The following is a 144,179-nucleotide window of genomic DNA, read 5'->3' as shown; positions in this document are numbered from 1 at the left end:
TTTGAGTATTGTACATAACTGGGGTAAAGGCACAGTGACCTTTAACCCCCACACTGCCTACCACATCATCCTCCAATTGACACATCATCCCATCCATGACATCATCATGTCAGCATCCTTATCCATTTGCCACATCACCATTCATGTCATCAGCAAACATCACTGTGCCACATCACCTACCATGTCAGTAGGCCACCTCAGCATCCCAATCATACCCCACATCATCTAGCACGTAGCACACAGCCTCCTGCCAAGCATACTAGCCTCTTCCTAGGCACTGCATGTAGACACAGTTGACACCTCATGAGCGCCCCATAGGCACAACCCTTGACATGCACTATTTCTACACGTGACCCCTCTTGCCATGTCATCATTTGCACCCTTTTTTGCCCCTCCACCTTGATCAAGCAATATCTCTTGATCCAGGAAGAATTTGAAGGGCCTCCAGAAAGAAAAAATGCTCAATTTTTTGTGTCTATGCACTCGTCACATCACACGCACATTTTGGCACATGTATGACATACTTTCTAGACTCGATGTCAAATTCCCTTCTTGCACGGACACAAGGATCTACATCGATGCATCTGACCCAATACCTAAAATGAATAAAGAAAAGGAATTATTTGTTGTTTTTCATCACTCGACAGTTGGTCTAGATCTAGATCAGAGTAGCATAGTTTCATCCATAGAGGAGAGATCTCCAAAGTAGCCAATCGAAGCCATGCCCAAAAATTCTCAAATAGTTCCTACTCAGAGTCAGTCCCTACTCTCACATGTGGTTTCACATCATATTTCCTAAAACACGACCGCCATTAGTTCAGTGAGAACAATTCATAGTTTTTTCAAAGGCATTGGCCAATTGATCAATGACAATAGATCTTTCTCTCTCAATGGATTTCTTTCACAATAGATCTTTCAAAGAAACAATGAATCAAATTGAAGAAGATTAACAAAAGCCTTTCAATTTCACATGGACGAAAATCTCTCTCAAATGGACAAAATTTTCTTTATCACTCAATGGAAACCTTTCATAACCCAAATGAAAGAAGAAGCACTCAATATCAATCCCTCAATCTCGATCTCACTAGCTCTCACAAGAAGGATGGCACCTTAGCGGGGAAGACATAACCATGCTCTGATACCATGAAAAAATAAGGAGAGAGGAGAGGAGAAGAGTGGAGATGAGGAAAGGGGGCACAGCTAGAGAGCACACCATAAATGACTAAATGTACACTAGATTTAGTTGAAAATGATGAATATATACAAACCCTTTCCTTTATAGCACTTTATGTGTTAGTGCTATGCACAATATTGAACACATGATGAGATTTGAAAAATCCTTTGTCTATGGAGGTGCCTTAACAAATCTAATATATCCATTTTAACATGCCAGTGAAAACCCAAAGAAAGTGGAATACGTGAAAAACTATGAAGTGTCTCCTCTTCCATATTTTGTGAATGATGCATGCCCATAATCGTAATTGAGAGTTGTTCAAGTTTCATTTATCATCTTGCTTCCACTTAAGGGCTACAAATATCTGGGCACACAAAAGATCACTGACGAATGTACCTCCAAAGGGAGCTGGTGAAAATGTAGCCCCAAAACAAGTGAAAGTGATTTTCTAAGAGCTAACTCACAGAATAGGTGTAGCAGAGAAATATGCTTCCACTCAATCAATCAATTCTTAATAGATGGCTTGCATGTGATCAATCTCCATAATAGGAAATTAAACGTGTTAGAGACCATAGAAATCCAAGCAATAACTACTTATTTTGTGTTCATTGTTGCGTAGCAGTGTCATCAATAATCCCGGTTTCAACATTGACTACCAGCCCACTATCACAGATGTGACTAATTGTAAATGTTGAGGCTGTCAAGGAGCTAGGCATTAATAATGAGAAATCCTACTATTCTAGTTTGTCATTGGAGAGATGTTACTTATGAGACCTCCACCTATGCTAAGGTTTCTTCAAGCAAGCATTATCTGAGACACTATGCTTCATAGTATTTTTATTTGCTATCTATGATGGCCTTCTAGATGATGGAGGGCTCTTAGGAGTTTACTAGGATCCTTAGCAAAGATGAGGGATTTTTTGGGAGCTTATTGAGGGATTTGAAAAACCTAGTCCTCCTAACGTGACCACAATCATAGTTTTTATTTATTTGACATTTGCTTTTTTGTTTATGTTGCTTGTGTTATGTGATTAGTAATTATATATGGGGCATCTTAGATTGTAGCATGCACCTACAATGTAGCAAGAGAGCTCTAATACCATGAACAAATATAAATATGGAGAGGAGAAGAGTTGAGATGAGTAGAGAGGGCATAGCTAGAGAGCACACCACAAATGACTACCTATACCTATATCACTTGAAATGAATGGACATATAAAGCCCCTTTAGGGTTAGGACTAGGGTTTTGGCCTTTTTAGCACCCTTTTGTATTAGTACTATGCACAAGGTAAACATGGTGTGGAGATGAGTCATCAATAGTAGCATACGTATATGCGTATAGACTTTTAGTGTGGAAATTTTCCACTTAGTTTACAATATGGGAGACTAGCTAAAGCCAAAGAATTATTTTATGTGATTCAACTAAGAGCAGTGCAATTTAATATACCTTAAAAGCACTCATGAAGTTTTGCAAACAACAGGTTATCCATAGAAGAATCTCTACCTAATATACCCAAAAAAAAAAGGGTGCGCGAGAGCCACACCATTGTAGAATGTGCAAAGAACATAATGCAAAACAAGTAGATGATAGATAAATTTTGGACAAGAACCCACTAATGCTTTCCAATATACCACACTAAAGGAAGCATGGACTTAGCATAAGCATTGTGTTCAACATCTCAAAGTGTTTCAATTAACACCCTACATTCATATGCCAAAAGCCAAAGACAGTAAATTCGATGCCAAATTTGAGAAATGGATTATGGTTGGATATAATCCAACAAACCCATAAGATGTTTGCTTCTAAAAATATGGTGTTTGATGAGAAGGGAAGGAAACCAATATGTCATTATGGAAATGAAGAGCTAAATGAGAGGGAAAGTTGACATTTGTTTCAAGGCAATGCTAGAGATGCAAAATTTGGTCATGCAGATCACAATGTCACTTCATCCAAACCAATTCCAAAATAGTCCAAGAGGTCAATGGATGCCATTCAAGAGGTCAATGGATGCCATTCAAGATGTTTTCAAGGACTTGAAACATAATCAGCCTATAGGTCTTATGTTGCATAGGGAAATAAAAACGTATCTCCTTGAACTGGCAGTAAATGCAAGGAGCAAGTGCATGGCATGGAATGAAAATATAATGGTATGATTCTTGCAAGTTGGTGTAGCCAAAAAAGAGGAAGAACATCACTAGCTATAAGCCACTTCACCCAAACCAATTCCAAAATGGGCCAAGGGGTCAGTGGATGACATTTAGGTTCACAGACTTGAAACATAAGCGTCCTAAAGGCATTCCATTGCATAGGAAAAAAACACTTCCCTCCCTCCAAGAGATGGTATAATGCAAGGAGAGGGTATGTGCCATGAATAATAATATAATGTTAGCCTCAAGAATGATTCTTGGGAGTTGGTGGAACCACCTAAGAAGAAAAATGCCATTGGGTATAGGTGGGTCTACAAATTCAAGCATAAGGCTAGCAAGAGTTTAGAGAAATACAAGGTATGATTCTTTGCCAAAGGATATGCTTAGCAAGAGGGCATCTACTTGAGGAAATTTTGCACTAATCACTAGGATAAAGTGATGCTTTCTTTTCTATGTGAAGCAACCACAAGGTTTATTGAGAAGGGTTCTAAATATTTAGCATGCCAATTGAACAAGGCAAAATACGGTCTCAAAACGACCTCATAGGTGTGGCACAAGAACATGGACACCTATTTTAGGCAACAAGTATTCACAAGGATTGGACTAAATCTTGATATGTATGTGATGTGGAATGCAGGTGCTCTCACTATCATTGCAATCCATATGGATGGACTCATCATAGCCAGTAGCAACAATAACTTGATCAAGGAGTTTAAGGTCAATCTATGCAAAATCTTTGTGATGCATAGTTACATATTGGGTGTTGTTATAGAGTAAACGAATGATGGAATTTCTTTTAGTCACTCAAGATAAATGAACTCCATGTTGGAGCAATTTTGAATGTTGAATTCCATACTTGTGTTCATAACATGCAAAATATGGAGAAAGCTCCCCATTCTTGGATCCCACACTTCACAAACAAGCAATCGTAAAGTTGATGTACTTGTTGACATTGTTATGATTGACATTTCCTATGTACTAGGCCTTCTAAGCTAATTTATGGCATGTCAACACATTCACAATCAATTTATACGATATTAAGTAAATTGAGGGACTATTAGCCAATCCATTCTTGAGGAAACTTCTACACTAGTCACTAGGAAAAAGTCATACTTTTGTTTCTAGGTGAAAGCAACCCCAAGGTTTGGTGAGAAGGGTTCTAAATATTTGGCATGCCAATCGAACAAGGAAAAATATGCTCTCAAAAAGGCTCATACGTGTGGCACAAGAACGTGGATACATATTTTAGGCAACAAGCACTCATAAAGAGTGAACTTAAACTTGAGGAGTATGTGACGTGGAATGCAGATGCTCTCACTATCATTGCAATCCATATGGATGGCCTCATCATAGCCAATAGCAACAATAAGTTGATCAAGTGGATTAAGGTCAATCTTTGCAAAGGATTTGAGAAGGCATAGTTACATATTGTGTGTTGTTATAGAGTGGATGCACGATGGCATTTCTTTTAGTCATACGAGATACATGCACTCCATGTTCAAGACATTTTGAATGTTGAATGCCATACTGGTGAACACCCATAGATTTCGCTCATTAAATGCAAAAAATGGAGAATGTTCAAACAAGCAATTGTAAATTTGATCGAGTTGTAGACATTGTTATGATTGGCATGTCCTATGTAGTAGATTGTCTAAGCTATTTTATGGCATGTCGGAACATATGGACATTCACAATCACTTTATACAACATAAGTAAATGAGAGGGCTATTAGCCAATCCATTGTTTCTTTGAGGATCAAGCATTAGACCTGTTCACCAAATCACTGTCTTTTGGGAAACTTAAAATTTTGAAATACTAACTTTCCTTGTAAGACGTGGAGACCATCCAATGTGGAAGAGTGTTGAGGTAAGGTAATTGAAATGTACATACATTATGTACATAGAATTACACATATGTTGTGTATGGGTCATAGGTTTAGAACTATAAGAAATCCATAAGAAATTTGTCAATGTGAATAGCTCTTATGGAGCTACGGAACCTAATTTTAGGGTTCAATACATATTGTATCATATTATTGTTGTGTTAGAGCAACATACATTTCGTATAGCCACTCAAGGTGTCTTCTCTCTTATGTGTATGATGCCTAGTATAAATTTATATCAAGGCATCTATATACACTTTATATATGCTCTCTTATTGATATTAAATGCATCATAGGTGTTCCTATAAGTATCATTCTTTTACAAATTCCACATCCAAACCAAAAAGGGTTATCAACAAGCAAGTACAAGTATTCATGAACACTGCACGCAAATGATTGTGAAGATGAATGGATTATTACTTTGCAGCACTTGTGATGAAAGCCTGTTTGTAGAACCATTGGAAAGTCTGAGTGCTATAATGCAACTTCTTGCAAATGCAAAGTGAAGTGCAAACTTTGTGTGCATGTGTGGGTGGGTGAGTGAAAAATAAAGAGAGCACATGATGTACTCGATAGCAGTGTCTTCATCATTTCATTTTTTAAAGCTTTTATGGAGCATTGGACTACATCGCTAGAGGGATGAGTTGAGTGGGGGGGGAGAGAGAGAGAGAGAGAGAGAGAGAGAGAGAGAGAGAGACTAGAATAGGAAAGTAGTTAACCTGTCCAAAATCTATTGGGAGGACACTTTTTTATTTTACTGAAATTACTTTTTCCTCTTCTCTAGGTGGGGGGGAGTGTTGTGAAGATTCGATCCATCCCTTGAAACTATCCCACATTGTAGGGCAATTTCTTATTAGTAAGGTCCCAATTGGCATCGTGATGTGGTAGCTTATCAAGCTTGCTAGTGCGGTGCCATCCAATTGGGGATGTTTTTCATGTTGCTCTATTACCCGATGGAAGTTATTAAGATCAATCACTATGTCAATGTTGGGTGCTGATGGTGCTCTAACCTCTACTACTGTAATCCTATCTATCTCAAATTTTTCGTACTCCTATTGTACCCATTGCTTCAAGGCTTGGTAACGTGCTTTTTCAGTTTCAACATTGGGGTATGCTTCCTTAGCTCCTTGGGTGGCACTTTTCATGGATGTGCTAGGCATGGATTGTGGGATTGGCATGGCTTGTTTTGCCAGAGGGCTCTTTGCATTTTGAGTGGAAAGGAGTTTTTGCCATGCAAGTTTTTGCCATGCCGCTTCTTTTAGCTGACTTGTTATGATCAAGACTAGCTATGATGCCACACTTTGTGTTGCCATACTTTGATTTTCCACACTTATCATCCCCACGGGTACATCAGGTTTTACTTCCGTGGTTGGTTGAGGCTTTGTTCTTATTGGGCAATCCATGCAAGTATGCCCAACTCCACATTCCCTGCACATAGGTTGGAATGTAATGGGGTTACCCTTGTGTGGGCATTCTACTATGTGGTGGTTGTCTCCACAACCAAAACACTTGATGGGTGTTTGATATGTGGTGGGCCTTACTTGATTAGCATACACCGGGATGATGAGTCCTTCAACACCATCCATGTAGTACATAGGGTATTCTGTGTCATACTCATAGTGAGGTTCTAGCTCTTCAGGTTGGAGTTGTTGCACCGGAGCTACCGGAGCAAGATTGGGAGCCCATGGATATTGTGGAGGATTGGGATTCCTCACTAGTTGAGGCACTTGTGTTCTCACTGGAAGTGGGTTGAGACGTGGCGCTTGTGCATTAGGTGCCAGTGCCAGTTGTTTGTACATTGGGATTGGGGACTGTTGGTATTATTGGGGCTGGCATTGTGCCACCCTCATATTGAAGAAACAAGTATTTACATCATGCCTTGCGACATTGCAAATGGGACACCATATAAACGTGAGGGCTGAGACACTTCTAGTGGGTTTAGTCTGTTCCTCAAGATTGGGCCTTCATTGGCTATATGGTTGGCCATACAGTGTGGGCACCAAACATTTTCTCTCCGTGGGTACTCTCGTGACTGAGAGACATGCAACTTTTGCTTGATGGCCTGCATCATTTCATCTTTTACTCTTAGGGCCATGGCTTCCACTCTGTCCTCAGTGGTGCGATCTTTGTTGGAAGTGCTTCCCTTCTTCGAAGATTCCTTGTTGCATTGACTTGATTTATAGCCATCACTGTCACTGTCAGAATTGGTCATGCCATCCTCAATGTCAATTGCAGCTTCATGAGCATCACTAAAATGTGCATAGCTGCTAACTTTTTTCATGTCCTTGTGAATGTATTTTTTCATGCTAGAGATGAACCATGCTATGACGTACTTGTCATCTGTACGGGGATCACACTTTGCTACTAATATTTTCATTCTTCCTAAGTATGTTCTGACGTTTTCTTTCTTGTGCATATCTATATTGCCTAGTTGTTGTAATGCAAGGTCATCTTGTAGCCTTTAGTTTGGAATCTTCTTCTGAACTGCTTAGATAGAAGTGCCCATGTGGCTCTTTCCTCTACAAGAAGGTCGAGGTACCATTTCAAAGCCTCATCAGTTAGGGCCATGAGGAGCCAGGCGGCTTTGGTTTCATTTGACTAATCACCTCTAGTATAACATGATGCATCGAAGAGTTGAAGGAACCTGGCAAGATCCCCTCGTCGATTATACTTTGGCATTCCAAGAAGAGTTGAAGGAACCTGGCGAGATCCCCTCGTCCATTGTGCTTTGGCATTCCAAGAAGAGTTGAAGGAACCTGGCGAGATCCCCTCGTCCATTGTACTTTGGCATTCCAATTTACCAAACTGTTGTCTGCTATTGTTGTTGTGGTTGCAGTTGCATTGTTCTCCAAGGTGATCCGTAGGATGCAGATCATCGTTACCTATTTCTTCTTCAATTATTAGGTCCTCCATGCTGCTTGTTGATGGTGAGAGGTTGAATTCTTGAAGAGCATTGAGGGATAAAGAAAGCACAAAAGTATACAGGTGCTACTCTTCGTCCAGATCTCAGGTGCATAAACAATGCCTAAGTGTATCCTTTAGGTGAGTGCATTTAACTTTGAAATTTGCAATTGATTTTGATGTTCATAGCTCAATAATGGCAAAAAATATGCAATCAACGAGTCGAAATTAGTGCCCACGCAATGGCAACTACCAAGACTGAAGAAGATGGTAAAACCATCATACTGGGTGCAGATTTGGTCTTCAAACGGCCAAGATATAGGCTCCCAAAGGAGTAAAAAATGTTAGGGGGTTTAGAGATGCATTAGTGTAGTAGGGACCGTCGTGTTTAAAATGTACCTAGGATTGTCCCACATGAGTGGGAAAATGTGCCGGTGCAAATGGATTGTCAATCGGAGGTCGTGGTGGAATCTTATGAGTGAAATAGTGCAAAAAATGTGCCCACACTCAGGTGCAAATTTGCAAGTGTTATGGATGCCTAAATGGTGTGGAATGGGCTAAAAAAATTCCCCATAATGTGGTGGTTCCATGTGTGATCCATGGTTCAATCTGAGTCCAATTCGGGTCCCAAATAAGGAAGTTATGGACTTTTAAAGCTAGGGGAGTTTAGGAGCCTTTAGTCTTTAGGTCCAAGTGTGAATAGACCTAGACCTTAGGCCTAACTAGGGTTGTGGGCTAACTGCTAGTTATTTGAGACATAGTTACTTTAACTTGTTGTCTTTAGCCTAGCCTAGTTAATCTAACTATCCAATTAGTGTGATTGTAGTTAGTCTAACTAATAATAGTTAGTTATTAACTGATCCACAGTTAAATTTAATCTAACCTAACCTTGATTTTAGGATTTTTTGGATCTTTTTTAAGTTTTAAACTCTGTTTTATGGGAGTGGCTGTACAATCTTACAATTTGCCATATGAAACTTCTTCAGGACACGATCAACATATTTTAGCCAGTTGCTGTCTGAGTCTCTCCTAAACTCAATTCCAAGACAATAATGCATAATTCATGTCAAACTCTGTGGGTATAAGTCTTGTTTCAACTTGTTAACCCTGTGGCAACAAGGGCCAGAAGTGTAGTCTAGGACAACAACTATGAGTGCATTGTGTGTGTAGAGTAGTGGCGGCAAAGCTCCGCTTGTAATATCTTGAGATTGAAAGATGGTATGATGAATCTTAAAGGATGAGGATAGCCAAAATCCTCTCTAGAAAAGATCCAATCATACTTGCAAAATCAGGATTTAGAGAGAAAGACTAAATCTAGAGAGAAAAATACTAAAAGCCTACACTTTCCAAGGTCCCTCCACTTTGTGTAGAGACCCAAAAGGTCCCCCCACTTTGTGTAGAAACCCAAAAGGTCCCCCCACTTTGTGTAGAGACCCAAAAGGTCCCTTCCAAAAGTGGAGGGACTCTTTTCCAAAAGGTCTCCTCAAAAGAGGTCCCACCATGGAGGTGCCTACGGACTGTGTAGAGACCAACATGTATATCTTTCAATGGAATGAAGCTCCCACTCTTTGGGGTTCAGTGTTCAAGCTCACTATTGTGTTCATGCAATTGATCTCCATTGCATCCATGCTCTCTTACACTATCGTGTTCTAGCATGCCCTTACCCTTGTACTCCCTCCTCCTCCTCCTTTCTCCTCCTTCCTCCGTCCTCCTCCTCCTCCTCCCTCCTTCTTCTCCTCCCTCCTCCTCCTCCTCCCTCCTCCTCCTTCTCCCTCCTCCTCCTCCTCCTCCTCCTCCTCCCTCCCTCCTCCAACACTCTCCTCTCTCTTCCTCCTCCTTCCTCGTCCCTCCTCCTCAACCCTTACCCCTCGAATCCGCATAGGAGAGTAGCTCTCCACTCCTCAACCTTGGACTCCTCCTCTACCTTGCAACCCCCTTTGAACACTGGAACTCCTAGTTAGCTCTCTCTAGGCCTCCAAGCCTCCCTCTCGAGCTACCTCTCTTGCAATTCCTCCCCCCTCCCCTCCTTTCGCGACTCTTCCATCCCCCTCCTGCATCTCCACCCCCCCCCCTCCACCTTAGCCGCACCGCCCACTGCCGCCCCGCACCCCCTTCTTTAAAAAAGGAAAAAGAAAAAGAGAGAACTAACCCTAGAAAAATCCAAAACAATCTCACTGAAATGCATCCAAAAGAGCCTTGAGATACATCAGAGATACAAGACTGTTTGGAATAGAATACAATGGAAGTCATCCAAGGTTGTATGGATACTTGTGACAGTGACTATGCAGGAGATCATGAGACTAGGAGATCCACTCAAGGATATGAAATTTTCCTTGGTAAAGGTGATATATCATGGTTGTCAAACAAACAGCCAACTATATCTTTGTTTTCAACTGTAGGACATAGAGCACTTACAACAGGTGCATGTGAAACTATATGGCTCAGAAGACTATTGTCAAAAATGGATTACTTTGATGAATCAAAGCCAATTTGCATTTTGAGCTTTTATAGAGCTCAAAGGACTATTATTGAAGTCATTTGACATCTCTCTTTCTTGGGCTATACAATTTCCTAGGGCCTTGCTAACAATAGAGGATCTCTTAGGCTATACTCTTTCCTTAGGTAGTGAAGAGAAGCTTTGAAGTTCTGTCAATTGTGGGAGATTTGGTTCAATATTCAGTTGTGAGTAGCTCTGGCCTTTGCAAATATTAGTGTTCCTTTGGATTCAATTTCACTTGAGAATCCATTTTGGAATGAAATCCATATCTAAGATAGAGTGTATGTGTTTGTCTATCAATATGGATGCTTTCTAAGATAAGACTTTGCTTTTGGATGCTTTTGCATTTTGAACTATCCATTGGATTGTGTTTTCTATAGGTCAAAGTGTGGATTTGATTGTCTATCAATAGCTATTCTCGATTGTGCAACTTTGCCTATTGGTATGGATGAGTCTCTAACTATAGCCTTTATTTCTACCATGAAACTATCATGCTTGCATGTTATTGTTTGTGGGAGCATGTCTCGTCTCTATACCTACTGATGTCTATCTCTTTGAAATATTAAAGCATGTCGACATCTACATTGTGATATCTTTAATGTAGACACATTCTGATCTTTTGTGTATGCCTTTAGATTAATAGCATTCCTATGTGGTATTTTTATGAGATATCTTAAGTGTAGACACATTTTGATCTTTTGTCTATGCCTGTAGATTTATAGCATTCCTATGTGGTATTTCGGCTGTTCTTTGTGCATCTGCAAAGAGTGACTTCTATCTGAAGGCACTGTAGTCGCAATTATGAGCAGACTTGCAATGTCCCTAGTAGTCTGTGAGTCAACTTGTAGTGTACATTGCATTTCAGTAATCTAAATGCTAACTCCTATGTAGAGCAGCATGTGGAGTATTTCTAGATGTCAACATCAATCTTAGATAGTTCATTTTTGACCTCTGCATCTACTTTGAAGAAAAATATAGAGCTTCACAAAGCAAAACTTTTGTTTATGGTATTGAATAAGACTTTGCAAATGTGGATACTTGTTATGATATGCTTTTCCTTTGAAATAAATAAGAAGAAATAGAGGTTCAGGCAAATAAATCTTTTGTTTCATAATTTTGTATGATTGTTTGCTCTTTCCCATGGCTTCCACAGGAAGAGCAAGGTATTCTCAATATGTAGGGTTTCGAGGCTTTTTGTCAACTACAGATATATCGGTGTTGTCGTTTGTAGTATAAGTGTAGCTTAGGACCTTAGGTCGTATTCCGATGAGAGATGTAGGCTTAAGTGTGGTAAGCAAACATAGTGCATGCATGTGTGAAAGGGACGTGCATCATCATGACTGGGGCAATGAAGGCTTTTGCCTTCATTGGGGGTTGAAGGGTTTAGGAGGAGTTTGTGGAGTTGCATGTTGCATGTAGGACTTGCATGTAGAACATGCACGTAGGAGTTGAATGTAGGACTTGCATGTAGAACATTCATGTAGGAATTACATGTAGGACTTGCATGTAGAACTTGCATGTAGAACATGCATGTTGGATTCCTGAGAGAGATTATTCCTAGGCTTATGCAAGTACAAGCGGAGCTTTGCCACTACTGTGTACACACACATTCTGTAATACCTAAGTCCATGTTGGCATAAAGACAACATACTCATGGATCCATTTTATTGCCCATCCTCTGGTTATGGCTTATTATGATCATGGAGTTGCGATGCCATGCGCATAACCCAGTGGCTATGGAGCTTGTGGTGGGCCAATCGATCCTATTATAAAGCCTTAGCACCATACAATTTTTTATCTATTTCCAAGAAGCCTGTATCCCCACCATTTGTTCGAATAGAGATATGTGCGTGCTTCTAAGAAGATGACTCTTTGATAGAGTAGACTTGTAGTGAGCATCGATCTGTTCATTAGGATTGAAACTGAGTGGAGGTAAATGGCAGTCGATGTGGCTGAGGACCTCCAAAATGATTCCAACTTTTTGTAGAAGATAGCACTTTGGTGAAGGATGCGGTCAATGTTTCCACACATTATTCTATTAACGTGCTTGAATCAGTGTGCCTTGGATGTTCCATTCTACACCAGAGTATGGCTCAATCATCATTGGCCAATTAATCGTGTGATCCTCACCCAAAGTGTGTATGTTGGCCTTCCATCTATGATGTTGTGGAACTTTATAGAACTTGGGATGGGTTTTGAGACATGGAGGTGCACACATGTACTCTTTTAATAAGATTATATCAAAGAGCTTGGGGCGGTGCCAATCAGGTTAGGGATCCAATTTGCTGACCCAAGCTTCACTAACTTGATGATGATGAAGGTTGGTAGGGGAAGTTGTCCAAGGTCCAAGATCCATCCACCTCGAGTTTTCATATCAGGATATTTGCTCCAAAAGTCCTTGATGGGGTTACTAGGAAGTGGTATCACATCAAAATCATACCCATCATTGGAATTTGGCATGGGAGTGTGAATTGGATTATCTAGATGTTGATATTCAAAATCAAATATTGGGTCATTTTCTGTTGATGGTAGCACAAGCAGTGTCGGAGGTGCTGGGAGAGAATCTGGGGACATGGGGGAGAAATATGGAAGAGTGTTAGTTGTGGTGGGAGGGGAATTAGAGGGGAGGGAGGGAAGAACTCGGCAAATGGTTTGAGTAGCTTGGTAATCCTCAAGGGTAGGATTAGCAAGGGAAGGGAAGAAGTTAGGTGTGAGGGGCTGGTAAGTTTGTGACTCGGGTTAGTTTGAAAGTGGTGAGAGGCATGAGCAAAGAGATAATGAAGGGAGTAGATGTTAGGCTGGAGCTCACGGAAGGTTAAGAGGGTGGTAGCAGCAAGGGTAAGGGAGGTTATGAGATTGGCATAAAGAGTGGTTAGATATGGAAAGTTAGGTAGGCCATGTCATCCTTCGACACTTCTTTTCTTTGGTGTGATGGGATCATCAGCTCTGCAAGGGTGGGATGTTGGTTATGTCATGTCCTGTATATAGTAGGGATGGCTTTGTAGCAATGGAAACAAACCAACAAAACCCTGAGGGGAGGACTACCCATGAGGCATACATATGCAATGAAAGCATCCCTGCCGAGTGCTATAAACTTGGCATGTGCAGAAAGACAAAAGATATTTTTTTCATCTTTGGACAAGTCTTGGCAAATTATGTGCAGAGTTTTGGCCCCTCTGGAACGTTCCCATTAGATTATTAGATGAGCAGATATGATCCTGAGTTGGAGTTGCTTCCATTGGATAAGCACTCATGCTTTGAGGTGATCTTCTGCTTGTAGAGTAGCCACAAGCTCTTGGTACACCATCGTTGTGCATTGTAGTGGGACTTCATTGGTGTTGTCTTCCATTGCCTCATTGTTGTGCACTAGCAATTGGAGCTCAAGCTTAGAGATGACTATCTTTTGGGATTGTATCTCATCCATTTTGTCTTTATACTTATGGTAGATGGATGTATATGCCTCCTTAAGCTTTTTCATTTGCAAGGTGACCTGCGCTTGTTGAGGAATCACTTTAGTGGTATTGGACCATTGGTCCAAGACTTGTGCTTGAGAAGTGTTGGCCTCTTTAGTGGTAGCAAGTTGATCCTTTAAGATTTAGCAGTCCCTTCTAAGCTCTTCAATGCTGAATGTGCATGTTCCCAAAGATTGTTGCATGTCTTCAAGCTTTCCTTGGCAATCTTAGAGCTCTTCTTCTTTTTGGATTAGAGTGATCGAGCTTGTGCCAGTTCCTCTATCCACTGATGAGCATGTGTTGAGATCAAGTAGTCATAGGAGGTATAAAGGATTGATGTAGCTTGTACTACTGCTATCAGCTGTATTTAGCTCTGGTGGAGGTTGGAGGTCACATCCCGCACTGCCTTCTCTTGAGCTTGGAGAGCTTGGTTCATGCGCACTTCTTCAACCTCTTTCTCATCTATTTACACCCGAAGTGCCTTGAAATCTATGGTGATTCCATGGAATTGGTCTTCGATGGTTGCTACAGTCTGTCTTTCCAATTCTCGTGCATGTTCCTCCTTGGCCAAGCTAGTGTGAATAGTTCTTACATTTGAAGCATTTGGCTAGCTTGATGATGGATAATGATAGATAGTGATGAGGATTGGAGATACTGCTGATACAATTGGTGCCCATGTAGCCATCCTAATAATTCCATAGTACTTGTTGGGGGTTGTTCCAATGGTAAGTCAGTCACTTGGGTATAGTAGTCGTATTGCTAATTTGGCACTAGTTGTCCTTGTGGCTCATTGACTGGCATGGTGTTGATGGGTGGTGTTGGTGCCGATGTAGCCTTAGGCTCTAGCTGCTGCTCTTGTTGGAGATATATTGGTTGCAATTGTGCACCGAGTTGTAGCATCTCGTGGGGCAATTCCTCAATTCTTACCTCCAAAATAAGCATTTCTTCTAAGGTATCCGCATTTGCCAACGTGATCATGTAGGAGAAGTTGGTGATGGCTCCCATGCTAGTGAGAACGGAATGTCCAACTCCTCAATAGGTTTTGGTGACTGGGGTAGAGTCATTTCTCATTCCCGTAGCTCTTTATCGATGATTACAACCAATAAATAAGTGTGGGATTTTACATTTTTGGCTTGATGAACTATCGAGTTTTTTTGTGAAGAAGATAACCATGTGCTGGATCCAGTCTTGCTTTAGCTGCCTACTCAGCAAAACAAATGTGCGCAGTGGGAGGGATCAATTCTTGCCACACTTAACCCCCAAGATTGTGGATAGGAATTGTGCTGCTTCCTGAGTCGAGGGTTAATGATGGTGCAAAGTAATATCCCTTCCCTATGGAACTTGGTGTCCTTGGCGAGGAGAGGTTGTATTTCAATAAATTTAGCATAGGCAGGACTTGTGGGGTATTTTGCACCTTGAGTTGGGAGTGAGAAGGCTCTTTGAATTAATGTACTATCAAGGATAATGTTGAGTTGGCTTTGATGTACAGTGATGGTGCCGTACTTGCCAACATGTGCATCGATGGAGTGGTAACAATGCGATGGAGTGGTAACAATGGAGAAAGTCCCTGATGTACGTGGTCATTGTAGGACTATCCTCTAAGGATTTTAGGCTCTCATACAAACTGCCAAGACTCCTTTGCTCTGAGAGAGATTTTGTTACATTGGAAAGACCATAAGTCGATGTAGGTGGCCACACAAGCTCCATGGACTAGGCCCCGTCAATGGTTGTGTAGGACACTAGTGACTGGGGTGGCACTTGTACTTCTTGTGTTTCCATGTCATGCACAAAATCCTCCTCAGAGCTATCACTCTGAACCACAAATGCATGTGGTCACCTTGGTTGAGAGGAGGTAGATGGCTACGAACTCTGGAGGGGGTCTCATGGTGGCTGAGGTGGTGGGCTCTTTCTTTGCATCATCTTTAGTGGCAGCATTGTTTCTAAACCTGCATCAATGTTCATATGTTGTACCATTGATCATTCAATTAGTTAGCATGCAGGTATGACACTTGTGTGTGTATTGTGAGAGATCTTATTTTTACACATGCTTTGAGAGTGTCGAATGAAAGTGTGCAGCACAATTATTCATGCAATCAACTATGTGTCTAAGTGAAAGCGTGTGAGTGCACATGGCCTAGTAACTAGGTAGGGGCTAACTACATGCTTTTTTTAATTTTTGCTGGGATTTCATAGGGTAGCTAGGACTCATGCATCACTTCTAAGCCTTAGGTTGAAATCGGTTGATGCTACCTATATGTGCGAAGACATACATATGCAAGTGAGTGCTCATGATACAACCTAATACTAACTAAGGAAGACTTGAGCTCTTAAATCTTCATTTTTTTCAAGGATGGCTTGCGTGTTGATGTAGTAGCACTTCAGTCGGCTCCCGTTTATGGCTGTGTTGAATTGGACTCCATCTAATGTTTCTAGCAGCACAACTCTGCTGGGATTTATTTTGCTTACTCAATAGGGTCCTTGATCTAGACACTTGAGTTTTCCCTCGTGGACTCTAGCATTGTATAGCAAGACCAGGTCACCTTTTGTAATGTCTTTGGCTTTAAGGTTTCTATCAAACCATGCCTTTCTTCTGCATTTTTCTCTTGTCATGGCATGGTAGGCGACTAATCTAGTCTCTGTATGCTTCTCCAATTGATAGTCTTTCTTTCACGGATGCATGATCTCCCATGCATTCTTGTACTACTATGCGTAGGCTTGGTATTACAAATTCTAGTGGGACCACAACTTCAAGGCCGTACACCAATTGAAAAGGTGTATTCCCTCAACTAACCTTGAGTGTGGTTCCGTATGCCCATAAGGTTACATTTAGTTTCTCTACCCAATTAGAACGTTGTGGTTCTACTACCTTGATGAGGATAATGCAAAATATTTTGTTGGTGGATTCGGCCTGTCCATTTCCTTTGGGATAGTAGGGTGTGCTTTTTCTATGGATTACCATAAAGCCAAACAAAAGTTCTTGGACAACCTCATTGACAAAATGCGAGCCTTTATCTGACATGATTTCAATGGTGCATTCGAATCGGGTGATCACATTCTTGTATAAGAACCTTGTTGTGCTTTTGGCATCTACCTTTCTAATTACTTTAGCTTTAGCCCATTTGCTAAAGTAATCAGTGGCAACAATGATGTAGCGTGCCTATGTTCCCTTTGCTTTGCTAATGTTGGGTGGATGGGTCCCACATAATCAATCCTTCTTTTTTCAAATGGTCTTTTTGCAACGACTGTTGTTAGGGGGTTCAAGTCCTTGTGTTGTGGTTTAGTAGTCCATCTACATACATCACAGCTTTTGACATATTCATAGGCATTTGCCGTGTTGGCCAGCAGATTGTGAATTGAAGAGAAAAGCGAACTCTTGCAACTTTTATTGACATGCCATTCACTATTCCCAAGGGCTTTGCACATGAATCATCTACAAGGCGTATGTTGAAATCAGCCTTTTGCATTAGTGGGAGATCCCATTCATCATAGAGCTCCTTGGATAGGACATTCACACCTACTCCAGCATCCACTATGGCTTGGACTTCATCGTATGCTTTATGGATCAAAGGCACAATGATGTTGCATATGTCATCTCTCTCACCCATCTGTACAAGGATATCTTCTATGTCTTCCATAGGTGGAGGGGGACTTGCTAGTTCAATCCATCCTTTGAAATGCTCCTAGTTATTGAGACAATTCCATAAGAGGATTCCAATGGGAATTGACACAGGGCAACTTAGAATGCTAGAAAGTGTGGCATCTTCAAGTTGGCATGGTGGTACATTATGTTATGAATTTTGTTGCTGGAATAGAGGCTCAAGTACAGTGTCAATACTCGGTGGGGCCAAGTCAGGGATTGGATCTTGTGCTTGCTTCTCAGCCTCAAATTTATCTTGTTCCTTTTGCACCCATTATTGAAGTGCCTGAAATCGAGCCTTCTCCACTTGTGTATTAGGGTATGGAGCTTCTTTTATTTGAGGCTCCAAAGCTGATGTGGATGAGCTTGGCTGCTCATTACTTGGCGAAGGGATAGGCACTTGTGCTTTCTTTTGAAGAGGTCTTTGGAATTGAATTGGAATATTAGGTCCCTTGGTGGTCTCTTTTTGCTGGCATGTAACTACATTCATAGGTTGTGATAATATGCTTGTCGGCCCCAGACTTTGATGGTCCACCCCAATAATGCTGATTAGGATGTCAGGCTTAGCCTCATTTTATTATGGGACCTTATTTTTCATGGGACAATCCATACAGGCATGGCCAATGCCATAATCTCTACAGAGTGGTTGGAAAGTAGCAGGGCTACCACGATGAGGGCACTCTGCGATCCGGTGATTCTCTCCACAACTGTAGCACTTGATTGGTGCTCGATATGTGTTGGGCCGAACTTGATTCTCATAGACTAGTATTAAACCTTCTACTCCTTCCACACAGTACATTAGTACTCAGCTTCATACTCTAATTGTGAATCCACTTCCTCATCTTGAAGTTGTGCCAGATTTGCTGAAGGAGCTGGATTCGGCACTCTTGGATAGGGTCATGGATTTGGATTCCTGAGTAATTACGAAACTTGGGTCCGCATGAGAACAAGGTTTAGCCTCGGAGTTGGGGGTGCTTGTGCAAGTGCCAGTTGCATGTACACTGGGATGGGTGCCAATTGATATTGTTAAGGTCGAGGCGGGTTATTGTGCATGTTGAAGATGCAACCATTTTCCTCATGATTGGCCATGCAATGTGGACACCATACATTTTCTCACCGTGGATAAGTCTGAGGTGGTGGCTCAGACATGTGAAACTTTTGTTCCATGGCCTACATTATTTCTTCTCTTAGCTTCATGATCATGGCCTAGGCAATGTTCATTAGACATTTCTATAGTGGATATGGATTTTCCCTTTTTAGAGCATTTATCTTGTGCATTGGCTCTTCCATCATCACCGCTAGTGTCAGGATCGATCATGCCAACCTTGATGTCAATGGCTGCTAAATGAGCAGCACTGTATGTTTCATAATTGCTAATCTTTTTCAAGTCTTTGCAGATTTTTTTCCTTAGTCCTACAACAATGAACTAGGCCGTGAGGTACTTATCATCGGGGCATGGATCGCATTTGGCAATTAAGCGTTTCATCTTGCCCAGGTATGTGCATACATCTTCTCACTGACCTTGTTCAAGCTTGCTTAGTTGGAGAGTGGGACCATCTTGTAGTCTCTCCGTTTGAAAGCGCCTCTTGAATTCAGTTTGCAACGGGTCCCATGTGGCTCTTTCTTCCACCAGGAGGTCTAGGTACCATTCTGAGGCTTCATCAGTTAAGGCCATGTGGAACCAGGCGACCTTGGTTTCATTGGATTGATCTCCTCTAGCTCGGCAAGCGGTATCAAAATGCTAGAGGAGTCGAGCTGGATCGCCCCTACCATTGTATTTGGGAAGTTTAAGTTTACCTAGGGGGCACCTACCTTGATTGTTATTGTTGCGACCAAAATTGTTGTGAGGGTTAAAGAAATTATTCCCATTTGCTTCAAGTTCAAGGTCACCATCATCATCGCAATGATGATCTGCCATGTCATGGAGGAGTCAAAGGGATTGGCTGAATTTTAGGGGAGGAATTCGTGGCAGAGGGTTGTCAGAGGCATTGACTGGAGCATACTTGCATGCAAATTTGGCGAGAGGTGGAAAGCGTGCTTCTGTCATTGCAAGTGCAAGTGTTGATGTAGGTGTGTTAGGGGGGTTAGAGATGTGTTAGTGTAGTAGGGACCGTCATGTTAATAATGTGCCTAGCATTATCACACGTGAGTAGGAAAATGTGCCGGTGCAGACGGATCGTCAATCGAAGGTCATGGCGGAAATTTATGAGCGAATTAGTGCAAAAATGGGCCCACACGGGGGCACATATTAACGAGTACTAGGGATTCCAAAATGGTTGGAAATGGCTTGTGTGATGTTTTCATGTGTGTAATGGCAGTTCAATCTGGGTTCAATTTGGCCACCAAACGAGCGAGTTACGAAGGGTTAAATGTGGGTTACAATGAGGCCCTTTTTTGGATTTCGGGATTGGGGGGGGGTCCTTTGGGCAAAAGTATGGTGTGAATGGCCCTAGGATTTGAGGAAACTGTACTAAGGTTGGTTAGTCTAACTAGCTAGTTACCTTAGTTGTCCAATTACTCTAACTATATTAGTTAGAGTAACTAGGTCAGTTACATTGATTGGCAGTTACCCTAACCTAACTATGGATCTAACTAGATATAGTTACTTGAACTAACTATAATAAGTAGACTAACTATACTAAATGTATTCTAACTTAACCAAACCTAACTAAGTTTAACTAACTTGCAGTTATACTAACCTGGTTGTAGTAAAATTAACAAAACCTAACCAACCAAACACTAACAGACTAGAGTTAGTAAAACCGAACGTAGCAGGGGTTAGTCTAGCTTGGGTTACCTTAGGTCTTCCTCCATTCTTCTTCTTCTTTTTTTAAATTTTAATGTAAACTTAATAATGAAGAAATTGGGGGGGGGGGGGGGGGGGGGAGGCAGCTGTTGCTGCCGCCGAGGGTGGGTGTGGAGGATGGGGAACGGGGGGAAGGAGGGGTGTGTGGGCAGGAGGTGGAGGGTTGAGTCTGTGAAGGGGGGCAGGAGGTGGGAGTAGTAGAGGCACCACAGGGGGCGCTTGGCACTACGAGTGCAGAGGGATTAGCGGGTCGATAGAGCAAGGCCGATCGGTGGCACTATGGGCATAGCAGCTGGCACAGCTAACGGAGGAGGGACGAGTTGGCACCGCCCCAGGCAAAAACCATCATTCTCACAGGTGGAATAGCTGACGCCGTCACTCCTACGAGGGTGGGTCTTTACGGCTACTATCATGCGTGGCCAGGGGATTTGAAGGGAGTGTTTGAGTGGGTGGAGTGGGCATTGGGAAGGGGTGAAAGGGGGGGGGTTGGGAATGGAGGAGGGGGGGGGTTATGAGGGGGGATGACAGGGTGAAGATGGGGGGTGGGGGGTTTGGAGAGGGGGATGGGTGGTGTGGGGGTGGAGATGGGGGTGAAGGGGAAGGGGGGGGGAGGGGGGGGGGGGGGAGGGGGGTGAAGGGGGGTGGGTGGAGAGGGGGGAGGGGGGGCATGGAGAGGGGGGAGGGGGGGGTGGAGAGGGGGGGGAGAGGGAGGGGGGTGGAGAGGGGGGGTTGGTGGAGAGGGGGGAAGGGGGGGGGGGGGGGAGGGGATGGGAGAGGGGGTTGGAGATGGGGGTGAAGGGAGGCAGTGGAGAAGGAGGTGGAGGGGGGGTGTGGAGGAGGGGGTGTGGAGATGGGGGGTGGAGGGGGGTGGAGATGGGGGTGGAGAGAGAGGGGGGGGGGAGGGGGTGGTGGAAACTTGACAGATGAAAAACTTTGACAAAAATTCGAAGGGAGGAGGAGATGATCACCTACAACACTCTCCCAAGTCTTTCTCAATGTAACAAGATTGTTGAGGGTGAATGGACAGTGGGTGGATGGCTAGGTTATCGCTATGAGAAGGGCTCGAAATAACTCACTGATGAGGATTGGAGTAGAGTGGTGGTTCATGGAGAGGGAGGAGGGTCTTGCATAGGGCTTGAAATGGGAAAGAGGATGGAGGCTAAATGTGGAAGAAGAAGAATGAGGGGGTGGACTGGGTTTTTATAGGATATGTTTGGCTAGAGTTGGAAATTTTTTTTACTCTCTTGCCCTTGAGTGCTATGTTCATGAAAGTTCATAGTAGTTTATTTTTTACACATACTTGCAAATGTTTACTCATTACTTAAGACGCTAGTCTCCCCAGTAGAGTGGTGCCAAATGTTTACTCTTTCCCACGATTTTAGCAAGAAGAGCAGGGTATTCTTAATGCAGGGTTCCGAGGTTTTTTGTCACCTACAGATATATCGGTGTTGTCGTTTGTAGTATAAGTGTAGCTTAGGACCTCAGGTCATATTCTAGTGAGAGATGTAGGCTTAAGTGTGGTAAGCAAACATAGTGCATGCATGCATGAAAGAGACATGCATCATCATGATTGAGGTAATGAAGGCTTTCACCTTCATTGGGGGTTGAAGAGTTTATGAGGAGTTTGAGGGTTACAGAGAGGTTCAAGGTTTAGAAGGAGGTTTCAAGGTTTAGAAGAAGTTCTAAGGTTTAGAAAGGTTCAAGGTTTAGAAGGAGGTTCCAAGGTTTAGAAGGAGTTCGAGGTTTAGAAGAGTTTTAGGGTTCAGAAGGACGATTCAAGGTTCAGGGTAGAGTACATGGCCGAGAACTCGTCTCCCTCGTAGATCATGGAGGTCAAGGGTTGAGGGACTAAGGGTTTAGGGGAAGCATAGGGGTGGGAGAGGAAGAAGGTGTAAGAGCAAAAGGGAGGAGGAGGAGGGAGGAGGAGGGAGGAGGAGGGAGGAGAAGGGAAGAGGAGAGGGTGGAGAAGGGAGGAGGAGGAGGAGGGAGGAGAAGGGAGGAGGAGAGGGAGGAGAAGGGAGGAGGACAGGGTGGAGAATGGAGGAGGAGGAGGGAGGAGGAGGGAGGAGAAGAGGGAGAGGATGGGTTGCAAGGTTGGAGGAGATGGGAAGAGGAGTTACAAGGTTAGGACATGCTTTTGGATGTGGAGTGCAAGGAAGCATGGACACTTGGAGACAATTACTTGGAATACCAAAGTAGAACTCAACACAATGCCCCAAAGAGTGTGGGCTTCGTTCCATTATGGGGTATTTATACAAGTTGGAGAGCTTCTCTCTCTGCATGTAGGAATTGTAAGACATTCTCTCTCTACATTAAAAATTGCATATAGAAATTGCATGTTGGAGTTGCAAGTTGCATGTAGGAGTTGCATGTTGAATGTAGGAATTGCAAGTTGCATATAAGAGTTGCATGTTGCATGTAGGACTTGCATGTAGAACATGCATGTAGGCATTGCATGTAGGACTTCCATGTAGAACATGCATGTAGGAATCGTATGTAGAACTTGCATGTATAACATGCATGTTGGATTCCTAAGAGAGATTTATTCCGAGCCTTATGCAAGTACAAGCGAAGCTTTGCCGCTACTCTATACACACATTTTGTGCTATCTAAGTCCATGTTGGCACAGAGACAACAATGATGCTTCATCAATGGTCGGGAATAAAACTTTGCAAGTGTGAAGACTTCTTTATGTGCATTTTAGTGGGATTAAAGCCTAGCTCATGCTTCAATACTCAAATTATTTCTTTTGAAACATAAATCTTTGCTCCAATAATTCTACTATTTGGGAAGACATTATGTAGTTTGGGAAAATGCTATGTAGTTGAACATGAGTTTTGTTTCATCTATTTTATGTAGCTTTCAGCAATTATTTGTTTGCATGCCAATCAATAGATGTATTTTCTTACTGATAAGATTGCGAAGCAATGATGTTTATTTTATAAGTTTTTTTTGCTTTGAATTGCTTAAATACAATGAAGATTTGGGGCTTCTCCAAATAATAGGTCTATTTCCTTTTGTTCTTCAACACGAAACATAGGTAATAATCTAAGTCTCTTGACATGAAAATCCACACAATTCTTTTCTTGGCAGCTTTCTCCTTATGGAGTAGCACTTGCAAGATGATTTAGATGCACATAAAAGCCATGAGAACTTTGTGGAGTGCAATAACCCATGGACATAATTTATGGTAACCTCTTTGAATAAACGAATCCATAACTTTGAATTTATTAGATTGAATGTACCCTGCAATTACAAAAACTAATCATTTATATTTGGTCATTTGCTCCTTAGATTATGAGAAAGGAGTGCCCAATGTGCTTGGTGGTAGTAGTATGGAAACATTTACTGCATTAAGTTTGAAGAATATAGTGCTAAAGAAAACATGTAGCTCACCTGCTACACCTAAAAATACTTCCTTCAAGTGAGGGGCTTCAAGCAATTCTAGGTACAAGAAAGCCTTGAACCTTGCAGTAGCTATCTATAGGCAGCAAATTGCTGCGCTAAAAGAAAGTTCATAATTATTTTCCTTTGGGCTACTACATTAGTTAATGTATAGCTTGTCCAAGGTTTAATTAGTCATATTGAGAGACTACAATTACTTGTAGGAATTGAGAAGTGTACAGCAAAGTCTATAATGGTCCCTTATAATCTTGAAGCTGCTTTGTGTTGTGAGGAAACACCTATTGTGGCATCCAAGTAACCTCTAGACTATGCTGCTGTTTTTTCTCTCTTGGGGCTTAGAGAGCTCTCTGAAAATTCCATTAGATTTGCTTTTGAGGGGAAATTAAAGGTTAAATATGGGATATTTTGCGCTACGGCCCTTGCCCTAAGCTCTTAAAGGATAACTTAACATGTTGTAAAGCCAAAGAAACCATAAAGCTTGTTATTTTTGAACTCTTCTTGCCAAGGTTTGTTGACATTGTAGAAGCCGACACATACATACGCATTGAAGGACATGTTGTGAGACACGAGATTAGTTTTAATTGATTGATTGAGAGAGAGGGAGAGAGAGTGCATATAATTATCCATGACTGGGTCAGTTCTTTAATTTTTATGTACATTTTTGTGGAAAATACTTTATTCTTTAGTCTTAAATTTATATTTCAATGGCAAATACAAAATGCTTTTTCATTTAGGTTTCAGCATTTTAATGCGAGATAAAAACCTACATATTGTTTTAGGATTGTTAGTTTGCCAATTTAGATGGAATGCACATGTAAGGATTTTCCTTTCTTCAACAAACTTTAACTGCAAATGCTAAATGCTTTTCCACTTAGTTTCGCATTTTGATTTATTGAAAGAGCATATAACTTAAAATAAAGTCATATATTTCCATCATAGAGACCATATACATTGTAAGGATTTCAAAGTCATGGTGTTGGATACAACTGTCCTAAGCCCAACACCATGTACAATGCCATTGATAGTTGGGCTTTACAAAGTGGACAAATAGCTCTCTAGTCGACAAGTGATCTACTAGACAATAAATATGAAACTTATGGCCACAAGGTAGAGCATAGTAGGCTGTTGAGTTATTAAAAAAACACTGGTATATTGGGCACAAACAATTGTCTAGGCTATCGAAGGGAAGTAGGTGCATGGCATATAGTTAAGAAGATGGATGCAGACAAACACCTAACTATGCCTCCATACTCGCATCATTAACCAATGTTGCACATGCATCGTGGGAATCTTGTCGCAACCATGTGTGTAGGTCCTCGAGGCTCTTCAGTTGGGCACATAAAGCAATAATCTCATTCTGCAGCTCCAACTTAACTTGCAGTCTTTCGGCTTCCAAGCATTGGACTTGCTCAAACTAGGTTGTGTTTTCTTCATAGAGCTATGACACTTGTTGCTCCAGTTGCCCACTTGCACCCTCCAATGCCCTGGACAATTGTGACTGGGTGATCATCACTTGAATATGACCACCTAAACGCTTGTCCTTATAAAATGAGAAGTCCATCTGGATTCCCTTTATGAAGTGCACGTACAAGAATTTGGCAAAGTACATTACCACTTCATTATGGTGTGGCACCTTCTCATATACCTCGATATATATCTACCTAGCATTTTGCCGAATCCATTCATCTCGGCAATATGTGATCTTCCATCTACCATGTTGGTCCAAAGCTTGGGTTGGGTTGCTTCCATCTTCCTTCATTGTTCTTCTACATCTCCTAGATTGGCTGCCTGAGGCTTTACCTTCATCAGCCTCTAAGGGCTAGATTGCCAAAAGCTCTTGTTTTGAGACAAGCTCATTGACTTCTTTCCATTGCGCATGCCTACAAAACCAACACCCATGGTGTTGGCTGCTAGTTAGTATGTGATAATTATTAACCAAATACCTAAGGAATTATACAAATCTAATATTAGAGGCATGCAAAAATTATAATATTTAACATACAAACCTCAAGGCTAAGCATATATGGATGTACATGCAATAATACCTGGCACATGCTAGGGCGTTGCACTCGCAACCCTGTGTAGCTACTCAAACTGCAAGCGTTGATGCTTAGCACATCAAGCCTGCTCTTACATCAATGGATGCTTGCCTGCTCTTCTCGAACCTTCTGGTTCCTTAGGTGGGGGAGGAGTATCCTCTCCTTTTGACATTCTCATAGGAAAGCATTGCTTGTTTACAAAGAGCGAACTTTGGTTGAATGCTCGGTTTGCAATAGTATGAAAGGTCTACGTGCATCACATTCAACATTTGTGAGGTGCCGATGTGTGACATAGGACAAAAGTTGCAAATGTCACATGCAATGTGCTTGATGCAAGATGAATATGTTACATATCCCATGCAAGATGCAAATTAAGTTATAACAAAATTACTTTAATTTAACAAAATGTACATGTTGCAATCTTTATTTACGCTGAATGGTAAAAATTAAATTTTATTTTTGAATAAGAATTTCATCACAATATTTTTGCACATGGGGTTCCAAAAATATTACAAGTCCAAAAAGGTGGCTTATGTTGCAGGCCTAAGTACAAGACTCATCTCTTCCATAGGCCTCATAGCCAACTCTCCCTCACATTCTACTCTCTTTAAGATATCACCGGTCTCTCCAAGTGGCTTCCTGTGATTGGAAATGTGATGCATCATTTGTTCTTTTGCATGATGCTTAGTGGCATTAATGACATGAGAAGGAGGCATTTTAAGATCATCCTCAAGGTAACTCCAGGCATCTTTAAAAAATTGAATCATCTCAACAATGATCCATCCTAATGCATACGTATCTACATGGCATGTATATCTGCCTCTTAATGCTACTTCTTGTATGCTCCTCTATCCTGCAAACTCGCTCAGCAAAGTTGGCATCTGTCTCCAAAGACTGCTTCTTCATATGCTTCAATGCCTTTCGACTCTCTGAGAATTCCATGGAAATCCCCCAGTCTATGATGCCTACTCGTCGCCATCTAGACTTTCCAACAAAATCCAACAAGATATTGCCTAGGTGTAGGTTTGTGTGCATCCACCTTCCAACATGTATCTTTACTAAACAATCCACAAGTGCATGGATGATATGGAGGAGATTCTCACAAAAGACATTGATTCAAGCAATATCTTCATTTTCCAAGGTAGCTTAGACTCTCCTAGTTGCTGTGGCCATCAGATCTGCTCCTCCCCTTACAACATGGTGGAAGTAGCATGTGAACCTACCCTAGTCCATTAGCAGAATCCATTAGCAGAATCTGAAGGAACTGCAATAGGCTACTGCCATTAAAGTATGGCGTGATGGTCCACATTGGCTTTTCTCAGGTTGTTGCAATCACAAGTACAAGTATTGGGTGTAAAATTTGCATGAGGTGTTCTTTCCTTGTACGTGTTCCAATATTACCCTTCTACTTCTTTCTGGCATATTGCACGTGATATGGCAACCTTGTATCTCCTACCAACCGCACTTTAAATACAATGGCATAAGTGCCTGAGCTGATTTTCTCACCAACTTGTATCTCCCTCTCTATGACATATGCCAAGTGTGACACTCTATCTATGTTAGTAGCGACGTGTTGTGCCCTTTGAACCTCATCGCCTCTCAATGGTTGAGAGGATGTCGTAGCTCGCCGCATAAGCTGTAGTAGCCTTCTTGTCCCCTCTTAGCCAGTGTGACATGGCAATTTGATGCAAGGACCCTATTCTTGTGCTTGGCCCACACACCCATCCATTGTGTTAACTTGAAGACATCAAACTCTTATGCAAGAGTAGGGTCTACATTGCATGCTTCGTTGAAGTGGGTCTTTGGATTCCCAATAAAATCATCAACCCAAAGCATGGAATCTGTCTCCCATCGCACCTGGCTCGCAAGGACATCTTGACCTTCATACTGTAAACTACTCTTAGCATCATGAAGAATCCTCCTCTTTATAGTGCTAACTCCCTCTAGACTAAACATGGTTGATTCCATCTCAGTCTCCTCCATGTTGCACACCCTAACAAAAAAAGCATCTTGAATGCTTCTCATCACTCTCTTGCACTCACCCTTACTTAGCTCTTCCCCTACTTTTCGCTTAGTATTGACAGTTAAGGCCATAATTGCAAGCAGATCTTATTGTGTGTGTAGAAAACTTTATCGCTTGACACCAGCAAAGAGCTACATTTTCCACACAATGGTGAGTAGGTAGGCATTTGATGATAACTCCCACCCTATGCATTCTTTATTTTTTAACTACATGAAATTCAAATGAATTATCATGCATCGATGTAAAAGTCTAAATATTTCCTAAAAGAAAATAACTTTCAATGCGCACAAATGATTCTTTCAATGTATTCATGCAACAAATGCTAAGTAAATTCTAAAAAATTTTGACAAAACAATCCCCCCTTTATGTGGAGATCTAAGGGAACCTGGATCTAGGTCGTGGTTCCAACTAGCCCCCCATCTCGTTTAGGACGCGTGACCAGGAACCACTTCCTGGACAAGGCCCCTCGGCCAAGACTTGGAGAGAGGAGGATTTTTACCTCTTCTCAATCCACTTTTAGTAAAAATGAGCCCGGCGGTTGGCATATATCTTTGAATAGTAGTATTACCAATGGTAATGTATATATTACCATCGCGGTAATATTAGTACTGCTGGCAGCGATAGTATATAAATTACCATCGGTAGCAATAGAATTCTAGGCGGGAATACTGCTCTACTACTGACAGTAATAATATTACTGGCAGCATTGCTAATACTACAATCCGTAGTATTGTGTTAAACTATCGGCAATAGTATCAATACTACCACCGATAGTGTACTACCGTCGGTATATATCTGGTTTCCAGGTCAGGGCCACCTGTTAGTGCAAAGGCATGATTATGCTTGTGATTGTGTGAAATCTATCATCACGACACGTAATCATAAGAAATTCATGTGATTACATGAATATACAATCCCAACTACGAGGAGATGCCTTTTCTAGCACTATTCTTTGGGCGGAAACAAAGAGTGTACTAAGAACTATCAAACCAAGATTACCAAAAGATGGCAAAGTGGGAATTACTAAATGAAGATAGAAGATTTTCCAAGAAATAAAGAAAATCTATGTTTCAAGATGATGAAGATAATGATTTCAACAGTTATATCATCAACTTGGGTGCGGCTACAAAAAGGATAGCTGAGAGGGAGGCAATAAGCCCATGAGATGTTTGCCATGACACAAATGTCAACTAATTGCTAAATTCAAGAATAGGATACAACTTTGAAGCTTTATGCACTTTAGTTGACTATAAGAACATCTAAATAAGAACATATTCACAATGATACGATAGCTTGGATGTCCTACATTCTTCATCACATTCTCATGTGTTGAAAGACAATGGCCAGATCTCCTATAATGCCTAGAGAAAATAAACTCGGACGTTAAGCAAGTGGTTAGCTAAGGATGAGACATCAAATTTTCAATACCTCCTCCTGCATTTAGACCCAATCACTACATCAAGGTATTATGTTCATCGCTTTCAGTCACTGAAAAAAGAATTTAAAAGAAATAAGAAGATCCTCAGTAAGGTGTTGGACTTTTTCTTTTTCACAAAATTCCAACATCGAGGTAGTTAGCATGACCATGACCTTTTATGGGTTGAGAATGCACCAAAGCTTAGTCAATCTTCAAACATGTAAATAACTTTGCTCATGGACACAATCATATCTCTTGGCAATAGCTTACTAGACGAGATGCTACATCATGAACAGATACATCACCATTGCAAAGGATGCAAGAAGGGCATTCAGATACAACTTTCCCAAACCACCCTCTCAAAGGGCTTGCATTCAATAGCCTTTTGACAAAGAAATGGATCATTGCCAACCAAACCTCAAAGCATGAGCAGTAGAAATCTCAAAAACATTAATTGAGTTCCAGTGCGATATAACGATTTCATCCGACAAGTGGCTAGCTAACGTTATTGGACACAACTGAAGAGGCATACATCCATTTAGGCTACTAGATGTTTTATAACGAATCCATTAAGCTTAATGAAAAGAGATCCAAAGGACATATACATGAATAATTTAATCCTAACCTATCTTCATTCTTGGATGTAAACACTGGTATATAATTCATCTTGAATGCACAAGGCGCAGTAGCATATCGCATGTCCTACATGACAAATGCTGACACAACCACAATAAGAGCACTCAAAGAAGCCTTCGATTACAACATGAAAAATAATCTCATCACATGCAAGTTGATCATTTGTGAAGATAGGCAATACAGTTATAAACACATAAGAGCTAAGCTCACAATAAGTTGCATATATTGCTCTTTCACTACTACTGCTAACTAGCTCCTCAAGGCAGTTTGTCTTCATCAATATGAACTTCCAAGAAGATAGAACACTCATGCTAAAAAGGAAAGTGATCTTGCAGACATTAGATGACCATGATACTAGCATATCCTTTTCAAAAGTGCTGCAAGAGGCAATCTATGTTGGATAGCATTTGCTTAGCCGAATATCCAAGCAAATACAAAATAATCAATGGCAAGAAAATAAAACTAAAGAGTGAACAAATAACACAATTTGTCCACTTCACCCAACACAAAGATCCGATGTGCTTCTACCATGAAAACTGCTTTCTCTTTGCCCCCTTTAAAGAATCTAAGACGGGACATGGCCAGATGCATATAATGAAAACAGAGTGAAAACATTGGTATCATCAAGGAAAACAAAGTGAAAACAGAGACAACTTCATCAAAACAATAATCCCGACCTTGAACAATGAAAACTTGCCATGTGGAGATCTGCTACATCCTTATCCAATCAATTCAGCTATGATATTGCCTTAAACACAACACAATCAAGAAGCCAACCAACAAGTGCTCATTCTTTGCACAAAACATACAAACTAATGTGGAATAATGAATACCATCATGCCATCAGGAAGCTAAACAATAAGCAATTTCATGATGGCATAATATTGCGCAAAAGATTAAATCTCATAGACTTCATACATCTATTTTTGACTAGACCTAGTGCTAGGACAAGGAAAACCTTCGAATTGCATGTGATTCTCCAAGGATTGGTTAGCCATTATGCGCAAGCAATTAAAAGTGGCATCGACCTCCCAACGGCTCTGCTCATGGCCTATATAGAAAAAGTGAAGAGGGCAAGCATCGCCTTTAACCCACAAAACATCCAAACACATCAACTAGCATACATAGCTCTTTCGTTAATCTCCTACACTTACAACCTACTTCTACTCGATAGATTGGAGAAAAGACACATCAAAGTCTACATTAGTGTCTTGAGAAAAATCTCACGTCTACAAAGAGAAGTGAGATGGAACAACCTTCGAAGGACCATGCCAGCACAAACAGTAAATTTGGAAATTTAGAAATTTTCAAATATTTTGGAAATTCCCAACATGGTTAAGATTTGGCCACATGGTCCAATCTTAACCCATTACTTGAGAGTGGAATCTGCCCTAAATACTGTATTAGGGAATCCTCCTACATCCCAAATTCAAATAGTTTGTTAAGATTTGACCACATGGTCAACACTTAACCCCTTGTTTGAAGGTGGGACTTGGGAGATCCTAGATTCTCTAATATAGTGTTCATAGAGCATTTTCCACATTCTTTGAGCATTATCTCGTTCGACACAAACCACCAAGACTTGCTAGCAAACAATAATTTGATGGCAAGTGACATTCCATGTCTACGAGAAACAAAAAACATGACGTTCAACAATGTAGCACTCCCCGATTGCTTTGATAGCTGATAAGCAAGAACCAAACATACGAGAAGCTACAAATAATCGGACTCTACACTTACCAAGAATAAGCACCCAAGAATTTGTAGCAATTCTTCAAAGCGATCTCGCAAAGCTACCTAATCATTATTGTTGGTGACTCCACCTGTGGCAAGAAATAGTACTTCAGAAGTAGAATGTAAGTAATTGACTTGGTTTGATCACTAGACCCCCTGAGAAAAAATGGCCTATTAATTAATTTGTTTGACTAGAGGGGGAGGCATGGGCTCAATTAAACACTAATCGTAAGGTAATTGAATCTAATTCTGAATTCGCCACGTGGCAATGATATGAAATTTGAGAAATTTCAAGAGTGTTCCAAACGCTTCCGTCAACTGTCCCTATGAGGGGAGTGGGGGAGGAAGAGAGCGGGGGACATACAATCAAACACTTGGTAGGCACAAAAGAGGCCTAGTGAAAATTCCACCCTGTTTCAATACAAAATTCCGTTTTGTGAGTGATCATGTCTTGGCCTCGACATTGGAATTGTTGCTCTATACGAAGCCAGATTGGCCATATTGACGTTCGACTTCACTAATTCAGACAATATGGTGGAGAGAACTTCTGGAGTAGAAATTAGTGTGCTGCCCTGCCTGATTTGAAACATTAGCTCCATTTCCATGGCAGATCACACAATGTTGGATTATGAAGGACGGTGGAACAGAGAAAACGACGGTGGAACAGAGAAAACTGAGGTACAAAGGTTATTCGAGCATTCTCGTTCATAGAACTGTGAGTGGCGCTTGCGTACTGATGAGAGTTGGACTAAGATAAATGGTGATATTGAAAGCGAGAGAAGAGATAGCAGGCATTCGGCGTCTTCAGCATTCGTAGCAACTATTCCACAAATGATTACAGTAGAGATAAAATGCCAGAGAACAAGCAAAGTTGAGGAGGCAGAATGGGCAGAATAACTTTGAGCTGAAATCTCATGATGCTGCATATGGACATGGTGACCACCGTCACACCAACACCAATTGGACAAGGCAACGAAATCATAGGAGTAGAATGCGAACTGTTAATGCATTCTTTGGTTATTTGACATCATAGCCGAGCATGATCGCTCGACGATTATTCGTGGCCAGACAAACCAAAAGCTACGGATAGCGGGTATGTTCGCGTTCCGCCTTATCGCCATCTTCACAGGGTTGCTTGCTCGGGACCTGGTTTGGGACACAGACGCCGCACTTGCAGTAATCTCCTATAACACAATCAAACTTGCACGGCGGGCACCCCTGTGGAGCTGCGGTGGGCACAGTCGCCGCCCCCAGCAGCAGCAGTACGAGCACGGTCAAAGTCCCTCGATGGTAAGAAGACGCCATGGTACCTGCCACAATTCCCAGTAGCACGTAATAATCAAGTGAGAGAAACTCCCGCTGTCCATCATAGCTTGGGAACGGAAAGAATGTGTAACAAGGGTAAGATACCTGGAGGTTGGAGCGAAAGTGGAGAGGGTTCGGGATGCAAGTCGCGTTCAAAATGTGGATTGATGGAGAGTGCTCATGTTTTGAGCACGCTGTCGTGACGAGCTGATCGTGGGCTCCAACGTGTGAATGCGCTTCTCGCAGTCATCAAATTTCCAAGTTCCAACCACTGCTTGGATCTTGGTCAATGAATTGGCACCGACAAAAGTCATCAGTCTCTTTTGCTTGGATCTTGGTCAATGGATTGGCACCGACAAAAGTCATCAGTCTCTTTTGCTCCCTTTCAAAAAGAGTATAGCTGCCTCATTCAGGAGGCAGTTTTCTATTGTATTTTCCCTTTATGCTTTATGTTAATACAAATTTTGTCTTTTTTAGCAACAAAAAAAAAAGATTGGGTGGCACCAACATTATTTGTCTTCGCTCGGTTTGTCTCAAATCTATGTTCACTCAAAATATTTTTTTCAACAATAAAACTTGGGTTTCAAATTTCTAAGGTTATTCTTGAGAATTTGAAGATTTTTTCGAAAACATTTTGTACAAGTGAAAATGAAAAGGTTGCATGTCCATTGTATATAGTTTGAAGGTTTTCTATGAACATTGTCCCAAAGCCCCCATGCCACGTGTCTCATTATCCTATTCCTAGTGTGTGATGATTAACAAAAGTTAAGGACGGATCCCCTTGCCGATGTGCACATATCTATTCACTGCCGCCACAAGCCATTTTTTTGTCGAAAACAACTCCCAATGCCCTCTTACCCATCCCTACATGATCCCTATACACTGTAACCAAGCTTACTCAAACCCATGACTAAGTTGACCCAAAACTAAGAAATTCGTAACATATCCATTTCTTCTTTTAAAAGATCATCACTTTGTGATATGCCATTCATTGCTACAAGCAATATTGCATGCAACTAATCAATGCGTCACTCTCTGTCACACTCTAAGGCTTTTAACCACTAGATGCAATCGAATTCCTACCAACATGCATCCAAGATATGTGAGCAACTCATCTAAAACCACTAATTGAGTCTCTTGCATACTGAATGAATGCGTCACTCTCTAATGCTTGCAACCACTAGATGCAATTGCATTCCTGCTAACAACTCATTTATAACCACTAATTGAGTCTCTTGCAATGAAAGGAGGGGGTGAGAGGAGAGGAGTGCACATAACAATAACTAATTATACACTTTTTTTTTGGTGAAATGTATATGTGTACACACACATACTCACACACACAAGTGGATAGTTTGCTTCCTTTAGTCCACGTATTCCTCTTGGAACTACACTATGAAGTACAATTTACCAAATGTCTCAACACGTTCTAATTATTTGATGATTTATAAGAACAAAAATGTTGCACATTGTGACTACCAAAATGATTCATTAAAAAACAAAGTATAATCGAAAGTGTGTACATAAAATCCCCTTGTGTATTGTATTCAAGATTCTGGCAAACGTGCTAATGTGAAGGCATTTGCAATTTGTTTTAGTGCAAAAGATCTAAGGAACTTTTTCCTTGATGAAAGAGCAGTGCATTGAATGTGCTTTGTTCCAGCATGATGAGAGAGCTTCTTTTTGCCAATTCTATGGTACTCATATTATCTAAATAAGTGTTAATAGGATCCCATGAAAGAATTTCGAACTTGAATTAAAGTCGTCAAGACCGAACCACATCATATGCAGCGTTGGTTGGTCCTCTCTTATATGTTCTATTTATAATAAAGCCACTCTTGGTTGTTTTTTACTTTGCCATGACTAGGTTGCAAAAACAAGGCTAAATGCATACCTAGGTGTGCATCTCCATGGAAGTTGAGATCTAAAAAACTATCATATATTCATAGCATAAAGATGTGCCTTTAAACAAGGAACTATGTTATATGTTGCCTCTTTTATGTAAAATGTAGGATCAAAATCCGATGGTTGAAAAACCATGCTGAGAAATGGTTATATATCCTAGCATTCCATGCACGTGGTGCCTACTTCACTCCATTCAAGGATTCAGGCAACCGACAAACTTAGTTTTCTTGGCTATTAACAACATAGTCTTGTCTAGCTAAGCCAAGTAGCTTTTTTCATCCAACTAAAGTATTTTTCACATCTATAGGATGAATTGGCCAATGACCCTATTTGACATTTCATGACCATTAAACTATTTATGAGTGGGCCAATGACCCTGTTTGACTTTTCATGACCATTAGACTCTTTATCCATAGCACATTGTTAATCTGAGACTTTGATTTCTTCTTTCAAACATTTACCTACTTCTTTAATGTCCATGACATTGGCTATAAATGCAAAGTTGTTTTTTTTATGTTCTTTATTTTTAAAAGAACGTCTTCGAACTTATGTTGGGAAACTTTATGAAAAGTGTTCTAGTATGCACTATTTATTGCATTTTTAATTACCCTTGCTTTGTGCAAGCAAAGTGGATACCTAGTTGTATTGTGACCTACTTGAGGATGTGACATTGGAGACAACCTTGCATCATTATGTGAGCTCAACACAAGAGAGGATACAATGGACATGAGGCCAATTTGAAAAACACTCTCCAAAAGATGTGGGTTACATTTCTATTGAGATGCATTTATAGGATTATTCCCACACTTTCTGGGATTACATGAGATATTTGCCACGTAAGATCCTTTCACACGGTAGCAATTCAAGGGCCTCACAATGACCACTTGAGGATATGTTTAGACTTTTTGGGTCAATCTTATAATTGCTATCTTTTGGTCTAGTAAGTGTTGCATGAAAAGGAGTTTATATAATCTAGAAAATCCGTGTGGCATTTTCTCCTAAGATGTTTCTTTCAGGATAGTTATAAGCATGCCTCACGTATTTTGAGAGCTCTTAATCTTTTGAAATTAAAAAGGCTACTTTGCAAGTAACAAGATTTAAGAGCAGGCAAAAGACTCAAGAGTAGGAAAAAGCTTTGTTAGCAATCTCCTCCATCACAACCTTGCAATAATAGTGAGTGAAATTGGAGCAACTATAAGTTTGCACATAGTGTTACTAGGAATTATTTTTGTACTTTCATACCAATGAAATCTTAGATGATGGATAGGAGAGTCTAATCATCATGACTTACCCAAGTGACTATTGCCCTAGTGCCCTATGACATCACATGACTTGCTTACAATTGAAGGTGCACAATCTAATGTAACCAACTCCAAAGTGGTTATTGCCCAAGTGCCCTAGGACATCAAATGACTTGCTTGCACTTGAAGGTGCAAAATCTAATGTAACCCACTCTAAAGATATTAGGAAATGATTTTTTATGTGTATGAAGAACTAGTTGATCTAAATATCCATTTGGGTTAGGGGAGGGGGGGGGGAGAAGAGAGTTGTGCATTTCTTGTAAAATACAAAAAAGTTGATAGTTTTGCTTGACATGCAAGATAACAACTAGAGAGGCATGGGAAAGTGTTATGCTTATCCCTAGTAATGGTACAACTAGATTACCACATCCATAATTGAGAAGTAAGACAATTTGATGAGTTTTGCTATCTTGTGGTCTAGTAAGTGTTGCATGAAAAGGAGGTCATATCATTTGGAAAATCCATATGGCATGCCAACAAAGTATTTTGTTTTCAAGGCCCCTCCGAAAACTGTCAAACATTGCAACAACCATATATATTTTGGATGAAGTATCATAATGTTTTATACTATTTCCATATCTTTCCATTTAACTTTTATCACTAACTTGCAATCATTCCTCTAGTGAGTGAATCCACAGTAGTTGAAAGTTTCTACGCATTTCCACGAGAAAACCCCTTAACACCAAATATTAGGGTTGATGTCATTTTACAACAATGGAAGGGTCTTAGATGATGTAAAAGGAGATTCCAATGACAAAAATTTATCCAAGTGGCTATTTCCCAAGTGCCCGAGTAGATGGCTCTATGATGGAAGATATAAAATTTGATGCAAAGCAACTCATAAACCAACTTACAATTGTCGATCCAAGTGTTACGCTTCAGTATTTACTTTTTGTAAAGATGGTTATGGATTTAGAGTAAGTTTGATTAACAATGATTTGTTGTATCGCTAGGATTTTTAGATGTCTCTTTTTGCCATCGTAAGGTGCACGACAATCCAATGACGGAAAAAGTTACCTTCTACCCTTTTGGCTGAACAGACTAGAGTCTCTTCAAACAAAAAGGATATTTGCACGAAGCGGATAGGCAGGAAATCGTACATCACTCCATCCTGTTCTTCTTGGGATTCCCCAAGTGAGCACTTTTCAAGTAAACAGTGCTACTTCTTTGTGCATTAGCTAGTAATTTGTGCATCAACTAGTTTTCGACTAGTTAGTTGTGGACTCTTAGCTAGTTATTTGTGCATAACCTAGTTAGTTGTGGGCTGCTTGTCAGTCATCAAGATCGAAACTAGTTGGCTACTTATTTGTGCATCAGCTAGTTCTGGTCCACTTAGTTTTGCACTAGCCAATCAGTCTGCACTACATAGTCGTTGTGCATTGCCTAATTAGTTGCACTAGTATATTATTGGCGGGCGCATGGCAGTTAAGAAATTACACAACTGAGGTTCACAAAACTGACCTACCTCGAATTTGCATCACGAACTCTAATTACAACTTGTTTGGCAAGTAACATAAAGGCAGGGTGTAGGAGTTGTGAGACCTCGAATGTCATAAGCTTGAGGGGATACCATACCAAAATATTGATGTTGCAGTGGTTAGAAGGGCAACGAATCTTCTGGTACTTCTGCTCCCTACATGGCTGCTTAAGTGCTAAGCACAGTCATGCCACTTATCCTGAAGAGGAATCACATGACATCCCTTCTGCTAAGATTGCAACTCACTGGTACCGGTCCGCCAGTGACAACCTTGGACCTGCTGCCATCTGAGAGAACCAAAATCACAGATGAGGCTAACTGTCCACTGACTTAATATTGCGACTCGGGCTGAACCTTGTTACAGAGGGCAGTTGCAACCCAATCACGTGTCATTTCTTTTATGTTCATGCTCTTTCTTTCAGATAAGCAAAGCATGTATCACCACTGCCAATACATCTATCGGACATGTCAGCAGCAGGCCTCACGCATATTACATTGGCATTGTAGCATGGTTCTAAGTATTAGTATGAGATTACAGGAATACTTTTTTGGCTGAAGTTGAGTGGTGAGTACAGCCCCACGAGCTGCAGGCACCAGTCAGGCAGAGACCAAGTACGCCAACAGACTTTAATAATAGCAGTTAACCGTTGTACTCGGCAAAGGGAGATCAACAGGAACAACAGGTGCTACAAAATATGATGCAGTAGATTCTCTTATGCCATGAGCTAGCTGCCTAGCAATGTAAAATTTGAGAGGCTGGGGAAGAACAGAAGAGCACAGCCCAAAGATATGAGGCATGCTTCCTTGCAGGTTATTAGAGGAACGCAACCACCAGAAGTCTCTCTTTTCTAAAGGTTAAATGGGAAGCAAAAAACATGTCCCTGGAGAAGTGCAATGCCTGCATGACTTCCTAGGTGCACATGCAACAACTCAGCCCGAGATCTTCAACACGTTCAGAAGCCTTAGCATACCCGCTTTGCCTTGGTCATAAACCGAGAGCACATTACTAATTGCAACTAGGAAGATGTCCCCTAAGGGTTTAATACAAAGACAAAAAATACTGCAGAAATGTGGTCACTAGGGCTGCCTACAATTGTCTTGGGCATCAAGCCCATGGTGCCTGGCTATGGGTGCATGGTAGAGGCAGAATGACTGAGATTGGTTGCTGAAGACTGGTCCTAAAACACTGCTGCTTAACTCTTGCCAAGAGCTGATGTAGAAAGAAGCGGGGGCTAACACTGCCATGGTGACCTCGCAGACTGAAGGACCAATTGCTGCTGCTGCGTGTCAGCCGTTAGTTGGTAGGCCCCACCTGCTGTCCCTGCTGCTAACTGCAGCACCAGGCTGCACACTGCCACACGGCCACTGGTCTGCTGCCCTACTGTTGCGCAAAGCTGGGCTGATGCCGCCTTCTGCGTTTTTATTGTTTGCCTGAGTGGAGCTTACCAGCTGCTCCTTTGCTGCTGTCCACAAGGTGCAGGTTGTGGGCCTGCTACTGCTGCCCATGGCTGCTGTTTCCCTATATAGTTGGCTGTCCTGTGGCAGCCTTACAGTAGTCCCACCATATGAAATTCAAGACAGCGCACCTGACACTGACAAAGTGTGCATGGTCAAGTTATTGGCCACCTGCACTCATGTGCTTTCGTGTGCATGCAACCCTCTCAGGTAGTAGCAGTCATTTCACAGTGTGCATGACTGGGAGAGCAAAAGGTTGGACAAAATATTCCAAGTTGGCATCTGGAGTTCGGTATTCCCCTGCACATGAAGGGATTTCCAATCTATCCGGCTAGCACCTTCCACCTTTGCCAATGTGGAACAAACGTTATCCTGCATTCACTCACCCTTTTGTATGGGCTAAAGTAAAAAATTGAGAAGTGTCTGCTTGAGAGTCAGGACGCTTATAGGTAAAAAGAATCCCTTTCTCAAGCAATGAAGTGAAAATATTGGAAACCCTTATACCAGACCCTTTATGCTGTTGAGAGGAGTAAATAACAAACACAGCACGCATTCTAAGCAGCGGGATCAGCAAGGTATAGCATGTGTGTTTATCAGATCTATTTGACCCCAACAAGGATATATGGGTGCGAATCTACAGGACAGCCTCCACTCCAAGTATAATGTGCTCTCCAGCTGCTCAGTTAGGTCTTCAAAGACTTTTAGTTTTCTCTCAGCACTATGGACTCTGGAGGCAAGCCAACCCAGACCTGAAATGCATCCACCTGCTTCCGTTGCTCCTGTGGCATATCAACTCTCCTTTGTGAACCATGGCTGCTAATGTACAGGTCTTTATGTAGATACAAGTACATATTCCTGAATTTCTGTTTATCAATCCAGAAGTTCCTCTCTTCCATATGATCAATCACATCTAGCGCATTTTTGAAGTAACGATATTTAATAAAAACTGTAAGAAAACCATTAAGCAATTCCTCATTCAGTTTCAAAGGTGTCCTGCCAGGCTTGCAAGAAAGCTTCTCCTTGATTTCAGCCCAAAGCAACAATATCTCATTTGTCTTGTCACCCTGAAGAATATACCCATTCAACAAGAAAACGTAAGTGGAAGCATCAGGATCAAATCCCCTCTGTTTCATTCTTTTGACAATGACTTTCGCATCAAACATTAGCTTAGCATTGCAGAAACTATGAACAGTCCTATTCCAATCATGGAACTCCATCTTTAAGGGAGCATCACGTGCTGCTACTTCTAACACTTTACGCATTACATTAGGCTTAGAGTTATTTTCAAGGACTGCCAAAAGTTTTCTCAAAGTTCGCTCTATTCCCAGAACGCCATGCCGTTTCATCCTTCTGAACACAAGGAATGCACAATCATAATCTTGAAGGAGATTATAAGCATCAATTAAGGAGTCATAACACTCAACATCAAGCAGATGCCCCACTTCTCTTGCATCTCGGAGCACACTCTCACCCTTCAGGGGTTGAGGTAGCTTGCAGTAAGCCTTCACCAACATACCATAGGCCGAACTATCAGCTGGTGTATTCTGTGCTGCTAGTTCCTGTAAAATGCTGTCGACATCGTCTCTTAGTCCGAGCTTCAGCACACCTTCAATAGCAAGGCTGCAAGGTATGTATTCAAAGCCTTCCTCATGGTACAGGCTTGCAATAAATTTTGCCGCATCAGCAACTCTTCCATTCTGTAAAAAGCTCCTCAACAGGATAGTACAGGTCTCACCAGGGGGCGCCCCCAAAAACCTCCTCCACTCGCTGAGCAATTCATCAATCTCTCGCATCTGACGGTGAGCTTTATCCCCAACTGGCTCTCTTTCCCCTTGAAGTGTGCTTGTGCCTTCTTTACTACATAAACCTTTCCCACCCCAACTTAGTACTATTTGTACAGCTGCTTCCATTTCCCCTAAGTTCACATAGGCCGACAACAAACTGTTCAGGGTGTTGCAGTCTGGAACCTGGTGTGCTTGCTTCATACGTGTTAGTATCTTCTTCATTTGTTTAGTGCCACCACGCTTTTCATATGACTTAATTAAGGAGCAGAAAGAGGCATTGTCAGGCGATACTCCAAAACAAGGCATCTGCCCGAGTATTTCCTCAGCTTTTACGGACTCTCCTAAAACTGCACATGCCCTCAAAGCTATATTGAAAGATTCCCTGTCAGGTCTCATTAATAACACCATATCATTTGTCTTCATAGCAGATGACCGCTTCTTCATTACGTATCGGCAAATCTCAAGAAAGACCCTCATTACGTACACTGCTCCTGCCGGTTTTTGTACCCAAAACTCCATTATGTTCTTCCATAACCTTGAGGGAGGATAATGCTGCTTATGCAGCATTAATCTGAGGGCATTTGCCGAAAGGTCAGACATTTCCGCCTTGGCAAATACCAAAGCGAGTTGACCAAGGAGATCGCCATCCAGAAAACCAACTTTATCTTCCTTGTTCAAGCGTGACAACAACTTGTGAGCACGAAAAAGACTTAAGGCGTCTCCACGAGAGAATAGGACAACCGCGTCCTGAACCAATGTCCTTTCAGGAAGGTCTGCCCCAATCTTCTTAAGCTTCTGTAAAGCTCGCCACGCTTTATCCGGATCTTTTTGTTCGAGTGCGGTTCTCAGTCTAAGCGTTAGGGTGCTTGCGTCGAGTGTATACAAAGGTTGCTGATCATGTAAACAATTTACTGCAAGAGAAGAAAATTGCCGAGGTAACGGCAGGAGATTGTGCAAGGCAGCTTGTTGAAAAGAAGGCGAGTTCCCGAAAACAATACAAAGGCGTTCAGATGGTAAAAGGGAAGCTGGAGAGGGACAGATTGAAGACGAACATGGAGAGATGGTGCTACGAAATTTAGAATTGAGCCCTGCAAACGAGTGAGCTTTGCATCTCCGAAACATCTTCCCCGTTGCGAGAACACCAAACTGCTCTACAAAGTGCTCACCGTAGTACAAACACAGCTGCAAATTTCGCAAGAACCCAGTGAAAACCTGCTGCAATGCGCGTGCGGAAGTTCCAAAGAATAGTGAGTTCCCATCCTGGAAGATAATGAAATGCCCATTCTCGTGTTCCCTCTAAACTACAATACAAAGGCAAATACAGAATGAGACTGAGTCATTCCAACTGTTAAACGATCCCAAATTGGAAGGAGGCCAGATTGCAAGGAGACCATTGCCAAGAAAATTGTAGGAAACCCACTTACTCATCCCTTGCCCACAAACCACAAAACCCTAGGATTGTTAAACAAGGATTGCTCATGATTGACTCACCTAAATACAAGCCAAGCTCGATTAGGACCAGATCCGTCACCTTACATGAGCAAGGTGTGGCAAAGGAGATGTGACAACCTCACCGTTAGATTATGACAAGTTATCCGTCACCTTACATGAACAAGGTGTGCTAGAGGAGTTAGATTATGACAAGTTATCCATCACCTTACATGAACAAGGTGTACCAAAGGAGATGTGACAACCTCACCGGTAGATTATGACAAGTTACAACCCTTAAAACCCCTCGGATGTGATCCTTCTATCATAGCATTCATTTAAGGCCCTTGCACAATTCCCATAATAAGAGAACCCAAAACAAGCTCTATGGCTTTGCCTTTGGCATGCCAAAAAGACAACAACAATCATTCTTGTTGTTGTAGACACCTTATTTCACAAGTCAAAGGTCAGCTCACATTAAAGTTTGATATGAATTATATATTATTCTATTGGCATAGAAATATATAGAGACTACACTCCATAGATGGCAAATATAGCATAAAGTTCTTTAACAACTTCATGTAGATGACTACAAAACACTCCCTACTCCAATGGAAAGCAAAATTAAATTGTTAAACAAGTCTCTTGATATTTGGTCCTCATTAGTACTAGTAGCTTATTGGAAGCTTAATCAGTGTGATGGTCACAAGGCTAGACATATCTTATTTTATAAGTATACTCAACCAATTCACGCAAGATCCCAAAAAGTTAGGGTTATTTCTACCATGGGGCTATTGGAAGCGTGGTTAAGGTCATTTTTGGCCTTGCTAATGGTCTATAGGAAGTTGGGATTTTTTTGGCTCATCATGTCGAATGCTTTGTTTTGTATGTATATGGTTCTTGGCTACTTCGAAATTATGGGTTAGTGCTAACTAGTTTTTAATTTGTCAAGTTAGTGTTAAGTATTGTGTTAGTTTGTTTACCCTAACATTATAAAGATGCCCTTTTTTCCCTTTGTTTGCAGTCAAGATGGCCATTTTGGCAAGTAGTTGCTAATGATTGCCTTTCTTTAGTACTATGTCAACTCTTCTTCATTTCATTAAAGCAGGGGCATTGGCCATTTTAGAAAGAAGTTGTTAGTGGATTGCCTTTCTTTAGTACTACCTCAATTACTCTTCCTTTCATTAAAGCATGTTCATAGTGGTTTCGCCACCTTGTTGTACTCAAGAGCTTTCTCTTGCTATTCCAAGCTAGTCGCCCTCTTTTTTAACCTTAACGAGACTCCTTCAAGCAGGGAGGAATCAATTATGTGGTCGTTTTTTAGTGGTTGTCCATGTTTTTGAGCTTCTGTGGCTCTCCACAAGCTACCAACAAAACCCGCCCTATTTTGGGCAAGTGTCCTTAGCAAATACAATTTGTTATGATGTCACCCACCTTTATCTTGCTAATCAACTTGTTCTGCCACCCTGTGGGACCAAAAATGACCTAATTTTTGCTACTATGGAGCTGCAACAAAGGTCTCCCATGAAGACCCACGACCTGTTGTTAGGTGTTTGGGGCTGCTATTAAGATCCCTCTTCTCTAGAAGAGCTAGACATTGGCTGATTTGGGGCCGCACATCAAAAATGACCTGGGCTACGACAGCTTGATTCTGGACTAGTGGTTAATGCCCATCTTAGAACAACTTGCTTATGAGCAACCAAAAAAATTGTACTTTTTGTTGTTTTAGTTCACCCATAAAGAAAACTCACTTCTAGACTACCATATGATTTATTTCACTTTAGGGCTGCTGACATCTATTACAAGCAGCTCATATTGCTTCTTTTATGATTGTGACAAGGACAAAGTTCTAGTAACTCCTACATTGCTCGAGTGGGAGCATTTTCGGTACAATCAGTGTTTGGGTAGTTGGTATTTGAGAGTCTTGGCAAGAATTTTGTGTTGAGTTTTAGGTGTCGTCCTTGTCAGATATGTGCAAGCGATTGCATTTCATTTTAGTGATAATGGAAGGCAATGATGCAATTGGTATGCCGACCATAATAGACAAACTAGATGGGACTACCCATTGTGGACATACATAATGAGGCATTTGCTTGTGTCGAAGGTCCTATGGGATATGGTTTCAGGAGAAGAGGCCAAACCTCCCTCGCCAATTACATAGTAGCAAGCTGCTTCTAGTGATGGATCGCATGTTATTCAGGCTTTCACACCATCTATTACAAATCAATGCCGTTGGGATGCCAAAAATGCTCAAGATCATACACCCATTGCCTCATATCAACTCTTGTGTCACCGTTAAGTTGGCATGGGATGCCTTTATAACACTTTATCAAGTACGCAATGAGGCGTGAGTTGCCTATTTGAAAAATGCTACATTTGGATGAGGTTGGATCTATGGATGAGTACTTGACAAACATGAAAGACTTGCATGAGCATCTTGCCAACATGAATTGGATAATTTAGGACAGGTTTTTGGTTACAACACATTGCCTATTTGAAAAAGCAGCTAGACATGTTACATTTAAATGAGGCTGAATCTATGGATGAGTACTTGATTAAAGAGAAAGAATTACTTGAGCAACTTGCCAACATTTATGAGATAATTTAAAATAGTTCTCTTGTTAAACTATCTTGAGTACATTGCCCAACTCATATCAAGGCTTTGCCACCAAGGTAAAGTTCCTCATGAAAGGCAATGCAAATGCCTTCTCCTTTGAGGAGCTTGTCTCATTACTTCGACAAGAGGAGTAGGCTTCTGGAATGTGATCAAGCTTTTGTTGCCTGCAGCAAAGGCAAAGGTAAAGCTTCTAGTGCTAGAGGCCACCGTAAGTCAAAAGGCGACTAGACGCCTCTTCTAGAAAAGATACAAATAAAATTGACAATGAGAAGCCCGTGCAACTATTATTACAAATGAGGTCATTACATTAATGCATGCAAGAAGCAAATTGCTAAAGAGAAGGAGAGGAAAGATTCTTTTTTTGCAAAGAAAGGAGAGGAAAGATTCAGGCTTGGTTGCCATTGATGCATCGACACCTAGTGCTAAGAATGTGGAGCTGCTAATTATGCTCATGATGATTGGGCATTTCAAGTTTTATGCAGTTATGATCCTTGCCTACATGATGTATGCAACGTCAATGGCACATTCTTATCCATGCTATTTTTACCATGTTGCTAGTAGTCACATTAGATCACACCATTATTTGTTTCCTTCATTCAAAGATGCACCTAAGGGATGCACCTAAGGAGGTTACTATTACATGTGCTAACAACTCTACTTACACTATTAAAGGAGCTGGAAAGATTGTGCTCACTACAACCAATGGTGGGACAATCACACTTTCTAATACTTTGTGTGTGCCAAGAATTAAAATGAATCTCCTATCAGTTTCCGCCAACTGGTCAATTTTGTTGATGGCAGATGCACTACATAATTGTTGCATCCAACACTTTATGTCATGGTCTCTAAAGGCTTGATGTATAGGATATAGTTTCCCATGATGTACTTCCAGTTGTTTATACAACTAGTATGATAGAGGTTGAGCTTTGGCATGCTCATTTTTTTCATTCGAACTTTGGTAGTTTACTTTGCCTTCAAAGGCATATCTGCTTTTCCACCACTTGATGCACTCATCAAGCATGTCTATGAGGCTTTCATATTGGATAGAATGCATCAAAAACCTTTTCCCAAAGATGGTGTAGCAAAAATCCACGACTCTCACCTTTAGCATCTCAATCATACCTAGCTCATACACACTCACACATGGTGACATGCATACATGTAGTCACACACACAAGCACACATGGAGTCACACATATGAAGCTTTGAATACCCAATACACTCCCTTCAAAACAAATGTGGTGTGACAAATAAAATTATAAACTATTCTATGACGGCCTATGGACTATGCCATGTCAGAACTTGACATGCCTCTCATGCCAACTCAATGGCTTAAGTCTGAGCATGATTTAGAGATTGAACCAAGCGTACTCATGGCTTTATGTTAAAAAATAATAGAGGATCCAAATCTAAGCATGCATACATAACTCAAAGATCTAGCGGAACAAGGGATGGACATCTTGGAATTGCCCTTCTAGGCTTGATTCATAAGAGCTCCCACCCATAGTAACAATATACGTTGGCTTCTCCAAACTAACCTCCTGGCTTATAACTGGGTGCAAGGCATGGAACCTTTTATAAATCAAGTCCCTTGTTACAAAGATAAAAACTCACATGGGAAAGCATGAGATTTCACATTCACTTTTAAGGAACATCTTGGGTAGAGAACACATAAGATGAAAATAAAAGTAAATCTATTAGGATGAGAGATGTCCTCCTCACATCTGCTTAAGTGTGTATGTTCTTACTCTTCCAATGAGGAGCTAGTGAAGCCTGCCAAGAATGCTTCAAAAGGTAGTGTTATTGTCATCAATGAGAGCTGCTACTTGGAGCAATTAGTGCATGACTCTCAAAATTATGAGCCAGAAGGGTCAATTAGGGATTACGAGTCCTTAAGCTTGGAATCATGTTATTTTAATAGTGTGGTGTAAGAAACGATGGTGAACTTGGGATGAGGCCAAGGTAGTAGCTGGTATACCCTAAAATTTGTCCCACATCACCAATCAGAGCTTTATTCATAAGGATATAAAGGCTCTAGAGAGTGCCTTGGAGAAAATAGCTATGAAGGAAACCTTCTAGGATATTTTTTTTGTGGGATTTTATTCCTATGGAGCCTGATGGATCAAAGCTCTAGAAAGAGGCACAATTGAGATGGGACAGTTCAGAAGCAGCATAGAGGGAGAGAAATGGTGGTAAAAGTTAGCAAGGTAGCTAGTGAAAATAGGCAAAAAATGATGCCTCTCAAAAAGGGAGGAACAACAGCCAGCAAAGATGGTGGAGCAAAAAATGGGTAGAGAAAGAATGAGATGAGGAATGTGCTATTGTTAAAACGATGGGTTGATAAAGATGAATATCTCTGAATTTTCAATGTACAACTGTAAGTGTTCACCTTAGAAAGGCAACAAATGGTTGAATTGGGTCAATCTATAGAAGAAGATTTCAAAAAGTAGTGTCAAAATAGTAGATCCATGTTGAGGATCAATCCTAGGCTCTTGAAAGAGCAAGAGAAGCTAGAGAGAGAGGACCTACATAGTGTAGAAGTGAAACATATTGGGATGAACAAGCATACATACTAAATCATATTGGGATGAAGATCATTTAAAACTAATGCTATATCAATAGGCTATTAGATGCTTGATCCATCTATGCAACATTCAATATGGGGAATTTCATATGAGTGTATTTATGCATTTCCTAGTACAAAGCATTAACATGCTATGAAGTAGGTTTTCCACTACCAGCACTCAGTTTCTTATCATGTTTTGCCCCAAGGGGAGTCAGTCATAGTGTGTCATTTTAGTGATTTGGTCTAGGTAGGGTATTATGACACCAAGGTGTCCTCTAGTGGCTATTGTTTCCACCTTGGCAGTTCATGCTTATCATGTCTCATCAAGAAGCAACCTGCAGTAGCCACTTCTAGCTATGAGGCTGAGGACAATGTAGCTTTAATAGTGACGCACGGCTCAGACTTCTTTTAGTTGATTTGGTTATTGGACATCCATTACCCACTTGCATCTTTACCGACAATCAAATCACATCGGTAGTTGTAAGGAACAATGTGTTTCATGTTGATAATAGAAACATATGAGAAAGAAATATTCGAGACATCTACGTTGCAAAATGCAACTAGAGTTTACAAAAAATTTGATCAAAATTAAGAATTTTAATAATATTGAGTTTGACAAACATAATATTGAAAAAAGATGTCGAATCCTTGGCAATCCGGGTCCCAAGGTCGGGGTCCACTTACCTACCACCATCTAAACAAACTAGGTGTTAGAACATCATAGTTACGTTTGGGTAGACAGGTAATGCATGTTTTCCCTGGCTTGTTATCACTTTACCTAGGAATATAGACAACCATATGGATTCTTAGATAATTAAAAAAAAAATTAGCCACAAGCGAAGTTTAAGTCACAAGTGGAGTAAGGAGCGAATGTATGCATGGGTTGGGAAGGGATTAGAGGAATTATGGGATGATTGAGAGGCCTATCAGATTTTGATTTGTGTACAAAGAAAGAAGATAAGCTACATTTAAGAGAGACGATATGTAGTGGAAAAATGGTGTAGGGGTCATTATCATTAACTGATCTGGAGGGGTCAAGAAACTTAGTAATGATGGGGTTGTTATTGAAGAGAATGTCATTGACATATGTGAAGGTGAGAAGAAAGAGTGAAAGGAATAACCAAGTCATGCCGATTTTTTAATAAATTTGAATTTGAAAGAAGTAAGATAAAGGTGGCACGAAAGCCCATAGGATACCTTTAGGTTGGGTCCAACAATGGGATCTAACTTAAATGATACATGAGTGAAGGAGGTGGTTGTAACTAAGAAAAGTGTTAAAATGGTAGAGTGTTTTAACACTATCTCTTTAGTAAGCTAGAGGCCACCAGTTTTAAGGAAGAAGCCTTTGAAACCTCCTTTAGAAGCAAAGTTGCAAAAGTAAGTGAGAGATTCCGTGAGGCTACAACTACCGTGGTGGGGGATAGCTTCATAGCATTTAGCTATGTTGACATAATAAAGGAAGTGGATTTCTAGGGGTAAGTTCATGAGAAAATTTAAGTTGGAATCAATGTCCCAGAGAATGTTAGTGTTCACGTTGAGGAAGTTTTTGTAAGTGTCATGCAATTTATCTCCCTCAATAGAGATGATTTTTAATTCTTTAATTCCTGAAGCCACGAGGTTAGAAAGCAAGGCAAAAAATACAGCTATGACTGTTTGTGAGTCAAGAGAAACTTTGTCTGTGTGCCTTATAGATACACATGAGATAAGGGAGGTAATTGAAGATGTGAGAAAGATTAAGAGAATCAAAGGTTCTAGCAATGGATTTGAGTGTAATGGATGGGGGTTCAAGTAGGGGTAGGAACTTAGGGGAGTTAAGTCTGATGAAGAATTTGAAAAGGATAAGATGTGTCTTCTTCCTATCTTATTTTGGGAGGCGGGTTAGGTTTAGAATAGAGGAGACGGAGAGGATATTGAGGGCTAGAGAGGGTCCAGGGAGGTTGAGAAAGGAGGAAGGAAGAGAGAAGTCAATAGAAGGTGAGAGGGATTTAGCTATTTCAAGAAGCAAGATTCTAAAGTGGTAGAAGGTGATGAGGGAGAAAATGACCTCTTTGGGCAATTTAGAGATCCAATTTAGGAAAGCAAAAAACTTGGCTTATAAGGATCCGATGGGGAAGAAGATGTCAAGGTGGTTGAGCATGTACAATATGACATGATCAAGTTAGAGAATAGAAAACTTGCAAGACATATTTGTCTTTTTGATTAGTCAAGTGCATTTGATATAGGGTTGGACATTCCAACAATTTTTAACATAGTAGTTGTCATCTTTGTTTGAGATTCCAGAGTTGTTTCAATTGGCACCTTTAGAATGGAAAAAGATTTCTTTGGTGAGGCTACACTTGGAGTGGTCAATGGATTTCAATAAAAAATGGATGCTAAAGAAGTAGTTAAAGTTTATAGGCTAGCAACCATGATAAGCATCTTGCTTGCATTGTTCAACCTCTTTAGAAGAAAGATTGCAAATCAAAGCAAGAGATTGAAAAGAGAAAGGTGCTAAGAAACTGAGGTTGTATAGGCACCAAGTTTTGTGATCGACGGAGTGAGCTTTCATTTCAATTTTTATAGGGGAGAGAAGGGGTATATGTATGTGTGTGTGTGTGTGTGTGTAGATTTAATAATCCCATCAATAAATGAGCCATACAATTAATTCAATTATTTGGATAGTTATAAAAAGTTGCATATGAAAAACAAAATTGACGAAACTTTTGACACTTTTGAAATCCAAATTTTTTTTGGTAAGGACCTGAGCAAGAGGATTGGCAATAGAATTTTTCTTTATATTGAATTTGCAAATTTAAGAAAATAAATAGTACAGAAGTGTCGAATCCGTCAAGTACTCCAAGCTCCGAGGTCAAGGTCCACTTACTTGCCACCATCCAAACCCACCAATTGTTAGAACAATGAGGTTGACTTTGGGTAGACAGGTAATGCCTGTATTCCCTGGCTTGTTATTGCATTGCCTAGGAGCAAGAACTGTCATTTAGGATTCTAGAAAATAAATGCATAAACTCCTAAGGACAATTTAAAAGGTTTTAAGAAAGAGAGAGAAGGCCATTGTTGCCATAGGGAGCGGGTAGTCCACATCCTAAAAAGCCATCTTTTATGAAAAAATCAATAAAAAGGGATTTTTAGAGATAGAGAGAGAGCACATAAATTAAACTTTAAATAAATCAATTACAGGGTTAATGTGCTTAGCAAAAATTAAAAAGCTTAGTTAGAGCAAAATTTTCCCTGAAATTTATATCGCTAAAAGGAGCCTAAGGCCAATGAAATCAAGATGGGAGTAAGTCCTCTCCCAAGACAGGTAATTAAGGGCTATTAAAATACAATTGAAAGCATTTAGACAATAGGAAAGTTGATAGTTAATTAAAAAGAAAGGTTAAAGAGAAGGGGAAGTGACAATACCAGTTACAAAAAATAAAGTAAATATCCATAAGGGAACTTAATAACCCCTTATGAGAAAAACATTACTAACTAGAGAAGGGAGAGCATCTACGGCTTTGACTGGCAATTAAAGGCCCATAACTTTCTTTAACAAGATGGTGTGTAGACCATAATCATAAATTTATACTTAGGGTGGAATATAAAATGGTTAGCACTACGTAACTAACTAAATACATGAAATAAGTTAAAAAGGCTTGCTCAAATGAATTAACAAGGTTTGAAAAAAAGAAAAGAAATCCAAATAAGACTAAAGGAAAGTTATAAGTTTTAGCAAAGTAATAGCGTAAAGTAAAAAATTAAAAGACCCAATATGGGGGGCAATCAACACACCATGTTGAATGGGGTAGTAAAACCTAAAGACACAAAAAAGACCAAAGATAGGGCACAAGAAGGGGTAACATAATTGTAAAAATATGTTTTTTGAAATAAAGAAGCAGGACCAGTTAGAACATTAAAAGTATATATGCTTTCCTCTATACTTAAGCATAAACTATTGCTATCCATAATAAGCAAAAAAGGTTTTCTTTAACATCAATGTCTAAGTAACTATATATATATATATATTGGTTTGTATGGTAGCCAAGATGCGAAAGGCCAAGTATGAGTGGTTAGCATCAAGCAGGGGGGGAGAAGGCATAATTTATGGTTAACCTGACGAGCACCTTTTGCTTACCTAGTATTGCTTTTGTTTTTGTTTTTTGTGTTTTGTGGGTCGCATTTGATTTTTGTATCACATTTTCAAACTACTTTATTAAAGAGATGATTTCTAAAATTCCATTGATAAAAAGTATGTTAAATAAGTAATTGAGATTTTTCACACTTTTCAAAATCCATGCAACCATGTTGTAAATGATTAATACCTCTGTCTCCATTCTCGCAATCCATATGCTTGTGCAGTCATTTTCCACACATGTTGCACTGGTAAGTCTTTTCAACATAGGGGTTTGCCAGAGTGCACTGTGTTTAAGCAGAACACCACAATCTCTCAAGAACAAAAAACCACCTTGAAGAGACCTGAGGCAGCAATTCAGTTGTCTTGAACAATGCTAGACTGTCTTCCAATCATCGGTGTGCATCTTTGAATTCTAAAGGCGGATGCATCATTCATTTTTGTGCCATCTTTAGGAACCTAAAAAGCTCTGGCGAATCTCTCTGCATGCATTATGCAGCTTTCATAGTTTGACCGGGTTGCCCCATAAACTCATCTCAAGCATTGCTGGAAGTCCCAGAATTTAGCTGCCACTCACTACAAAGTCATGCAATTTTCAATCATCTCTGTCAAAGCACCTGCAGGCTTTTCTTCAACTCTGTGTGCTTCCTCAGCTCCTCTATTCTGTATGTGTCATCCCATTTGCCAGAACTTGCATGCAGGTTTGCAAGGAGCACATATGAAGCGGCAAATTCTGGGTTCATCTGGACAATTTGGTGAAAGCATCTCAATCCTAAATCTGCTTCCCCATAAGTTTTGCAGGCGTTCAGTAAAGCTGTCCATGTTCCTTTAAATGGAGGATACAACATAGTTTCTATCAAATCCTCCCCCTCACACAAATATCCTGACTGTGCGAATAGATCAACCATGCAAGTATGGTGCTCTCTTGTCGGTGCAATGCCATGTTCTCTTCTCATCACCTCGAAATACTGCTGAGCCTTGAATATCAGGTTGCTATGGTTGCAGGCAGTAAGAAGACATGTTAATGTGATAGCATCGGGCTTCACATTCTGTTCTTGCATTTCCTCAAAAATTTGTACAGCCATATTCCCCTCATGGTTCATGCCATACCCTTTGATCATTACGCTCCATAACACTACTCCTCGAACTGGCAGCTTATCAAAGACTTGCTGTGCCTCTGCAATTGAGCCATATTTGACATACATGTCCACCAAATTGTTCCCAACAAAAACGTTTCTTTCAAAACCCTTTCGTGTGATCTTCATGTGTATTTCTCGACCCTTGGCTATGGCTCCTATGCTGCCACAAGCTTTCAACACAGAAGCATACGTGAGAGCATTTGGAGAGATGCCCTCCAACTGCATCAATTCAAAACATTTCAGTGCCTTGTGACCCAGTCCATGTTCAGCATATCCTTCAATTAATGCCGTCCACGACACCACATCTCGAACTGCAAGCTTGTCAAAGATCTCCCACGCTTCTGAAATTAAGCCACATTTGGCGTACATGTCAACCAAAGTGTTGCAGACAGCAAGTTCTTTCCCAAATCCTTTCTGTGCAATTTTCATATGTATTTCCCGGCCCTTGTCTAAGGCTCTCATGCTGCCACAAGCTTTCAAGATGCAGGCAAATGTGGCAGCATCTGGAGTGACGCCCTCAAGCTCCATCTGTTCATAACAATTTAGTGCTTCCTGACCAGGTCCATGTTCAGCATATCCTGCAATAAGTGCTGTCCACGACACGGCAGTACGAGCTGGCAACTTGTCAAAGACTTTCCGTGCCTCCAAAAGCGAGCCACATTTGGCATACATGTCCAACAAAGTGTTGCCAACAGCAAGATCTCTACCGAATTCCTTTTGTTCAAGTTTAAGATGTATCTCTCGGCCCTTGTCTAAGGCTCCCATGCTGCCACAAGCTTTTAAAACACACATGAACGTGACAATATCTGGACAGGCGCCATCCTGTTGCATCTGTTCAAAACAATTCAGTGCTTCCTGACCAGGTCCATGTTCAGCATATCCCGCAATAAGAGCATTCCACGACACAATATTACGATTTACCAGCCTGTCAAAGACTTCCCGTGCCTCTAAAAGTGAGCCACACTTGGCATACATGTCAACCAACGTGCTGCCAACAAAGACATCTTCTTCAAAGCCTTTTTGTGAAATCTCAGCATGCATTTCACGTCCTCTTTCTACATCTCTCAGCCTTGCACAAGCTTTCAGTAGGGCCATAAGCGTGTAGCTGCTAGGACGTACACTATCCTTTTGCATTATCTGGTACAGGTTAAAAGCATACTGCGTTTGCCCACATTGGATATAACCCAATATGAGAGAAGTCCATGAATGCTCATTCCGGTGAACCAACCTATCAAAAACCTGCTGAGCATTGGACACATTTCCACAATCAACGAACATTGACACAATATAGTTCCCAGCAGCTTTTTGAGCTTCCAGCCCAATATTGTAAATGTGTGCATGCACGCGCTTTGCATAGGCTAGATTTTTATTTCTTCTGCACTTCTGCAAGATGCTGATAAAGTTCTCAACTGGATGTAGCTCAGCCGTCCCATCCAAAATACCAAGTATCTCCTCTAAACTCAGCACTTCCAAACCCCTGCTCTCTTGCACTAGTTGTGCATCCACTTGTAACCCAGACCTAAATCTGGCCTTGCACATGAGGCTGGACCGTGCTAGGGTCTCGCTAAAGCCAGGGTGTGCTGAGTTTGGACAGCCCTCTTCTTGGGTTGCATGCCAGCCAAATGCTCTGGCCCCATTGGTTCCCTGGCTTCCCCCATCCTTGGCGTCCTTTTTCTCAAGCATCTCTTCAACCCAACCTGGTTGGTGAGTCTCCTTCGTACTTCTATCCCTGAAAGGTGGAGGCGTCTGTTAAAAGTCACCAGAGATTAAACAATCAATACTCCACTTATATTTCCACAGCTTCAGATGTACACAATATTGAATCAGCATATGATTCGCTTACTTTGGTCTTTGTGTTGTCCCAAAACTGAGAGTACTCCTGCCGTAAGCCCTCTCTAATCGATAATGAACTAGAAGAACAGGTCTGTCGAGCCGTAGCAAATAATTGAAACTTGTAGGACCAGCGGAAGGTTTCTGCACCAAATGAGTCTTTTGATGCTGGCCACCGGATCGAGGATCAGATAATTGGCGTCCCGGAGGACAATTGCTCCACGCCCTGTTCGCAGGACAGGGCGGTGAACATGAAGGTGAAGGTGGGGGGATAGCGAGCTGGCATCCTGAGGGTGAGGGTTTAGAGTTGTGCTGCCAGGATGGATGCATCTCTGCGAAAGGTGAAGTTGGGGCAGCGATAGTTGATAACATAGCTGGTTATCTCACTCCACCTGGATTGGTTCCGACAAAGAACAACACATTCCGTCGCTCAACCAAGCAACGATGGCAAATTTCTTGAGAACCCAGTTGCGAACCTGTGCTGCTGCTCAGAGGTTTGGGCAAATTGCTCGAGCAGGAGTCCTTTCTGTGCGTCTTCACGTGCCTATAGGTCCCCCGACAGCCAACGTCGATCGTGTACTAAGTGTATGTTGGTCGTATACGACTCCTATTCATCTTTCCAAGCACCCCAAAACGTTCTACAGGTGTGCCTTGCATGGCTACTGGCTGCCCTTCGGCCATGCTCTCGATTGAAGCCTGGCTGCAAAATCACAAGGACCGAGAGCGCCTCCCCACGACTGATCTTCTTTCCCAGCTCTGGAATGCCTGTGTGGTAGCACAGCATTGCAATGCCCAACAAGCATTGTGATTCTTCTCCTTGTCTCATTAATCTTGTCTGAATCTTCTTGGAGACCTGTTTCTGCATGCTACTTTGGGCAGCCCAATCCTATCGTGTCAAGGTCCGCGGTCTCACGGAAGACGAGCTCAACCGTGCGATATCGGGCGGGAAGTCTCCATCCGCATCTTAGCAGGTCGCCATTACGACTGGACAAGAAACATGTGCAAGCAAAAGCATACCTTGAACTCCCCGGCAACAAGTGTAGTCCCATCGAGGCAAACTGATCTTCATGGATTTTGCTGGGTTTTTAAATGGTTTTTGATCTAACCGCTCTAACTTTGTTCTTGAGCATTTATCACTCATATGGAAGCCCTTCTTTTTCCAATGATTTATGCATCCCTATCATGTATCACCACGCATACGTGACGCTTGAGGTTGGCATTTCCAAAAAATCAAATGGCAAGCGACAACATAATCTGGAAATGCCTCCCTCAGGCATTTCCCTACGGACTTTAGCCTTGGCAGCAGAGTGTGAGGAACTTGACAAGGATTTGGCCTTGTGTGAGGAACTTGACAAGGATTTGGCCTTTTCTTTGTCATTTACACATTACTGTGAATTTTATTTGTCAAATGACATTCAAGAATAGCTTTGACTTCTTATTTTTAATGTCGAATGAAAAGCTTATCTAGTTGTTGCTTCTTTTTCAATTGTTACGTAAATATGAGGGAGTAGAATGTAGTAACATCTAAGGCTAGGTACACACAACATTGCAAAATATCATTAGATATGCAAAAGTAGGGTGGACAAGATCTTAAGCAAGCAAACTCCGTCGTCCATCCCCCACCCAAGTCTAGAACCATGGACACCATGAGCAAAAGACAAGAGTTAACCAATAGGCTATAGCAAGCCTGTAGAAAGATCTAAGACCTATTCATGGATTCTTCCTACCGGTCCCCTCAGTGTGTAAAGCACACCCATCTTTGCTCACAAAAAACTGGCAAACTAAACTTCAAGTTTTCAAAATTACAGAGAAATTTATTTTTGCAATTTTTAATTTTGTCATATTTTAGATATATTTTGGAGAGATTTATCGTTGTAATTTTTAAATTTTTCATATTTTAAATATATTTTAGAGTTAAAACCTGAAAAGTTCTATGAAAAAACTCAAAAGTGGAAAGTTCAAGGCTTCTATATCTACAAAAGTAAAACCTCTCTGTGAACACTGTACCTGCCCATCCCACTAGCGGATGGGCAAGTGTGGGGGCTGTGTGTACCCGACTTAAGTAGGACTTTATGGTATAAAGAAGGTGAGGGAATCATCTCTCAACCCACTTTCAATCTTCTTGGTTCAGAGCCTCAAGGGAGGGGCTCTAAGTTCCAACTTCTACTTTGAGCCTCTCTTCCCTAAGGCTCCAAAGTCCACACTCACTTGAGAGTGCTCAATCCTAACTCCTCCCCCTTCAACTTGGCTCTACAATGAATGGTTCCGTCAGAGCTATTGAACGACAATACACATCAAAAATCAACTTTCTTCAGTCATGGGGACGATCAAATCTCTTCAATTCTCCTCTTGTGATCTATAAAGTATACTCTTCCTCCTTGTACTTCAACTTTCAAGTTTTCCATATGTGTTGTGTATATCAAAGATTTCATCTCCTTGGGTAACTTAACACTTGAAACTTCTTCCACATGCAGCCTTTTTTAATAATCCTAAGTCATCCTACCTTTGTCACTGACTACCCCAATGATGATAGGGGCTCCAAAGCCCCCAAATGGGAAAAAAAGGGAGTTCTTCTTACCTCCAGTGTAATGTGATATTTGCTCTTTGCTCAAATAGCTGCAATCTACCAGCAGCTAAAATGCACACTTGAGCCTCATGTTTTGATTCAATACTTCTCTCTCCTTCTTTACTGTTCATGACTCCAACTCCCAAATGAGAAAGAACGGGAGTTCTTCTTGACTCCATTGTCACGTGATAGCTAACACTCGGTCAAATAGCTACAACCTATAAGCTGCAATGCACACTGGTGCCATATATTTCAATCTAATACTTTCATCTCCTTGTTTATCGGCAAACTCAAGTGGTTGCATCCCTATTCCATATAGATTTAGTGGTTTCAAGTTTGCAACTTGCTTAAATTTGCAAGGCTGCTTGAGCATTGCACTATTACTATCTTACATGTTGATCATAGTTGCGTTATGTGTGTGAGCTTGACTGGCTATCATCATAAAGCGGGTACACCAGGGGTTGGCCCATGAGCCCAGTGCGATTTGGTTCCCTGAATGTGGATTCCAACACCACAGGTGGGGTGGAAACTGGGGGTTTTTGGGGCTCGTTCTGATCCCTGTTCTACCGAGCAAATGGGTATATCATGTCTGAGCAAATGGGTATATCATGTATGAGGACTCTGATAGTCCTCCGCATCTTCCCATCATATTGGCAAAGGTACCCGTACTCAGGCTGCTACTACAGAGGAAGTAGGGGAGAGGTGGTATTGAGTTTGAGCTTGGAGCCTTCGAGGCACTAAGGTTGTTTGGCTCACCCATGTCTCTATATACACTCATGAGTCTTTGAAGCTAGATGTGTCCTCTTGGGGTGGTATGTGCACAGAATAGGTGCTAAGGACTGAAGCTCCAAAATGGACATATGTGAAGCTAGGTAGATAACTAGTTAGAACATTGTCAAAAGTGCTATCTTTGGGTTTAGATTCTATTCCAAGGACCCTATCCGACCTCAGGTGCATGTAGGTCAAAGAGATGCACAATCCAGATGATTTACTACAACCCCTATAGGCAGCTTGTGAAGGACACTACATTATGGATAATGCAACGTGCTGCGATGTCGATGTGGCTAATGCAACGTACTACCCTACATGATGCTACGTTAAAGTTATTGCTGCATCTATCACATTGCGGTATGCCTCGATGTCGTGTTACATATATCGCATCGGATGCTATGTTATGCTAATGCACTGGCGCTTTGTTACAGTTATTACAACGAGGGTTGACTTCTTTATTACAACATGGGTAGGTGGCTAACATCATTAAATGTGCATTAAATGCAAACAAGTAGTTGATGGGATGTGTCAAAGTTAGGTAAGCTAATGCTATGTGGGATTATATCATAATGTGACATGGCATCGGGTTAGCACTAATGCAACGTGGCGTTGTGTTAAGGATATTGCAATGTCTCTATTCCATGCAGCTTGTTGATGGGAGTTTGACGATTTTCAGCCAATTTTGAGTTTCTTTTGTGAGCTTCTAGGGGCTCTATACTACCTATTGCAAACAAAAAACACATTTTGGGTGAAAATAGAAAGTTTTCTATTATGCGACAATTTTAGTCTTCCAAAGAGCTCAAAATTCACCCAAAATCATCATTCCTCAACCTATTTCTTGGGATTTGATTGCACAAACACCTTAGCAATTATCTAAACTGGCTTCTACTATGATTTGACAACACAAAACACCAGAAACAACTCACAATCACCTCAAATGCTAGACAAAAAAAAAAAGTTTTTCTTCCCAACCTCTCCCTATTCTCCAAAACCAACACTCCTAGTTAAGCTAGAAAGCATTAAGTAATGGGTATATAATGGAAGCAGACAAAACACAATGCAAAAGCGTACCTGGCTATCCCTAGCAACAGCACCAAAAATGTATAACTGTGACTCAAATCTTGTGGGGATGTTGCCGATACGCCGGTGAGCTCTACCCCACTTGACTCCTGGTTGGGAGCAATGCAAAGGCTTGTTAACCACTAGTGTCACTCCTCTGGCAACTTCCGATTTGTTGCAATGTGATTGCATGAAGAATAAAAGGGAAGGAGAGATGGAGAGAGAGAGAAGGGGAAGAGAGGAGGATGAAGGGGAAGGGTGAGAAAGAGGGAGTGGGAATCACAAGGGCACTACACTGGAAACAAGAGAACACTCAAAACAACTCGTTGAGAGAAATGAGAGCTTGTATTCCAACTTGTCCAAACAACAAGTGAAGACCAAAGTCAAACTTTTGGTCTTATATATATCTTACAGCTTGAAGGGAGGTTCAACCCTATTCTCTTACTTCCACTCTCTCTCTTCTCTCTTTTTACAAGTCACTTCGGCCTATCTACCTCTAAGACATAATCACCTATACATTCTACTCCCTGATCCTATTAGATTTGCAAAAACATCATGATGCCAAAATGACACCTTTGTTAACCAATGTGGTTAACATCAACACTCTTACCCGTTTTGCTCTAAATAAAAGATTTGCTCATTGTGCCCAATAATGGGTTGATTCAAACCTCCTTGTGGAGAGTTTTTTGCCCAAAAATGGATTGATTTTGCATATAGAGAGGGTGTCATGGCTACCACTATAGCATATTGAGTCTTCTTGGTTGAGGTTGCTAAGTTTTAGGGGGATTTCTAAGAAGAAGAAGAAGAAGAAGAAGAAGAAGATAGGCTTAGCCATTCCATGCAAGCCATATCTATAGCTAACCTTGACTAAGACTAAACCCCTAGCTAGGGTAGGCATTCAACCCCACTAAGGGTTAGGAAAGGGATAAAGACCCCCCCTATGACCTTAAAGCTACTTCCTGGAGTTGAGGCAAGTTGATTGGCAGTGCAACCTAAGGCCAGGGGTTGGAGCATTGAATTAGAGTAGTGGTGGCATCGTGAATAGGAAACAAGGAGGTGACTAAGAAGCCGCCAGCATGAAGAGGTTGCTCAAGAGGGGGCTACCTAATAGAGCACGAGCTACCAAGAAGGGAGCTTGAGGCGACTGAAGGAGTAGAGGAGTTGTGCAGATGGAGGCATAGAGGCTTGAGAAGAAGAAGAGGCGTGAGAAGGAGACAAAGTGCGATTGGAGGCACAAAGGTATGAGAAGGAGATGAATGTCTTGCTTGAGGTAGCTAAAGGAGTAGAGGAGCTACGTGAGGAGTAGATGAGCCGAAGGAGTAGATGAGCTATGAAATTTTCTTGATAAATTCTGTAATGAGGACTATCCAGCTACAAAGAAAGAATTATATGAAGAAGAATATGTGAAGCAATTGCATGCATTTGGGGCTAATAAACATATTCCTAAAGCATGAAGTCTTTCGTATCTAGTGGACATGAATAGTTATGCAATGATGGCAAACAATTTTAGCTACCCTTGCTAGTACAATATTGTGCGAAAGAGATTTTTCTAGGTAAAATAGAATTAAGACTATAGATAGAAGTAGTTTGGCCTTGGAGCCACTTGATCCTTCTCTTGTAGCTTGGACTAGAGTTTGGAAATATGGGAAGATGACCACAAAAATATAGCAAAATAAAAGAGATGTAAAGAAGATAGTAATTTGGCCTTGGAGCCACTTGATTTTTCTCTTGTACCTTGGACTAGAGTTTGGAAATATGGGAAGATGACCAAGGAAAGATAGGAAAATTAATGTTTGTTACTATTCAATGAAACTTAGAACTATGTATAGTGGTTTTTAAATATATGGAATGAGATAGGAGATTGAATCTAAGACATCATCCACAATAATCATCAGTTTGCTAGGGTTGGATGGGATGTACACACATCATTTGATACATCATGGTTGCTATTTGAATTGGGATGTTCTTACTAGCATAAGCACTAAAGGAACACCATGCATTGCCCTAGATGTGACCAAGAAAATAGGGATCTGGTTATAATAGTAAGGAATAAGACAAATGTGGCTTATTAAAATAAGGGTGTTGAGGGGTAAGAGAAATGCAAGAGATTCCACACAAAGAGTGGAAGGAATCCATTTCAATTATGATCTTTTAAATGGCTTGGAGAATCACAATTATCAAGCCCCACATAATGCACTTGCATCCTAAGAACTTTGACAAAAACACCATGGGATGCTATTCTTACTCAAACGGATAGAATTTGCAAGAGTGAGCAAAAGTGACTGCATTTCTCAATTTTACGGATCCTTGATCATTTAGTGATGCCCATGGAGTGCTCTACATCAAAGCCTACAACATGAGAGCTCTTGATGCACTTCCAAATGGAATAAATCAATGTACATCCTAGAATGATTGACTCTAAAGCAAGTATTAGTAATCAAGGGTAGGAAAAGTATGAATGGCTTCCTCATCGAGGGTGTCTATTCCCCTTGTTGCTTGAATTTTCATCATTTCCCAATTTTTCTTTGCACCCACTATATGTCAGAGATATAGAGCAATGCCCCACTTGTGAGCCCCTAAATGAGGAGAGCTCTAGGTCTTTACACCTACATATGAATGTGGATAGATGGGCCAATAAGGCAAAGGAATGAGGCTTCCATGTAGGCAACAAAATGGATACCACATGGGTGACACATGAGAATCGTTCTATATTTATTGTAGATTGGTTTTGAATGAGTCTTTGTATAGGTTCTCTCAATTGGATGGAAACTGGAAGGTGAAAGCTTTTTGTACAACTAGAGGGGGATCTCTCATTGTGGAGGCTTTCAATCCTTCTTGTAAGATTGCCCTTGAGATTATCGACAAAGACTTTGACAAGTTTGAGTTATTGATCGATGAGGGTGATCAAAAGGCTTCTCCAAACAAGCCAAATTGTAGGATATTAGAGAAATATGAAAGGATGATCTTGTCAATGCCTTTATGTTAGAGATGAGGGATCTTAAAGGTCAAAAAATAGATAATAGTACCTATGGAAGGTCAATGGGTGACAAATTCACTCTAGAGCTAGCTAGAGGCTCCTAGTAGTGGGGATCAACGTGGACGCAAGCCATTGTGCAAGGAATCGAGATCTAGGATGCAGATGGCATTGTTGTATGTTAAGTTGAAATAAACCTAGTATCTTTGGTACCTTGTAGGTTTTGGTCAGTCCTTATCTTTTGAGGGGTGGTTATGTTGGTGACTTGGGATAGTAAAGACACCTGAGTGTTTGTGACTTGGACAAAAAATTATGACAGTATTCCATATTGGGTCTGCTTGTTCATGAGGGATGAAGCTCCTTGGAGATACTATGGGATACATTACCAAATAAAAAAGACATCTTGACTTGTTCCTAAGAGCTTCTACACAGGAGCTACTAGAGCAGTTCTTTGACAAAGCTATTGTCAGGCTGCAGTGTGTCATTAAGTGGGGGTTGTTGGAGGCATAGGATCAATGCCCCAGCTATGACCCCCCAAATGAGGAGAGCTCAGGGCCTTGACAACTACATATGAATGTGGAGAGATGGACCAATAGGGGGAAGAAATGATGCTACCATGTGGGTAGTAGTAAGATAGATGCCAAATGAGCAATAGATCAGAATCCTTCGTTATGTTTTTTGTGGCATCCCATTGGGCCACCTAGGTTCATTAAGGAATGAGAGTCTACAAAATTTAGGGTAGACGATGGGGTTGGAATAGTTGAGTCATACATGGGGCCTTGGGGCTAGTGTAGGATCAGCATAATAGAATCAACTAGTGGGGGGCTAGGGTCATTTATAGGCCTTTGGACATAGGTTGTGAAAACAATAGCTCATCAGGCCAATAGTTTGTCAATAGAGAGGCTATACATAATCAACACAAGCTTAATAGTACAACACCTCCACATTGGTAGTAGGTACAGACCTAGTTGGGTGACAACAGCAGCTGGTTAGCCAATCTATCAAGAGAGGCTGTACATAATCAACACAAGCTTAGTAGAACTACACCTCCACGTTGGAGTAGGTATACATCTAGCTGGGTGATAGACTGGTCAGCCAAGTTTTATACAAATGATTTGCCAGTTCCAAGTTTTATACAATTTTCAAGTTCCAAGTTTTATACAATTTTCAAGTTCCAAGTTTTATGCAAATGATTCCCTTGGAAGCATCTCATTCATTTGAAGATTGAAGACCTAAACATCCCAAGACTAGCATATGTAAATATAGCACATGGGCTCAATAGAAGAGGTTTTCAAAGGTACATTTTTAAAAACATTATTACACTTACAGAAGGGGTTTTTAAAATTAGGGTGCATTGAAAAGCTAAAAATTTTGTATAGGAAAAGGGGTCATTTTAAATCCATACAATTTACAGATAAGGAGTTTTAATAATACCCCTCGAACGCCCACTCCCCAATGCTCGAGGACTGAACTGGGGAACCTATATCCATGACATAAGTTATAGCTGATGAAGGGGGAGTGATTTTCTTTGTTTTGAATTTTCCTCCTATGACTCCACGGGCTTTCCAATATCCCTTGCCATAATATGCCGCCTTTGGGCAAAAAGGTGTTCTCTTCTAGTCATCCTTGTAAAAAGTGATGTGTCTAGCAGGGTTAAGGCTTTAGTGGCGTGAGCTATCGAGATGTGGTAGAGTATGGTGTCTTTGTGTAATAATATCTCTTTCTTCTTGAGTGAGATCATCCATGGCCATCAACTATGAGTGCCCACTGTGCCAGAAGATATGTCTCCAAATAGTCTCTCTTTCCTTAGAAGATTAGAAGACACATCCTTCTACTCCATGGATTTCAAACAACCTTTTCATTAACTGGAATTGTACTTATGTTGTTTTTCATCTTGGATCATCAACTCCTCAATTTGATTTTGAATTTGCACCACTTGTATGAGTGAAACTTTTTTATTTGTGTGATTTAAGTGTCATAGTTTGTGCCACTCTTCTATTGTAAGTTGAGCCAGTAGCAACTGAGGATATTTGGGCTTATTTTTATAGTATATACGTCAAGCTTTTGGACTTTCCTATGAAACTCTAGGCCTGATATGATGACTATGAATGCTTGGGCAGCTGGGGAAGGGGTCAGCAAAGTTGTATCATACCCCTAAGAGATCAAATTCGCATGCGAACCATAACACTACATCCATCTGTAATTGTTTTAGTTTAATGGTTTGATTATGATTTTTTCAAAAAAATCAATTGCCTTTCTGATGAGTAGAGGATGCCTCTATGAAGTTAGTAAGATTTGTGTTTCTTTTTCTAGTATTGTCTTTATAAAAATTTCCAAAAATCCAAGTATCAATCGAAATAATGTTGTTGATATAAATACCCCAATATAATTGTCGAAGTTTGTGAAATTTGTCATCTACCCCAATATAATTGTCGAACTTTGTGAAATTTGTCATCATTAATTAAAGGAGAGATACTAAGTTGCCACCATCCAACATAGCATTTTGTTAGAACAATTTATTTACACTAGGAAGGACGGTTTAGAATGCATCTCCCCAGTTGTTATCCATGTCACAATTATGTATAGCAAAATTCACACTCACTGATGTTTTGTCTAGTGTACATCCATTTGTTTTTTGTATTGTCATGTATTTTGACTTTGCAATGGAATAATACTAGGTATTTCCCATTCTTTACGTCATAGAGCGTACCTTGTCCAATGCCATTTTGCTGTTTTACTTTGATGTATAAGTTTTTGATGAGTGTACTATAGTTATTGGATCCAATGTATTTTCCAATATGACAACATATCTCATGTTCAGTAAGTGTTCGACTATCAACTATGTTTAATGCTCGTGATTTATCATGGATTAAGGGCTATATTCAATTGATTTTTGTTTATCAAAAGAGGTTTCCATTCTTAGAAACCAATGATCAGAAGGCTAACATCAAATGATAAATATCTATATGTACATATAACTCTCTCTCTCTCTCTCTCTTTGTATATATATGTGTGTGTGTATATATCTATATATACCAAAGGACAAATTCAAATCAATCAATGAAAACTAATAGATAACTAAGTGACTAACTCTATAAACCAAAAAAGAAAACCATGTAACTTAATACATACATATATGTGTGTGTGTGTGTGTGTGTGTGTGTGTGTGTGTGTGTGTGTGTGTCTGTGTGTGTGTGTGTGTGTGTACGTGCGTGTACATACATACATACATACATACATACATGCATGCATGCATATATATATATATAGATGTCCTCTCCTTCCACCCCTCTCTTCGTCCCGCTTCTCCCTTTTGTCGCCTCCCCCTCTCTTCCCTCGGTCAGCCTTCTTTCTCTCCCTCTCCCTCTCTTGCTTCCCCCTCTCCCCCCATGGGCCTTTATCTCCCTCTCCCTCCTAAAAGTGACAACCTTCTCATGAGAGTTATGCTTGTAAATGCCCACCATGGTGCTTGTCTACAATCTCGTCACCCCCTTGCCGCTCAACATGAAGAATCCAAAAGGATCCCTAAAGGATCGAAGGAGAACCAAAGGTAACCATCGCAAGGGCTACTAGAAGCACTGCAAGATGACTCTTTTAATAAGTACTATAGATGAGCAAGCAAATACATCGATTTCTTAGAGAGAGGGAGAGTAGGGGTAAGGGAAGGTCGAGAGGGAGGTGGACGAAGCCAGACAGAAAGACACATTTCATCGTAGATGTAAGGAGATATTCTAAGGGGGAAGCGAGATATTTCATTGCAAAGGGCTTATGTTTAATTTAGGCACATAGCTTACCTTAAAATTTAATTGCAAAGTCGGGATATAGACTAATTAATACAAAAAGTTATCTAGGTGGATATATTCGCTATAGGAATCGAATAGATACATAAAAGTAGGAGCGTTATAGAGGTCAATTACATAGTCTTTATAAAAAGCTGAAGGAAAATTTATCATGAAAGTCAACAAACTTGCAACTTCTCTTTGGTAATAACTACTTTTGAAGATGTTACGTAAACTTCAATAATTCACTTTGCCTCTTAACCAATACTTGATCTTATAGCTTCATTCAAAGCATCTTTACTTGTGGAGAAGCAGTTTTGTAGACAACAAGACTGCAAAGAGATGCTTTGCATCCGTAGCTGCAAATAATTATAGAAATCACAAAAGGCAAGAGGATGAACCTCCATACCCACACATGGAAGGAATTTTCTCATGAACGGAGAGAGAGAGAGAGAGAGAGAGAGAGAGAGAGAGAGAGAGAGCCAGTCTCCCCTAAACTCACACACCCAATCACACACACGTGGCCAAATATTAGGGGCAAATTTGCTCATGGCCTGTGTTGATAGGTAGCATGACGTTTCTCGAGGGAATCAAACGTGGGCACCTTAGGGAGGCAAATGCCCAACCATTTAACCGCTTGAGCCACGAGCCGCTGCTAGTGCTATTGATTGGAATTAGGTTACATTGCCTTGGGTGTCAATGACGAAAATTGACTTAACTTTCCTTGACAAGTGGACGAGGAACCCACCATTGGTGAAGTCGATGCTATAGCATATATTGTGAACAACTAATGGAGCAACAAGAAGAAGAAGAAGAAAGAAGGTCCATGGAGAAATGTAAAGTAATGAATATTCCGAAGGGGTGAGAGTGCTTTTGCCTTTGCCTTTGCCTTTGCCTTTGCCTTTGCTAGCTTAGTGACTAGTTGTCCAATACTTACCACAAAATTGCCTGTGCTGCATAAAAGCCTGTGATCGGCTTATGGAGGTGCAGGAGCTTCTTCAGAGTATCGCGCTGCAAAATGTTGTTGAGTCATCGTCGGGTAACGTGCCCATTTTCCCCTTGCCCCGTTTCTTCGCTCGCAATTTCACTTTTCGATTTTGATCCTCGTAGCTCGTTGCCAATCTTGTTTTTGCTCTTTCGATCGCTCATTTGCTCCTTCAACCACACGGAAAAACCAAGTCCGTGCCGATCCGATTGGTCAATCCGAGCATGTTGCCAGTTTTCTTTCCTTCCCCCCCTTTTCTCGTGCTTGTGGCCCCCAATTTGCGTTCCAAGTAGTTGCATTCCTGGCTTTCCTGCTCCTCCTTCCTTTCGATTGAATTTCATAGCCCAGGGTGCATTGAAGGCGTCAGTGCAAACTTGGGCGCCCTTTCAAATTCCGGATTAATTTTATGAGGCCAACCAGGTTTGTCTCCGTGCAATGGAATTGGCTCGCATTTCGAGGTGTCGAGTTGCCTTCCTCATGTGCGAATTTTGTAGACTTGTAACTTCTTTATCTTTATGTAATGAAAGGACACGCGTGGTCTCCTTGGATTTTTCAGATTTCCCTCTCGTGGACTTTTACTCGGATTTTGTGTCAAACGACAAAGAGAGAAGCTTTTTTGTCTTCCAGGAAGTGTTCTAGAAAGCATAATGCGATTTTTGTCCAATCTTTTCTTTCCCTTTGGATTTAAGTATCACAGGCCTCGATTATATCGGTTGCTTGGCTAAGCCTTGGCCAACTCAATATCTGTGTGTCACTCTTCTTTGAGCTCCAATATTGCCATACGGTGGAGCTTTCTCCTCCAATTAAATGATTGAAAAACATCTTAGATGATCTACTTCATACTGGAACTTATCGGGGACCTTTAAGGTATGTTTCAGCATTCAGCTCCTCAGCGTTTGTTTTGTGTCCTTCCATCTTTTTTTCTCAATATTGTACTCAATGCAGTTTGCCCGTCTATGTTACAGGTCCCTACTACTTGAAGCTGTCCAATGTCTCCGTTTGGACTGCGTGGTTTCAAGCTCCGAGGGCCATATACATGATTTTCTTTGTTTTATCCACATTGACTATCAGACTGGTCTTTTCAGGGAATCATTCTAAGCCTCCATGAGAATTTCTAATCAATTAAGACGAGATTCATGTCATCCACATATAATAGAAGAATGAGTATTATGATATTCAGGGCGGGTTCTTCCTTTCTTCATCCCTTATGCAGTCCTCTTTCTAGCTTCATCTTTGCACAAACCAAAAGTGGTGCGAGACAAATTGCACCCTGAAGCCTGTCTTTCTAGTGAAAGCTTGAGACATCATCTTGCATTTAAGATCTTCATTTATTCTGGCCATTCTGTTGGCATTCCCAGGCCGTTTGTTCATTTGTGCTGGTTCATTTTGGCGATGCATTTCCTGAAACCCACAGGCCAGCAGAACAGGTCTGTCCCTTGCAGTCTGCTCCCCTCCATCACACCTCCAGAAGAAGTAAATGAGCTATAGTGCTGGTGACCTTCCAAAAGCCTGCTTACCCCTTGGTTCTTCTCTACTTCCTTGCAAAAACCTGCGTACCTTTGCAGTCTGCTCCCTTCCATCACACCTCCAGAAGAAGTAAATGACCACGAGTGTTGGTTATCTTGCAAAAATCTGCCTACCCCTTGGTTCTTCTCTACTTCCTTGCTGATTTTTAGTTTTCAAAAAGCTAGGACGCTACTGAAAAGAAGTCTTGGAACACTGCAACAAAGTACTGGAACTAGCACACCAACTGGTTCAACAAGTACTCAACACATAGCAAGTTTATAATATTTTCTTTCACTAGTTGTAAAAGATCACTATCTGTTGATAGTGATCAACAGTCCCATAGATCCTGAAGGGTATCAGGTGGACTTTAATACAATCATATCGCATCGTATCATGATGAAAGTTTGGCTGTAAGTGAACCCATGGATACGGTTTCAACTCACCCATCGTGAGCTTCCAGCTAAAACCCTGAAGGACTAGTGACCCTTAAGGACTAGTGCTATGTGTCTTCTGCAATAGCATTTTCTATCCCCCTTGCTTTTTGCCCATCGAGTCTGTCAGAGTTTAGAGGTCAGCTTCTGAACTGTGAGCTCCCACATGAGGTGGGCATGGGGGAGTTGTACCGGCAGCATAGGTGGGATCTGAGGGAAGCCACATGAACTGAAAAAGAGGAAGCGATGGGGGCTGAGCAGAGAGAAGAAAGAGATTATAAGGTGGCTGCCATGTGCACAGTACTCTAAGCATGGGCAGCATCTAAGGGCCCATGCAGGACTGGCACAAGGTCCAATGAAGAGGGCATCAGGGCCAGCAAAAGAGTCAGCCAACAAGAGCGCCTGCAAGTTGCAACAGGTTGGCAGTCTGCAATAGCAGTCTGGGGCAGTTAGCGCAGATTTACTGGTCTGCAGATTGCAGACACAGGGCCCACCAGGGCTAGTTGGCAGGTAAGAGTGCGAGCGGCTGGTGCAGAGTCTGCTGATCGGCAGACTGAAGGTGCAGGAGGGGGACCAATAGCAGCTTGCCGTGTGGCTGTGTTGGCCGAAACAGTCAGCAGTAGGGCTGGCGGGTTGGGTATTTGACAGACTGGTCAGTCAGTCTGCTAGATTTGGTAAACCAGATCTGAGGGGCATTACTAGGCCTAGTGGGGTGCAAGCATTCAAAGAGTGCCTCACTTTTGCTACAGATCCTCACCCAGGAAGAAGAGCAGCAGGGAGGTCTGTTGGATCTGCTATATCATCGAGTCTCCAAGAGCCACTGAAGCCTATCAGCAGGAGGAACTAGAGCAGCAGAAGGATTCAGACTCGAAGGTCACAAGCAATGCAGCGTTATGCTGTCCACATTGTACTTTTGAGTGAGGGCATATTTTGTATTTGGTTCTGTCCTTTTTGGAACATCTATTATATCTTCTTTTGGCTGTACAGTGTATATGTCTCTGGTATTGTGCACATGCCTTAGCAATACCTGTATTGTGCGCATACCTTAGCAATACCTGTGAGCAATGATGAGTGAGATGTGAATATGATTCCTGGCAATATCCTTGTGCTACGGGGGTGTTGGTTACAGTAGGCAACCTCCATCTGTTATTCTAACATGGTATCAGATCCCCGAGGAGACTCACAACTGCGTGCTGTCAAGGAGAGAGGACTTTTGGGTGAAAGAAAGGTGGCCTCAATTCAGGAGGTGCAGAATTTGAGATTGACTCTAACATCTGAAGGACAGATACGTAGGAAGGTGACCTAGATTCAGATAAGTGTGACTTTGTCAAGTAGGGTTTGTAGAGTTTGTATCAATTGCATCTTTGGGTTCCCAGGATTTTCAATCCAATGTCATAGAATGACAAAAATCTGAATTTGCACGATTGGATATATTATAGTCTTACAAAGGTATATATCTTCAATTCCATGTCTTCACAGATGCTGCTGCCAAACTTCGGAGAGGGAGGCAAAGTGAGTGGGATTATTCCGCTGCTCAAAAGTGAGCAGCTTTGACCTTTCCAAGCCGTCATTTTGGTCACAAAGGCTCAGAAGCTCTTTGACAGCATATTCAACACGAGCATAGGCAACTGAAGCGGGTCCACCTTCTGACCAGCTATTGCCAATTGATCCCTTACCACCTTCACTCTTGTGAGGTACTCATGCACGGCATCGCCTTCTCCATCCTCATGGTGAACAGTTGATTCTAGAGGTTGAGGATCCTCATAGAGTATTTTTCTCATACAGACCCTTCAAAGTTGACCCATGTTGCTTTTGAGATATCTGCCAAATGAATGTGTGAGATCACCCCATCTGCTGCCATTCCAATTATCAGGGTTTGGTACAGGAGGAGGCCAGGGCAAAAATCTGTGACGGAGGTAGTCGCAAGGACAAAACCTTTATTGCGCCAGGCAAGGATAAGGGCTTGGGGAAAGGAAAGCTTAGCAATGGCAATCCTAACAATGAAAAAGATGACAAGTCTGATGACAACGACGAGGATTTTTGTGGTGGTGGAGCAAAGAGAAGAAACACTTGTACTGTGATGAGCTTGGACATTATGTGAGGGATTGCAGAAAGAAGAAGTCCCATAAAAAGAGGAAGGAGTCCAAGCAACAGTCAGAGGAGTCAACACCAGGGGCTAACCTGGTAACAGAAACAATAGAGCTTTTTTTGGTATTGACCTGAGTGTTGCTGAGATCAAGTATGCAGATCTAGGTGAAACTGTCTTAATGTCTGACATTGAGATATGCTGCAATGAGCCAGAGGTACCAGGAATCTTTGTGAAGGTGGAGCACACCATTTGTTGCTCAGACTGTTGTGCTGAGACCCAAGCTGACACCACTTGCACGTAGGAAGTATCTTTGAAGGGACTTCTAGGATCAGGGTGAGAGGAGTACAGGGACACTGAAGCTTGATATGTAGGGTTACACTGGGTGCTTCCGGGAGGTACCTGGCTTGCTTTGAAGGCAAGGAACTGGATGAGCGGATCCAATCATATGTATATTTATTGTGCATTCATTCAGACTGCACTAGCTTGTTTTGGTCACAGTGTTTGCCTTGTATTCCTCAGGTAATGAGAATTGAGAGTGAAAGGCTTTGTGGCAGACAAAGGGGGACGTCTTGTTGTAAAGGATATCAATGTCTTATTGAGAGAGGAGGGTGAAAGCTTTTCTGGCAGAGGGAAGTCTTCTTGTAGAGGCTATCAATGGCTGTTGCATGACTTTTGTCAAGGTCAGTGATGACAACTTCAAGGTGCATGAGGTGCCGGTATGGAGAGGTGTTACAGAGATTTCTTCAAAGCCCAGTTGTAAGCCCTTGCATGCTGCCCATGTGGCCTGGCTACAGTACTGCCCCTATGGAAGCCACCTTCTCATCGCTTTCTCCCTTGTTCAGTCCACCGTGGCTTCCTCTTTCTCAGCCTATGTGGCTTCCCACAGATGCCATCCTATGCTGCTGGTACAAGTCCCTCATATCCTCCTCATGTGGGGGCTCATGGTTGGGGAGTTGACCTTTAAACTCCCACATCCCCTCTCAACCATTCACTGTGGGCCAATTCCCACTCATTGATGCAGAAGCTCCATCATCCTGGATCACGGGTATAATGCGAGTCACACCAACCGTCCATGGTACCACCCTCCTTGATCACGAGTACGCGAACGCTCTTAAGCAAACCTAGTGCTGCCTGGCATCAGGACAGCAGAAGGGGCAGCCAACAAGGGCTGCCAAAGTTCACCTATAGGCCTGGAACAGGTGGGCAGTCTGCAACTGCAGTCTGGGCAGTTAGGCCAAATGTACTAGTCGGCAGACTGCAGGTACAGGGCCCACCAAGGGCTTGTCGGCAGGTACAGGTGTGTCCTATCAATAGGGCAAATGCCTGTCAGATCTGGCCGACCGAATGTCACAGACTGACCGACCAGTCTGTCAAATACCTGACCAGCCAGCCCTACTGCTGACAGGTGTTCCAACTCTGCCTCATGGCAATCTTTATTGGCCCGCCTCCTGGACCTGCAGGCTTGCCAATCCAGTCCAACCATTCGAGGAGTGTCTCACGTATGCTGTAGATCCTCACCCTGGAGGAAGAGCAGCAGGGATGTCTGTTGGATGTGCAATCAGCATCAGGTCTCCAAGTGCCCACTGAAGCCTTTCAGAAGGCAACGCAGCAGGAAGAGCTAGAGCAGCAGAAGGATCCAGAAGATTGCCTACTCCAAGGTCACAATTGGGCAGGGTTGTGCTGCCCACGTTTTACTTAAGAGAGAGCATATTTTGTATACGGTTCTGTTCATTTCGAAACGTCTATTATTTCTTCTTTTGGCTGTATCTCTCTCTGGTACTGTCCTCATACCTTAGCAATACTTGTGTGCACTTACGAGAGATGTGATCCATGGATTGTGTGATTCTTGGGAATATTCTTCCACTGCAGGAGTGTTGGCAAATAGCAAGCAACCTCCATCTGTAATTCTAACAGATTCTGCTATGGCCTTGCCTGTATTATTTTACATATTTTTCCAAAGAAAAAAAATCTAAATTTGTATGATTGGACATATTCTAGTCTTACAAAGGTATATTTTCCAAACAAAAGAACCATCAATTATATACAAACAAAAGCTATACAATGTCAGCTATCAGTGAGGTGCTTCATAGGGGGAAAATGATGTTGCAGTTTATGCAAGGGGATCAGCCTTGGGTTTTCATGATCCGCTCTCTTTTGTTGCTTATTGATACTTCTGCTTTTGGGCATTGGCAGCCTACATAGTGGGATTTTCTACTTGGCTCTATTTCAAGATCAGAGGCTGCCCTTTTGTCTCTCGTTTGCTTCTTGATTGGAAGCATATTTTATCCCACTTAGAATGGAATGGCAGGGATTCTTTGTTGGGAAATTCCTCGAGGGCTGAGAATATTTATTGGTCCAAAGTATTCCACCCTCCTTTGGCTATATAAGAACCCAAGCGTTCTTATTTTATATCTTTCAAAGGTATTTCTTCTGTGGCGGATGTAGTTCAGGATGATGGCACTCTTTTATCTTTTTCTGCGGCTGCTAGCAAGTATGGTTTGGGAGCTCATTATCGTCCTTTATGACACAAAATTTCAGAAATGCTTCAACCTTTCTTGCTGGTACCTCGTTTGGAACTTCAGGATAGGCTTGAGGATTGGACTCTCCATTCTTCCTCTTCTTCAGCCCGTCCTTTGAAGCTGTCACATATCACAGTGTCTTCTCCGTATAAAGTGTTGTTACCTCCGTCTTGGGTTTCTGACAGAGCCAATTCTGTTTGGCATATGGATCGCCCATCAAAGTGGTGGAGAAAGCGGCTGTGTCTCCTTTGGCATTATAAAGTCCCTCTTCGGCAACAGGTTTTCCTTTGGCGAGTCCTACTTGGCATTTTTCCATCTGGGCAATTACTCGCGCATAGACATATTGCCTCGGCTATTTGCCACCGATGTCTACATTCTGCTGAATTTGTGCCTCACATTTTCTGGCATTGTCCACATACTTGTGATTTCCTCGCTCTCATTCGTCAGGGGCTTCGAGCGAGATTTCCTACTGTTACTTTTGGCAGGCTCTTCTGGTTATTTGGTTTTCATCTAGCTAGACAGGGTTTTGATTTATTTTTTGTTTGGGTGCGCTACTGGGCACTTTGGACTCAATGGATGGACAGAAATCATAGAGTCTTTGGTGATTCTACTTTTCCATCTTTTGTTTTTTTCAAACGATCTCTGCAGCAATCGTTTTATGATTGCTTTCAGACTCATTTGATTAACCATGATGTATATATGGCTTATACTGAGATTTTCGGTTGAGTAGTATTTGGAGTACCTATAAATGTAATTTTTTTATAGCAATAAAATATTCTTCTCACAATGTAATTTTTTTATAGCAATAAAATATTCTTCTCACAAAAAAAGAAGTGTGTATGTATGTGTACAGCTAACATACATACATAGATTTTCCTGCCTTTGTATAACTAAGGAGTCTTTTATCACTCAATGTAGTAATTTTATCACTTTACTAATACACGAGGTATAATCCAAGAAAAATAATGAAGAAAGTACGCACCATCTTAGATATGAAGTCTTTTATCTATGGTGTATGGGCCTCATGCATGTTTAGAATGATTGAACATAAGCTGAAAACACAAAGCGGGGAGCTGAATAGCCCGTTTTTCTTTTAGTTTCAAAAGAGAGCTTGATTGAGTAAGTTAGGAATGTAATTTTGCATCTTTGTATGAAGTGGTACATAATGTTTTAAATAATTCCCAAGAGAGTCCGCGGGTCTTTAGAAACCCAGTATAACTGCTTATGCTTGGCCACTGATGATGACATAAGTGTTGCTTTGCTTGCTAAGTATGTCTTTCTTTTGTTTTTCAAAAAAAATTGTTACCTCTTTTTTCTTCTCTTTCGTTTTCTCTTTTATTTTCTGTGTAGATTTTTAGACTTTAGAACAACAAAAATTTTAAATTTGTATGATTGGATATATTCTAGTCTTACAAAGGGTGTGTGTGTGTGTGCGCTTTGCCTTCTTTGACAAATCTTCCCGAGCTGATTCATAACTACACTGAGTTAAATTGTCAAAACCTCCTTCAGTCCTAAGTTCTTTTCACAGGCTATCTGCCTTTTGTTTTTTGGAACAACCAAGGTAGCTTCCTTTTTCAAGGTGGTGCACAAATCCTTTGAATTGCATTCTTGTTGGTTACTGATGCATCAAATCACATTTATCTGCAAAGGAAGAGACAACCCATGTGAGGTGAGCGAGCTTATTTTGAGATGTGGATATTTCTTGTTTCAAAATTTTTTGGATTTAACCATGTACAATTGGGCAATTCGTGGTGATTTTGTATGACATCACCAATGTCTCAGACATCCATATTTCGTTTTTAGGTGTGTTTAGCTCATCTGTTGCAATACTCAGGGGACGCATGAGAGATTTCCAGTTTTTTTTTTCAAATTCTCAATCTTTGGTCTTCCAGACAGTTCCAAGTTTTAAACATTTTAGCAGCTGCTCTTCCCCCCTTCCTCCCCCCTGATTGTGGGCGGAAAGGTAACCGATTGCTATTAATAGCTTGCTTGCTTGTGATGATTGTTGCCTTACCATTAGACCAGACTCTTGATGGCACATACGCTTTAAATGTATAGGCCTTGTGAGAAGGGAAAGGCAGCGATCTGAATTATGCGTGTTCCTGGCATAATATTACATCCCCAGGAGTTCAATAATTTAAGTAACAGAAGAGATACAATAGGAGCAGGCATCTAGTCTGAAGTGTTTGAGTGGGGGACCTTAAAATGAAGGGGCCCATTAGGAGGTTTCTCCTGAATGGAAGGACTATAAATGGGTCAATGAAAATGCAAAGATCTTGTAATAGACAATGCTCAGAAACAAATATGGAAGCAACTCTTTATATTTCCGTCCGTCCACATAGTAGTACAGAATACAATAACAAAAGGTTCTCCTACTAGATGTCAAGCACTTCTAGATCTCTTAGCCCGCGTGCTCTACCTTGAGCAAATGTAGACTCTATCTAGAGTGATCCTCTCCACCTTGCTGTCTGGAAACCAGCCTAGGTGGGCAGCCCTTCTCAACTTAGTCTGTAGCTTCTTTGTACCTCCTTCACCTCCTGGATATAGGCCCAAGGTAGGTCTAGTGCTGCTCCTATCTGTTGGCTGAAGTGCTGCTCCAGAAGATGTGAAATGAGGGCATGGAAGCCCTCCTTTTATAGGGCACAAGGCCCCCTTGAATGGACCAACCAGCCAGCCTCATCCTGGCCGACCAGTCTGCTTGCTGGCCGACCTGGTTGGCTGGTCCAACCAGCCCTGTATAAGGGCCCTAGCCAGGCCCTTTTGGGCTGCTGCGAGGCTGCCCTTTTGTTGCTGCTGGAGACCCTGTTGCAGGCTGCATACCTGCCCATAGACCCCCGCCATGCAGTCGTACTGCAGCCGTACAGGTCCGCGCCATGTTCAGGACCTGCTACTAACCCTGCGCACAAGCCTGCCCAAGCAGGTGCCCAAGCAGGCTGCCATGCTGCACCTCCAATTGTGCCCTGTTTCGCCATTGTACAGCCTCTGCCAGGCCCTTCCTTGGCACCTGGATTCCATAGCTTTGTGCTGCCCACATGACAGCTCATGTGCTGCCCATGTGGCAGCCCCATTCTCCCTAGGTCTACCTCCCCCATGCTCTCCTCATATGGGGGCTTACAGATGGGGAGGTGATCATTCCAACACCCCCTCTCACCGACACATCCAGGCCCAATGCCAACACGTTGATGATGATGCTCCAGTAACTCCTTGGTTGTAGTCATGTGAAACTTTTCGATGTTGAAATCTTTTCTTGGCTTTTCATCCAGTGGCTCCTACTCCATCAGGTTTGGTTCTGCTTCCGCACACCATCCTGGTACACAGGTCCATCTTTGGTAGCACCTCCTGGCACCACCACCTTCAATCACGTTCCCGCCTTCGAACTGGAGCAATCTAGCCGTCATGATTTTCCAGTTGTCCCCCTCATAATGAGTGAACAACCTGGAGTCTTCCAGGCACCATGCTTTGAGGGTCTGTCTCAACCCATCCTTCCTTTGGCAAGGTCTGCAACCTTCCAGCAATCTGCGTCCGAGATTTGAAGAAGCACCAATACTTCCCCTTCTGCCTTCGAAGAAGGCCAAGTCCTTCCAATCTCGCATCACCTGAGACAAATGAAGAGCAAGGTCTCTCCACAGCATGCTATAAAGGCTCAAATGCAGAACATCAAGTACATACCAGACCGTCGTATTGCGTGTGTGCTTGCTCTGACAGCAAACTATCCACCTCATGGAGGCATCCACCAAAAGCCTATGTAATCCTATACTGTCCCCTTCTGAAGTACAGCATCCGTCTGACCATGAGACCCTAGGGCCCTTCATAGAACCCACTCTCGTGTCAGTGTCAATAGCCACGCACTTGGAAGGTACCAAGCGCTCCATGCTGTCCTTCACCTTCACAAAGGCATCTGACTCCTCGTCGACCCACATCTCTATGTCAGACATCCTCACTGTGGTTTCTTGGTCAACATATCTGACCTTGGTAACACATGGTGATGTCACCAGGAACAACTCTTCAATTACCACATTTGCTTTGGCCTTTGTATTTGCCTCTGAATCTGAGTTGGCGGACTCCTTCCTTTTGTTTTTCTGATCCGCCTTCTTCTTTCTGCAGTCCTTTGCAAAATGTCCTGGCGTATCACAGTAGAAGCACTTCTTCTTCTGCTTCCTTTTGGAAGTATCCTCGTCATCAGAGTCGTCTTTCTTGGACTTGCCACTGTTAGGCTTGCCCTTACCTTTGCCAGTGTAATCCTTCGCCAATAGCGCCTTGTCGTCTTTGTCGTCGTTGTAGAGCTTCTCCCTAGATTCCTCTTGTAGCAGTAATGGACCTAACTCCTCAAACGTCAGAGGTTTGGTCCTCTGTCCTGCTGTCACGGTCGTAACAAAGGTCTTAAAACTCTGAGGTAGCCTCCTCAGTACCATCAAGGCCAAATGGCACGAGTCCACCTTCTGACCAACTGATGCCAGTTAATCCCTAACCACCTTGATCTTCGTCAAGTGGCTATGTACCGTATCTCCTTCCATATCAAGATTGTAGAGTTGATGCTGAAGAAGCAAAATCCGGGAGGTATTGTCTCTCTCGTACAGATCCTTCAGAGTGACTCACGCTTATACTGACGTCTTGGCCATCTGGATATGAGGGAGCACAGAGTCTGTCGTAGTCCCTATGATTACTGCTAGGGCCAGAGCATCTCTGTCTTCCCAAGCTTCGAGATCCTCTCTGTCTACTGCCATGAGTATCTTCCCTTGCCTGTGCACCGTGTTCTTCGGCTTCGCCTCCACTCTTGTTGTCAATTTCCATAGCTTTCGAGAGCCACTTAATGACTCCGGATCTTCACCTTCCATCGGGTAGTTGGTCCCGTCCAGTTTCCCAGTCTCTCAGAAGTTAGGGATAGTGAATGAGAGAAAACTGGGGAGGAGGAAGGGAGAGCAGGGGCTGAAGAGGCTGTAGCTGGTCGACATCTCTGCTGTTATACCACACAACAAAGTCAACCAAACTTAATTTTCAGTAGACCAGAACTCTGAGCCTGACTGAACCCGAGTCACCCTCCTTCTCGCAAGGGCATTGTCCTCAAGTCGTGGAAGTCGATTCCCAAGAGCTTGTGAATCAGGGTCGTCCTTCAGCAAGGTCCCTGCCTTCAGGCTCCCACACCTGTGAGCCTCCTACTTGGGCTCTAATACCATGTTAGAAATTACCCAACAGAGGGTACACAGAGCGGAAGACTGATAGTAATGCCTAGGAGCTCACACAGTGTGATGTGTGGGGTGTGGAATCATATACTTCTTAACTTAATGTGCATAGATGTGCAAGCTAGTAAATAGACAATGCTCAGAATCAAATATAGAAGCAACTCTTTATATTTTTGTCTGTCCACATAGTAGGACAAGATACAATAACAAAAGGCTCTCCTACTAGATGTCAAGCACTTCTAGATCTCCGAGCCCGCGTGCTCCACCTCGAGCAAATGTAGACTCTCTGTCTAGAGTGATTCTCTCCACCTTGCTGTCTGGAAACCAGCCTAGGTGGGCAGCCCTTCTCCACTTAGTCTGCAGCCTCTCTGTACCTCCCTCACCTCCTGGATATAGGCCCAAGGTAGGTCTAGTGCTGCTCCTATCTGTTGGCTGAAGTGCTGCTCCAGAAGATGTGAAATGAGGGCATGTGACACATCCCAGCACTCCTGAAACCCCTGATCTGCAAAATAACCACACACAACATCAGAACTGAGCAGGCTGCTCACCACCCAACCGTGACATCTACGGGACGTGATCCCGAATCAGAAGATGTCCCCCCGAGCCACGAGCTGAGCTACTGGCACGAACTCCCAATCAGATCCTAACCAGCCTGGTGTCCCATACCACCAGGTGGCGCTGTGAAGCCCTGGATCTGCCACTGGGCCTTGGGCTACGCTAAGATGCAGGCGCGCGTCCGCGACACAATCCAGGATCAGACCTAGCACCTGGGAACGAGACTTGCTCCCAACTGCACACTGAGAACTGAACCCCCTAGGCCTCTTTTATAGACTCGGGCCCCGGCGCCAAAAATAGCGAAGACCTATAAATAGTTCGTACCCTTGCCACTCAACCCGAGAATCAAGCCTGCCTAGCTCTAAGCCTCCCCAGGCTAACCTGAGCTAGTTCTGTGTACCTAGTACACGTCAGATACCGATCCGTGCACATGACATACTCCCCCTCCTCTAAGAACTCACTCCTGAGTTCGGTAAGAAATCGGAAAATGTTCTTTGGAGGTTTTGTAATGTCTCCCATGTTGCATCCTCCTCAACACGATCCTTCCACTTAATCTTGTATTCTGTGATAGTACGATTTCGAATCTGTCTTTCACGGAATTCAAGAATAGATTCAGGTTCGTGAGGAATAAAAGTTAAATCTGTAACTTCTATAATCTCATGAGGAGAAACAATTTGATCATCTGCACCCAATACTTCTTTCAGTCTACTGACATGAAAGACTGGATGTACTTTAACATCAGGAGGCAATTCTAGTCGATATGCAACTGGTCCAATTCTTTTAATGACCTTGAATGGGCCACAATATCTGGGGGATAATTTCGGAACCAAACCAGTACTTAGGCTCTTGGATTCCTTAGGAATTCTGAAATATACCATCGTTCCTTCAGAGAACTCTCTAGGTGAACGATGTCTATTAGCATAAAATCTGTCCCGATCTTGGGCACTTCTAATAGACTCCTTGGCAAACTGCAACATTTCTTGCATGTCTTGCAAGAAGTTCTTAGCAGCATCATTTTGAATCCCTTTTAATCCAACCATAACTGGTGACTTAGGTTGAAACCCGTACATAAGCATAAAAGGACTATAACCTGTACTAGAATGCTTTGCACTGTTGTAAGCAAATTCAATCATGGGTAGATAATCTTCCCATGAAGACTGTCTCTTAGATACATATGCCCGAAGCATGTCTTCAACCAACTGGTTGACCTTCTCTGTACTGCCATCGGATTGTGCATGATCCGAGGAACTCATACTTAGAGTAGTTTCCAACTTCTCAAATACAAGTGTCCAGAAGTTACTTGTAAACTTTGAGTCCCTGTCACTGACTATGTCAGATGGCAAACCATACAGCTTGAACAAGTGGTCCACAAACTCGTGAGCCAACTGAACAGCTGAAATAGTTGTTCTTGTAGGTAAGAATCTAGCCATTTTTGTCAAACGGTCGACTATGACCCAAATAGAGTCATGACCCTTGCGCGTACGAGGCAAACCAGTAATAAAATCCATGGAAATACTTTCCCACTTATTACCTGGAATCTGTAATGGCTGTAATAAGCCCGCGCTCCTAAGGCGTTCAGCCTTAGTAACCTGACAAACTCGGCAACCTACCACATAGTTCTCTACGAATGCACGCATCTTAGGCCAATAAAAGGTATGCTTCACAAGAGACAGAGTCCTATGTATACCTGGATGTCCCGCACTAGGAGCATCATGACACTCCCAGAGAATCTTGGATTTAAGGTCGAGAACATCAGGCACACAAATCTTTTCATTCCGGAACAGCAAGCCGTTCCTTATCATCCACTGACCTCCCGCCACCTGTATCCTAGGTGGCACAATCCCTGAGTCCTGGTCAACCATGGAGCTCCCATCCTGGACTCTCTGCCAATAAGAACTGAAATGACTATCAGTTGCGTATAGCCCTCTCAAGGATTGAAATAGGTCTGAGGATATTTCCGTAAATGACAAAGCATTTACAAACTTAACTCGACTTAAGGCATCTGCCACACTATTCAGCGAACCCTTACGATAACGTATTTCGAAATCAAAATCCTGCATTAGCTCTGCCCATCTAGCTTTCCTTCCTCTCAATTCTGATCCATCACACACATACTTGATTGACTGGTGATCAGTCAATACAAGGAACTTTGAACCATACAAGTAGTGTCTCCAAACCTTTAGAGCATACACTACCGCATAAAGTTCCTTCTCAAGTGTGGGCCAACGATACTGAGTGTCGTCTAGCTTTTTACTCTCAAAAGCTACAGGTCTGCCCTCTTGGAATAAAGCTGCCCCAATCGCATAATCACTCGCATCGGCCTCTAAAACATAAGGCCGGGTAGGATCGGGTAATGCAAGAACGGGTGCTTCCTTGATAGATAACTTCAAGGTTTCAAAAGCCTTGTTCATTGCATCATTCCAAGGGATCGGCTGAGTAGACCTGCGTCCACGACCTTTCAATATGTTGGTCAAGGGTACCGTGATTTGGGAGTAATCACGGACTGACTTCCGAAGAAATACCGTAAATCCTAGGAAAGAGCGAAGTTGTTTCACAGTCTGAGGTATAGGCCAATCTAAAACCTTCTGGATACGATCCAGATCAATGCTAATACCTTCAGAAGAAATCTTGTGTCCTAAGTAAATGATCTCCTTCATAAAGAAGTCACATTTACTCATCTTGGCGTAAAGCTTATGCTGTCTTAGAACAAGTAAGACAACCCGAAGGTGTCCTATATGATCCTCAAGCGTTTTACTATATACCAAGATATCATCTAAGAACACGACAACAAATTTGCCCAGATAATCCCTGAACAAATCGTTCATCATCTGCTGAAAAGTAGCAGGAGCATTGGTCAAACCAAAAGGTAATACGAGGAACTCGTAATGACCATACCTAGTCCGGAATGCGGTCCTATCTATGTGTTTAGCATAGATACGGATTTGGTGATAACCCGTACGCAAATCAATCTTAGTGAAATACTTCGCTCCGGCCAAACGGTCTATCAAATCATCAGAACGAGGTAAAGGATAGCGGTTCTTAATTGTAACTTTATTAAGTCGTTTATAATCTATACACATCCTCCATGAAGAATCCTTCTTCTTTCTTAAGAGGACAGGTGCACCCCAAGGAGATTTACTTGGGCGGATATAGCCCATATTCAGGTAATCCTGAAGCTGGATAGCTAACTCATCCTCCTCTACCTGGCTCATCCTATACGGTGGTACACTGATAGGTTGAGCCCCTGGGACTAAGTCTATGCGATGATCTACTGCCCTTTCTGGAGGTAACCCTTCCGGCAGTTGAGCTGGGAATACGTCCTTAAAATTATCTAACAACGTTCTCAATTCTCGGTGTTCAAACACACTTAATTCATTTTTGTTAATTACCGAAACAATAAATGAAGAAAGTGGAATCAAAACACACTGATAGACATCATAATGAGAAGTGTTCAATATATTCCGAAGCTGCATCGCAGATACAATAGGCCCCTGAGAAGGGATAATCTTATCACACTGAATACAAAATTGGGTGCCTTTGTCTTCAAAAGAAAGGGTATGCTCCGTCCATCCGATCTGGATATTGTGGGTTTTAAACCACTCTATCCCGATCAGCAAGTCTACATGCTCTAGATGCATAACGTAACATGTGAGAGCTCCTGTGTAGGCTTGAATCCGGATGGGAAGCGCTTCAACCTTGCGATCCCAAAACTGCTTCCCGGCTGGAAGCTGCACCTCGTAGGTGTGGTCGCTAGGTACTGTGGACAGCCCCATCTTCTGCACAAATTTGTAATTAACAAAATTGTGAGAGCTGCCCGGATCAAAGAGAATGTGAACCCGTTGGTCCCTAACTTCTCCATAAACTCGGAAAAGATCATGGGAACCAAACAACGAAGTATTAAAGGTACAATTGCAAGAAAGGGGGCAGGTAATGACATTTACTGAAATACCTGTCATCGTAACCTGGTTGGCTCCCTTGGCTGCGGTACGCGGACCTGCCTGGAGCTTGGGTCCTAGCACCAATTTCTGGTTCTTCCGCTTAGGACACTCATTCTTCGTGTGGCCCCGCTCGCAATAAAAACACCGGCCCTCTTTCTTGAGCCTGAGAGTGCGAAGGAAACGGGCCTTACCATTTTTCGCAGGAGTTAAGCTTTTCCTGGAGGCGTTGTCCGTAGACTTCGTCTCCCCAATACCAGTCGCATGCTGAAAGAATTTGCGTTTGTTCTTTCCGCTGGTCTCGGTAACTGTGGTTGCCTTGGTACCGGCCATGGTATCATCATATATGCGTGCATATGTCATGGCCTCCTGCAATGTTGTGCACTTGTTATACTTAATCTGTAACTTATAGGAGTCTGGCAAACCATCCACGAAAAAACCTAACAAGGTTACAGGATCCATTTTAGTGGCCCTGGTTTGCAGATCCCTAAATCTCTGAAGATACACTTCAAAAGTTAAATTCAACTTTGACATATCGAGGGCTTTGAGCTTGCCGACGATATCGTAGTCATCTTCCTTCTTCAGGAACTCCTTCCTGAAGATACCCTCAAATTCTGTCCAAGTGTCAGGCTTAGGCTGGAGTTCTTTCCACCAAAGCAAGGCTTTACCTGACATAAACCCTGCTGCTAGCTGAATCTTTTTCTCGTCTGGATAGGGGTGAAATTGGAAGTGAACTTGCCACTTGTGCAGCCAAGTGTCAACCACCTCCTTTGTTCTTGATTTCTGGTCACCTGGAAAGGGATCCGGAGTGATATTCGGGCCTAGCACGGAGGCCATGGCATCCACATGCGTGAGTGCCTGAACCGTGCTAGCCAGAAGAGTCAAGGTAGCTTGTATCCCTTGGAGTTGCTGTGTCAACCCCGATTGATTAGCGTTGACCTGCTCAAATTTACCATCCAGAGCAGTCGTGAACTCACTGAAGGCTTTCTTAGTGATCAGGTCATCATAAAGACCCTGATCATCCTCTCCCACTGGAGTGTAATCTAATTCCTGCTCTCCCATAGTGAACTCAGGATTCGGAGCATCAGACATAGCTGAATACTAACTCGATTACAGGCTGAGAGAAATAAATAACTGAAACGGAGCACGGAGGGAGATGGAGTAGAAGAAAACCGTCCCTGGTGCCTCCCCGAATCTGCAACCGGATGCGCAGTCAACGATAAAGGCTGTACGGACTGCTGACGTGGCCTGTACGGCTGCTGACGCAGTCCGTACGGTGGCTGTAGGTGCAGGCGCAGCTGCTGTACGGAGCAGCTGCAGGTACCGAAGTTGACAGTACAGTCCGTACAGGCTGTACGGGCTGGTACGGGAGCCTTGGGAGCAGCGCTGGGCTGACGCAGGCAGGGGCTGCAGCAGAGGAGCTGGTCGAAACTGGACGCTGCTGAAGGGCGAGGCGGGCTGGCTCAGATCTCAAGGTAAGATCTCGAAACTGGGGCTGCTTGTGGGTTGCCTAGCACCCAGCCCCCACCTATATAGGGTGCAGGGCGGCCTAATTTGGAAGCTAAGCTTCCAAAGAAGGCTGAGCCCCTCCAGCTTTGGAGGGGTGCTTTTACGAAAAAAGCACCTGAGCTCCTCCAACTTTGGAGGGGTGCTTTTTTCGCAAAAAAGCACCTTCCTCCTGCCCTTCTTCCTGCGCAGGCTGCACGCAGCCCTAGGCGCAGGCTGTTCGCAGCCTGTTGCGCAGGCTGTGGTCAGCCTGTTGCGCAGGCTGTCCTGCCCCTACAGCCTCGCCTAACTGCGTCCTTTCTACTCCCCGCATACTCTACTCCCAGGCTGTCAATTTCCTGCCCTACTCTCCTTCCTTTCTGCTCTCCTTCTCCTCCCTCAAACTTCTCTCTGTAGCCTTCAGAATTTTCGATTCAATTTCACTCCTCTTCTTCCTCCTTTTCCAGATATTTCCTCACCCCTTCTACCCCAGGTAGACAGCAAAAACGCAGCAGGAAATCTCGAATTTTAGGGCATACCTGGAAGAGAAATCCGTCAAATTTCTCGCATCAGAAGTTCCTACCTCAGGAGTTGGCTCTGATACCAACTGACACATCCCAGCACTCCTGAAACCCCTGATCTGCAAAATAACCACACACAACATCAGAACTGAGCAGGCTGCTCACCACCCAACCGTGACATCTACGGGACGTGATCCCGAATCAGAAGATGTCCCCCCGAGCCACGAGCTGAGCTACTGGCACGAACTCCCAATCAGATCCTAACCAGCCTGGTGTCCCATACCACCAGGTGGCGCTGTGAAGCCCTGGATCTGCCACTGGGCCTTGGGCTACGCTAAGATGCAGGCGCGCGTCCGCGACACAATCCAGGATCAGACCTAGCACCTGGGAACGAGACTTGCTCCCAACTGCACACTGAGAACTGAACCCCCTGGGCCTCTTTTATAGACTCGGGCCCCGGCGCCAAAAATAGCGAAGACCTATAAATAGTTCGTACCCTTGCCACTCAACCCGAGAATCAAGCCTGCCTAGCTCTAAGCCTCCCCAGGCTAACCTGAGCTAGTTCTGTGTACCTAGTACACGTCAGATACCGATCCGTGCACATGACAGCATGGAAGCCCTCCTTTTATAGGGCACAAGGCCCTGTTGAATGGACCGACCAGCCAGCCTCATCCTGGCCAACCAGACTGGCCGACCAGTCTGCTTGCTGGCCGACCTGGTTGGCCGGTCCAACCAGCCCTATATAAGGGCCCTAGCCAGGCCCTTTTGGGCCGCTGCTAGGCTGCCCTTTTGTTGCTGCTGAAGACCCTGTTACAGGCTGCATACCTGCCCATAGATCCCCACTATGCAGTCGTACTGCAGCTGTACAGGTCCGCACCATGTTCAGGACCTGCTGCAGGCACTAACCCTGCGCACAAGCCTGCCCAAGCAGGTCGCCATGCTGCACCTCCAATTGCGCCCTGTTTCACGATTGTACAGCCTCTGCCAGGCCCTTCCTTGGCACCTGGATTCCATAGCTTTGTGCTGCCACATCACAGCTCATGTGGTGCCCATGTGGCAGCCCCATTCTCCCCAGGTCTGCCTCCCCCATGCTCTCCTCATATGGGGTTTACAGATGGGGAGGTGACCATTCCAACAGTTTTCTGTCTGGGAGACTGCCAATATCTGAATCGTTGCTGTTTGGAGCTATCTGGAGGTGCCAGTCTTCAGTTCGTTGCATCAGAGGGCTTCAGTTTGCAGCCGTACCTGTCAGGAGGAGTTTACCACTATTTTGCATCAGTTACGTGCCGGGTCGATGAAGCCATACTTTGGTATCCATAAACAATGATCTTTGTAGAAGCTGAGCTTCACAGGAAGCTTGCTAGGGGTTAACCAGGTCTTGAATGTGTAAAGCTGTATGAGAACCTTATGAATAACTTGGTTAAAGTGAGCAGAACAAAAGGGGCCTCAGGTCTATAGTGAAAGGGGGGTAATCTCTCCATATGAAGCCCTAGATTCTCAAACCATTTGCGCGTACGTGTATACCAACACCTCTAACCGCCCTTAGCTACTAAAGTCATGGATGAGGATAAGGGTAGCCATGGTACCTTGAGTCGGCGTGAGGTTGAGACTCGGCGTGAGGTCGAGGAACCATAATCCCTAACCCGGTGGATGTATGTGATAACGTGGAATGTTGCCATTGGGCGGACCAAGGAATCAAAGAGAAGGGACTTGGTCCAAGAATCCTTTACTACCCCTCAAGTCTAGCAAGTGCGGCATATTCCTTGATTAGTCGGGCTTGCATCTCTGGTCGCATTGTGAAAATTGGGCTAGAGGCAATGACCTCCATCAGTAATTTGCCCATTGTGAACTGCTCTCTGTGCATGGCTGCTCAGGATGTGTTGAAGATCATGACTATGGTTTTACCAAGGTTGACCCTTAGATCATGTGTCGCGTAGAAGATATGGAGTGCATCCAAGTGTTGCTAGAGGCCCTTTGCTGAAAAGGAGACTTTTATTGACCTGGTTAGCAGTTGTCGGCGTTGACTAGCCGACCAGGGTCAATAGTCAATGTTGATCATTTGATCAGGGTCGGCCATTCAAAGACTTTAAAAGGAGATATTAGCCCATTCATTTCAGCATTTAGTTGATGCAGTTGAGTCTTCAGGAGTCAGCCTCCATCCTTAACATTCAGCCCAGTCAGCATACGACAACAAGTACTGCATTCATCCGCAATCTTGCATCCCGCAGTCAGGAGCAGCATTGGGAAGGCGTCTGCTTACATCCATCAGGCCTCCCATAGTCTGGCTCTTCATCAACATCCACTGCAGCCTCTACATTAGCATCTAGTTAGCCTTAGCATCGCATTAGGAGCTAAAGTCAAAGCCCAGATCCATTGGGGCTCATTATTGTATTTAGGCATTGACATCTCTTTATGTTTCTATCTCCCTCAACGCTATCTAGTCTTTAATTGCAGTTAGTTTAGGGTTGCTAACTACGATCAGAAGTCTATGCATGCTACATTGGTATCAGAGTCTAGGTGGATAGCCTTAGGAGCATGATGATAGCCATGCCGCCTGAGAGCTCATTTGCTTTTGCTCAGATCAAAATAACCTTGAAGATCTTATTGCAAGTCATGTGCTTCTTGCATGAGCATGTAGGAGCATATAGATTAGGCTTGCATCAGCATATAGGCACAATTAGTCAGCCAGTCCAATCAAAGCATAGTCAGTCTCGCCACCCAGTCTAGTCAAAGCATAGTCAGTCCAATAAAAAATCCATCATCTACAAGTAGCCCTTCATCCGAGTTCTCTGAACACAACTCAGTGGACTACTTTGCAATAATTGTTATAGATATAGCTCAAGCAGCTCAGTCATGGGTCTCACATGGGTCTACCACCCAAGGAAGGCTCGCAACTTTCATCGTTAGCTCGTAGGGGTCTTCCATCCTCAAGAACAGCTCAAGAGTCGTAGCCAGTGAGTCTGTTGGGTCTACCACCCAAGGCAGTTACTCAGTTCTCGCAGTAAGTTCAGTCAGCTCAGTCATTTTTAGTTAGTCCAAGCTTTGCTGATAGGACCATCAGTGACATCGTATGGAGTGGTTTGACGGCCGTCATCAAAAGGAGTTCAAGGAGTTCCATACAGGCTTTGGCATATAGGGGGTTCTTTTCAGCATTGCCATCAGTAGCGCACACCCTCAGCCTTGGGTTTTGCATATGGCATAGGAAGTGGACTTTAATAGTCGCCTTGGTGTAGATAGAAGTTTGGGGATCCCAGGAAAGGTGGATTTCTTCCATCAAGTCATTGGTGCGAGAGTTTGCATCAATTTGACAAGTCCCTAAAGTCATAGGCCAAGGCGGAGAAGTTTGGGTTGCTAGGGCAAAGCGTTGCAAGGTCTCCACCCAGCAACAAGTTTAGTAGAGGGGAATGTCACATGCACTAGGGTCAGCGCGTGTGGCAGTGACACTTGGTTGCACAATCGTCATTTCGCAGCATCAATTAGCAGTAGATTCGTAGGGTTTTGGGCAGCAAAAGACAACGTAGGTCAAAAAATGCAAAGCTGACTTTTTGGTTAAAATGTCAATGCGTTGAGTTTTGGTCAACGTTGACATTTGACCGGCTTGGTTGACTATCAATGTTGACCGACAAGGGTCGGTGTTGACCATCCGACAAGGGTTGACAGTCTACCCTAAAAGACTATAAAAGGAGATACCAGCCCATTCATTTAAGCGTTTAGCTCATGCAATTCAATCTTCAGCAGTAAGACTTTATCCTCAACATTCAGCCCGTGTAGCAGTCAGCATACAACAACGAGTCCCGCATTCATCCGTAGTTCTGCATCCCATAGTCAGGAGCAGCATTGGGAAGGCATTCGCTCAGATCCATCAGGCCTCCCATAGTCCGGCTCTTCATTAACATCCACTATAGCCTCTACATCTGCTTCTAGTTAGCCTTAGCATCACATCAATAGCTAGTCAAAGCCCATAGTCCGGCTTTTCTAGTTAGCCTTAGCATCACATCAATAGCTAGTCAAAGCCCAGATCCATTGGGGCTCATTATTGTATTCAGACATTTGCATTAATCGCACATTGCATTGCATCCTATTTGTATGTCTTGTGTCAGATCTCTATCTCTTTACCTCTCTATCTCCCTCATATCTGCTCTTTAATTGCAGTTAGTCTAGGTTGTTTACCTATGGTGGGAAGCCTCTGCATGTTACAAGGGCTGCATATAGTGAAGTCTCAGCCTCCTCACATAGATCTCTAGCAAATTGTGATGTCTCGAGGGGGAAGTAGCATACTACAATGAAGAGGTGTTGTTGAGAGGGACGTTGGATTTGAATCCAAAGAATTCTAGAACGGGTCACGCTTCTCAACAAGGATCATCCCGGTGAGAGATGATTTGTATAGTACTGTCACACCTCCAATCACTCACTCCACCTATTTTCGTAATCTCTTTTTTTTTGGGGGGGGGGGGGAGACTGTTTCCCTAATCTCATCACGCTATGCTACCTCCCTGTGACTAGTCAGAGGGCGCTCTGTGCTCTAGTGGGTCTCTAGTAGAAAGTTGTATCTCATCTTGTGTAAGACTCTTAGAAATTTCTTGGATCTCACTTTAAGGTACCATTACAATTCCAAATGGTGCAGGTCAAGGTCTTGGTGCTTTGAATCTCATAGACCGTGTCCCTCTATGAGAGGGACCACCAGATGTGTGTCGGGGGCTTATCAAAAGCTGCCCATCTCGAATCACAGTCCACTTTCCCTTGTTGCAGGCTATGTCCGCTGTTGTAGAAGGGTGTGCCTGTCCTCTACTTTCAAAGGTGTGAGGTCCTTATCGAAACGGATTTGGGGGTGATTCCATAGAATTGTACGCACGGATATCTCGTCTTGTGTAAGACTCTTAGAAATTCCTTGGATCTCTTCATAAGGTACCATTACAGTTCGAAATAGTGCATGTCAGGGTCTTGGTGCTCTAAATCTTGTAAACCCTGTCCCCCTATGTAGAGGGACCACTAGATGCTCAGGGGCTTATCATAAGCCGTCCATCTCAAATCATTGCCCACTTCCCCTTCTTGCGTGCTATTTCCCGCTACTGTAGAATGGTGTGCCTCTCCTCTACTTTCAAAGGTGTGAGGTCCTTATCCAAAATTCCATAGAATTGTACGGTGTGTAGTGCTTCAAGGCGATCATGATTGTCCCTAAATTGGATAATAAGTGGCTGCTCTTGAGTGGGGTCCCGTCTTATGCGTCATACTCCTTGAAGATGGTCTCATTGTCGGCTGTGTTGGATGTGTGCAAGGGATCGCTTGGACTCTGATAATGAGGGCTTTATTGGCTCTTTGAATTGCTGCTCCAGAATGGTGGCCTTCGTCGCAGGATCTCGTCTTGCGATGTCCACCCATTTGGAGGTCTTTGCGATAGCTAACTGCATGGTGGCTAGAACTCATTTCCCCAATGAAACTATAGCGATCCTGACCAGTCAATTCATGATTATAGATAGGAAATCGACGCCATACTATCCCAGGGCAAATGGCCTGGTTGAGAGCTCGAATAAAACTTGCTGCAAGATTATAACTTGCACGGTGGAGGCCAGTCATACCAACTGGGAGCATAAGCTCATCAGCTTATTGCGACGATCCTTTTCAATGAGGAGGGCCACCATATCATCAAACGTGGTAGTGGCAAGATGAAGGATCTCAAGAGTGTGCTCAAAGCGAGAAATGCCATGCATACTCTTCATAAGGACGGCCATCTTATCTTCATCATTAGGAACACTCTTCAAACTTGAGAGTTGTTGAACAAGAGATTGAAACCGGGCTAGATGATAACTCAACTCATCACTCTCTTCCATTTTCAGATCATAAAATTTGAGCTTCAAGAAGACTTTAGAGTTGGTGATTTTATTACCAAAGAAGTTCTCAAGGCGATCCCAGATCTCCTTAGCAGTTGATTTGAAGTCCACATGATGAATGAGAGAGTCGGCAAAGCAAAGACCAATAAGAGCAATGGCCCTAGCATTCTAGAGCTTCCATAATTTGCATTGTTGCTAATAAGTTGTCTCAAGACGCTCTTCCTCAACAACATCCCAAACTCCTTCACGCATCAGCAATAGTTGCATCTTGGTTTGCCACGTGGGAAAGCCTTCCCCCTTGAACTTCTCCACGAGTAGGGAACTTGAAGAGAAGGAAGTCATGATGAAAGAGGGCTTCCAGAAGGCGTGCAATAAGCTGAGGAGACCAGCAAGTATGGCGGCTGGCAAAAGGCTCCAAAACACGAGCAGTCCTCACGTGGACAAGTCGGCTGAGGAAATGGTCTTAGAGATTGCTGGAGCAGCTGGTCGAAGGCTGGAACCACTCAAAAACTTCCACAAGCAGGTCCGAAAGCAAAGTTGGCTGAAGTAATGCAGCTGTAGAAGCTAGCAGAAATTCGATGGCTTGATCTGCTCCGAAGTGCACACAACAGCACTTGGAGAGGCGGGAAAAGCTCCGAATTGAAGACCCTGACCTCCACGCAGCACTTGGAGAGGCTGGAGTTGCTTCAAGGTGCTGACCAAGATGGAAAGATGGCAGCAGCAGCAGGAAATGACCCGACCAGCAGGTAGAGAGGCTGTCAAGAGCACCTGGAATGAAGGTAGCTGGCTGCTATGCAAAAAATAAGAGGCGAAACAGAGGCAAATGAAGGGCTGTGATGCAGAAACCCTAGGCGGGATGAGCCAGCAGGAAAGAGAAGGCAGCAGAGGTGAAAATAGGGCAGCTGAGCAGATTTAGTGTGAAACCGGCCTTCAGTTTCCTAAAGGGCAGTAGACCATAACTTGCATTGCATATTCATCATTTACAGCCTCATTGCATCATTTCCAACCACTTAACTTAAACAACACCACTTAGAAAACAATTTGAGAAATAACTGGATGGTGGCTAGAGTGCCCCTGCTCAATGAAACCAAGTACAAGACACCACACTGGCCCCAAACACTTGGCGCCCCTTCCGGTATTTATTTATTTCTTTAGGAATGAAATTGGTACATACAAGAAGGGCTTACCCTTCTGCTCTGCCCCATGGACTATTCCACTGTCCAAGCCAAACCTTGGCTATAACCTGCATTCCATCCTAGTACCCAAGTGCCAAGGCAAAGCTAAGGCATTCACCATTTGTCCATGACCAAGTGTAAAGGTATCCAAGCATTCCACAAAGACTGTAACCAACTGTTAATGACCGAGCATCCAGACACTTCCCAAAAATCTCCAAATGCAATCACATGAAAAGGATAGCGACAAGAGAACTCAAACCAGCTTCAACTGACTTCAGTCCAGCTCCGAAACACCTCCAGAAGCAACACATCCAGTGTAGTGGCTAGCAGGAGGAACTGGCAGCTAGGAGAAGGGAAGGAAGAGAGAGATAACGGGCTGGAATCAGAGAGAAAGAAAGAGCAGGAGGATCACGGGCAGAAGAGAGAAGGTGAGCAGGCGATACAGCAAGGGAAAGGGGCCGCACAACAGTGAATAAGCGTCCGTACAGCAGCCTTTGGAATCCGTGCAGCAGCAGCAGCATTAATGACGTGTGTACAGCCAGCAAAATCACTCGTACTAGCAGGAAAATCATCCATACAGTCTGCCTTGGATCCCGTACAACAGCACGTGAAAAGTCCGTACAATCAGCCTAGAAAAACGTGCATCTGTCCATACAGCCAGCAATAAAGACCTCATACAACAGCGTTGAAAGGACCGTACAGCAGGTACATACTCCTTCAATGCAGTTCTTGCAGTCCGTACAGCCATATGGACTGCCTTGAGATGTGTGCAGGCCAAGAAATGCAAGGAGTCAAGTCTTCCTTGGAATTCGTACGGCGTGCCCCTTCACCTCGGGATGTGTGAAGAAAGAATAATCCAAATAGAAAACGTACCTTAGCCTTGGAAGGAGAGGAAGAAGGTAGGTATGCATGAGGGAATGCCACGTGGCCCCCTCATTAAAGCTCTAACCCTTGCAAACCAATGGAACATTGGTTTGCCCCTCACATTAAAATCCTAACCCCTTCTAACCAATGAAACATTGGTTTCCTTGGGCCTAACTTTAAGACCCCTCTAAACCTTGCCTTGCCCCTAGCAAGTAGGCCTAGTGTGTGCACCTAGGGACTTTTGGGAAGTGTCGCTTCCCTTGGGCTAGCCCCCTAAGCCAAAGTTAGTCACGGTTCATAACTTCATGTCCCAATGACATAGTGTTTTGAATTAGGGTTAGGGTTAGGTCTAGGATGATGTGGCAGCTATGGCTATGGCAAGGCTAAATGGCTCTGATACCATGTTGGAAACATGGTGAAGGGAGAGAGAGAGAGAAGGTTAGGGTGTGAGGAAATGATGCTCAAATAAAGACATGACAAAGGCTTTCATTCATTCATCTAGTATATCAAGACAAGTGAAGTACAAGCCTTATATAGGCTATTCACTCACACACTAGCACCTAGTGCATAATGGATAAGTCTCATGATGACACATGGCACTCACACAAGACTCACTCACATAGACTAGTACTAGATCATCTAGTAATTCACATCAACACTTCACATCACCACACTCTTTGGCTATGATATCTCCAACAACTGAGTGATGGTAAGGGTGACAAGGAGTACTGTAAGGATGCACAGGGGGTAAATAGAGGTTGGCCTAGCAAGGCACGTTAGGGCCAGTACTAATACCAATGTCAATGCCGATGCCAATGCCAAAACTGGTTTCGGTGATGATGAGGCTGCTGCTGCTGCTGCCATGGATGATTACGATGATAATGATGATGCTGAGGCTGCTGCGGCTCTTGCACTGCCGTACTATCCATGTGCAAACTGCTTCGATTGTGGCGGATGTTGATGTCATCGACCTCCAACTGTCCTTTGGGCTGCTGTTTGATTGCCTGGTTTTTTGGCCCTTTTCTTTTCTTTCTTCTCTCCTTTCTCTCCTTTTGCCATATCGTTATGCTGTTTCCTGCCCCCTGTTTTTTGGCAGTTCAACCTGAGTTACGAGGTGGAGAGGGGTGCCTTTCTTCCCCATCATTTCTGCAGGAGTACAATGGCCTGGGGGTTTCTTGAACTGAGAGGGCGGAGGGGGGCCCTTTCTTGGCAAGAAAGGGTGCTGTGAATGGTCAAAAGGGGGGGGCGCTGTGGAAGAGGCAGCTGGGAAAGGCCAAGGGGAGGCACCGGGGGGGGGATGCAGAGGCGGGGGATAGAATGTAGAGGCGAGGGGAGCAAAACACAGAAGGGCAGGGGGGCACAGGGAGCGCGTGCAGAGGTGAGGGTGCAGGGCTGGGAGTGGGGTGAGACAGAGGCAATGGCAGATTCGTTGTGGCTTCTTGTTCCTTGTGCACGAGAGACTTTTCATCAGGATTGGAAGAGGATGTGACTGGAAATTGCCATTTCTATCTTCTCTCCATCTCTGTAAATCTAACTAACACAAATTAAGATGTGACTGGAAATTGCCATTTCTATCTTCTCTCCTTCTCTTTAAATCTGACTAACACAAAGGAAGAGAGATTTATGTTTTGAAGAGTTATCATTCTTATGGCACTGTAGTGTAGCTTTCATATGTGTTCTTATATGCACTTTGCTTCCTTGACATTTATATAAAGATAAAAGTGTATTGGGACTACTTTCTGATTTAAACTGAGTATGTTTTTAAAGGGAGAACAATGGGTCTGTGACCTTATTTTCTTATTTTTATGGACTATGCAGTACGTGTGTGTATCTGAGTGCAAGGGCTGTTTTGCGCATGGCTCGATTGGATCCTTGTCAAGAACTTTGTCAGTCACAGTTACCAAAAATTGCAGAAAAACCGGCCCCATCAGCTGAAAAGGATGTGGCAGATCGGCTTGTATATAAGTTGGTTCGGGTATGTTTGTTTTTGCTTATGACCTTAGTCTTGTGCTGGAAGGGATCTTTAATGGTTCTTAGTTTTATGTGTGTGTGGGCTTGTCTATGCTTGTATTAGGAAAGATGAGCTTCTTTGGGGCTCCTCAAGTTCTAAAATACCCAGCAAAGGAAGCTCATATAATTGACTAGCACAGTGGTTTGTGTAGGATCTGCACTAGTTGGATGCCTGTGGTTCGAACATGTTACAGATCTATGTACGCAGGAGCTATATGGCTTACAGATGGAAACATAGTGGCTTGTTGGGTTTATATCCCCATGGATTGGATGATGCTTGCATCGGTTGTAATGTTGAGTCTATGCTACATTACATGTAACCAATTTTAAGGGGCCTGAACCATTTGTAAAGTTTAGATTGAGAATCGGATTCTAGTTTTGCATTGTACATGTGGAACTACGGCACAAGTTGCTCTAGGAGTCAAGGGTTTAGGGTTTTCTACAAAACCACAGTTTCTTTCTATTTCATAGCATCTGCCATTCATTTCAGCATTCCTAAGCTTTCTCTAACTTCGTGTGTTCTTTGCGAGAGCCTCTCTCTTGGGGTAGTCGTGCGCAAGTGGTATTCCCTTTTTGGGGTAGCCATGCACAAGCATGTGCAACGATCCGAGAGAGAGGATACATGACGAATCAGCAAATAGATGCATTCCAGGGCTTCACATAGCCCAAGTAGCTCCATGCAGCTTAAAATTCAGCCCTTCACCTTGTCATGCAAATTAAGGCTAAAACGACTGGCATCTATGGTTTTCTAGGTGGTACAGGCATTTGTGCATCAGCCGCAATAGTAAAGGTGACTGTTTTATAGATGTCAGTCTCAAGGTGATTTGTGCGTGCGCACACATTACGTGTTTCTATGCAGCCTGGCTAATAGTGTGTATATTGTAAATAAGCTGCATTTAAAAGTATTTTTCAGTTTGAGAGATGTCACACCATCACATGTTGGTGATTTGGCTGCACACGTGTGCTTCTTGGCACTTGTTACTGGAATTGTAGGTGATTTGATACACTTCAAAACAACCATTTGTTAGTGTGTTTTTCACGTTTGCAGATGTTTCGAAGTGTTTTTGCGAGTGGCACTTAGAGCTAAGCTGTGTGGGAGGAAGTTCAAAGAGGCTTCCTCATCACTTGTAAGTTACGAAACGCTCAACACAAGGTTTCAATGGAAGCTTAGTGAGAGCATTGAGGGATTCAAATCACGATAGAGATTAGGGATGCTGGTAGGCCAACCTATGGCTAAATTTAAAGCTTATTCGTGGATAACAAGAGTGTAGCTTGCATTGATACCGATGTCAATGGTGAGCAGTGTGGTTGTCCACATTATGACAACTGGTAATTTTGAGCTTAGAAGCAAAAATTGAGCCTTTCCAAGATGAAATTGGAAGGATATTAATAGACAACACACATGATCACATAACAATTGCAAGATGTAGGGTTGAGAGAAAACTGGATGGAGGCCCACTTTTCCACAAAAGTTTGTCCTTGGTGTATTTCTATCCTTTATTTCAAAATAGAAGTCCCGAACATGACTACATTTGGTAAAAGCTATTGCCCATGGCACATCATAGATAATGGATACAAGTTATTCCCAAAAGTGCCTCCTTGTATAGGAACAGATACAACATACATACAATTCTTTAAACCAAATTTTAGAGATCCAAAACTTGTGTGCCCAACTAAGCACAACTCAAGCCCCAACTGATGTTTTTTGGAAAAAGATGAAGTCGAATGATTGTATCTTCAGCCTCCATAGTTACTCTAATGATGCTTCCCCTGTGCAACACATCAGTAAGGATCTAATTTCACTCACTTGGGCAACTCGAGCTAGGGAATTCCTTGTAGAATCAATTTTTCCCTGAAGAACACGGTAGGAGTTTGTAGGCCCCCAACAAGTTCAGGAAAAGAATGCAAATTGCTAGTGGCTTGATGATAGAAAGAGCATTAGAAGAGAAACACACTAGCTTGGACAGCTCGAGACATGCAGTCCAACCAAGGGAAGTATGTAAAAGAAGCAAGATTATAGTCAAGGATGCTTATACATGGGCGTGGATAGGTTGAGAAATGGAGTCCAAACGAGGGAGGCACTTTAACGAGGGAAATTATAGTCAATGATGCTTGGGATAACAAATAGATGACCAGCGATTTCATCCTAGAGGTGAAAACAAGAGCAATTATGATGAACGGTGGGTTGCAAGACTGATATGCTAGTGCAAATAGATTGACCCCGATCTCGACAAAAGAGCAAACTCAGCTTCTGTGGATCTTGGGATAGTGGCCAAGTCTTGATTTCATAGCCTTCTTGATAACACCATGTGGCAGAGATATTAGCCCTGTTCTTTGACTGCTATATTATGGATTTGCATATATGATGAGATGAGAACATTAGTGGGAATAGATTGTGCCTTAGATTGAATGATACGTAATCCTTATTAGTTCAGATTTGTATAAGCCATATCATCTAACTAACAAATATGCATTATAATGTGTAATATCAAATTGTCATGCGACAAATCCTTATAGACAACCAATTTCCTTTTAGTCAAGGGATTAGACCGTGATGGGTTATTATTAGCATTGGCAAATAGCCAAATAGGTATCCCTACTTGAAAAGAATCCAAAAATGTATTTAACTAGTGGAAAAATGAGGAGGGGAGAGGTGGAAAGGGGTAAAGAGGAGAGTGATTAAGACATTGTGAGGGAAGGAGAGAGCACGCAACGATGAACATGCAAGAATGTGAGAGAGAAGGAGAAGGAAGTGAGGTTAGGCTGATTGTGACATGTGGCAGTCAAGATTAACGAGGGTTTGGTAGCTAATGAAAGTATTCATGAATAATAGGCTCATTTAACCTAACTAGGCCTTTAAAAGTTTGCCGCGTGACCCCTCTACCCTTACATCTTATTATTAATTGTAGGGAGCTGAGGATTGATTGGAGTTTTTAAGGCTTACAATCGAAGCTAGAGATCTTAATTCCACCATGGATCATATGATGAGTGCAAAGAGTTCAGTAGAAAGTTGGAAGATATCGAAAGAAAACGTTGAGGTGAACAATGCAGGCATTATTTTGCAATTTAACGGCCAGCTTCACTCTTTGGTGATGACAGAAAAAGATCCCATCTCGATTTATGTCACCAAGCTCAAAGGAATCAATGAGCAGTTGGCATTCAAATGGATAAAGATCTTATGCCAATGAATCTGAATTTTTGGCAGTGTCATACAAAGGCTTTGGATGGCAGCCCGTAGCAAGATGCCTACAATGCAATAAATGCTTGGCTTGCTTTGTTAGGTTAGTAGCTCATGCAGCAACACATGGAGGGAGGTTATGTCAATGGCCAAGCTTTTGCATGGGAATGGCAAAACCAGAGCGCCTAGAGCACACTCGATTGAGGTTTTCCCTATCACAGCTTTCCTCAAAGGAGGCCGCCCAAGACGAGGGGTCACCCTGAACATAGCACAGTGGGTTCAGAGATCAAGGAGACCACGTCCCCCTCCAACACCACAGCATGAGACAATCAGACAGACTCAGATTTGGGACATTTTCGCCACTCAGAGATGAGCCACCATAGTGCCGGGTTTCAGTTTTTGAGTTTCCAGTTTCCAATTCGAGTTCCCAGACTGCTCTAGATAGTAGATAGCACATGATATGATATATATTTTTGTACTTGATTTTTCCTTGAGCCATTGAGCTCTTTTTATTTCAGCACAGTACTCAGCAAAGGGTCTTGGCGCGCCCTTTGCCTCAGCCCCTTGTGGCATGTATGAGTTTTTCCCCTTTGGTGTCACCTTGTCCCATAGGCCTGCGAGGCCTCCCGTGGACGTTAATATATCTTTCTTTCTTTCTCTCTCCACCATGTTTCTAACATGGTATCAGAGCTAGGTTGGCCCTGCCCTAGTCCGCCTTGGCACGTATCATCTTCTCCAACCTAACCCTAACTCTGCTCAGCTCCCTCCTGCCTGCAGCTGCCTCATTTCCGCCTCTATTCGCCTCTTCCATAGCCAATCACCTCTTCATCCCTTGCTGCCTTCATTGACGCCGCCATTCGGGAGTTCCTGTGGTTCTAGGCACATTGACAGCCTCCGTACTTGCTGGTCGGCTCACTGCGCCTGCACGTGTGGTCATCAGAGGTCGTTTCAGAGCACTTCATCGCCGAATCTAGGGTAGCTGCTGCAGCATAGCCGACCACCTGTGAGCATCTTTTGCAGTAGTTCGAGGTCTGTGAAAGCATCTCCAAACTGTTTCTGGCCCTCCAGCACATCTGCATCAGTCGTTTTTCAACTTGGTGACCTGCTACAGCAATTCGGATTGTCTTGCTGACCTGCCTTCCATATTTCGGACCTGCTGCAGCACTCGTGCTTCCTCTTTGGTTCAGTTCTGTGTTTCGAGGCATATTCTTGCTGCTTTTTCATTAGGGTTTGCATTTGGAGCCTCTCAGCCCTTCGACCAGCTGCTGCAACTACCTACAGGAGCACTTCAATAGGTCGACTATTCAGATTTCAAAGAATGAAAGATTTTAGGGGTTCGGTTCAGCTGCTCCAAAGTTACTTTGGAATTCAACCTGTTTTGAGGACATTTGGGGCTGTCCTCCGCTGTTCTTTCATGGCAGAAAACCCTATTTTTTGCAAACCCTAAATTTCAGAAATTAGGGCTTACCTGGTTTTCATCTTCTCTTGGTACAATTGAAGACATATCTCTATCCTATCAGGTCCTGGCTGTTTTCAGTGCTTGAGAGACCTCAATTCATGGAAAGACAGCCATCCTACACCATTATGATTGGCTTTCTTGGGCTTTCTAGGCCCTATATGCTATGTGTGCTTCATGTTAGCCAACAGTCCAGGAGCAGCGGAAGATTGTGTAGAACACGGCCCAGAAAACACACAATGCTTAATTCAAATCTCACTCCGTTTCTTTTGTGCACAAATTGAATGTAGATAGAGATAGATGCAGACACAGTTATTGAACCATGCACAAATAGAGTAGAGACAGTAAAATAGATTGCTCCAATAGATGGACAAGACCTCATACAAAGGTGTGCTTAGTGTTCCACCATCTAGCAAGTATGGTGCTGCCTAGATGTGCACCCCTTGCAGCCCACATGGAGACTCCCATAGCGGTCTTTTGTTGCTGGTCTACCACCTCCATGTCCTTCTCATTTGAGGACCCATAGCTGGCCCCTAAAATCCCAACACCCCCTCTCACCTATTAGAAACATGGTGGAGAGAGAGAGAGAGAGAGAGAGAGAGAGAGAGAGAGTTAGGGTGTGAGGAAATGATGCTCAAATGAAGACATGAAAGTTCATTCATTCGTCCAGTATGACAAGAAAAGTGAGGTACAAGCCTTATATAGACTACTCACTCACACAGTAGCACCTAGTGCATATGGGATAAGTCCCATAATGACACGTGGCACTCACACATGACTCATACACATGAACTAGTACTACACACCAACACACTCTTTGGCTATGATATCTCCAACACCCCCCTTTAGAGCAAAGAGTGTGAGACCCAACACGCAAGGAGTAGACCGATCCCCCTTCCACCACAATATTGCAAAGAGCGAGTCCAACTATCCAACACCTCCCGTGTGATAGTGACTTCTAAGTCAGCTTGCGACCGGCAAGGGCAAACCATCACCACTCGTCACACCCCTTACTCTGAACTGGGTGGTCAATACCATCAAATCAAAGTAAAAGACAATACATTCATTTTTGGGATACAACCCAGGGCAGAGTACCTCTTATTGACTCCAAATACATTCAGTTTAGAGGGACAACTCAAGGCTGAGAACCATGATCTCTTAATCCATGGTACCAAGGAACAATGAAGATCGATGTGAACCCATATATATTAGGCTTCATTAGAGTGGGAGCTGAGCAGTGTATTTCATGGTGGTGAGAAGAAATGCTGCAGCATTGGAGCTGGGCTGCAAGTGGGGGAGGGAGTGAATGGGAAGAAGCAGAGGGGTGGGCAGGGAAGAGAGGGATGGGCAGCTGTGGAGGAAGCAAGATGGGAGCGGGGAGAGAGAAGGGCAGGTCAAGGTCTTGTACTTACTGCTTCTTGACTGTTTCTTGCCTCTTGTCCGAGTGGACAGGATAGGGCATGTTTCTTTTTGTGGTGGCATGGTGATGTAAGGGAATTTTATGTGGTTCTCCATCTTGTTCACCCCGGGCAAAGAAGACGTGCTGAAATAGAGCTAGTTGTCGTTATGTGCTACAGTAAAAGCTGGTGGTAGAAGACCTGAGCCTATTTAGAGGTCAAGCAACAATAAAAGCTGGGTAAATAAGGCTTTCAACATGTCCAAGATCTCCAGGAGATTGATCATTCAATTTGGTTTGTCTCACTGAGGCGTGGCAATGACTCTGCATGCTATTCACGTAATAGAGACCGGGGACCCTTTCAAACTGAGTATTTTCTATCTGCTTTATATTTTAAAGCAGGGTTCTTTTCAAAGGGGCAAGACGTGTTATATGATGCTCATGCTCCTGGTATTATAGGTCATTGGATCTCTTGCTTTTGCTGGATGTCATCAAGGGATTCAGTGGATGCAATTCATTATACATAGTTACAAGTCTCGGTTATCAGCAATATGAAATGTATCATAGGATTTTAGATGTTCATGTTCTTATAGTCTTTTGATTGTTTGCCATATTATTATTAAATGCAGTGTTGATCAGTATTATATTATCAGTGACACTTAGTGCCTTAGGAAGATCCGCAGGTTTGTATGTTGCATAGTACTATGGAGGCTTGTGATTGTATCGATGCAAACTACTGATGGGTTTTACCGTATTTGTTCTCATATCTACTGCTGTTTTTTAATAGCATCAAACCTCTGCTATATCAGGTTGAAGAGGATGGAACAGTTGTGCCTGCCACGGAGGATGAAGTGATACGGATGGAGTCATTTTTGGGAGGGGATACTGTTACACAAATTCCGAAGTTAGAAGCAAATCTTCTGGGTCAGGAGCTTATTGGGTGTGAAGGGGAAGAAAGTTATGGTTCAAAGGATAAGAGCTCCGTGGGTACTGTCCTTTTTTTATCACACTACATTTTCTGCACGTGGTTATGCAATTTTTTTAAGTTTTAGCTTGCTCCTTGTAGAGGAGCTCTCTAAATGTAAACTAGGTGAGCCATGTCCTATTTTTTAATGTTTCTTTCAAAACCCGAATGGCAGCTTATGCTTGGGTACTGGTGAGAATACAAGCATAGCTTTGCTTACTAGGTTATATTTATGTTTTATTTTTGTCATTTACAATTAATGTTATTTAAAGTTGCTTCCAAACTCCCTTCTTCCCTTTGTTCTTTCACTTGTTTATAAATTTTTAATTTGTAATATTGAATATATTTGGTAGAGTTAAAGGTCCTACCTTACAGTAACCCTACACAGTGGAATGATCTCGAACTCTCGCTCATCTCTCACACAAGATAAGTGCACACGCATGCTGAAACCTCACTCAGAAAATATAGAAGGAAAGAGAGAAGAACTCATACTTTATTCATCCACAAACGTGGGAAAACATGCTCATAGAAGAGTGAAACAGATCCAGCAAACGGGTGCTGGGTAAAGCTACAATCAAGGATGATTGCTATTGCAGCGATGTACAGAAATGTATCTCTTCTAACACTCCTTCAGTCTGTGCTGGCTTGGAGGGCCTCAGTGGCGGAACGGAGTGTGCAAGAGACCCCTTTATATTGGGGAGGAGGGGGCCTAGAACCCTCCCAAAACTGACTGACTCAGTCTGCGGACAGGCGGATCCTGTCTGCAAACTGACCGCAACCCAAATCTGCCAACCCGTTTGGACTGGTTGCTGCCTTAAGTCCGTGCCTGGTGCTGTCCGACTACCAGCCTTTAAAGAGGCTCTGGCATTCCCCTTCCAGGCCTCTTTCCTGCCATGCAGCTCTACTAAGCTGCACCTGGAACCCTTCTGTCAGGCGGCCTCACTGTCCTCACAACAGATGCAGATGCCATCTGCAGGCAGCTCCAAACATTGTGCAACAGCCCCACATGGGTATTTACCTTACTCAGGTCCACTAACCCTTGTGCTTCTCATATGATGGCTTACACTTGGGTTAGTGACCAGTCCTTTAAGACCCCCTCTCAATGACTCAATTGTAGTCCAATCCCCATGCGTTGAGATGGTCCAACTGCTCTTTGGGATGAGCCTTTGTGTAGGTGTGCAACTCCCATGTCCTCCAATATCTGTCTGAGCCGACTACTCTGATATGCTGGCAATGGTGCTTCAAGACACATTGTCGAACATAAGAATTGGTTCAAGGTATTGCAAGCCGCACATCCCACTTCATCGATGACTATAGGAGATAGGAGGAGGTATTCAGTAGAAGGGGCTGGGAGCATTCCATTCACCACAGATTCAAGTGAAGACAAGGTGCTTACAAATGGTCTCTATGTTCCTAATCTTTGCAAAAATCGTCTTTCTATTAGCCAGATCACAAAGAACGGGATGAAGGCCAAATTTGATGAGGGAATAGTCCTAATCAAATCGAAGGATATGAAAAAAGATATGGCAAGAGGAAGGCATTATTAACCCACGTGGATACAGGCAGTCGAAGTTGTGGCATGAGAGGTCGGTCATGTCAACTTCTACGGGACTCCCTCAGAGATTCTAAGAGTTGGATGGACATCCACACATTGCAAACAATGTAGATGTGTGGATGAACATCCACACATTGCAAACAGTGTAGATGTGTGCTATGCTTTCATGGAGGACAAGCGTGAAGGTCTATGAGACTAAAGATAACTGATACAATGAGCATAACGGTGGCGGTCTCAAAACGGGCCAGGCAACCGTTTCTACAAAAAAGAGGTTATGAAGGACAGACAGTGTGTCTAGTCCTGATACAAAAAATATGTGTCTACCTCCAGATGATACAAAAAAGAAGGGGGGGGCACCAAAAATGGGGCAGAGGGGGGAGATACAATATATATGAGAGAGAGAGAGGTTAACGTCCACGGGAGGCCTCACGGGCCTATGGGACAAAGTGCGAAGCTCACCAAAAGGGAAAGAACCTCATACAAGGCACAGACCGCTGGAGCAAAGGGCGCGTAGGACCCTTGTTGAGTACTATGCTGAAATAAAGAGCTCAATAGCTCAAGCAAAATCAAGTATAAAACATATTTGTGTGAGAGAGAGAGAGAGAGAGAGATGTATTAATGTCCGCGGGAGGCCTATGGGCAAAGTGCACAAAAAAAAGTAGACTCATACAAGCCTCAGTGGGCTGTAGCAAAGGGTGTGCTAGGCATAGTTACCAGGGAATGGGAATGTATCGGGAAGAGGGAACGGGGACAGGAATGCCACATCATATGACACATCATCAAATCACATGGAAACATACCAAAATATTCAAATAAAATGGGGGCTTGCAAGGGGGCTGAGTGGGTGAGAGGAGGGGCTGAGTGGTTGGAGCAAGTAGGAGCAGCAAACTACGGTCAAAATCATGGCCAAAAACAGCAATTAAGTGACTTTTTCCACTCCTGTGACTTGTCAAAAGCCGGAATGCAATTTGGGAACGTTCCCATGGAGTTCCCTCATCGGGGAGCATTCCTGGATGTTCTGTGACGTTCACGTGTAGTATGCCTTCTGGGAACGGCGTTCCCACGTTCCAAGAAGGTGGAACAGCGTTCCTTGGTAACCATGGTGCTAGGGCCCTTGTTGAGCACTAATCTATGCTAGCAAATTCATAACCAGTCAAGCAACAAGCTGAATCAAGTCAGAGCTGGGACTCAGAAACGGGCACAGTGATGGCTCTTTGGTGAGCTGTGAAAACATCTTGTATTTGCGTATGTCGAGCCGTCTCGCGCTGTGGCGAGGGGCGTAGTCTCCTCGATCTCTGAACTCTCTGGGCTATGTCCAGGGTGACCCCTCGTCTCTGTCAGTCCCCCCTGAGGAGAACTGTGATGGGTCGGACCCTAATTGATTGTGCTCTGGGCACTCTCTGTCTCGCACGTGATCTCTGCGTCCCTCTCTCAATGGCACCGCGTCGGCTCTTTGTTGATCGAGGTTGACCTTATATCAGCTAGCTCCTCTTCCTCTACTCCACTGTGTCTTAGAGCTAACTCATATGTATAGAAGTCTGTGATGTGTCACTGTGCCCAGTCAGCCTCCATCTGAGAGAGAAAGAAGAAGAAGAAGAAGAAGAAGAATATATTATCGTCCTCTGAAGACAAAAAATCGGCCTATGGGACGTGAAACAATACAAAACCTTACATACATAAAGACTCCTCCCTCAAAGGGGAGGGTAATAAGAGAAACTACCTTTATGTCTAGGTTAGTTTTTGTGCTTGAAAAGCTTAGATACAAATGTTCCTAAAGCTGAGGGTGACGCCTTATGTAGCAGATCAGCAAGTCTGTTATGTCCCTCAAGAAGAGAGCTGAACTTTTTCCTAATGTGTGCATAGTAAGGGCATATCATTACCATGTGTTCTTCTGTTTCTGGCATACCCTGGTCACATAATTGGCATATTCTGCTCTCTCTTGGCATGTCTTTCCATCCTCCTATTTCCATTTGCAGCTGGTGTGATCGGGTGCGAAGTGAAGCCAAAGCCCTCCGCTTATGCATAGGTGTGCAAATGTAGTTCTGCGTGGCTGACTCCTCTGCCGTATAAGTGGGCCAATATTGGGGGTTGATAAATGTGCAGTAGTATTCGAACTTATCTCTATTTTTAGCTGTTTGCCATTTCCTGTGTAGTGCATTCAGCAGGTCCCGATGAAAAGCATCTTCATCCACCTCCTTTGGTGAGTAGTTGAAGTACTCCTCTACCTCCCACTTCCTGAACCGATTTCTCAGATCTAGTGCCCATCCAGATGCCAAAATCTTGCTCTTGTTTGTCTTTTGGGGCTTTTGACTTTCTCCCCATGCCCTCTTTGGCAGCCTTTCAGCATCCATGCCTTTGACCTTTGTAATGTATCTGAGTACCTTCTTTAAAGCAAGTAACTCTATGGGTAAGCATCCTGTCTCTAGAAGTAGCAGAGAGTAGGGTGTAGTAGCCTTGATGCCAAGGTGTCTCCTAATAAAAGATTTCTGCATTTTTTCCAAATCGTTCCATTTCGAGGATGATATACTCTATTACTGCAGTCATTTTCAAATTGGTAATACTTTCCCCATCCTGCATCAAGTCTCCGTTGCACACAGCTGCTCCATCTGAGAGAGAGAGAGAGAGAGAGAGAGAGAGTCTCAACTAGCCTATTTTCAAAGAACTGGCTCATTGCCTAGGGAATCTGTGAAACATGGGCCAACAACTAGGATGGAGGAGTATACATCCAGCGAATGCCTTGCTGAGTGAATACATAAGAACATCTGCGAGCCAAGCCTTGCAGAAATGGGCACACCTCTCAGTGGTCGTCCACACCCCCATATGGCACACAATGTGTAAATAATATCTTGCAAGATGACAATGAGGGTGGTTGCCAGGGACACCTTGATGGCCTCCCATTACCAAGCTGAGGGAGTGACCAGTGATACTGGACACCATCTCCCATAAACTGTTTTCTAGTGAAGACATAGAATGTTGGGGAACGTTGCCGGGAAGGAGTCGTCGCATTGTGTACCTCAATCCGGAAGACCCTCTGTCCTTCGATCTTGTAAGCTGGTATGATTTGATCGATGGAGAAGGCGTGAACCCCTTCTGTCAGCCAATGCTTCCACACCCCAAGTGAAGTCTGCATCCTTTGCATCTTGGTTACGATCCAGAGGGGCCCCCCGCCAAACCCACTGTGCTGTTGGGCAGCTCCATAGACAATGTGCAGGTCGGATAGTCTCCAGATGACTATCCACACAGTGTTGCACTCCCATCAACATGCATCTGCTCCAACCATGGACCGATGGGCAATCCTACATGGGCAACCATTTATAAGAAACATTTTCCATTTCATTTATATTCTTGTAAAGCTCTGGTTTAAGTTAATTTTGTTTCTTGCTGGGGTCGATGCAAACGATACTTACATATGGAAATTTTTTTGAGCATATGCGAAATAATGAGGAAGGTTTATTTGTCCTGAGTAGACACCATCGTGAGGATGTGGGTTGATATATTCTTTAACACGGGCTACTTTTCTGCCATACAGGGTCACAACATTTAGATGGTGTTGAAGCTGAAAGGAAAAAACTTCTTGCTCAATTGAAGGTAAGCTGTTTCAGTATAATTTCTCTTGCACTGCGGAGACAAGTCTAAGAAACTTTTCATCTCTAAACTGTAGGTGTTAATTCTAATATGTTCTGGATATAGTTCCTTGATGTGATCTTGCAGAAATTGAAAGATGAAGAACAACAGAGGTTATCTTCAGAAGAACTTGGTGGTGCCACTTGCTGTGCTGAGCTTGCAGAAGGCAGTGGGGACCATGTTAATCAGCGGATATCTACTTGTCTTGATTTGGATTATAAATGGGAGTATAAGTCAGATACAAACATCATATCTCCTGATGTTTCTGATGATCCTGGACGAAAATTTATGCTATCAGGGGGTCAAGAAAATCGCAGCAAAGCAAGCCTAGCTGAGCTAGAAAGCCCTTTAAGCACAAGTAAACAAAGCTGGATAACCGCTGCCAATGAAAGCTCTCAAAGAAACAATGCAAAGCAGAGAAGCATGAGTGATGATAGGAAAGGACCTTCAACAGGATGGGAGTGTGATCTCTTGACAGGAAATGTTTGTTTGGATAATTTGTCCATTCGTGAGCTGCATGAAGCATTTCGGACAACATTTGGGAGGCAAACATCTGTAAAAGATAAACAATGGTTGAAACGAAGAATTTCGATGGGTCTAAGAAGCTTTCATGACGTTGCAAATAGTAATGTTGTACTAGATGGAGAAACCCCTGTTGTTGATGTGAAGAATGCACATGCTTGGGTGAGACCATGTAGCAATTCACCCGCAGAGCAGCCTTTACAAGGGTCTGGAGTAGCACAGATAGCTGGGAATAGAACAGGCGAAGCAGTGAGTTTACATCATACAGAGCCAAAATTTCTTGATCACAAGAAGCGTTCGCATCGAGCATTACACCAATCTACTATTACAGCTGCAGATAGGAACCCGGAAAACTTTGAGGATAAGGATAAGGTGCTTTTTACTGGAGATATACAAGGGAAAAGGCAACGCAAACCAACTAAAAGGTATATCGAAGAACTTGCGGTTCCTGATACAAGGGAAATGATTGGGAGATCAACGGCTAAAGATTCTGATCAGGAAAACTTTAGTATGGAGTTGATTGATAAAAGCCATTTGGATGAATGGGAGGAGCAAAGTGGCTCAGTGCATACCATGGTCTATGGGATGAAGTTCACAACTGGATACAGAGGGCATCGGGGACGCCCCAAAAAGTATGGAAATATGGCTTTGGTAAGCCTGTGTTGCCTAAGCTTGTTGAATATTAAAATAATCAACACACCTTTTATATGTTGAAAGTGTCTTAATCATGTTGACTCTTCTGTTAAACTGCTGCAGGAAAATATCATGAGGAAATACAATGAGTTCATGCAACTTCTAGTGCTTGAATGACTCTCCTCGATTTTAAAAATGTCTATTGGCCAGAGCCTCTAGAATATTACATCTCACTCGCTTGAAAGGTAGTGAGTCGGTAAGGTCATTTATAATAAAATCGAAGGGCAAGCTTATTGGATTTGCAGATGGCTGCTTGTGCTTGTATATGAAGAAAGCATAAGAAGCTGCCTGCCCCCTTCACCATTGGATTAGCGTCACGACAATGTGATTGCCTCTAGAGGATCTTGAGAGGAGAGACCATATATGTTGGAAATGCCATCATACAGTCACATTGCCCCTTCTTGTTTGGTTAGGCTCCCAGTTAACGCTAGTTGTGCAGAAATAATAAGGCAATTCCCATGTTCTATTGGACTTCACAGGGGATATGGATAGTTTTTGATAGAGTTTGCATTAGGTGGGAGAAACATTTAGGCTCTCCCTTATTGTGTACTTATTTGTCTGTAGCTAATTTGGTTCTCTCGTAAATGGTAACGCATAAGAAGGCCCTCCTAGCATCTAGGAGCATGCTCTGACCACCGTGGGGATCTTAGCGACTCTCTACAATCTTTCACCGGAAACTAGGTGGCTCACAGGGAAATGCAGAAACCTTCGGGACCATATATGTCCGTACTCTTTGTTACTAGTTTTCTCATTTTTAGCTCTAGAACTCTATGGTCCTTGTCTAGCACTAGTAACAAAGAGTTTGTCTAGAACTCTCTGGACCTTGTCTCTTGTCAGACGTAGGGCCGCTGCTAGGAGCCACCAGTGGGTCACATGCATAGACCATTGTCAGCTCTCTATCATAGGTTTCTTGTCATCACGGCCTGATTCATTGTTGGGCCCCCCTTGAGCTTCTACCGTGGCCATGGGCCTAGATTTTCTCTCATGTAGTAGATGTGATATGATTTGGTTATGTTGTATTCGTTGCGGGTGATGATGCCTGGTTAGAGGCTCCACCCTTTCAGCTCATTGTATCAAGTTTCTTTTAGTCTCATAGACCCTTCGGTCTTTCGAAGACTTCTTATAGACTTTCTCTCTCTCTTTCTCTCTCTGTGTCTCTGTCTCTGTCTCTCTGTCTCTCTATCTCTGTGTGTGTGTGTGTGTGTGTGTGTGTTTGGCCTCTACATAGATGAGCTCGAGACAATGACGCAGACACAAGGGAGGATGGATGCTCTCTTGCTGGCACGTTGATTTGGATATTGTTGTTCGTAGATGATGTGGCTCTTTTGTCTTCCTCAGGTGAGGGGCTCCAGAGACACCTTGACCAATACAATGGAACTGCAGCCTAAGTGGCCTCCCTTCCTTTGTTTTCTTCACTCTCTGTGGTCCCAAGAGCACAGGGAGGATGATAATGCTTCAAAACTAATGTTTCAACTTGAGGTTAGATGAAGGAGAGTTGGGCCATGACTTCCTAGTGAAGGCGAAGATGCTTAGGGGTCAGCTTCAAGCAGTCGGTCACAAGGTGGATAGTAAATATTAGCCATTCTTCTAGTCAATAAGCTTCCGAGGAGCTAGCGAGGGTGGTTGATGACTCTCATGGCTAGAGGACGAACCAGGCCGCTCACATCCGAGGAGCTAAGTCTATTGCTGCTTCAAGAGGAAGCTCAAATGAAGTTGTATGATAGAAAGGACAATGACGATGGCGATGAGAAGGCTCTCATAGAAAGCCGACATTCTAAACCCAACTAACGTACCACTTTCATCGGCGAACAACCGAACCCTTGGGACCTTATTCAACTCCAGGATGTGATGAGTTGACATCGAGGTGCTTTAGTGCTCCTTCGGAGTGCGTTTCTCACTTCCCTCACCCTGTCGAGCCCGTAGGGCAATTTTACCAGGTTGGGGGAGAACTTGCCTATCGACAATCCGGTCCTTGGCCTCACTCACGGGGTTTTTGCTTCAAGGTGGGTACTACGAGCCCTCTGCCAGACATTGATCTCGACTCAGAAGGTCTAAGTTTACTGGGAGAGTGGCCAAATGGTTAAAAGCGACAGACTGCAAATCTGTTGAAGGTTTTCTACGTAGGTTCAAATCCTGCCTCTCCCAACGGCTACTACATAGTCAAATCGGTTTCCATCGGACCCGGAACGGGGGGGAGTAGGGCATACGAAGACAAGACGAGCCTAGCCATATGTACAAAAAGATCTAAGGATACGAAGTGTGGATCTGATATTCCAAATTCAAAAAGGCAACAAGCTTCCACGCAACATCACGCCTTGTGATCTTAGCTCCGCTAGGATTACACACTCCCCCCATGCCAAGGGGAATTCTGTTTTCATGAGGAATCTCGAACTCCTAGTCTTTAACTGGGGCTTCTTCCTTGAGTCTTGTCACAATCGCACACTCGACGAAAGAGCTTTACAAGTGGCATTGCCCTTCCTTGCTAATGCGACATTTTTCACTCACGCGATATTGTTGGATCAGGCCATATGCTCCGGGTGCTAGAGCCAATAGTGGAGAATGCCGACCAAGCTCTATGCGGTCACGAGCAGCTCTTCAGGCTTGAAGAAATAGTATTCTCGCCGGATACGGACACCGACGAGGGCGATGGATGGACACAAATTTTGATATGTGAAATGATGTTTTTCTAGAGATTTTAGTAGTTTGCTTTGGAATTAGTGTTTGTACAGGTGCTCTTAGTGCAATGGAGAGTGGCCGGTGAAACCTTTTATGTAAACAGAGGGGATCTCTCATTGCAAAGGCTTTTGATCCTTTTGGCAAGATTGTCCTTGAGGCTAGTAACAAAGACTTCGATAAGTTCGAGTTATTGATCAACAGAGGTGATCAGGAGGCTTTTGCAGATAGGCCCAATTGCTTGATGCTGGAAGGATCAAATCCTATCAAATGGAGACGAGGGATATTGAAGATAAGAGAAAGATGACATTATCAATTGGAGATCAGTGGGTGAGACACTCACTCTAGAGTTGGATGGCTACTTACACTATGGCTTGGTTAGCTTTTTACTTCAAAAGTTACTAGTCTACCATCTTGTAACAATGTTGCATGGATAGTAGCATAGTCACTGGCATTTATTTCAACCTTGAATGGTTTACTAAGATCTACGATTTGCAGCATAGGAGCTGAGATTACCTCATGTTTTGGTTGGTTGAAACATGCATCAAGTTCCTTTTTCCACAAAATGGGCCACGGTACTCATTGTACTTCCCTTTTTCCAACCCTTTAACTAAGTCTAACAAGGGTAATGCTAACTTAGCATAATTCCATATGGAGGTCAGAAAGAAATTTACAAATCCAAGATATGATTTGGCATTGGTAATTGCTCTTAAAATATGTCACTCACATACTTTTTAACTTTTTCATAGTCAATACGAGCACCATTTACTGAGATGACGTGTCGAAGGTATGTGAGTTCTCGATTCAAGTATTCACATTTGCTCTCTTTCACAAAGAGCTACTCTTCTCAAAGTATGGACAGCACTATCTCTAGATGGTGTCCATGCTCCGAAAGAGGAATGAAGATGCAATCCAAAAAGATCACAACGAACTTTTCCTCTAGATATGGATGAAGCAAATCGTTCATCATCTGTTGGAAAGTTGTTGGTGCGTTAGTGAGTCCAAATGGAAGCACCAAGTACTCATAATGGTCGAATCACGTACGAAACGTGGTCTTATAAACACCTTTTTGAAATATTCTTTTTTTTTTGGGTTGAATAAAACTCGCAAGAGCAAGCTCAAGGTGGTAATACATCATGCAGTGCATGAAAAGACTCCTCAAGAAGAGGTACAAAATAACCAAGGTTGAGGCTGAAAATGCCATCTCAACCCTATGGAAGACTCTGAGAAGAAGGGAGAGCCCCTCGATTCCCTAAGGAAAGCAGCCCTCCGAGCAGAAGCTACCCGAGAGGATCCTTGCATGCTCGTCCAGATGGCCATTTGTGTATGTATAGTGTTTGTCCATTTACTGGCCATAGTGTGAGAGGGATGAACCTAGGATCCATCCAAAGCCTCTGTGCACCTGGTTCTCCATATATGCCATGCTAAATTGCTTGCTAATATCTCCCAAGAAGAGCCCACTGAGGCATGCACAGCCCTGAAGGGTGAGGTAGGAACGTCATCCAGAGAACAGGGCTCTACCAAGTGTCGTCTGATAGCTATCGCCCATGATGAGTCATGTCTGTCAAAGAAGACTTGAGGCCCCGAAAGGGAAAGCCAAGCAACTGAGCCCCAATTCATGAAGAAGGGGGAAGGAGCAAAATAACTGAAAATCCTGGCAACCCCCTTCCATAAAACCCCTGCCTGCTTGCAATTCCCATAAACAATGCTGAATAGTCTCCATAGCACCACGGCAACAGGGACAAGTAGGGTCAGCCCCGAACTTGAATCTCCATAGGTTCTCTGCAATCCCACCATGTATAGAAATCCAGAAAAAGAGAGTGATTTTTCTATTTCTGTGGGATTTCCCGAGTCTCCTCCAAAAGTTTTTTCTGCAGATCAGTAGAAATGTGAAAGGCATCCCAATGAAGAGCTCTCTGGAGAGTCTCCAACCTCTACAACTGAGCTGAAATCTCTTGGCATTGCTAACGGTGTAACGAAAGAAGGGGAGGCTCTTCTCTTGGTGCCCTTTGTCAATCTAGTCCTACTCTCTTGGGTCCCACTGCCCATTCTTAAATCAATCTTTGTAAAATAATTGGCTCCACATAACTGATCGATGAGATGTTCATCCTTGGTAAATGATATTTATTCTTACCGTTCTAATATATGCACAAATGCATAGAAATGTCTCTAGCACCCCAAGGTGACTTGCTCGGTTGCACTTGACCTAGCCGGAGGTATTTCTGAAATTCCGCATCAAACTAGCCTTGTAAGGCTGCATGAACATAAGCTGCACACCAAGCACAATTTCGATCTTATTTTCAACGTTCTTTTTAGGTTGGTAGACCGTAGGGAAGCTCCTTTGGAAACACTTTGACATAATCTCTTGGAATAATTGAGCCACGGGTGAATCATCACTCCGAGTGCTCCGACTTACTGAGTCAGTCACCGTACTGACTTGAGTAGAAGTTTAAGCCAGCTGATTCTCATCATAATGATATCTAGCAGTGGGTAGTCTATATGCACACTCTAGCATTGAAGTATCAATGCGGGTGCCATGGCTGAAATATCATTATTAAAGATATCACGAAAAGACTTATCTCTATTGCTATTTTTTTAGACAGTAAATAAATTTGCAATGAGAAATTTGCTTCATTTGTGTGTTTATCCAAATAGTGAGACACATTATTATTTAAAAACAATTTGGGTGTTTTAAATGCACTAGAAAATATTACATTCACCTGATTGCAATAAGTAAAATGTTTCCAAAGCAGAACACAAATGTTACTCAATCTAAACACACGAATTCACATCAATAACACCATTGGCCCACAAAGATCACTATGAAGAGCAAAAATCTTTTCATTATATTGAAAGTGAACCACATGAGTTAGATATTCAGCATGTACAAAAGGGCTCTTAATGAAGAACGACTCCATTTCCAACAAAATGTCTACCTTAGCTCTTCCGAGTTGTCTTGAATCTCCACGCAAAGATTTTGGGACCATCTCCTCCTACATTTCAAAAGCATCAAGTGCACGATTGACAATGTAGCGGTGGCTACTAGGAACCGTTGGGATGCAAAGTGTCCACACAAGGAAGCATCAATAAGGCTATGAGTACTTCTGTCATCAAGTAAAACATGAATTGGATGCCCATTATCCAACCTCCCTTGCGGATGAAATCTGGGGTCCAAACACATTAACATTGCTCACAACTACTATAAAAAAAAGAACATCAAGACTAGCAATGTGAAAAGTATTTCTTGGAGTCTTGCTGGACGCTACCAAGTGGATTAGATGCAAAGGCATCGTCAGAATCAGTTTCCTACTCCCGAAGAGAGAGCCAAGTGAAGTACTCAGAGGATACATACAAATTTTCATATGACAAAACATGACACGAAAGTCTATTGGAGGCTTAAAGCCAATGTTACTGCATCCCAAGCACATACCCAATTTTTTGGCAAGGCTATGCTGAGTTTGCGGTGCACCTCTCATCTACTCAAGTGGGAGTGCATATACTCAAGTGTACGCTCCTCCTCCTCTCGTGAATATATCTCAGGTGAGAAGTTCGGCATCCCATTGTGAAGACACTGGGATTCTTGACTCTTCTGTGCAACAGGAGAACCTGCTGCTGCATCATTTGCATCTGCTGGAACATATTTTGCAGCAGTTGAGTGTCAATCTGGACAACTTGCACGCTTGGTGGTGCTCATCGAAGGGATGAGCTCCTTCTCCATTTATACTTTATAAGCTGTTGCAAGCATGCAAAAAACCAGCAAATAAACAATCAATACAATATGATGATTATTCAAAAGAGTAGATTTGGGATTCAAAATTGATAACTGAGAAATTTGAGGCGAAGAGAACATGCATGAATCCCAAAAGAGAACATGGATCAGAAATACCAAATTCTTGCATGCGTACGTAGCACATGTTTCTCTATCTAGAAATCTCAACGTGTATGAGAGCAAGCAGGCTGGTCGAGTTCTAGAGTAGAACGCAAGCTGGGAGGGTAGGTGAGGCAGAGAGAGGGATTTGAAATAGATGGTAAAAGGTAGGAGCAATGTGGGATTGTGAAAAGTCCACATGTATTGGCTACAGTGATTGTATCACATGTATACCTGACTGTGCATGCAAGACCTAACTCGGTCACTTAGCCACACATGTAGCCCATACATGTGGGTTTTTCGCAGTTCTCCTTGCTCCTGACTTTTATTGCTCGTCTATTTCAGATCCCTCTCTCAATCTGGCCTACCCTTCCAGCTTGCATTACACTGTAGAACTTGACAGCGTGCTTTGTCATATGCTTTTGGCCAAGCTATTGCCTGTTGCAGCCGCTCCTGTCCATCCTTTGCTATTCCTGATTCGTGGAGTTAGCTTTGGATTTGATTTCCAGCGGCCTTTTTTCAATATCAAGCACCTAATCCACTCTTTTCTGTACAGAAAAAGCCCATCTTCTCGTCTTTTCTCTCGCAAAAATCTCTAGTATGTTGAGATTTGGGATTTCTGCTTGAAATTTTTAGATTGAGAGGCATGTTTTGTTTATACATACAATCAGAATTGGTGATGTTGCATGTACTCTTCGAATAATTGTCTTTGTATATTGATTGATTATTTGTTGTTTCTTGCATACTTGCAACAGATTACAAAATATCAATATGAATCCTGGAGGAGCTTAGCCCTTCAATGCTCCTAGACCTTTTGCACCGCTAAGTGTGCAGGTTTCATAAGCTTGGTGTTACGGCAAAGCAATGTACCAATACACAAGTCATGAGAAGCACACACGAGCTCCACTCATGCTCTGAAATTGTGCACAAACTCACTCAAATTCAGCATCTTTTACTTACGAAAACTAAAAACGGACTTGCAACAAATAAGCACATATAAGAAGCAAACAGACAATTTGAAGCAAGGAGGCCGAGTAGGCTCTACTTCCAAACGAAATACCCTTATAGTTTAGCCACAACTAATCTAGGGGTACGACACACCCTTCTATCTACAAGCTATCTACAAACACCAACAAGAGTTAGATGACAAACACACAGGGACACACATGGTGTAGGCTAGTGCGTCACTACCCAACCATAGATCCTCTCAAGGATCACCTATGAGCTAGAGGTGAGACGATCTCAGACAGGGAACTCTTAGCTAAGACCATGCGTCCCATACTGCGAAGCCCCATCCACACACAGATGATGTTAGAGAATCATAGGCCTGGATGGGCTCTATCCTAGCTGTGTATTCTCAGGAGGCCCCACTCATAAGAATGCCCCAAATGAGCTAATGCTCACACTTCTATAAGCATAGGGTGTCTTAGGTGTCTCAACCCTATGGCGACCCTAAGTGTACCAAAGGTATGTCAATGTCCTAATTGTCCGAGATTTAGCTACATGACCCTAGGTTAACTCGACCTTCTTAACACTAGCCACATCATGTCCAAACGTGGACATAGCAATATTGTTACTTTGTGGACTTCTAGAAGGGATTTGACATGGTGCCACATGCTCATCTTCTCATCATGCCTAAACAGGAGACGAGATGGGTTATAGAAAGTGAGAGAGACTTTCTCAGGGTGCCTCCAATCACCAAGAGGATGTACAGAGCAACCTATGGGTAAAACAAGGTACACGCTATCATTGACCTTGGTTGGCCTCTACAGTGAGTTGTCTACTTCTACTCTTATTGATACTGTAGGAGAGGGGTCTCTCTTGGCCCAGTCTATGATGCTAATCTTTAAGTACATTTCATTTTCTTCCACTTGTGCTTACATAGCATCAGTGTGCTCCTCTTGTGTTTTATTGAAGTATCCCTTTCTCTCCCCAAGTGACTTACTTTATACTTTTAGAGTATTCAATCTCTATTGCATTGCTTATTTGCATCTTCGTAATTAGACAAGTCCTTAGTTGGTCTTGCAATGAGGAGAAGCACACTCTATGCCTAGTTATTATGTGCGTAGCCCATGTCTACTTCCTCTTTTTGTTGCTTCTTGCTTTGTACCACAGATAATCTGCTGTTTCCAGTTTGGTAACAGGTGAAGTATAAGTTTTCCCTTGCAGAAGCTATGAATTAAGGCGCCCTCACTTTTATGAGTCGACCGGCTCAGAAGTGCAACTTGTATGCTAGAGGATGTGACATCATGGAAACTTCACAATGAACCTGATTACACTCAAGTCTTTGAAAGTGGCTGTACGACCTTCATGAGACCATTTCATACATTAACTAGATTAACTATATTCCGTCCAAAGCTTATGTTCTTTGTAAGCATAACATGAGCTTTGTCCTTGCTGATAGCAAGCAAGAGGCACAAGCACATTTGTTCATCCTTTGGGGGAACAGCTGGAATCTGAAGGTCAACCTGCAAGGTTTATTGTACTTTCATATTCCAAGATGGATTGACACAGTGTAGGAAGCCTGTCCAATTGCATGAGAGGCTACTTGTCATGAAGCATGCATATGTTTTTGAAAATCTGGCTCAGTGTGCATATGAACAAGGATTATCACTGGACCATGCCCCATCTTGTAGAAGGGTTGAGTGTCTGTCGTTTGTGTTTTGTATTGTGCGTTCTTGAATGCAGTTGAAAAGTTTTATCGGGAAATGGCCAGGCTTTTGATACATGAACATTCATGACGCTCATTCTGATATGGAGATAGAAGATGGATTTTAGACCATGCTTGATGGTACATTGCCTTGTTTTCTGGTGGACAAGAATTGTTATTGGTAGTCACAATTGTTACCCTGCATCTATATTTATTATTACTTCATCTTTTTAAATAAAAATCTTGGCATCATAATTCTGTGTAACTATATTGATAAAGGTTAATCTGCAGGGATAGAATTGGGCAATTACTCATATTTTAAATTATTGTTTCCATTTTTCCTGGATCACTTTCGTTGTGTTTCTTATTGTGGGTTCTATGTTGGGTTTATCAAAACAGAACTGTAAATCAACTGGAAGGGCTGCACAACTTGTACGAAAGGCAATATCTGTACAAGCTTCCAGGATGGCAGTTAAATCTACGGCATCCCAATCCAGATTTAAAAGGAAGCCTCCGTCTGATAATAAAATGGTACTCTCCTTTTTTTTTCTTAGAGTCAAGACCTCAACAACAAGAATGGCTGTTTGAGATGGTAGGGATACCATTTGATCAGCTGTAGGCTGTAGTTCCCCTTTTTAAGAACACATTTTCTCTAGGGTTATACAGCATGGTAACATACTTATGCTTGGCAAGAATTTAGCACATGCATCATTCCTTATACATGAGTCCCCCTTGAGCTCCGGAGAAATGGTAAAGATCTAACAAATTGGCCTTTTAATAGAGTTATGAACACTATGAATGCAATCTGAACATATATTTGGGCACCAATGATGTAAGTAGGGAGATTGACACGCTTGTCCATTTGTTACATTGCAAATGCTTATGCTTCGAAACCTTGTGAATGGACTTTTTTTTTTCATGAAAAAGACTTATATTATATGAATGAAAACCACAACAGCAAGCCCAAGGTGGAAATGCATTGTGCAAGGCATGAGGTAATCACCCTAAACAAGCCAATGAAAAGCTCCGCATTGCTCCTTTGGATCGCAATTGCCACCCATAAAGCCCACCACCCTTGGGATGGCACTCTCGCGGCTGCTAAATCTCAAGCAATGCTTACTGCACCTGCTCCTCCTGAAGTAAAAGCCATCTTGAATATGAACCTCCTTCTAAGGGAGTCCACAATGGGGCTGTTCTCAGTGAAGCACAATTGGGAGTGATCTCACATCATTGTGCCTACCAAAATACCCGTGGCTTCTCCTCTGCATCGCCTAATCCCCCATGTAAAACTTGTCAAGGTACTCTAGCAGGCCATTATGCCTCGGTTGGCTGAAGGAGAAAAGGGTCACCTCCGACAACCCGAGAACCGACGCTCGGGAGGCTCAGTCGATTGCCCCGGGAGGCTCATTCAATGCTAGTCAAACACATATGAAGCCACTAACTAAGAAATCGAGATACAAACTCTACTATTCTTGCCTACTACGGGGGACCAAACCTGGGGTTCCCTCCTCGGAAGAAGGCAGTAGCGGCGGCGTTTAATATCGAATGCTGAAAATATATGCTCCTGAATCAAAAGAAACTCCACTGACCGCTACCACAGCCCTCTGCAACTCCTGACAAGCTATCAACTGTTGTGGTTGTTAACATGCATGTTGTGGACCCCGTGCAAGTTCCAACTCACCATGACTCATGGGGAGGAGGGGTGGTGGTGAGCAAGGCCCTCTCATGAGTGGGATCCTGAACCACAACCTCGTATTTTGTGACTTCGAAGGCGGCTTTGAAGATGAGCAATCCTCATTTGTGTGACGGCGCGTCAGAGGCATGACAGGCTCAATGGCTACCTTCAAGCTCCACCACATCATAAAGGAAGCCTTTGTAGGCTAGGTCAAGCAATAGAAGCTCAAAAATGGAAATGAATTGCCGCAAAACTGAGAGAGGAGGCTCAAGAGAGAGCCAACATAACAAAACCCTAGGTCTAAATGCCCTAATTGGACTAAGTGTCCTTTACCTAGGTGGTACATGTACTAACTGTACCAACAGACCTAACTGACTGTAACTAGGCCTACAAGGCACATACCAAGGAATAAGTGGCACCTATGGATATCCCATAGAATGGCCTACAAACCCCCCTTCGTGGTATGGGCTGAAGTATCATGGTCATGACTTAGGATACTTGAATATCTAATGTCATGGTTGCACATGTTCATCCTATAGGGATATAGCAACCTATGACTATACAAAGTACAACAGATCAAGTCACAAAAGATACTAAGTGTAAAGCTTGCCAAAAAGCTTCAAACTTAGGTCGAGGTAGATTCGTAAAAAGATTTGCATAGATTCCCGGAGTTTCTTGCTCTCATAGGCCACTGCATGACGATTCTGATGCAATGCAACCCCAACACACTTCCCACAAGCATCACAATCCACATAAAATGGCTGATACAAATCAAGAACTATCAAGATTGGTTCTGTGGTCAAAGTCTCTTTGAGTGTGGTGTATGTTGTCTTTTGTGGAATTCGCCATCTGAAAGCTGGATTTTTTTTAGTAAGGTCGTGAAGTGGAGTGGCTATGTCCGCAAGATGCCTGATAAAACTTATGTAGTAAGAACACAGGCCTAGGAAACTACGGACTTCATGCACAGTTTTCAGCTTTGGCCATTCTTGAATGGCTTGGATCTTTGCGAGATCCATCCGTATTCCATCTTTGGATATTATATGTCCCAAGTAATGGATCTCTCCCAAGAAGAATTCACTTTTCTTGCTGTTTGCATAGAGCTGGTAATTTCTCAGCTCTCTTGAAATACTGTAGCAAGATGTTCCTTGTGCTCTTCTTCGGACTTAGAAAATACAATAATGTCATCGAAGAAGGTACCTGTGAACTATCTGTAGGGTCGGCAGATGTGATCCATCATCCTATTGAAAGTAGTTGGGGCATTAGTCAATCCAAAAGGCATCACCAGATACTCATACAACCCAAAAGTAGTGCGGAACGCTGTCTTATGCACATCTTGAGGCTGTATCCTCACTTGGTGATAGCCACTCTTTAAGTCTATCCTGCTGAAAATTGAAGCACCATTTAACTGATCTAGCACATCATCAATGCGGGGAATAGGGAATCTATTCTTGATGGTCATTTTGTTTAGTGCGCGGTTATTGACACACATACGGAATGAACCATCTTTCTTCTGTACAAGCGATACAGTGGAGCAAAAAGGAGAAGAACTTGGCTGAATCAGCCCCTTGGACAACAAGTCTTACACCACCTTGCCATAATCTCTTCTCAGTGAGTTTCACTAACTCTGTATGCGGGCCTATTTGGTGGCTCACTGCCAACAGGAATGAGTTCCATGCCATGATCTTCAGGTCTCTCAAGGGGTAACTCCCTTGGCAAAGCGTCTGAAAAGCAATCTTTAAAATTTTCAAGAAACTGAAATTTATTTTGATCTGCCTCACTTATTTTAGCATGCTTTTCAACATCTTTCTCTTTTACAAAAACCATGTAAGCTGAAAATGCAGACTTTATTTCTTATCCAATAGAACTATTTGATACAATGGGAATAGTTCCCCTCTATTCCTAGCAACCACATGCTGTACTTTGCCCCTATGTACAATGTATGTACAAACTCCATTACTCTCTCAGATAGAGTCAATTTCACTGCCTTGCGATGGAACCAAGGCATACCCAAAACCACATCGTGATGTTTCAGTGGTGGAGATATGAAGAAGTCCTCCTGATCCACATAACTCTGTACATGAAGACGGAGCTTCCCTATCAAAGGAGTGACTAGCATAGGGTTCCCACAAAACATCTGGTCAGCCTCGAGAGCCTTGCCCAACTCCTCCGTCTTTATTCCTAGCCTTAGGGCTAATTCTATATCCCCTAGATCAAATAAAATCAGCGCTTTCTGGTCTCTGATCTTGCCCCATGATAGCAGCAATTCTCGTTCCTCTGGGTTTGAAACACGACCCAGTACATTAGGAATTCCTCCCGCCATTGGTTTGTGCGGTTCCTGTGGCTTCTCTGCCTCTTTTCCCTTTGGAGTGAAGGCTTTTCTGGGCACTGGGCAGCCACATGCTCCTCTTTGCCACATCTGAAGGATTTACCCTCTTTTCTGAAAGTTTCAATCTGTTCAGGGGTAAACTGTGGTCTTCCCTTATAGGGCTTTAGTACTTGGTTTCTCCTCGGCTTTTGAGGCTGAAATCCCCTCTTCTGAGCTTTGGGAAACTCTCTTTTCTCAAACTTGGGGGTCATCGACTTTATATCCCCTGGTATTCCTACCTGTAGTGAAGGCACAGTAGTAGGATCTTGCATATATATAAAATTAGCCGCATTGGCTGAATGCATAAGATCTGAAATATCTTTGGTATCTTTAGTGCTCACTTGGGCTTGTATCTTTGGAGTGAGTCCTGCCCAATACTTCCTGAGTTGAGTCTTGTCAGAGATTTTCTTGAAAGGTGAAACCTGCAAATATGAGTCCCAAAATTTCTGATTATAAGACTCAACTGTATCTTGTGCTTCCATATGCACTCTCTTCCAATCAAGGAGGACATGGTCCCGAAATTGCTTGGGAATAAATTGTTTATAAAAGGCTTTCTTGAAATCCTTCCATTTCTTGGGAGTTGTATAATTAGCAATTTTAGCTATCCACCATGCACTAGCTATACCAGTCAAATGCAAACCAACCATACGAAGTTTCGAAGACTCACTGAAATTTTCTAGACCATCAAATTGCCTTATGAATTGCATTGCCGTCTCAGCTTGACTATACTGGCCATTGTATGTGGTAAATCTTATTGACTTCCCACCATCTTTGAACTCTTCAGTCTCTGCTTTCTTGCCAGACTTCTTCTTCTTCTTTTTCTTATGCTTTGGCTCTGAGGATCCAGAAGAAGAAGATGATGTCGACGATAAAGAGGCAGAGCTAGAAGACGAAAACGAACTAGATGAACTATGCACAAGAGAACTGATTGAGTCGAAGCCAGAGTTTTAGATACAAAACACCTAGCAAAGGGACTCAAACCATGCGCCTCCATAGCTGCTGGCTTAGCATCCAGCCCAGGCTTGATTAGCGTCTTTGTTGCCTTATCAGGAATTTTGTCATTTGCAGCTTCAACACTTGTGGCATCTGTAGCCTTTCATACTGCTGAGTCGTGCTCCAATGAAACCTTCATCTGAGCCTTCCGTCAGTTCGCGATTAATTATGAGACCCCAAAGGTCTACAGATCTAGACGTGAGCATCCAAAGCAAATAACCTACGTCATACACCTTGCCTCACACGTGAATTTCTCCATTGATGACTAACGGGACTCATTCGATGCAATAGCGTTGACACTACTCTTCCCAAATTTGATCTCAACGTTGACAAATCTCCTGCAATTGTTCTTGTATAAAGTCAAGAATTTCTTATGTGTTCATCATGTCCATCATTCACCTGGACTATCTGCTTGAGTTTAGAGTCAACAGTATAACGCATGTTGACTACAACGCTCCAACCTAGGACCGTGCCGCTTTCAGAAAAAGGGCAGGCCTCGCTCTGATACCAATTGAAAACTTTGTCATCACTGCAAGCTTCATTTTTTGCCAAAACAGTTCTCTGTCTCTCACACAGCACAATAGGGCCTAGGACAAATTGTTGGGCTGGACCCCCCCGAAGGTCTTTATTCATTGAAAATTTTTTAGTACAGAGAGTTCAGCGTAGAGCTGTGTTACACAAATTCCAAACGTGAATCATTTTTACAAAGAGCTCAAACCTCATTCATTTGGCAACCTGCCAAGTGTCAAATTGTAATCTACTTTCCGAATTACATGCCACTAGGGGCAACTCTGGAGTCTTCGCAGCACTTGGTCACGCGAGTGATCTTCGAAGCGCTCGCCTAGCTCCATATTGCTTGGTTCCTCAATCCTTCTTAGTACTTGTAACCATTAACTAAAGCGCACAACCATGGCACCCATTAATGGTCAGCGCTTTGCATGCAAATAATAATCTCTAGACTAATCCTGGTCACTGTGGGCGTCCCCACCAAGCAAACTATGTGAACAAAACATAGAACACAATTCTTGGTTGACCGAGGTCAACCCTCTTGGTCGTAACGGCTTGACCATCAGGCAAAGCGCCTTAATTATGGCCAAGTCTCTCCAACCTAAGTTGGCGCACCTTGGTTAACAAAGTTAACCCTCTTGGCGTAAGCTAAGTCTCGTTGCACAAAGTCCACACTCACTGACCGGAGTCAGCGCCTTGGTTCTTTGGCTAATTGTTGTTAACCATCTTGGTCGAAGCGGAGTCTCCCTAATCGAGGTTAAGTATCTTTGACCAAAGTCAAGATTTTGACCAAATGAAAACTCTTTGAACATAATTAAATAAATGAAGAACTCATTAATTATGATCAATAAATGGTCAACTTATTCTTTGACTTTGAAATATTTACAACTTGGTGACAGGACGTCCTAAGGGAGAGCCACCTATCTGCACCCCCTGCATCGTGTCGTCGCACGCTATCAAAGTCTGGCTCTCTGCTTGTGGTGCTTGGTGGCCCTCTTGCTAGGCTTCTTTCTCTCCACCTTGGTCCAAGCCCCCTCGAAAGGCTCCAACCATGGGATCTAAGACTCTTGCTGTTGCGTGGATGGACGTTGGGCTCTATTGCGTGAGTCTCCCTTACCTGCCCCTAACGAGTCTAGGGGAGTAGGGGGCTTGGCCCAGCAGGTCTCCCATCTGCCTGTATCTAAGGGATTAACCTGGTAAACCCGAATCCTCAACCCCTTGTCGCAACTCTCCCCCATCAAGGGTCTGAAGGTAGATCTCCTCAGGAAAGGTCTTTGGACTTTCTACTATCATCTTGAGATGGGTGACCCCATCATTTGCCATGACCGAGGCTGCTGCGAGTGGTAAGGACTCTAGCATTGTACCAAAAACACCTTCAATGGAAGGGAGGATGGGCCAGTACTCTCTCGAAAGACCTATGAAGCAGAGCATCACCGGGAAAAATAAGGCACGTGATGGCTCATGTCCATGTCATTGATTGTGAAGCCGTGGTACCAAGGAATGAAGTAAACAAGGTACGGGCCGAGGAAGATGGGACTCTGCTCCACAAGGTCCAGGGTGGTGCTGGGGGAACTTAGCTGGAGAAGGAAGACTCCTCTCTTATACATGGTAACCTACTCTAATGATAAACTCACCTGAATCCAATCACACACGTGACTCCTTGTGGAGTGAGTCCAACTATCATGTCCACTTCCTGTCCTAAACTGGTTGGAGTGCATGCTTCACCTTCTGCTCGTCTACTAGAGAAAGAAGAACCTTAACAGCTTGGGGAGTCGAGGGTGCTGCCATTTGAGCCCCTCTTTCCAGACCAAGGGCGCCACCAAGATTTGTTCTTTAGAAAGTAAAAACACAAATCGTGTGCTGCCAAAAAGAAAAAGGGGGAAGGGGGGGCAAAAAAGGGGGAAGAGAGGCTAAAGAGGACTAAGATCCTCACAAAAGGCTGGCTGGAAGGGCCAGCACAGCAAGAAAGAGCTCGCTGCTGAGGAAAGAAGGCTTGGGCCTCAAAAAGCTCTGCCAAACGAACTGAAAAAAACACAAGCAGGCTTAGGAGAGCACTAGGCTGTGAGGGCTGCTCTCAAACCAGAAGGGCAGCTGAAAAAGGTGCCAAGAAAAACCAGTTAACCTTCTTGAAACACCATGGAACTAAATCAAGTATCAAGAGAAGGGCAGCACAAAGTGATGAGACGAGTTAGAGCTCCAGCAGAAGATCCGTGCCAGCAAGGGGCTGCCCGGGGCCGAAGAGTAGACCACGGGCCAACAGGAAGACCAAAAAGAAGACTCAAACTACCGCAGCGCCTCCAAGGGGCTGTAGGGTCTGCAAGAGACCCAAGCAAGCTCTCCACAACTCCTTGAAACACTGAAGGAGGCTCTCGCAACCTCAGAGCCAGATCCAACAGCAGTCACAACCAAGAGAAACCCCCAGACAGGCTCCTCCAAATTGTACAACCGGCGAACTGAAAGGCGAATGATGGTGCAAAAAAGAAACAGAGAAAGGGTGACATATAGGAAGGGCAAGAGAAAGAGACTGAGGGGAGAAGAGATGGCAGGAAGAGGAGGGAGGATGAGGCAGGGGAGAAGCTATGGTGGGGAGAGGGTAGGAGCACAGTGAGCAGGGAGACATAGCTCCTGCAGTCTTAGCTACTCATCTGGTGCGACAACTATGGTTAAGGAGTTCTTCTTTGAGGCCCTCCTGATTCTTCACTTTGTCATTTGTAGCTTCTTGATGGCCTCTTTTGAAGAGCATGGATGAGGTGGGGCAGGAGGATGTCCTCTAAGACGAGCATCTGCTAGTCAAGATTGTCGTAGATTGTATCTGTGTATGCATTCCAAAGATTAGGGTCCTTGATAAAGGAGCTTCGTCCAAAATTATTTGGACTTACTGCTATAGAGAATGCTTGTGTCTTTCATCTCACTAAACATTGGGTCTCTCTTCTAGTCTATTACTTGACAAGGTATCCTTGGTAAGGTATCCTTGGTTGGTTCTAGAGTGCCAATGTTACCTAAGCGCTTGGAACGAGTCATCATACAAATTATTTTGAGGAACATACCCTTTGAGTTTCTTTTCGATCATGTAAGGAAAGGAATGTTGTGCTGCGATGTGGATGAATTAGTGAGGAGAAGAGCTTTGGCATCTATGAATGATTGCTCATTCTATGTGTTCTTATAAACTGGCTAGATAGCTATCGTATATGTAATATAGGGAGTGATCAATGTCATACTGGTAATATGGGAATGAAGAGGTATTTGTGTGTCCTGGATGGGTTGGGTGATTATCAAATCGAAAGATAGGTTGGAATGCTCTGCTCCTGGCATGAGGGGGCCTATTGTGAGATCAGAGATATGTGAGATGAAGGCAAGGGGTCCATTGATATAGTCAATTATGTCCCCCCTTTGAGATACACTTGTGTCCACTTCTGTGTGGGCAGCATGTGTCTCTTTGTGACCGTGACCATCTTGGTTATCCATTGTAGATGAGCAGCTCATGAGTGGTGCACACGTCCAATAAATATCTCCCATACTGTGTGACTGTGGATCTAGTATGTACATCCTTCGATATATGACTGAATTTGCCTTGTGGATCTAGTGTGGCATCCTCTTGGAGATACAAAATGGCTGCCTGCATGTCCCTGGTCCTGGCATTGAAATCCCCATGAGTAAGTCCTCTCCTTGCTGCATGTACCTCTGGATGGCGTTATAGAGTGCCAAGAAAGGTGAAACCTGTCCCCTCCCAAAGGTTGTCCTGGCATAGTCGGATGTTTGTGGGGGGAAGAGCATGCTGCAATGTGCACGTTTATGGCTGAGGGCCTCATGAGTCCGTTCCACACGTAGCGGGCATGCTCATTTGTATGACGGTGACATATGCCTGAAGGCATGAGCGGAAGAGAACTGCCACTTTGCCTGAGCCATGCACTTCTCCATGGAGGCAGGTCCCTGATCAGTATGTGGACAACCATGTGTAGCTGTGTGCTATCGGTAGCCCCCTCTTTGGGCTCTGGTGTGTCTCAGTGTAAACAACGATATCTTTGCCTTTGAAAGTCTGTTGCTTGCTGAGGACCATATGGTCCCATTCGCATTTTGAAGCTAACGGTCTGACAGGCTGTGTATGATGAGGTGGAGGTTTTATTTCCTGGATGATGATCTGCTGTCTCCTTACACAGCCCATTTACTTGGATCCTTTGCCTCCATCACCTTCGTGGTATCCTCCTTCCTATGCTCAATCCGTTAAGTGTGAAATCTTCATTGATGAAGATTGGGTCTCCTTTAGATTAGCTCTCTTCATGATGACCTCTTGTCTGGCTTTAGCATGCTTGAATTTGATGATCAATGGCTTTTCCGTTGTGTCATCCTTCCCCACTCTCGAGGCATTCTCAATCTCATTTGTTGCAACACCAAAACATGGTATGAAAGGATTCACAGGATGCGTCCAAAGGGCTGTCAGCATCCTTCTTACCCACCATCTAGAGGTTCAAGGCTTTGTTTTCCCTAGGTGTCCTCCTGGAAAGTCTCTTGGATGACTTTCAGGGTTTGTGTCCCTTGACAATTTTGTGATCAAGATTTAGCCTCCTTTCAATGCTCTTCCATCCCGGCTATCATTTTTAAAATGTCTTCTTGGATTCCTCTTGAATCTGGCCTTTAGCTCTTCTGCGCATAATTTAAGTGCTGCATTTTCAGATCTGAGGATTCCCAAAGCAGCAGAATCTGTCCCATCTGTGGCTCCATGCCGGAGCTCTTGAATCTCTAGCTCCAAAGCTGTGATACATGAGGCTTGTTCATCCATTGATTTTCTCAAAGCATCATTTTTCTTTTGAAAGGCTGTTCAACCTGTCCATACAGAGGAGATGCATTCTACATTTTAGTAATGAAAACTTGTGTATTGTCCACCTTTAGTATGGAAGGCCTTTGAGGGCTATCCATGGCTTTTTTTGTGCCTTCCCGCTTGGCACTTTGTAGCATCCTGCAGATGGAGAAGAAGAAACCCTGCCAAATGCCCCAGGTGGAAATCTGTTGACCTTGAGGAGACAAAGATCAGCGTCGAAGTAGTGATGAAAATTTGTCCATACAGGCTGTACAGATGGGTGTTGTGGGCAGGGGGGCGAAGAAGCTAGGAGAGGAGTAAGAGGGGCAGGGAAATGTGAGGTAAGGGAAAGAGGCTGAGAGTGGAGGTGGAGGCAGAGGGGAAGGAAGCGGAAAGGGTCATGGGAACTTGCTGACGGAGAGGCTGAGGGGGCATCGGGATGGAGGGTGGGGGGCGGTGATGGGGATGGGGATGGGGATGGGAATGGGGACAAGAAGGAGCAGGGGGTCAGGGAGCTGAAGGGAGTAGGAGGAAGCAGCAGCCCGATTCCATTTTAGTTTTTAGCTCCTTCGGCTTTCTCTGGCTGTTCTTTGTTAGTATATTCTATTCTTCTTTTTAAGTTGTTTTTCCTTTTGTACAGAACATGCCCCTTGAATCCATTGCACGGGCTTCAGGTCTGCCATTCTAATGATTGAATGACTGTCATTTTTTCCAGGAAGCTTGTGTAAATGTTCCGAAATCTTCACCGTCATCACCGTCTGCTCTTGTGCTCAATGTGGAGCCACTTTCTGTTCTACCTGCTTTGGACCCTTCAGATGCCAATGTAGAGATTGTACCAACTCCAAAAGGTGGAATGAGAAGAAAGCATCACCGTCCTTGGACACTCCGGGAAGTGATGAAGCTTGTAGAGGGCGTAGCTGAATGTGGTGTAGGAAAATGGGCAGAGATCAAGAAGCTTGCATTTTCAAACAGTGTTTATCGCACCTCAGTGGATTTAAAGGTCTCTTTCTTCTCTCTATTGTAACCATCAAACCAGCATATGTAGGATTTTATTTGTAGAGAATGTGTCTCCTGAAAGCAAGGCAGTTGAGTCATACCTGCAGCTAGATGCGTCTATGATGCAATTACTAGGGAGGGAAACAAGCTTATTCAAGCTCAGCAGGAAATGTGGCTGTGAAGGGGATTGTTTTCCTTCTAATAAGTACTTCTAAATGAGTGACACATGCAGGCAGAACACAGTATATTTTATGTTGCATTTACTGAACTTGCAACTTGGCTGAAGAGACATGTATGTGAAGATCATCTTGTAGTCAATTACGTTTGATTAACTGTGCTGTGACCTTATATGTATAGGATAAATGGCGGAATCTTCTCAGAGCTAGCGACACACATTTACAGGCAATTCGACAGGTACATAATACTCTGTTTGGCTAGGCATTGGGAGATGTAACATTTCCAATTGCATATTCCAAGTTTGCAAATGCGTGAAAGTTCTTTTCCGGCTTCCTTCTACATGAAAGAACTTGAAAATGAAACAGATGCTGTATCTATTCCTTGGGCATGACTCATGTAAGATGCAGGCTGCAAGTAAGGAAAATATGGAGCAACGTGAACTTGATACTCACATCAAGAAAGTGTAGCATTTATAGAAAACACGTGCAGCATTGTCCATAAGAACTTCTTTAGCTATTGGAACATCTGACTTTAAAGCAGCATAGGCATACCATCTCTGATGCCACATCAGATTTTAATAAAACAAGAGGCATCCAAGCTAATTGTCACACACACTTGCAATGTTGTCCAATCACAACTCTAGAATGTAAACCTAGTATCTAACTATCCAATGCTTGTAATGCTATAATCTAGACTTTACAGACTGGTCAGTGCTACTAGCTGTCCGAACCTTGCCTAAGACCCTCTCATAAATTGCCACGACCGCCCAAATGATCCATGAGTGTACCCTTGATCGTGCATTTGATGAGGTGCACTCTCAGCACTGTGTCATAAGCCTTGTGGAAATCCATAAAGCAGCAATAAACCCTCTATCTCCACAAAACAATAATACAGGGAACCACTTGGTTTGGCTTGCGAAAACACATTAGCTTGAAATAAACAAGCTTCTTTTTTACAGGAGGGAGGGGGCTCCTAATCTCCCATGCAATTAAAATTTTAGAAATAACTTTGGAAAACAGTACGAGGCAGTTGTGTAAGATAATTAAACAGCATTCATCACCGAGGATAGCCTGACCAAGAGTGACAAGGAGGCAGTGATGGACATCTCACATGAGGTAGTAGATGCTATGTCATGACTTGTGAATAGTTGCCAAAGCTACATAGTGCAGTCTCTATATAACCTAGTTGGGATGAACGGAGATGAGGAGCACTATTGGGGTCAAACAAGGTTGTCCACTATGACAATGGTCATCGGGACTCACAGCAAACAAGTAGATGCCACATTTGGAGAGGATCCTCTGGAAATAGTCAACTCGTATAAATATTTAGGATTGGATTTCACTGACAATTACAAATGGAATGCATGTGTGGAAAGAAGGATTGTGGGAGGTTTGAAAGCTCTATATAGCTTCTTAAAAAAATGAACTAGAAATTTTCCATATACCATGCTTGTACAGACAATCATTCTCTACGGGCGTCCCGCTTGGGCACCCGGGTTGTCTAGGACATATTGGGAAAGAATAGAAACTATACATAAATGTTTCTTGATAGGGGAGTTAGGGGTTAAGACACAGACACCCTATCCCATCCTACAGGCTGAAACAGGGATGCTACCTCTGGAAGGGGAAGCATTGTGTCAATTCATGGCTTACCTCAATAGAGTAGAGAAGATGGAAGCCAGTAGGATACCACACAAGGCGATGGAAGCTACACAGAGTCACAAACAATGGGTTGGCACAGAGGAGATGAAGTGGATGGAATGATGGGGTATAATAGTCACTGATATACACGAAGATGCATGTGAGATAAGGGAGATTGTGACTCAGAAAATGCTACACAAACTCTTGCAAAACCGGGGAACAAAAATGCAGTTCTATAAGCAGGAAATTAGCTCAATGCACAGTTATGGGATGCAGAAATACCTCGGGGAAGACATTTCAACATATAAAAGGCATCTAAATCAGAACTAGTTCAAATGATATCGAGATAGAGAGGGGTAGATGGGCTAGACTCATGATCCCCAGAGAGGAAAGAATCTGCAAAATCTGCCCCACAGGGAGGTGGACAATGAACAGCATGTACTCCTGAGATGTAGAGCCTACACACACATCAAAGAAGGCTATAGGGACAGTAGAGATTTAAAAAGTCTGCTGGAGCAGCCAACCAAAAAGCAGGAAGCTACTTGAAGGAAATTTTGGAACATCGCGACAAATTACTGGTCTAGCACACAAGCTAGCCCAACAAGTACTCCATACATGATAAGTTTGTAATATTTTGTCTTACTGGATGTAAGGGATCACTATTAGTTGATAGTGATCGCCAATCCCATAGATCCTCAACGGGGACTTTAATACTCTCTCTCTCTCTCTCTCTCTCTCTCTCTCTCTCTCTCTCTCTCTATATATATATATATATATATATATATCTGTCTGTCTGTCTGTCTGTCTATTTATCTATGCATGCGACATGCAAGAGGCTGATTATGAGATCCATGGATGCCATCACCATCTACTTAGGAGCGGATTCGGACCACTCAGAGATTTATTGGCCCATCCTTATTAGCGACGTGTGGGACTTTCCTCCTCGAGGCCCAACAACATAAAGATTGACTCCTTCCAATATAGAGATGAGACCAGGAACGCTCGTCAGACGTCAATGAGAGAATAATCATAAAATTCTTCTCTAGCGACTTGTGCCAGAGGTAGGAGGGGACACGAGTAGTTGGGACCCAGAGAGCACAACACGATAGAATCGCCTCCGATTTTACCTTACATGAGGACCACATACATCTCCTCTTTATAATTTGACTTGGGGAGACACATCATTGAGTAGCGCTCGTTAGACAATGAGCTACCTCCGAGAGACTACCGAGTAGGAGGGACCTAAACAGGTTGATTAAGCTGAGGGCCAGCAGCACTCTATCATTGATTTCATTCCTCCACGGCATCATCTAACTATAGCTAGAGCCACTATCGGCTGAGATGATGTCTTCTATCCTTAGTTGATTGATGGAGTTGGTCCCACAAATAGCATACATAGGTCCATCACTCAAATTGTCAGCTAATCGGACAGCCCGCTAACGGGGATCTCCCTTCTCTTCCTTTATTTCCTTCTTGGTGTTTTTTTTGCTCTCATACAAAGAAGCATTTGTCTACTCTCACATAGCAACAATGTGATGTATTTCTCTGTTGGTATATTCATCTCAGACATCAGCACGTGTGGATGTCCGTTTTAGTAGACCCACTAGTTAGCTTTTATTTCAGTGGTTTTTCATGAGTCTCATGGACAGAGGACGTTAATAAAATTTCTTTCTTTCTTTCTTTCTCACAGTATCTGGCCTTGTTGATTGTAGTATTTTTCTTTTTGAGGCTTCTTCCAAACTTCTCCATAAACTTGTATAATAAGACCCCAGTGTAGATGGCTACGGTTATTTGAAACTTGGTCTTAGAGCTCTTGTGGGAGCAACATCTTGGCAAAATTTTCAGCTCATCTACAAGAGCTTATGGTTGATTGTGTCCACCTGCCGCATCCATTTAAGAACTAATAGTGTAAAGCATGCTTGCATGTGTGTCAATGTCTTGAGATGCTTCAGTAATGCCAATCATAGATGCTTTATAGATAGCCAATAGTTCGGGTATCTTCTGACAATTATATCGAGGACGTATGCTTTCTTAATAAGCCCCAATACCCTTTTCAACTTTTCCACATCCTCAATCAAGAGTTCCAAGCGGTGTGTTGCGGTGGGTCCAAGTAAAAGATGAAGCCCCGCAGACGACTGGATGGATTGCAAATTATGATTTGCAACGCATTGAGAACCCCATAAGGAAGATGGCTTGCTTGATACAATGGTAGATGTTATTCCCATGTTACACCATGCTAAAAAGTGGTGCCTCCTTTGGAACAAGACACAAAAATATCAATCATGTGCTTTATCTTATTCTAGTCATCTGAGAGCATTTGGCATTTGTAACTACTTAAGCTTGGTGTTATGGACTCCAAGGAAGTATGTGTAAGATCCACCTCCTCTTGTGATTCCCTTGTATGCAATGTGGATCCTTCACTAGGGACGGACTTTACCCCGCATATCTATTGAGGTGTTTTTGAGACATACAAAGCCAAATCACATGTTTACAAGTCTAAAGATGTTAGCACTTAGCCTTGGTATGGCCTTGTAGGCCAGTTAGGATCAGTCAACCCTCAGGTTGACTTCATTGGTCAACACTTGTGGTTGACTTTGGGACCTATATTGGCCACCACTTATACTTTCTCAGTATCCCTTCACAAGTACTCTCGTTTCCTCAGCTGCTTGTTTGCTCCCTTGCATTCCATCTCCATTCCATTGCTCCCCTAGCAACAAGTGCCCCAAGAGGTCATCTCGAAATTTGGTCGCATTTGTGGAGCAATTGCCGACCACAAAAGATAACTTATTTCTTTTGGATGGTCACCCATAAGGTCTTCCCATCAGTCCTCGAATGGAGCAGATTCATATTGATGGGAGATGCCACTCTGCCTATACAGTGATTGTGAGACGTTCTTGCACTGTCTATGGAGTTGCCCTGCAACACACAGGATTTGGCAAGGAGCATCCGGATAGTGGCCAAGACGTATGGAAGGTCCCATTCCTCACTCCATAGTACACTGAAATGTGTGTTCTCATGTGATCCCTTATATAATAGGCCATTAACTCTTATTGACTTGCCTATGTAAAGCCTTCTTATGTATGCTCCCATTTCTCACCTATCATCTACTATGGAAGTCCAATTTGCATTTGGTGGAAATTGTAGTGGCAATATAGAGGTGGCATGGGAGTGTCAAAAGGAGATCTGAACATTTCTCTATTGATCACCCCTTGGATTTGTTAGATTATGAGTAGTGCGGTGTGGACACACCCTCGGGTCTTTCACCTAGGGTTAGGATTAGAGTTAGCTTTCTTTGTAGAGGATATATTCCTCATTTTGGTCTTTCTTGTAACGCAACTCTTGCATTTTCAATACATCTCCACATTTTGGTGTTCTCCTTTGACTCCCATTCCCAACATCTAGTATCACAAGACTCCTCTACTAGCTCAAGATAGTCTTGCCTCAGGAGAAGTTTCTCCAGGAAAGGATCTACCTTTCAAGGATAAATGCTTAATGGCTGAAGACGGGAGCCAGCCTGATGTGCGATGGAGTGAGGGTGGGAGTGGCTTCTGGTTGTTGATACAATCATCCGTCCACCTCCATCCATCATAATTTGTGAGCTCCATGGCCTCTTTTTGCATGCTAAGATCGATACACTATCACTCTATTCATCGCATCGCATTGCACTAGTCTCCTTGTGGGACGCCACCGTCTATTTTCTCCTCGTGACGTGTGCGTCGCTGTCTCAATATTGTGCAAAGAGCTATTTTGTCCTCGCGACCCGTGCGCAATCACCTCAGTATTGTGTGAGATTTTCTTTGGTGCCTCCATTTGTCCTTGTGGCCTGCAATCGTCTCAGTATTGTGTGCATCCTGCCTCGTCTCTGTACAATAGCCTGTTCGTATAAACACTCCAGCAGCCCTTAGCCCATTTGTTACATGTGGTTGTTGTCTGCTTTAGTATTTGCTGGCAGATTCAATCGATAAATTGGGGCATTTGCAGTATTATGGCTTGTTAGCATTGTAGATTTTGGGGCTTCTGCAGATTTCGAACAGATCTGCAAATTGTGTGAAGTTTGAAGTTTTTGTTAATTCCAGGTATGTTTGTCTGTCAAATTTGGGGGTTTTACCTCAAATCTGCTTTTTGCAAACAAACAAGTTGACATTTGAAAATCGGTCATGGTGGCTCCAGAACTCACCTTATCCACTGGTTCTTCCTCCTCTTCCTCTGTCGGGGCTTCAACACTCTCCTGACTGTCATGCTCTTAAAACATGCCGTCCCTGCTAATCACAATCTTCTTGGTGGCTGTACCCCTTCGACTTCACACTGTATCCAATGAAGATGATCTCACTTTACATCAAGTATTGTTCTTTCATCTAGAACATGCACGTAGCATTTAGAACGAAAAACTTTTAAATGCTTGACAGATGACTGGTTACCTGAGTATGCTTCATGTGGAGTCTTTCACTTTATTGTCTTTGTCAAGCTCCTAGTGAGGAAGTACGATGCAGTATGAACTGGGTTTGCCCAAAATTTTTGCTCTTAGCTGTACTTTATACACAACATAAATGGACTTTAACCTGCCAATGCATGATTAGCACTGTCATAGGTAAGTTCTAAATCTGGGAAGTATCATTTGTCTGCTTCTTGTGCTTTTGGTTGACCCTTTCTGTTTGAGCATCCGGTGTGCGGGCGTGCGCAGATAATATTTTTATACAAAGGATGAGAGGTAATCCTCCAAACGTGACTGAGCTGGGCCATAGCTTGATTTCAGTGGCCTATATAACTTGCTCAATTCCTTACCAACCAGTCTCTTTGTCATGAGTTTTTCATCTTTTTGGTGGTTCGAATAAAAGGGACATCTATCCACAGCCAGCCAGATAACCATGGTATGGGAAGCTTTTTCTATTAAAGGAGCAAAGCCTGAATGCTGTGTCTCCCTTCTTTATGTAAAGCTTCCCATAGCATCCTAAACTTACTGTGCAAAGGAGACTATTTACAGTGAGTGCCAGAAATTGAAATGATGGATTTTTGGTGATTGACAGACCTTGGCTACATGTGGATATAGGGATGTGTTTGAACTAAGGTGGAAAGTATGCTAACAAGTTAGTATAGTGATACTAATAGATAATAGAATAGATGTTTGTATTTATGTAATTTCGAGACAGCAATTTTTTGTCTTAGGTGCGTAAACTTGTATATCAAATGTTTTCATGTTTGGGAAGACCAGAGATGCAAATGCCATCTTTGGATAAAGTGATGCATCTTTTCCTAAAGAGAGGCCTTTTTCATTTCCGTTTTCTGGATGAACTATTTTGTCAGATGGCCATCATTTTGACCGGCCACATCTATGAGCAGCACATATTTTCTTTTTCTGATGCACGTTTGACTGGCCAGGCTTGTTCTGAGCCAAATTACATTGTTCCTTTCTTCTCTCTGATAAATCTCGTGGGCTTGAGCAGGGTGAGCATAGGCGAAAGCATGCATCTGCTCCTATCCCGGGTCCCATCCTAGTGCGAGTTCGGGAGTTAGCAGCAGAACAAGCTCAACCTCTGTCTTTAAATTTCGACAGTGGGATTAGCAGAAGTGGGCGCACTGTACATAAAAGGCATTTCAGTTAGGCTACCTGTGATCATTATGTGTCATGTGAATGATAATTTGACTATTTAATATTAGTGTCCCTTTTGAAGCATGTATTCTAGAATTAACTTTGGAAGGTGGAATTTCTTAATCCTATGTATATCGAAAAAGTCTCCTTTGTAAATTACTATAGCAGTGGGACTCCAGGATTCTGATACACGTAAGGGGTTGGCAGCAGCCTTGTAATCCTATACAGAATAACGGTTTGTAAAATTGAAGAAGCATGGCCAATGAGGAAAGTCCAATTCCTCTGTGCGCCTTTTTCTATGGGAGGATCTTATTAATGTTTGTGATGTTGCTTCCATGTTCTTCTAAAAGGACTTTCTTTGTTGTAAAAAGAGATGGACATAAGTTGTTTGACTAATATGTGTCCCTATAGCCATCAGCTCTGCAAGCTTGGAAAGGTGAAAGAAGGAAAAGTGAAAGATAATGTAGCAGTTAGAAGATTAAAAACATGTTAATTGACACTCTTGTTGTAATTGCTATTGCCAAAGCTCAATGGATTATTCAAAGAAACCGTACACAAGCAGTTTGTTTTCCTTGACTAGATCAAAGGTTTGAAATTTTAGTGCACCAAGGAATTAAAGCCACACAATCATGACTAAGGAGTTAAAGAACCCCCTTAAGTATGCTATATTTTGGAATTAAATGTGTGTATGTGTTTTAGTATTTCACCAAAAAAACAATGTGTGTTTAGCCTAGACATTCACTCTTGTGACTAAGTATGCTTTGGCACCTGATATTACAAGGAGGCAAACATGAGGAGGGAAACGTCACTCCAACTCTTCAACTTAACACTTCTTAGAAATGTACAAAGTTTTCTTATTAATAACGCAACTATATCAAAAGCTACATCAAGTATGGGTAAATAAGGGGAAAACTTGATAAAATAAAAAAGAACAAAAGAACAAAAGTTGGTCTCTTTAGCAATGTTCTTGAAATACACTCCAATGTCAAGGACTATTGCGTGCATCCCTCCAAGCACAAAGTTATGTTAGGACAAGACTTCATAGCTTGGGATACGTGTCATGGACCCTAGTAGTACACCAAGAGACTCGGATCAAAGTAAAAAAGCAAGAAAATAGCATGTTTGGAAAAATCCAACAACCATGAGTTGTGCTAAATCATCTTTTGGTGTATGTGTAAAATACAGTCTTGAATAACTTGTATACATGTGAAGCATGGCACCTATAAGGTGGATGTTAACTTTGTTATTGTAAAAAATCACATTCTTGCAAAATATTCATAGGTTAGTATTGTGTCTAAGTTTCCAATATTCCATAAGGTGGACTATATGTAAGCATCAAGTTGCACATATGTTTAGAATTATAGAGTTAGATTTAAGTTTTAGTTTAAAAAGGCCGCTTTCATTCAAATTGTTGCATAGATAACCAACTATTTTTATCATATGCTAATAAAATAGAATGCTGATTGCCACACAATACAATAGGCCATATGACACGTTATAGTAAGCACACAAGAGTCAAACATCGAGAGGGGAACGGAGGACCTCCACTATAGACAATCCTTCACGTAGGAGTTCGGGTGAATTAGAGGGTTCTATTTGTCAAGCGTGGCACAAATAACTTGAAAAAGCTTACAGCATGTTTGTGGAAAGAAATGTGTACAAAGATTAACTTCTTACCTAGCCGAAATAGTTACATGAGGCCATGTGGTATCTCATGAAATAAACAAGGCACACACCAATTAGACATTGACAGACTTAGACGAAGATTGTGGAGCATACTTACTTGTAATTGCAAGGCCCAAGCCTCGAATTTCATTGTTTTATCAAGACAAGATTAATCAAGAAATGGAACAAGCGAGGAAAATTGAGATCAAATGAAGCTTAAAATGCATGCATATGAATCAGGGAACCATTGAGGGTCCTTAATCACTTCAGAAAAAAAGAGATCAAAGGACTAACGTGTGACGTCTTATCAACTAGGCCCAGGTATAACATTATCCTTATAAATGTACTAACACACGAAGGATAGCATCAACTAATCAGTATATTGTTGTAGACCAGGGCTTATAAGAAACATAGAGCAGATAATCACTGTGTACCAACATACTACTACCAATAGTAATGACAAATTGAGGTTTGATTATGAATCTTCAAGCTTTTTGTAAGAAAGATGAGAAAAATCTTTAAGCAGCTTCTCCAATTATAGTTGGTCATAATTATCATCTTCAAATTGTACTGATTGTACGTCCACCCAACAAGAGAACAACCGTGAACACATCTACCGCAAATAATTACTCAAGCTAACCCAGTATCAAATAGCTTAAGCTAACCCGATATCAAATAATTCAGTACATGCAAAGTCCAAACGTAAGCTCTAAGAAGAAAGAGCATCAAACATCAAGGAACTTTGATGCAAATGTCTCCATCATGCACATGAATAGTTAATAGGCAGTGGAAGGGAGGGGAGAGCAGGCAAAAGGGGGAGGGAGAGTAGGCAAAGCATGCAACAAGGACAATAGTGGAGGGATTTGTACATCTAGGTGACTTGTAAATCTGCATCCACATAGATTGGTTGCTATAGATCATGGATAGGATTTGCATTGGGTGATGGAGGCTTGGGAGCCTATAAGATAGGTGGTACCTTTTGAACATAGTGTGGATCACAAGGAACCTTGTATTGTGAGGTTTATGCCTCATGGAGAGTCTTTATGCTTTGGCTTTTGATCTTGTGGTTCTCCATTGTTCTCTTTATATGTCATCCCATGTTGTGGCTGTAGCTCTCTTTCCAATTCCACCTTACTTTAGATGTCTTTTCGCCCTAAGGAGAAAAGGAGTTGTTGCAATCGACTACAGCCTTATTTTGGCTGTTGATTTTTAGCAACGACTCAAGTGTTGTCCTTCTCGTGAAGTTTTTTGGCCGATAGTCATGTTTAATAGCTCAAGGGGTCTTCGTGATGTCTGCAGCAGCGGGTGCCTCACAGGATTCTAACGTTGATTTAAGGTGATAAGGTTGCTTTGAGGCTGTTCTCTTGGCTTTTTTTGTCGCTGGTTGGGGGTCTATCTCTGCTGTAGTTTTGTGTCCATTGTACACGTTACATCTTGTCAAAAAGTGTTATCACGTCAATGAATATGCTATTTATGCTGCTGTCATAATATTTTTCAGAGTATCTTGTTGCAGTAACTTCGTATACCCTCTTATGCTAAGTTCTGGGAGACTATTTCTGAGCGGCGACCTCTATTTTGTATGCATTCCTCTTCTATTCCAACTGGTCCTTCCATGTCTGCTGTGAGGATGGCTTCAGTTTGTTTCTCCAATATTGCCCTGTGGATTGTTTTGTGGGCGATGTGTGAGGTTTGCACAGATGCTTTTGTGGAGGTTTCGATGATTGTAATTTCAATTTGCAGCCATGTATGCTGCTAGTGTAGAGGGCCAAGAAATCAACTACTCAGAGGTGAAGGCTACGGCTACTCATCGCTTATAATCAATTGTAGCGACTCCTTGTCAGTGGTAATCTGTGTCGACTTAGAATCCACTCCAGAGACTTTGTTTCCGTGTTTCAATCTTTTATAAGTCTCTGGCTACCACTAGCGAGATTCCTCCAAGCAACCGGTCATCTCTGTGTTTTTCCGTGATGCATTTTTCCCGCCTTATCTTTTCCTAACGTCTAAGACTAAGGTTATTTCACAAGTTCTTAAGAAAGTCCATTTTATTGGTACTCTCTACCACTCGGTAAAGACCTTGTCGTTTGCCACATCTTATTTATCCTTTGAAAAGGCAAGTTTATTTTGTTGTCTTGATGGCTAAAGAAATCTCTTTATTTGAGAAATTCAATTGCAAAGGGTTTCATTCCTGGCGAATGCAAGTCAAATACTTCCTCATGTTTAACGGCTTGTAAATGAGAAGAAGACTCTAGATCCTACAATGTTGATGACGTCGAGGAGGATGAACATGCTCAGGGGATTATTATGCTTACTATTGGTAGGATGCGTCAATTTTATGAGCAAAAACCTATGAGCAGGTTTATTCGAGCGTGTTTTTCAAGAGATTTTAAAAATAGTATTTCTTTAGGAAACATGGTTTTTACACTTTTATTTTCATTAGAACTAGATCCCTTTATCATAAAAATATACAAACTAGTCACTCATTCATTTTTACATAACATAAATCTTCTTATTCATAGACATCCCTTTGTACCCTTGTTATTACCTTAAAAAAGTATTGAAAAATAATTCATTTAAGAAACGTCCCTCATAATGACTCTCGACATAATAATATTATACATAAATAATTACTTATTAAACACATTTATATCATATGGAAATATCTTTCAAGTGTTTTTGTAGTATTAATAACAATATATTTATGGACATGTTTCTGCAGAAGTTTAAATTACTGTAAATAAGTATTAACTTGGGCTTATATATCACTCTCATAAAATACATGTAATATTTAATACTATATATGCAAGGTTTTCCAAAATATAACCCAATAGATGTGCTCAAATGGGGTTTTTCGATCAATTTGAGTGGTTGAATGACTATATTTGGACATTGGATGTGAAAGTTATGTCACTTTTAAAAGTGCTGTCCAAGATAGTTTTGCCAGCGAAACTACCTTGAAAGACCTTGTTCAAAGGGGTGTCGCTGGCGAAACTACCTTGATGGCTTGCTTCAATGAGTTTTCTTTGGAGAAACCCTAGGTTGAGAGAGGTTTTTTCGATGTCACCTCCTATTAAGTAAAAAGATGTAAGAAGGATCATAAGGGAATTTTCATAGTGAAGTCTACTCTACATGTGGGTTTCTTCAAAAGCCATCCCATTATGTTCTTATTATTCCCAAAGATTCACATAAATATTCGTGTATAAAATAGGCATTCCTATAATACTTCTCATATTTCTAAGTGAAACTATGTTTTCTTCTGATCCATTTTTGTCATATTTTTGCATAGTTGGAAGCTTTTTTTTCCTTCGCTCAGATGCTTGGAAGATTTCGCTCGGAAAATGCTCGTCCCCCTATTGACAAAGGACTTGTTCACCATATAAATGAGCTTAAAGTGGGATGAACTTGAGAAACTTTACAGTGCTAAAGGATGGAATTCAAAAATCATCCTTAAAATTCAATTCTTTAGCCTTGAGTTCACTCAAGGTGATCTTGGTGCTTTTATTTCACACATGAAGGGTCTCATGGCACAAATGGCTAGTAAGAATTACTATTGATGAAGAGGATACAATCGTAGTACTTCTCAAGGCCATGACCAAACCCTACTCTAATCAGGTCACGACTTTGAAGAAAGTGCCTAATCCAATGCTCGTGGGCATAATCTTAATGAGGTGAAGCAAAGGAAATCCACTAGGGCATGTACATTAGGTGCAACCACCTCTAATGAAGCATTGTATATTAAATGAACTTCTCTTGAATGCTCTGGCTTTTAAAAGAAAGAGCATATTGAAGCTACATGCTTCAAGAAGCACCATATGCGTAAAAAATGTGAAAATTTGTGGCGAGTAAGGCTACCTTAGGTACAGAGTGTATAATAAAAAGCAAGAAGGGAATTTTACCTCCTCTTCCTTGCCAGATACACTGTTTAAGATTTGTTGTAATTATTACCAATTCGTATTGAGGGGTTGTATTTGTACATCTAGGTGATCATGGAAAGGGTTTCGATTGGGTAATGGAGACTTGGGAACTTATAAGATAAGTGGTACCTTGTGGATCTAGTGTGGATCACAAGGAGCCTTGTACTTTGGCTTTGATCTTATGATCCATTGTTCTCATATTCCTCGTCCCACATTGTGCCTCTAGCTCTCTCCTCTCTCTTCACTTTTTCTATAAGGGAGGGGGGCAAGAGGAGGACGAGGTGTAGGCTAGTGGTTCTCATTCCCTTCCCTCTCTTACTTTCGCTCCACCCCTCCCCCTCTTTCTCTTTGATGTCTCCTCCCCCCATCCCACTCTCCTCCTAGTTTTTTCTCCCCATTGACGAAATATTCTTAATTTTGTTTAAATCATCCTTCCATCTTCAATTGGAAAACAACTACCCTTTCATCCAATCCTTGTCCCCTTCCACTCGTCAAACTCGCAAGTTTTTTAAACATGAGCTACTATAACTTCAGAAGGGTGTGGATTTGGAGAGCTCCACCATTCACATGCATCCATGGGTCCTAGTCCTCCAAGACTCAGGCTAGGGATTGTTGGATGCTTGCCGCCTTGCCTTCAGACCTCACCTCCCACCTAGTAGATGTTCATTTATTGGGGCAAGGTTTTTTTCATGTCATTTTTGTTTCTTCTAGAGTCGCAAGTATGGTCCTCGAGGCTAGGACCATCGCGCTTGGTTCTAGGAAGATTTTTCTCACCTTTTTATCTAGACTTTGGCTTAGAGGAGGGGAATAAATGGTTCACATCACTCTTTATTAGGTTTCTTGGTCTGTGCCTCAGGTCTACCACTGAGTCCTCACCACCACGATCAGAGCTTTCTTTGGTTTAGTCATGGAAATCCCCCCTCTCTGTAGTTTACCCTATTCCGCCACAGTAGATGCTATCAGCACCTTCCTAGGGTTAGGATAATTGTGACAAAACCTAACTTACTTTGATTATCATATTATGCTCTAGCATCTGGATGGCTCTCTTTTGACAGAGAGTTGAAGTTGTGGGCAAGCGGAACTAGTGTCAGATTTGCAGGGTCTTTAGGCCCTTTGCTAGAGACTACCTAAGAAAGAAGAATCCTTTTGGTGTGGCCCCTTTCCTTTGGCACCCCCCGCACATCCAACGCCTCTTGTCCCTCATTGCGTTGTGACTAGAGTTGGCATACCGCTAGACTAGGAGGCCCCTTCTCCTTTTCCTGACTCTCTACCTCATCCTATTTTGGTTGTAGCTAGAGATGGCATTCCTTTAGCTCCTTTCCTAGATTAGAAGCTCCCTCTCCCTTATGGATCTTGGCCCTTTTTATCCTTTCGAGCATCCCCCTTCCCCTTTAGCATAGCAAGTACCTCTTCTTGGTCAAGGGCTAGGGTGGCCTCTAGCTCTGCATCCTCCTTGCAAGCAATGGATCTTATGGACTTTGATGCCATTATCAATTCATATTAACTATTTCTCCTTTGGGAGGAGACTTGGTAGATTTTGTGACCTCCACCTTTATTGACGGGGTTCTTCCAAATCATACTGATAGAGCATCCACTTCCATAGGTTTGGGGGTCCTTTCCCCTATGAACTTTCTTCCCCTCCACTAGTTCACAAGATCCACTTCAAGTCAGGTAAGATTTTCCACTCTACTTCCTTCCTCGATGAGGATTGTTAAATCGGGCCTTTGGTGGTGTTGCACAAAAGATTTTGGTCTCCTTCCTTGGGCACTAAGGGAGGAACATGCATTTCAGTTTCAGATTCATTTCTCCCCTTTATTGGGGGCATGGCATCATCACACCCTTTAAAGCACATTCTATTTTACTTCATATAGGTGGATGTAAGGTTGGCCTTATTAATCTTTATGCCGACAATAATAGAGGGAAACTTGTCCTTTTGTGAAAGGAACTACTTTCCTTGGCCACAATTACATATTTATGGATTATTAGAGGTGACTTCAACATGGTGGAGTTGCCTTCAGAGAAGAGAGGAAAGGGAAGGTGGCATCCGCTCTCCTGAGGTAGCATCTTGGGATGCTTTTCTTTTCTAATTCAGCAACATAGACTCTTGGATAGATGATGCTTTTCACACTTTGTTGCACTCACTCCTATTTTCATTACTAAATAGGAGATGTCAAGTGCCATCCCTACATGCATTGACAGATTTTATGTTGATGATTGGGCATTAGATAGAGGTGGCTCTATTTGCATTTCCCTAGGGTTTCCACCTCGAATCACTTTCCTATGGTTTTGATGGGTTCTGAGCTTTGTTTGAGAGCCCGTTCTGCTAGCATCAAGATTTTGAATGCTTTGTATGCAAACGATGGCCTTGCAAAGGCAATGTTATATATT

General features: G+C 42.7%; 3 protein-coding genes and 1 long non-coding RNA gene across 7 annotated transcripts; 2 read left to right on the top strand and 2 right to left on the bottom strand.

Moving 5' to 3' along the window:
* Positions 1–37,882: 37,882 nt before the first annotated feature.
* LOC147901491 (pentatricopeptide repeat-containing protein At1g03100, mitochondrial-like) lies at positions 37,883–42,418 on the bottom strand. Its single transcript, XM_087375274.1, has one exon. It carries the CDS (start codon positions 42,098–42,100, stop codon positions 39,896–39,898), a length of 2,205 nt encoding a protein of 734 aa, XP_087231400.1. The 5' UTR covers positions 42,101–42,418; the 3' UTR covers positions 37,883–39,895.
* Positions 42,419–51,981: 9,563 nt separating this feature from the next.
* On the bottom strand, positions 51,982–55,706 carry LOC147901490 (pentatricopeptide repeat-containing protein DOT4, chloroplastic-like). Of its 2 annotated transcripts, none has more exons than XM_087374305.1 (2): positions 54,683–55,706; positions 51,982–54,568 (listed from the first exon to the last, which is right to left on the bottom strand). In XM_087374305.1, exons 1-2 carry the CDS (start codon positions 55,039–55,041, stop codon positions 52,309–52,311), a joined length of 2,619 nt encoding a protein of 872 aa, XP_087230431.1. In that variant the 5' UTR covers positions 55,042–55,706; the 3' UTR covers positions 51,982–52,308. The 2 variants fall into 2 exon arrangements, with proteins under 2 accessions (XP_087230431.1, XP_087230432.1); XM_087374306.1 differs by having other exon boundaries at positions 51,982–54,585; positions 54,683–54,810.
* Positions 55,707–66,614: 10,908 nt separating this feature from the next.
* Positions 66,615–136,573, top strand: LOC147901489 (uncharacterized). 3 transcript variants are annotated; one of them, XM_087375010.1, is made up of 10 exons: positions 66,615–66,679; positions 66,783–66,857; positions 94,710–94,866; positions 101,741–101,918; positions 106,980–107,038; positions 107,162–108,247; positions 117,880–118,011; positions 128,531–128,815; positions 129,169–129,225; positions 136,070–136,573. In XM_087375010.1, the coding sequence occupies exons 3-10, from the start codon at positions 94,747–94,749 to the stop codon at positions 136,226–136,228; spliced, it is 2,076 nt and encodes a 691-aa protein (XP_087231136.1). In that variant the 5' UTR covers positions 66,615–66,679; positions 66,783–66,857; positions 94,710–94,746; the 3' UTR covers positions 136,229–136,573. The 3 variants fall into 3 exon arrangements, with proteins under 3 accessions (XP_087231136.1, XP_087231134.1, XP_087231135.1); XM_087375008.1 differs by having other exon boundaries at positions 107,141–108,247; XM_087375009.1 differs by lacking the exons at positions 66,615–66,679; positions 66,783–66,857 and adding an exon at positions 67,586–67,670 and having other exon boundaries at positions 107,141–108,247.
* A 2,427-nt stretch (positions 136,574–139,000) lies between these two features.
* Positions 139,001–139,382, top strand: LOC147901488 (uncharacterized). The gene is made up of 2 exons (XR_015540957.1): positions 139,001–139,185; positions 139,225–139,382. It is a non-coding gene; the product is annotated as an uncharacterized LOC147901488 (long non-coding RNA).
* The last annotated feature ends 4,797 nt before the right edge of the window (positions 139,383–144,179 follow it).

Source organism: Dipteris shenzhenensis, chromosome 5 (genome assembly GCF_047967505.1).
Source record: "Dipteris shenzhenensis isolate YYH24624 ecotype China chromosome 5, Dip_SZ_1.0, whole genome shotgun sequence".
NCBI classification, from domain to species: Eukaryota; Viridiplantae; Streptophyta; class Polypodiopsida; order Gleicheniales; family Dipteridaceae; genus Dipteris; species Dipteris shenzhenensis.
Note: the sequence above shows the minus strand (reverse complement) of the source record. Positions and strands in the feature narration are given on the sequence as shown.

Coding starts and splice junctions, on each gene's coding strand:
- LOC147901489 (XM_087375008.1), top strand. CDS start 94,747: ATGGCTCGATTGGATCCTTGTCAAGAACTTTGTCAGTCACAGTTACCA. Junction 108,248..117,879: donor AGTATGGAAATATGGCTTTG/GTAAGCCTGTGT, acceptor TTATCAAAACAG/AACTGTAAATCAACTGGAAG. Junction 128,816..129,168: donor GCACCTCAGTGGATTTAAAG/GTCTCTTTCTTC, acceptor TTATATGTATAG/GATAAATGGCGGAATCTTCT.
- LOC147901491 (XM_087375274.1), bottom strand. CDS start 42,100: ATGTTTCGGAGATGCAAAGCTCACTCGTTTGCAGGGCTCAATTCTAAA.
- LOC147901490 (XM_087374305.1), bottom strand. CDS start 55,041: ATGTTATCAACTATCGCTGCCCCAACTTCACCTTTCGCAGAGATGCAT. Junction 54,569..54,682: donor GGGACAACACAAAGACCAAA/GTAAGCGAATCA, acceptor TCCACCTTTCAG/GGATAGAAGTACGAAGGAGA.